Below are 116,534 nucleotides of genomic sequence, written 5' to 3'. Positions count from 1 at the left end.
GCCTCTTCGGGACTGCCTTACGATTGGTTGACTTAAAAAAACTTAAAAAAAAGAAAACTTGGACCTGTTTTACAGATGCATTATATGCCTGTACTGCTGAAAATTGGACATCTGTAGCACTGCAGTACCTTTCTGGGATGTCCCTGAAGGACAGGGTTGAGTGGAAATCTTTTCTGTGATTGGCACATCAAGCAGTGCACCTCATTTTCAATTTTTGTGAAAGAAGAACTTGGAAGATGTGCTTGTGTACTGACCCATGGGCTCTTTCTATTGGTTTGGCTGGATTGCTAGGGACTTGGAAGGAGAATCATTGGGGAATTGATGACAAAGACATGTGGGGAAGTGATATGAGGATAGAACTTTCTGGGTGGAGAAGAAATATGAAGATGTTTGTGTCCCTTGTGAATGTTCACCAGAGGGGCAGAGGAAGGTTTTAGTAATCAAGTGTTTGAAATAACCCATTATGTGGATACAAGTCATCTGTTTTTTCCCATCATGCCTATCATTGCTCAAAGGGCTCATGAAAAAAGTGGTCATGGTGTTGTGATGGACGCTCAGCTACATTGTCTTCCCCTCACCAAGGAAAACCTGGTTACCACCACTGCTGAGTTCCTAATCTGCTTGAAGCATAGACCCACACATAGTCCCTGATATAATACCATTTCCCTGAGGTGATCAGTCTGCTACCTGGCGGTAGGTTGATTATATTGGACCACTTCCATTATGAAAGGGACAGCAATTTGTTCTAACTGGAATAGATGCATACTCTGAATATGGGACCGCCTTCCCTGCAAGCAATATTTTTGTCAAAACCACCATCTGTCAACTTATGGAATGCCTTATTTATTATTTTTTTATGCTTTTTTTTAAACTTTTTTCTTTTTTTTTATTAATTAAAAAGAGAATAAACAAAACCATTAGAAATCATTCCATTCTACATGTGCAATCAGTAATTCTTAATAACATCACATAGTTGCATATTCATCATTTCTTAGTACATTTGCATCGATTTTTAGAAAAAGAAATAAAAAATAAAAAGACAACAGAATAAGAATTAAAACATTAATAGAAAGAAAAAAAAACCTATACCTCACATGCAGCTTCATTCAGTGTTTTAACATAATTGCATTACAATTGGGTAGTATTGTGCTGTCCATTTCTGAGTTTTTATATCCAGTCCCGTTGTACAGTCTGTATCCCTTCAGCTCCAATTACTCCTTCCTTTTTTTTTTTTAATTAATGGAAAAAAAGAAATTAACCCAACATTTAGAATCATACCATTCTACATATGCAATCAGTAATTCTTAACATCATCACATAGATGCATGATCATCATTTCTTAGTACATTTGCATCGGTTTAGAAAAACTAGCAACATAACCGAAAAAGATATAGAATGTTAATATAGAGACAAAAATAAAAGTAATAATAGTAAAAACAAAACAAAACAAAACAAAACCCTATAGCTCAGATGCAGCTTCATTCAGTGTTTTAACAAGATTACTTTACAATTAGGTATTATTGTGCTGTCCATTTTTCAGTTTTTGTATCTAGTCCTGTTGCACAGTCTGTATTCCTTCAACTCCAATTGCCCATTATCTTACCCTGTTTCTACCTCCTGCTGGACTCTGTTACCAACGACATATTCCAAATTTATTCTCGAATGTCTGTTCACATCAGTGGGACCATACAGTATTTGTCCTTTAGTTTTTGGCTAGACTCACTCAGCATAATGTTCTCTAGGTCCATCCATGTTATTACATGCTTCATAAGTTTATCCTGTCTTAAAGCTGCATAGTATTCCATCGTACATATATACCACAGTTTGTTTAGTCACTCTTCTGTTGATGGAGATTTTGGCTGTTTCCATCTCTTTGCAATTGTAAATAATGCTGCTATAAACATTGGTGTGCAAATGTCCGTTTGTGTCTTTGCCCTTAAGTCCTTTGAGTATATTCCCTGCAATGGTATTGCTGGGTCACATGGCAATTCTATATTCAGCTTTTTGAGGAACCGCCAAACTGCCTTCCACAGTGGTTGCACCATTTGACATTCCCACCAACAGTGGATAAGTGTGCCTCTTTCTCCGCATCCTCTCCAGCACTTGTCATTTTCTGTTTTGTTGATAATGGCCATTCTGGTGGGTGTGAGATGATATCTCATTGTGGTTTTGATTTGCATTTCTCTAATGGCCAGGGACATTGAGCATCTCTTCATGTGCCTTTTGGCCATTTGTATTTCCTCTTCTGATAGGTGTCTGCTCAAGTCTTTTTCCCATTTTGTAATTGGGTTGGCTGTCTTTCTGTTGTTGAGATGAACAATCTCTTTATAAATTCTGGATACTAGACCTTTATCTGATATATCATTTCCAAATATTGTCTCCCATTGTGTAGGCTGTCTTTCTACTTTCTTGATGAAGTTCTTTGATGCACAAAAGTGTTTAATTTTGAGGAGCTCCCATTTATTTATTTCCTTCTTCAGTGTTCTTGCTTTATGTTTAAGGTCCATAAAACCACCTCCAATTGTAAGATCCATAAGATATCTCCCAACATTTTCCTCTAACTGTTTTATGGTCTTAGACCCAATGCTTAGATCTTTGATCCACTTTGAGTTAACTTTTGTATAGGGTGTGAGATACGGGTCTTCTTTCATTCTTTTGCATATGGATATCCAGTTCTCTAGGCACCATTTATTGAAGAGACTGTTCTGTCCCAGGTGAGTTGGCTTGACTGCCTTATCAAAGATCAAATGTCCATAGATGAGAGGGTCTATATCTGAGCACTCAATTCAATTCCATTGGTCGATATATCTATCTTCATGCCAATACCATGCTGTTTTGACCACTGTGGCTTCATAATATGCCTTAAAGTCAGGCATCACTAGACCTCCAGTTTCGTTTTTTTTCCTCAAGATGTTTTTAGCAATTCGGGGCACCCTGCCCTTCCAGATAAATTTGCTTATTGGTTTTTCTATTTCTGAAAAATAAGTTGTTGGGATTTTGATTGGTATTGCATTGAATCTGTAAATCAATTTAGCTAGGATTGACATCTTAACTATATTTAGTCTTCCAATCCATGAACACGGTATGCCCTTCCATCTATTTAGGTCTTCTGTGATTTCTTTTTAACAGTTTTTGTAGTTTTCTTTATATAGGTTTTTTGTCTCTTTAGTTAAATTTATTCCTAGGTATTTTATTCTTTTAGTTGCAATTGTAAATGGGATTCGTTTCTTGATTTCCCCCTCAGCTTGTTCATTACTAGTGTATAGAAATGCTACAGATTTTTGAATGTTGATCTTGTAACCTGCTACTTTGCTGTACTCATTTATTAGCACTAGTAGTTTTGTTGTGGATTTTTCCGGGTTTTCAACGTATAGTATCATATCGTCTGCAAACAGTGATAGTTTTACTTCTTCCTTTCCAATTTTGATGCCTTGTATTTCTTTTTCTTGTCTAACTGCTCTGGCTAGAACCTCTAACACAATGTTGAATAATAGTGGTGATAGTGGACATCCTTGTCTTGTTCCTGATCTTAGGGGGAAAGTTTTCAATTTTTCCCCATTGAGGATGATATTAGCTGTGGGTTTTTCATATATTCCCTCTATTATTTTAAGGAAGTTCCATTGTATTCCTATCTTTTGAAGTGTTTTCAACAGGAAAGGATGTTGAATCTTGTCAAATGCCTTCTCTGCATCAATTGAGATGATCATGTGATTTTTCTGCTTTGATTTGTTGATATGGTGTATTACATTAATTGATTTTCTTATGTTGAAACATCCTTACATACCTGGGATGAATCCTACTTGTTCATGATGTATAATTCTTTTAATGTGTTGTTGGATACGATTTGCTAGAATTTTATTGAGGATTTTTGCATCTATATTCATTAGAGAGATTGGTCTGTAGTTTTCTTTTTTTGTAATATCTTTGCCTGGTTTTGGTATGAGGGTGATGTTGGCTTCATAGAATGAATTAGGTAGTTTTCCCTCCACTTCGATTTTTTTGAAGAGTTTGAGGAGAATTGGTACTAATTCTTTCTGGAACGTTTGGTAGAATTCACATGTGAAGCCATCTGGTCCTGTACTTTTCTTTTTAGGAAGCTTTTGAATGACTAATTCAATTTCTTTACTTGTGATTGGTTTGTTGAGGTCATCTATGTCTTCTTGAGTCAAAGTTGGTTGTTCATGTCTTTCCAGGAACCCATCCATTTCCTCTAAATTGATGTATTTATTAGCGTAAAGTTGTTCATAGTATCCTGTTATTACCTCCTTTATTTCTGTGAGGTCAGTAGTTATGTCTCCTCTTCCATTTCTGATCTTATTTATTTGCATCCTCTCTCTTCTTCTTTTTGTCAATCTTGATAAGGGCCCATCAATCTTATTGATTTTCTCATAGAACCAACTTCTGGTCTTATTGATTTTCTCTATTGTTTTCATGTTTTCAATTTCATTTATTTCTGCTCTGATCTTTGTTATTTCTTTCCTTTTGCTTGCTTTGGGATTAGTTTGCTGTTCTTTCTCCAGTTCTTCCAAGTGAACAGTTAATTCCTGCATTTTTGCCTTTTCTTCTTTTCTGATATTGGCATTTAGGGCAATAAATTTCCCTCTTAGCACTGCCTTTGCTGCATCCCATAAGTTTTGATATGTTGTGTTTTCATTTCCATTTGCCTCGAGGTATTTACTAATTTCTCTTGCAATTTCTTCTTTGATCCACTCGTTGTTTAAGAGTGTGTTGTTGAGCCTCCACGTATTTGTGAATTTTCTGGCATTCCGCCTATTATTGATTTTCAACTTCATTCCTTTATGATCTGAGAAAGTGTTGTGTATGATTTCAATCTTTTTAAATTTGTTAAGACTTGCTTTGTGACCCAGCATATGGTCTATCTTTGAGAATGATCCATGAGCACTTGAGAAAAAGGTGTATCCTGCTGTTGTGGGATTTAATGTCCTATAAATGTCTGTTAAGTCTAGCTCCTTTATAGTAATATTCAGATTCTCTATTTCTTTATTGATCCTCTGTCTAGATATTTTGTCCATTGATGAGAGTGGGGAATTGAAGTCTCCAACTATTATGGTATTTGTGTCTATTTCCTTTTTCAGTGTTTGCAGTGTATTCCTCACGTATTTTGGGGCATTCTGGTTCAGTGCATAAATATTTATGATTGTTATGTCTTCTTGTTTAATTGTTCCTTTTATTAGTAGATAGTGTCCTTCTTTGTCTCTTTTAACTGTTTTACATTTGAAGTCTAACTTGTTGGATATTAGTATAGCCACTCCTGCTATTTTCTGGTTGTTATTTGCATGAAATATCTTTTCCCAACCTTTCACTTTCAACCTATGTTTATCTTTGGGTCTAAGATGTGTTTCCTGTAGACAGCATATAGAGGGATCCTGTTTTTTAATCCATTCTGCCAGTCTTTGTCTTTTGATTGGGGAATTCAGTCCATTAACATTTAGTGTTATTACTGTTTGGATAATATTTTCCTCTACCATTTTGCCTTTTGTATTGTATATATCATATCTGACTTTCCTTCTTTCTACACTCTTCTCCATACCTCTCTCTTCTGTCTTTTCGGTTCTGACTCTAGTTCTCCCTTTAGTATTTCTTGCAGAGCTGGTCTCTTGGTCACAAATTCTCTCAGTGACTTTTTGTCTGAGAATGTTTTAATTTCTCCCTCATTTTTGAAGGACAATTTTGCTGGATATAGGATTCTTGGTTGGCAGTTTTTCTCTTTTAGTAATTCAAATATATCATCCCACTGTCTTCTAGCTTCCATGATTTCTGCTGAGAAATCTACACATAGTCTTATTGGGTTTCCCTTGTATGTGATGGATTGTTTTTCTCTTGCTGCTTTCAAGATCCTCTCTTTCTCTTTGACCTCTGACATTCTAACTAGTAAGTGTCTTGGAGAACGCCTATTTGGGTCTAATCTCTTTGGGGTGTACTGCACTTCTTGGATCTGTAATTTTAGGTCTTTCATAAGAGTTGGGAAATTTTCAGTGAAAATTTCTTCCATTAGTTTTTCTCCTCCTTTTCCCTTCTCTTCTCCTTCTGGGACACCCACAACATGTATATTTGTGCGCTTCATATTGTCCTTGAGTTCCCTGATACCCTGTTCAAATTTTTCCATTCTTTTCCCAATAGTTTCTGTTTGTTTTTGGAATTCAGATGTTCCATCCTCCAAATCACTAATTCTGTCTTCTGTCTCTTTGAATCTATCATTGTAGGTATCCATTGTTTTTTCTATCTTTTCTACTTTGTCCTTCACTTCCATAAGTTCTGTGATTTGTTTTTTCAGTTTTTCTATTTCTTCTTTATGTTCAGCCCATGTCTTCTTCCTGTCCTCCCTCAATTTATCGATTTCGTTTTTGAAGAGGTTTTCCATTTCTGTTCGTATATTCAGCATTAGTTGTCTCAGCTCCTGTATCTCATTTGAACTATTGGTTTGTTCCTTTGACTGGTCCATATTTTCAATTATTTGAGCGTGATCCATTATCTTCTGTTGGCGTCTGCGCATTTAGACAGATTTCCCTGGGTATTGGATCCAAAAGTTTGGAATATTTTTCTGTGAAATCTCTGGGATCAGTTTTTCTTATCCTGCCCAGTAGGTGGCGCTCGTGGCACACGTTTGTCTGCGGGTCCCACCAGTAAAAGGTGCTGTGGGACCTTTAACTTTGGAAAACTCTCGCCGTCTGGGAGGTTCGCTAGCCAAAGCGGCTTGGAAGAGTTCGAGCCGGCCCGGGGTCGGAACGCGGGGAGGCTTGCTGGCCGCCGCAGCCCGGGAAAGCGCCTGTTTGAATTTCCTAGTTGCCCGGGCGACAAGCGTGGTGGGAGGGCGCCAGCGGCAGCGGCCCGCCCGGGAGAGTGCACGTTCCCGGGAAGTCACGGGTTTGAAAGGGGCCTCCTCCACCCGTCACCATTCTCCGTGGCCTGGGTATTTCCGATCCAATTCTCTCAGTTGGTCCGGGGGGCCGCGCGTGGTGTGGGCGCCAGCCGCCACGGTTTCAGGGGACTGCCTCTCCAATTCTCCCAGCCGGCCCGGGAAGGGGAAAGGGAGTGACTCTGCCCGCTTGCCGCCCCGCCTGGTGAAGCCCGTGCGCCTCGGCGATCTCACCCGAGTGGCTTCTCTCAGCCAGCCAGCCATTCCAGGATGGGGTACGCTGTCTTTTTTACCTCTGTTGTGGCTTTGGGTGCTGTTCTGTATCGTTTCTACTCCCCTAGTAGCTGTCCTGGAGAAGAAACTAAGATCCGCACGTCTTACTAAGCCGCCATCTTCTCCGGTAGAAAAAATGCTTTTTTTTTGGAATGCCTTATTTATTGTCATGTTATTCCATACAGCATTACTTATGATCAATGTACCCACCTCACAGCAAATGAAGTGCAAGAATGGACATATGCTCATGGAAATCTCTGGTCATACAATGTTTCCCATCATCTAGAGGCAGCTGTGATAGAATGGAGGGATGATCTTGAAAGATTCAATTATAGCACTAACTATGTGCAAAAACCTTGCATATCTGGGGCAATGTTCTCTATAAGTCTGGGTATGCTCTGATTCAGCACTCAATACATTTTGTTCTTCCTCTATAGCAAGGATTCACAGGTCCAGGAATCAGTGGGTGGAAATGAGAGTGGCACCACTCACTATCACCCATAGTGGGCCACTAGAAAGAATTTTATTCCTTTCCCTCCAACATAAATCTTTGCAGCTCTCCAAGTCTTGTTCCAAAAGGAGGAGTGTTACTACCATGAGCCACAATGATTCCATTCCATCCAGACTGCCACCTGGATTCCTTTTGGGTTTCTCATCCCTCTGAATCCACAGACAAGGAAGAGTATTAGTGTATCATCTGGGGTGATTGATCTTATTCTGAGGAAATAGGACTCAACTACACAAGGGAGGTAAATATGCATTTTCCTTGGATCAGGCAATCCATTAGGTTATTTCTTTTGTTATTACCATGCCCTGTGATGAAAGTCAATGGAAAAATACAAGAACCCAATCCAGGAATACTAATGGCCTGGAAACTTCAGGAATGAAAGCTTAGGTCACCACACCAGGTAAAGAACATGATCAGCTGAAGTGATTGCTGAGGGCAAAGGGAGCATGCACTCACCTATGTGACTAGTAACAGAAATGAGGACTGTAATGGTATGAATATTTCTTCCTTGCTTCATTGTATGTTTGTATTTGTACATAAGTCAAATAACTTTGTTTCCTTCTCTATTTTTTCTCCTTATCATATGACATATCATATGACATGCATTGTTCTTGTTGTAGTATTGATGTTCTAGGAGTGAATATTAGCCAAGAATTTGTGCTCTTTTCTGGAATGATGCATTTTATTTCTGTTGTACATGAGAGTTGGAATTGTTAGATGAAGAATATGTCTATTATTGTGTTCTTTTCAGAACTTAAATATGGTTTAAGGTGATGTGTGATGTGTATAGCTGCCAAGTTAATCAATGTTGGATGGTTATGCTTAGTTCATGTGTCAATTTGATTAGGTGTTGGAGCAAAGTTGTCTGGTCAAACAAGTACTGAACTTTCCCTTAATGCAAGCACATTTTATGGCTGGCTAACAAGCCAGAAGGCTGGCTTATTGAATCATCAGTCATTGGTTTACATCTATGGATGATGGCATCTATGACTGATTGGTGTAGTATTTTCCACAAAGAGAGAGTCCAATCAGCTAGAATTAACCCAATCATTTGAGGACACTTTATGGAGAAATGGTGTCTACAGCATAGACAGAGAAGATAATTTTCATCTCCCCTTCACCTGGGCAGCCTCTTCTGGGGAGTTCATGGAGGACTTTCATTGGAGTTGTCAGTTCACTGCCTGCCTAGGGAGTTTGGACTTTGGCATCCCTACCTGAGGCACTTCTATAAAATCACATATTTACAGATATCTCCTGTTGGTTGTTTCCCTAGGGAACCCTGGCTAATATACTTCTGTTACTAAATTTATATGCATGAAATGTCATTTATATATTTAGAGATTGTATAAAATTCCTAAAGACAACAATGTTCTCTCTGTCATTCCATGTTATATCCTGATACTGATCTGCAAGATTTTAAACAACACTACGATGTTGTTAGTCATGGTTTTATTTATTCTTAGAAAAAAGTTTACATATTATTTACAGAAACAAGCAAATTTATTTGTTAGTTACACTACATTTTTTCTGATGCTTCTCTAAAGGTATACATGTATACATAGTCAGCTATAAGTCAAAACTTCATGTTTATCATAAAGGGACTTTAAAAGAGAACCAAAGTAAGTGTATACATCATGTTCCTCATTTTACTTAACAAAACCCTGATAAAGGAGTTAATATGAGACAGAAAAAACTTCTGTGATATTTTGTTGTTGATGACCCCAATATAAGCCAACTCTCAAATTTTTAAATTTCTGAAATAGGTTCACTTAAAAATACTAAGGATAAAATTATGGCCTAGAATGTAATTGCATACTGCAAGCACATTTATTCTTGAGCCTTAATTGTTATTTCTAAATCCTGAGATGGTTTGCTATTTGTGTATAATCTGGTAGTTCCCTGGAATATTGGATAGCTGTGTGGCACCTGAGACACTCTAGCCCTGAAATTCAACACTCCAACATACAGAAACTGTGAAAGAAGGTGAAAAGGAGATGTGATTTATACCAGTATGAAAGGTAAAGGATTATATTGAGAATATATTAAAACTTTAAGTTTTGTCTGAGACCAAAGAAGAGGTATATGTTTTGACCAAAATTTTAACTTACATGAGCACATAATCTAATTTAACCTGTCTTGTCAGTTTATCTAAACAACATAATTCAGCTTTCTTTGACATAGGATCTAGAATAAGGCATGAGCTCTTGATATACTGTATACATTATTGTGATAACTGAGACATTTTGGGCAGAAAATGAAGAAAGCATTGGCAAGTTCTTGAGGGACTGGAGAAAAAGCATGGAATTATTAAACATTCCCACCTGGGGAATTCCACCTGTTCCCTTAAGCAATAGAGGTTCCAATTTAATAAGCCAATTTAATGAGGCTTGCATTTATGAAACTTATTTATGCATTTGTGAAGCTAAGCTTATATTTACTTAGTGCCTGAGTCACCCCCACAGAACCTCTTTTGTGGCTCAGATGTGGTATCCAGCAAGTAAACTCACTACCTTTGTCCCCAATATGGGACATTACTTGCAGTGGTGTAAGTCTCCCAGCAATTTGTACTCCCAGGAATGAGCCCTGGCATAATGGAATTGGTAATACTTTCTTGAACAAAATGGGGGAAGGAAATAAAGTTTCAATGGCTAAGAGGCTTCAAGTAGAGTTGAGAGATAATTCTTAGGGTTACTTTTATGCAAGTAACCAAGTAATTCAGCCAGATATTGCAAACTGTCACAGAATGCCAACCCCCAACCACCAGGGTTACTGAAAACCCTAAAGAATGCAAAAGACTCTATTTAAGACTCTCTAAACGTTGTATTCATTAAGTTTATTTTTTGAGACTTATACCTCTGATTGTCCCTATACCAGATAAGTCCTGAAAATGAGGTACCACTCTCTCTAATGTGAGCATCCAGTTTAATTCCTCTACCTCATAATATCAATGCCTCTTTTCAGCATTAAGAAGGTAGGTTGATCTACAAGATAACCTTCAAGATTGCGATAATGACCAAATGAGAGAGAGAAGCTGTATATCACAAGTTAAAATTTAACAAATTACTATGATTTCTTAATCCATATATAGACATATTTTGCTTTCTAGTATATTGGAATAGCCAGAGGTAAGTACCTGAAATTACTGAATAAAGATGCAGCTAACTTGATCTTGTTTAATTTCTATGTAACTATATTGCCTTTATCTTGTGGTTGTAAACACTTTGTGACAGACACTTACTTGTACCCCTTTATCCTCTTTTACAACATTAGGGCCTTATGGTCACTAAACACTGTCCCTAAAGTTTATTAGTGAGCCAGGCCCAGAACCAATCCATTGCAACTCTAAAACTATTTTGTTAGATAAAGTTGGATCTAAGCATAATTGCCCCAGCTGACACATGTCGTTTAAACTTTAAACCACAAGTGACTGCTTTTCAGTTTGATAAAGCTGCTGGAATTCAACATATCAGAAATGGGTTAGCTTTCAAAATGGGAATGTTAGTTTGCAAATTTACAGTCCTAAGACTATGAACATGTCCAAATTAAGGCATCTACAGTAAAATATGTTCTCTGAAGAAAGGCCACTGGCATCTGTGTTTCCTCTTTCAGGTAGGAAGGCACATGACCAGTGTCTGCTGATCCTTCACTTCTGGGTTTCTTTGCTTTCAGCTCATCATTCAAGTAACCTCCTCTCTCAGCTTCTGCGGGTTATTTCTTAGCATTCCTAGGATTTTTCTCTATAAGTTTCTCCTGGGGATTTTTCTGCCAGCTCCTTATAAAGTTCTCCAGATGTTGCTCTCTCAGCTATCTGAGCTTTTATTCTGTCTTTTATGTACTCACAAAGACACCAATAAAAGGATTAAGTCCCACTGTGGTGGTTTGAAACTGTTATTCACCCGAGAAAAACCACGCTCTTTCAATCCAATATTGTGAATAAGACCTATGGTGAGTAGAACCATTTGCTTAGGTTATTTCTATGGGGATGTGACCCTGCTCATTTACTGCCCATTCAGTTTTACTTTACTTGATCCTTTAAGAGATCTCAAATACTGAGAGAAAGCTAGGACAGAAAATGCCCCAGGCAGAAGCAAGACAGACCTTCAGGAGCTGAAAGAGCTATTTGATACCAGAAGCCAGGAGAGGACTGAAGACATGGCCACACACTTTCTCATGTTGCAGAGGAACCCCAGTGCCAGCTGCCTTTATTCTGAGTAGATACCATCTTTTTGGCTCCTTATTTTGGGTGTTTTCATGGCCTTAGAATTGTAATTTGTGACAATAAATCCCTTTGTAAAAGACAACCCATTTCTGGTATATTGCACTCTAGCAGCTTTAGCAAACTGTAACATCACCTTGTAAGGGTTGGGTCACAACTTATTTGAAATAACCTGGCATAAAGGTCCCATACACAGTATGTCTGTACCTAAAAGAATGGATAAAAAAACATTGCATTTTCTGGGTACAACTTCAAAACAACACACTGAACAATCTGGACCCAAAAAAGACATTTTATTTCCATATACAAAATACATTTATTTTACCACAATATCACAAAAGCTTTAAATAATTTCAGTAATGGTATTAAGCACAAAGACTAATAGAAATCAGTTATAACATGGACTGTGCTGGTAAATAATTCTCCTCTGGCTATGGAAACTTAAAAAAGGTTACCTGCTTCCAATACACATAACATTTTCAAACACCTTTCATAATATTAAGACTGCCATTTTCTTACATATGTTCTGTGACTAAGCATGTAATCAGTCTGTTCTGGCTTAATAATTAGATCATCTCCAACCTTCACATCTCTATCTGTTGTGCTTGTTGTCCTAAAATCTGCCCATCTTCTGACAGAGTTACTGTAGTTTTGGAAAGTGATTTTAGGCCAATAGGCCATCTGATCTCCTCCTTTGTGGTTAGTAATAGATCCTTTATTTTTCTGAAATGGTAGTGTCTCAAGCACTGATCATTTGAATGCACTGAGCAGAGAACCCACCGTTGTTGATAAGTACATTTTAACTCAAACAGAAAATTTTGCAAATACCTCTTTCTTCTACACATGCTTAATTATCAATAAACAGAAATGGGCAATTATCCATGCATATAACCTTGTAAACACCCATAAAGGTAACTTTCATGTAATAGAAAATGTACTTGGTCTCAATTTAAGATACCTGGTTTCAAATTTTGGCCCTGAATCTGCCCAATTTCATGACCTTCAATAAAATACTTACATATGAAGTACCTTTTTCTTTTCATGTAACAGATTGGGTTAATAATGCCAAATAATATGCATAAAGTCCTTAGCATATTCAAGGGCTCAATAAATATCTTTAGATATCACTTTTGTAGGGAAAAATAAGAAGCCTTCTGAAGTTACCCAGATAAATGTGTGCATTGCAGCCTCATTGTGCTTGATAGATATAGATGTTTCCTTCTGACTCATGGGGAAAAATGAAGCTTTCACTGCTGGGAGAGCCAAGGTACATGTAAGATCCAAGTGGACAGAAAGTCTTAAGACGTTAGAAGCTAAAAACTGGATGTTTACATGCTATTGGCTCATGTCCACAGCAACAAAACTAGGCACCTTCCCCTTGTCAAGTGACAACTGAATCTAACTACCACATGTTCACCTCTTGTCAACTTGGCAACTATATGCATCACCATAAATTATATCAGTGACACAAATTCTCTTCTGGCTGTGGACCTATGAATCTCAGAACAGACTATCTGGTGCCAATATGCAAAGGAGGGACAGTCATAGGATACTTAGGGAGAAATTGGAAGGAAAACCTGCAGGGCAAACACCACTGGATTTCAAAGTCTGAAAGTAATTTATCTTTCACCTTTAGAAAGTGGCAGTTCCACCCTTTCCAAAGGCCTATGCAGTGGCCTGCCTCTTTATGAATCGACCTCGGGGAACATTGAGGAGACCACCTTTTTCTTGACTCCATTTTCCGGACATCAGGGCCACTCCTGGGTTCTCTGCCATTTCTGGGGCACATGCTCAACCCCTCCATGTGGTGGCATCCAGGCTCTCCCCAGTCCTTCAAGGAGTATGCTGTACCTTCTCTAAGGCCTGAGGTTGCATGACTCTTCCACTGCAACAATGTGGGAGACTCATCTTTGTCCTTCAGGGTAAACTCACCCTCTCCATGTATATGTGTGGGTCCACTCTCCTGGCCAGTGTTTCTTGGCTTCATACCCGAGCTTACATGGTTCTCACTGTGCAAATTCCAATTTGTCCCTTTTGTGGCCCCCTTTGTCCAGATTGGCAGTGGTTCTGTTTACATCAAGAGTTTCTTCATGCACTCCAGGACTTCTCCATCGTTCTCTTACAGTTCCTCCAAAATCTTCCCCTTAGCCATTCAGAAAACCATTCCAACATATCTGGTACTTGCAAACTGCAGCAACACCCCACTCTCCAGTACCAAATTCTGTTCTAGTTTGCTAGCTGCCAGAATGCAACACACCAGAGATGGATTAGCTTTCAATAAAAGGGAATTTATTTCATTAGTTCCCAGAGGAAAGGCAGCTAACTTTCAACTGAGGTTCTTTCTTATGTGGAAAGACACAGGGTGATCTCTGCTGGCCTTCTCTCCAGGCCACTGTGTTCCAACAACTTTCACTGGGGTGATTTCTTTCTACATCTTAAAGGCCTGGGCTGAGCTATGAGGGCTGAGATGAGGTATACTGAACTGCTTGGGCTGTGCTATGTTGAATCTCTCATTTAAACACCAGCCAATTAAATCAAATACCATTCACTCCAGCAGGCACATCTCCTAGCAGACTGTGGATGTAATCAACAACAGATGAGGTTCACATGCCATTGGCTCATGTCCACAGCAATAGAACTAAGCAACTTCACCTAGCCAAGTTGACAAGGGGTGGACTATCATGGTCAGGTTCATATGTCAACTTAACCAAGTGGTGGTACCTGTCTGGTTGGGCAAGTGCTGGCCTGTCTGTTGAGATGAGGACATTTCATAGAATTAAATAATGATCATGTCATCTTCATCCACAGCTGATTTGTAATCATCCAAGGGAGAGTGTCTTCTGCAGTGAGTGATGCTTAATTTAATCACTGGGAGCCTTTTAAGGAGGATTCAGAAGAGAGAGTCTCTCTTCCTGCTTTAGCTGGTGAGCCTCTCCTGTGGAGTTCATCCAGATCTTCCATTGGAATTGTTGGCTTCACAGCCTGCCCTGTGGATTTTGGACTCTGTTCTCTTGGTCATGTGAGACACTTTTATATATTTTATATTTGGGAGTGTTCCCTGTTGATTCTGTTTCTCTACAGAAACCTAATACAGACAGATAACATTCATGACTGTTTTTTTTTTGGTGAATTGCCCCTTTTGTTAATATATAATGTTCTTTGTCTCATAAACTTTTTGTACTGAAAGTTTGTCTAGTATTGTATAGATACCTTAGCTCTTTCTTGGTTACTGCCTGAATGGAATAACTTTTCCATCCTTTCATCTACTTGTAACCTTTGGTCTAAGGTGAGTCTATTACAGATAGAATATGGACATATCATTCATTTATCCATTTCACCAATCTGTGCATCTTAATTGGAGAGTTTAATACATTAACACACAATGTTCTTACTCTTTAGATAGTACTTCAACTATATTATCCTAGGCTTTTATATGTTTTATTGCCTCTTTTTGGTCCTCTAAGGGACCCTTACTGATAATCTTCATGTCTCAATCTCATCCAATTCTCTCTCCCCTGTCTTTTCTATTCACCTGACATAAATGCCCTTTAATATTTCTTGCAGGTCAGGAATCTTGCTAATGAATTCTCCCAGCTTCTGTTTTTCAATGAATATTTTAAAACTCTCCCTCATTTTTGAAGAGTTTTGCCAGTTGAAGAATTCTTTGGTGGCATATTTTCTCTTTCAGTAGTTTAAATATATCATTCCAGTACCATCTCTTCTCCATGGTTTCTGAAAAGAAATTGGCACTTAATTTTTTTCCTATTTTTTTACTGAGATAGCTGCACAAACCATAAAGGCCATTCAAAGTATAAAATAGATGGTTCACAGTATCATCACACAGATGTGTATTCACCAGCAGGATCATATTTAATACCTTTGCAGTAGTCCAGAAAATGAAATTAAAAGGAAAAAGAAAATCCCAAACATCTCATACATATTATCCCTCCCTCTTACTGACCACTAGTATTGCAATCTATACAATATTAAGACTTACAATTGAGGTAGGCTAACTAAGACAGTGTTGTATTGACAGATTATAGTAAGAGAGTCAGTGGAACAACAGAAAACATCCTGAAGTAGATTCATACACACAGACAACTATTTCTTTGCCATATACTTATCAATCATTATCAGAGATCAGAACTACTGGATTTCAGTTCTAAAACTTCTGGTACTTTCTTCTGGTTATTCTAAAACATTATACTCTATAAAGAAATGTCTATATAATGAGTCAGTAATTACAGTCATTTACAGAATTCTAACTTCTCAGTTATACCTCTTTTTCTCATTTATTTTCATCCTACAGGGCTACCTGAGAAAGGGCAATTTTAATTTTTTCATGCTGGAAAGGGGTACTGGATTTCTGGGATAGATGAATTAATCTGGTTATTTTCCTGGAGTGACTGGTACTTATGGGTTTCAGGACTTATCTTGCCTATGATCAATCTGGAGGATTTAATTTTCTGAGAAAATGAACTTATTAAGCAAACCTTTACATAGACTTAGATAGAGCATAAGGTCATTCCCTAGACTTTTCAGGAATAGTGTTGTTTGTGCTATGGCATATTCTGGTAGCATGAAATATCTGGCTACAACTTGCATAACATAGCCTCCAGAATGACTTCTCAACAAAACATGAAAGATTTAGCCACTGAAACTTTATTTTAATTCATTTATTTCTCCACTTTTAGTAACTCTCAACTCATGTGGACAAGGCAAGAATCATCCCTGGCTATCATGTCCCACAGTGCTACAGAGGCTTGTACCATTGGAAGTCATGTCTCATGGATGGGGGACAGTAGTGGGTTCATTTACAGAGTTGTTGGCATTTAATTTAATTCCAATTCTGTTGTATGTAATGAATTGCTTTTCTCTTAATGGTTTCAAAATCTTCTATCTTTTGAAGTTGACATTCTGATTAGTGTGTGTCTCAGAGTGGGTTTAGTAAGGTTTATTCTGTTTGGATTCCAATGCATTTGTATCTTAATGTCTTTGATAAGACTTGGGAATAATTTTTGCCATTATTTCCTTGAAAATACTTTCTGCCACTTTTACCTTCTCTTTTCCTTCTGGGAAGCCCATTTCATGTATGTTTGTGAGTTACATGCTATCATTCAATTCCCAGAGATGCTGCTCAAATTTTTCCATTTTTGCCTCTATGTACACTTTTCTCATTTTTATTTCAGATGTCCTGCCTTATACAACTAATTCTTACTAGTTCTTTCTTCTTACTAATTCATTCAAAACTGCTGCTGTTTGCTTCTAACATGTTTAATCTCATCTATTTTGCCTTTCTGTTAGTTTTATTCCAGGCTTTCAACTTCTTCTTATATGTTCACCCAGTGTCTTAATATTCTTTAATATACATTTTCCTTCATCTCTGAATTGGTTTAGATTTGCTTGAATATCTGTGAGTGGTTGTTTCAGTTTTTACATCTCTTTAATTTATTCCTTTGCCTGGCCATATTCTTGTTTATTAGTATGGCTTGTACATTTTTTTTTTAATGTTGAAAACACATTTATTTACTAAATCAGTTTGAGGCTGATTTACACAAGATGATTTCAACAAATAAAATGTTTAATGAAAATTGTGGTATACAATGTATTTGTCTCTAGAAAAAAGTTTTATTTACAAGTTGAGGAATGAAGATACTTCTTTTAGTTAGATATAGGTCTTAGAACAATATTCATTATGCAGCACAACCATAATAGAAGTGGATTTCCTATGAATAGCTCAAGTACCCAGTGAAGCATCATAGGTGAGTTATAGTTTTCTCTTGTTCAATCATATTCAGAAAATCTAATGTGTTTGCTTGCTTGTTGAGTCTTTGCCAGTCTAATCTTTTCAGCTTTGGAGATTAACTTCTCAGTGCCTCTTTTCTTTTCTTGAGGTTGATTAAGCTTGGCCTGCCTATCTACCAAAATCTTCTGCCAATACCTCTGTTCATGATCACCAGAAAGGACCTCGAGTTTCCAGCTGTGTTTCTTTTTGATTTCCGTATATGTATTTATTACTGCTTCAGCATCCTCAGGAGTTTTAAATCTAGCATGGCATTCTGTATCTCCTTCTAGCATATCAACATAAACAACTTCTGAGATCGCTGCCAAAGTATCCTTTACAAAATCACCATCACTTAAAATATATGTTCAATTTTTTTATAACAATTCATAAAAAAAGCTCTCAAATCCACAAAATCCTGAACATAGTTTAAGAACTCTTATTTCTCTGGCTTGTACTTTTGTGCTTGTTATTTGGACCATTAAGTTATTGAGATTCTGAAAACTGGTTTCCCTCTCATCTAAGATTTTGTTGTTGATAGGATTCTGTTACAGCTCTTATATGGCACTGTGTTTGTATTTCCCAGTCAAAGCAAGGCCAAGGGCACATGCAGGGGGTGCAGAAGAATTCCAAAGGGACTTGGAGAGAGGACCAGGAAAACAACTTCCCAAGAAGGCACATTCCAAGCCTTCACAGATGGCACAATTTGGAAAAAACAAAGGCAAGATATTTTAGCACTCAGTCTGCTCTATTTCTATGGCAGTTAGAAATAATGGCATTTCAGGAATCTGCTTGGGTAGGGCCAAAGAGAGACCTAGAAATCCAATTTTGCAGATCAACTCCTGGGCCAGGCTCTGCTGCATCCACCTGTATTCTTGGCAGAGGGAGAACTTCCCCAATTCTTTCAGTCTGCTGTAGCCCACTAGACAGGAAGTAGGCCTATCAGAAGCTTTTTGTCTTGGGGCTTGGGGATGACCACCATCAGACATGGCCAATTGAGTCATTCATGGCAGCTTCTCTATTTGAGTAAACAATGGTATTCCAGGTGCCATGGGTTCCTGTGTGGAATGGGGCAAGGCTGTGGGATCAAGATGTCCAATTTTGTTGAGCAGCAAATGTATCAGAACTGTGCCATGTCACCCTATTCCCAATGTTGCAAGGGACTTCACAAATTCCATTCCACAGCATTCTGACATAGAGGAACTGGGCTGACCAGAAACCACTAGACTCAAGGGTGGGGAGTAAGTGCAAATAGGCACAGCCAAGTGAGTTTCTCACTATAGTTTCTCCATCACAATTTCTCTTTCTCTTCCTCCAGCATGGTACTTCACTGATCTTTTGAGCCCAGAATGGCAGCTTAGGACAGTTTTTAGGTGTCTTCTAGGTGTTTTTACTAATGGAAACTCTGCACTTCTTATTCCACCATCTTCCACTTTAGAGATTTTTATTGCAAGCTTATAGGACCACCATTATTCAATCTAATTTCAGCTTATAGGATTCTGTAGACTTGTCTCTGTCTGAAAACTGGTTGATATATCTGTACTTATATGAACTTCCCCATGTCAGCAAGTTTGACCTGGTGAATCCCATGACAACATTCAAGGTGAGACCTGACTCCTGGATACATGACTAAGTAAAGATTTGCCTGAAGGAGCTGTTGATATTTGAACAGTGGAATCTAGGAAATGGTGTAACACAGTTGTACAAAAATTACCCCTGCCAAAGATCTGATTCTTGGCACTCCATTCTGAGCACTGTCTTCCAATCTCTTTATTGCTGTGTTTGCAGCTTTATCTTTTTACATGCCTCAAATTTTCCTTCTTCCTGCAAAAAGACATAATTTTATGACTTTTCATATGATGTAAATTCAATCAAGGAATGCCTTATGATTGGTATGGGAGGAGAATGCAGCAAATGGAAAAATAAGATCAAAAATATCCATTCAAGATCATTTGAAAAATATTTAGGGTTTCTCAGCATCCTTAAAATACACAAAAAAATTCTATGTTAATTACAAAAATTGCATAAACAAAGAAGTTAATACAAAATATGCAATGTGACAGTCAGCATATATGAATATTCTTTCATTATGCTTTATACTGTCTCAATGGAGGGGGGAGATTTGTGAATGATTAAGGAAAAATGGCAAAATTAGGAACTAGTGAGATGTTTTATATTTGATGACTGATCCTAGACTATTTATTTCTTATAACTTCTAATTGGACTTTATGAATCTTCATGTTTCCTAAAGACAATGTAACTTTTGTGAGAAAATAGAGTTATATGGATCATCAGGAATTTTTAGTGTCATAATACTGGGTGTGGATGATGGCATAGATGCTTTCAGGATATAGCCCCATAAATTTCATTTTCATTATATGAGAAAACAATTTTTCCATGTGTATGGAAAAGTTCGTCCAGTTATCAAATTCACATCACTAGGGTTGGAGTAGGTGGATTTCAGGTCCTTTGGATGGGATGAACTGAGGAGAGGACAGCATCAGTCTGGGGTTTGCTGTTGGAATTTAGGCCTGTGTCTGTTCAGGAGGAAGCCATGGGAAGACTCGAGTTAGCATCATATGTGCTTGCCAATGTGTCAAGCACACAAGAGAATGTCTAGGAACAATTCCAATTTGAAAAGCATGAGCTGAAATGGACAAGGAAACATTTTCCCACTCTAGGGACAATTGGTAAAATTAAAAAATGAGCTGTGGATTGGATCTTTTCATTTTCTGATTTGGGTTTGTGTGGCTAATAGGAGAGTGTTCCTATTTTGAGGAAACATGCACTAGTATGTATTTTGTGTTAAGGGGTAAATGTGATGAAGGTATAACCATTGGGATTTTGAACAGACCAGGCATTCTTTACATTGTTATTCCAATTTTATATATAAAATCTACAATTCAATAATTATTTCAAAATCTGTTTAGTTACCTTATCAATACCATGCCATTAAGGGAGAATAAGTTTAAATCCCATTATAGAGACTAAATGTGATAAATCCACATCAGTCAAATTTGTGATACTAAGTCTGAATTTAGTTAAGGGGGGAGTGAGTGAATATTACATGAATGACCACTTTGTATTCAGTGTTATAAATGATATTGTGATACTATGGAAACAGTATTATATATGGATTCAATTTTTTCACATGCGCTCCTTCACCTGGGAACTCTGAAAACTGATTGTCCTTTAGGCAAGGCTGAATGCTAAGGAGAAAGGCACTTATTTGTCTCTAGTTAAAATAGTGAGTAAAGGCTTTCCCACATAGATGACATTCCTAAGATTTCATTACAGTGTGACTTCTCTTATGTCTTCTAAGGTTAGTATAATGGGCAAAGACTTTCTGACATAAATGACATTCATAGGGTTTCTCTCCAGTATGAGTGTTCTCATGTTGTCTAAGGTTAAAATATTGGCTGAAGGCTTTCCCACACAGATGTCATTCTTACGGTTTCTCTCCAGTGTGAGTTCTCTCATGTTGTTTCAGGCTAGAAGAATGAGTGAAGGCTTTATCACATAGATGGCATTCATATGGTTTCTCTCCAGTGTGAATTCTCTCATGCACTCTAAGATCAGACCCAAGAGTAAAGACTTTCCCACATAGATGGCATTCATATGGTTTTTTTCCAGTGTGAGTTCTCTCATGTTTTCTAAAGTAAGAACAATGGGTGCAGACTTTCTGACATAAATGACATTCATAGAGTTTCTCTCCAGTGTGAATTCTCTTGTATTTTCTAAGGACAGAATAATGGGTGAAGACTTTACCACATAAATGACACTGATATGGTTTCTCTCTAGTGTGAATTCTCTCATATACTCTAAGAAGATAAACTGAATGCTTTCCCACATTGATGGCATTCATAGGGTTTCTGTCCAGTGCGAGTTCTATCATATTGTTTAAGGCTGGAAGATTGATTGAAGGCTTTCCCACATAGGTGACATTTATAGGGTTTTTCTCCAGTATGAGTCTTCTCATGTTGTTTAAGGATAGAATAACGGGTGAAGGCTTTCCCACATAGATGACATTCATATGGTTTCTTTCCAGTGTGAGTTCTATCATGGTGGTTAAGGCTAGAAGAATGAGCGAAGGCTTTCCCACATAGGTGGCATTTATAGGGTTTTTCTCCAGTATGAGTGTTCTCATGTTGTTTAAGGATAGAATTACGGGTGAAGGCTTTCCCACATAGATGGCATTCATATGGTTTCTCTCCAGTGTGAGTTCTATCATGTTGTTTAAGGCTGGAAGAATGAGCAAAGGCTTTCCCACATATACAGCATTCATATGGTTTCTCTCCAGTGTGAGTTCTATTATGTTTATTAAGGATAGAAGAATGAGTGAAGGCTTTCCCACATACATGACATTTATAGGGTTTTTCTCCAGTATGAGTGTTCTCATGTTGTTTAAGGATGGAATAATAGGTAAAGGCTTTCCCACATAGATGGCATTCATATGGTTTCTCTCCAGTGTGATTTCTATTGTGTTTTTTAAGGATAGAAGAATGGGTGAAGGCTTTCCCACATAGATGACATTTATAGGTTTTTTCTCCAGTATGAGTCGTCTCATGTTGTTTAAGGATAGAATAACGGGTGAAGGTTTTCCCACATAGATGGCATTCATATGGTTTCTCTCCAGTGTGAGTTCTATCATGTTGTTTAAGGCTAGAAGAATGAGTGAAGGCTTTCCCACATAGATGACATTTATAGGGTTTTTCTCCAGTATGAGTGTTCTCATGTTGTTTAAGGATAGAATAATAGGTGAAGGCTTTCCCACATAGATGACATTTATAGGGTTTTTCTCCAGTATGAGTCTTTTCATGTTGTTTAAGGATGGAATAACGGGTGAAGGTTTTCCCACATAGATGGCATTCATATGGTTTCTCTCCAGTGTGAGTTCTATCATGTTGTTTAAGGCTAGAAGAATTAGTGAAGGCTTTCCCACATAGATGACATTTATAGGGTTTTTCTCCAGTATGAGTGTTCTCATGTTGTTTAAGGATAGAATAATAGGTGAAGGCTTTCCCACATAGATGACATTTATAGGGTTTTTCTCCAGTATGAGTCTTTTCATGTTGTTTAAGGATGGAATAACGGGTGAAGGTTTTCCCACATAGATGACATTCATATGTTTTTTCTCCAGTGTGAGTTCTCTCACATTGTCTCAACTCAGAATATTTAGGAAAGGTTTTTCCACATAGATGATATTCACAGGGTTCAACTCCAATGTGAGTTCCATTGTAATGTGTATGGCCAGAGTTTTGAATGAAGGATTTCTCAATTAGATGACATGCATATGACTTACTTCCAGGGTGAAAATTCTCTTGTTGATTAAAAGATGATAGATCATTGAGGGCTTTTCCAAATAGATTACTGAAGTAGGATTTCATTCCTTTGAGGGTTAATACATGTTGAAACACTCTGGAACTATGAGTACAATCTTCTGGCAATTTACTACATATAAAACCATTCTTTTGAGTATGAGAATTCTGCTTCTAGGAAGTAGAGGAGAAAATGTAAGAGGTTTGTCCATAGATATCAATCCATATACATCTGAATTCTAAAGTAACCAATCAGTGACAATCTCCCATGTTATTTATGAATCATTTTATTCTTCTGCATGTACAGAGATCTACTCTTTTGTAGCTTCTCAACTGCAGAACTTTCTAATCAGTCTTGAAGACTTTATAATGTTTCAGAGATTGAGTAGATGAGCTGTATTTATAGAATTATCTTTTTATATATAAGGAAGATTATATTATTGTGCTCAAATTAATTGTTTTCTATATTCAAATTATCACAGACATTTCCTGGAGTCACATTTAAACCAACTTACAGTTAAGTGACTGTACTGAATTTTTAATTTATTCCACTTCCAGGTATCTATTTGGAAGACCAGGGTTACAGCCATAATACTTACCAATGATATGATGGTAGATATGTCTTTTTTGTAGCTATGATGCACAGATAGCATTTCTTGTTCTTTAACACTATCTTCCCTGCCTGAAAGAACTGAAAAACCAATAATTTCTAGACCAGCATTAGGAAGATGAATATTTTGAAGTAGCACACATAGCAATACAATTGTTTCTAACAGTTAACTGAGAAAGAATTTCAAATTAAGGATTTGATACTACTTGAGGTAGTAGAACCACTTGTATGACACTATCAATTAGAAAATATTTTCAAGATTTAATTATAAGAAAAATTATTTCAAAAATATGTTGGGGAGGTAAACAGAGGGAAAAGCATTGAAGCTAAGGATGAGAAAAGGCCATAAGTGAAAGTTGAAATCCAATTGTCCATAGACATCTATTTTTCCAAAGCCAATGACATTTGAATACAGAGTGTTAAGTATTTGATACTTTGAAATGAGGAAATTTCTCCAATATGTACATGTACATTTCAGAAAATATAACTTGCAGAAATCTACAGGTGATATTTGAGTCACTCTTTGACAAGGTTCCTCCTTGTCCTAAATACATGTTTCAAGGAAGTGCTCACCTGAATTTTGGTTTTGAAAAAATCCAACTCCTTCACACAGTTCTTCTCCTTGAACCAACTTTGAAGCTACATCTGATTTACAGACTTGATATCCTGTTTATGGGGAAAAATACAAGAAATTTTGAGTTCTGTGCAGTTAACAATATATTATCATGAAGTCTATTGAAGGTGATTGTGTAGTTTACAAGCTGTTGGAATGCAATATACTAAAACTGGAATATTTTTATAAAGGCAAATTTAATAATTTACAAGTTTACAGCTCTAAGGACATGAAAGTGTCCAACTTAAGGTATTAACAAAATATTACCTTTGCTCAAGAAATGCCAATGGGTCAGAAACACCTGTCAGCTGGGTAGGCACATGGCTGGCATCTGCTGGTCACTTACTCCTGGGCTCAATTGTTTTCAGCCTCTGTTCTTGTGGATACTATTCACTTTGCTTCTTCAGGGCTGGCTTTCATCTCTTGGCTTCCCTTTGCCCTACCCAGGTTCTGCCTTGCTTACCATCTTATAGCAACATCTACTGGGCTCCAAGCATCTCCAAATGTCTGTGTCCCTATTCTCCATGTGTCTGCCTCTGGGTTAGACCTGATGTGAAATTTCTGTTGGCTTTGATGTTTCTGTCATTTCTGATTCTCTCCATAATATTCCCTCTTTTAAAAGGTTCCAGTAAACTAATTAAGACCTACCTGGAATAGGTTGAGTCACATCTCCATCTAATCAAAAGTCAAACCCACAATTGTGCATGCCCCAGCTCCGTGGAGATGATCTAATCAAAATTTCCAACCTAGACATTTTGAATCAGGATTAAAATAGCTGCTCCCACATGATTAGATCATGGTTAAAACATAGCTTTTCTAGGGAACATAACATTGTCAAACTGGCACATTACAACCTCTGGGCCCCCAAAAAGACATGTGCTTTCAATATATAAAACACCTTCACTCCATCACAACATCACAAAGCCTTAAATCATTTCAGTAACAATTCAAATACATTAAGATGTTAAAGCCAGTAAAAATTCTCAATGAGGTCAATTATAGACATGGTCTGCTCTAAGGTAAAAATTCCACTCTGGCTCTGGACCTGTGAAATTTAGAGCAAGTTATCTGATGCCAATATACAAAAGCAGGACAGTCATAGGATACATGTTTCCAATGCTATATATATAAATATATATATTTATATAGATATATAAAAATAAAATGAGGTCACTGTATTCATACAGTTCTGGAAACCCACATGTATTCTCCATTAGATTTAAAATTTTGAGAGGCATATATCCTTTGGGTTTTAGAAAGCAGCATTCCCACCCTTTCCAAGGGCCTATGATGTGGCCCTGTTCTCTCTCCAAATGCTGGGTTTGTTGCAAAACTGAAGTTCTTTAGGAGCAACATCTTTTTCTTGGCTCCACCTTCTCCATACTTGGAGCCACACCCAGGATCTCTGCCATCTTGGTGGCACATGGCCAACCCCTCCAGAACAATGGTGTGTCAGCTGGGCTCCTGTCAATCCCTAGTTAATGGACTCCACCATTTCTAAGGCCTGAAGTGGCACAACTCTTCCTGAACAATGAAGCAGAAAGTCTGCCCTCTGCTTCCAGGTCAAATGCATGCTCTCCACATGTATAGATGGGCCCATTTTCCTGGCCCAAGTTTTCCTGTCTCCAGACTTTAGCTTCCATGGTTCTGCCTCTGAATACATTTTCCCTCTACATTATTCCTTTTATACCAGACAGGCAATGGTTCCAATTATACAGATTCCACAGTGCTTTTTTCATTTTCTCTGAAATATACTGGGATCAAGTGATCAGACAAAAGGACCTATCACAAATCCTTTTTGGATGTTCTCTCCAATCCTTGCTTCTCCTGTAATGTCTGAGTAACTTCCATGCTTGGATAAATTCTCATTTATGGCCCAATTAACAGTGGTCTCATTTTGTGGAAACCAAAACTTTTCCAGGACACCAATTTAATTTCCTTTGTACCCAAGGGTTCAGTCTCAACTTATCTCTTTTCCCTCACATTTTACTATAACCTTCAAGGAACAGCCATGCATGCTGCATTTTCCATAGTTAACTTGGAAATTTCTTCTGCTATATATCTAATTTCATCACTTTCAAATTCTGCCTCCTATCTACAAAGAATGATTTCCTTCCACTTTGGAATGACATGTACATTATTTCTTCAAATCAGAGGTGTCTGGAACACCTCTGTCAGCTGGGTAATCATGTGGCTAGCATTTGCTGGTCCCTTGCTCCAGGTTCCATTGCTTTCAGCCTCTGATCCAGTGAGTGTTCCTCACTTTACTTCTCCAGGTCTGGGTTTCATCTTTTGGTTTCCCTTGGTTCTCTCCAGGTTCTGCCTTGCTTAACATCTTGTCCCTATTCTCCATATGCCTGCAACTGTCAGCTCTACTGTGAAGTTTCTGTTGGCTCTGATGTTTCTGTCCTTCCTGATTCTCTGATTCTCTCTTTTAAAGGGTTCCAGTAAACTAATCAAGTCCCACCTGGAATGGGTTGAGTCACATCTCCATGGAGATGATCTAATAAAAATTTCCAACTACACTATTGTTGGATTCCACATGATTGGGTCAGGATTAAAATATGGCTTTTCTGGAGTACATAATATTTTCAAATGGGCACAGTGATGTTCTAGCTTCTTATGCTACTTTAGCAAACACCATGAAAGTGGTTGGCTTAAAATTGGAAATTTATTTGCTCATGGTTTTGAAGCCAGGAAAATGTCCAAATCAAAGTACAGTTGAGACAATGCTTTCTCTCCAACCCTGTGGCATTCTGGAGCTGGCATGTGTTGATCCTGTTTCCTTAGCCTGTCATATGTCAAGACACAAACAGGATCACCTGGTCTCCTTCTTCTGTTCTGGGTTTCATAATTTCAGCTTATTTCAGATAGCTTTCTCTTTCTGTATGAATTTTATTCTCTTAATAAAGTTCTCATAAAGTATGTCAGTAATAGGATTAAAACACATCCTCTTTTGGGTGGTACACACTTTAACTGAAGGAATTCACCAAAAGATCATATTTACAATTGGTATAAAAGCACAGCTATTAAAAAAAACATAGGTATGGATTTTAGTTAACAAAATGTTTCCTGGGTACATACAATTTCAAACAACCACACTCCACAATTTGCAACCCAGAAAGGCCTGTTCTTTCTATAGGCAAAATACTTTCATTCCATTAAAATATCCTCCCCAAATTTGAGCCATTTCAGAAGCAATGCTTAGTACAAAGTCTAATCAAAATTGGTTATGGGTGTGGTCTGTCCTGTAGCACAAGTGCCCTTTGCTTGTGTACCTGTGAAATCTAGAGAAGAATGTACAAAGAGTGGCAAGCATAAAATAAACACTTCCATTTGATTGGTAGGTGAAAGGAAAGCACAGTTTGTGGTTCCAAACCCTGCATGGTATACTCTGTTACATTTCAAGTTCTGAGAATCACATACATAATGAAATTTTGTCCTCCAAGACTGATGAAGTGGCAATTTCAGCCCTCCCAAGTGCTTGTGCGACAGCTATGTTCTCTATAAACACAGGAGTGAAATCTCCAACCTCTCAGAACTTTGGGGTTGTGGTCTGACTCTGAAAGCTTTGGGGAATAGTCACAAACCTCTCAGAACAATGTGGTGGCAGAGAGAAATTCTACAATCCTAATGGGTTCTGATTCCACCATTTGAAAGAGTGGGGTGGTACTCAACATGGGGTGAGGCCAACACACTCCAAGCTGTGAAAAAGACACACACTTTCTACATATATTGCCAGGCTGACCTTCTTGCCTGAGATGCCTTTGGTCCAGACCTGAGCTTCAATGGCTCTACCCTTGAAGTGATTTTTCCTACAATCTGTCCCTTTTCATCAAGGCTGCCAGTGATTGCTCAGGCAGATTTTGCAAACAACTTGTCAGTTGTGAATGTTGTACACAGACAGAACAACATTCCACAAATCTTTCCTGGATAACTGCATCTCCAATCTTGAGTAGAACAGAATTGCTGACTTTTCTCATGTTTAATTAAACCCTCACATGAAGGGCTATTCTCTGGGGGCTCACTTTCCAGAAGCTTCAGGTTCTCTAAATCACCAATATCTGGTTTCTTTAAGCCCATGATTTCAGTTCCTAGCTTATCACATTTCTCTCACATTTTAACATAAGTGGTGATTAGAATTCTGAACTTCCCATGCTTATCTTGGAAATTGCCTCAGTTAAATATCCAAGTTCATAAGTGAAGATCTGTCTTCCACACAATATCAGAACTCAATAGTGACAGGAATCATCTTTCCTCTTATCTCCATAATACATCATCATTTCCTTCTAGGGCATTACTGGAAATACCTTTCACATCCATATGTCTTTGAATGCTCTCTTCAAAGATATCTAACCCATTTTTATAAATGACCTCATAATCCTTCCAGCCTCAACCAATTACCCCATTCTGAAGCTGTATTGCCATTTGTGGTATATGAAACAAAAGCACATCAAATGCCTGGGCCAAACTCTATCTTTAGCTTCCTAGGTTACTTAAGCAAAGAGTATATAATGGATTGGTTTAAAAATGGAAATTTATTAGTTTATCGTTTTGAGCCTTGGGAAATGTCCAAATCCATGCATCATCAAGGCAACATTTTCTCCCCAAGACTGTGGCTTTCTGAGACTCACAACTGGAAACCATTGTTCCTTAGCTTGCCATATGGCAAGATACATGATGCTGTTTCCTGATTTCTTTCTTTTCTTCAAGGTTTCATCAACTTCAGAATTTTATACCTATGGCTTTTTTTTCTCTCTCTCTGAATTTTATTCTCTTATAAAATAAGAGATCTATGCAGTAATAGATGAAAACCCATCCTGCTTAAGAAAGGACACAACTTAACTGAAGTAACCTCATCAAATTTAATACAAACAATTGTTCACATGTGAAGGAATGGATTAGATTTAAGAATATTCTTTTTTTGCAGTACATACAGCTTCAAACCACTATCATGACTTAAAAAGAATATAACTGTTGAAGGTCAGCCTGGGGAAAAGTACCTGGAACATAGAATATTGACCATTTTTCACCATCAAAGTGTTAAATCTTGATCTTATGCCCAAATACAGCGAGAACTTCTGGTTGCTGAGCCAAGCTCAAGAACAGATGGCAGAACACTCTATATTTTCAGACAAGAAAAATTCTAGATTTCCATAATAGTTCATTATGATTTTCACAAAGAATTCAAAAAAAATTGTGATGGTTAAGTTCATATGTCAACTTGGCCATGTGAGGGTGCCCAGTTTTCTGGTCAAGTAACCACTGGCATAACCATTACTTCAAAGAAATTTCATGGCTGATTAATAAATTGAAGACTGGTTTACTAAATCATTACTTAGTTTATTGCATCTATGGCTAATTATATCTATTATCAAATAAGGGAATGTCTTCCACAAAGAGAGAACTGAATCAGTTGGATTTAATTCAATTTGTTGGAGACTTTTAAGGGAGAAGAGAGAAATTCCATGTCTTCTTCAGCCATCCAGTCCATCCTGGAGAGTTCATTGATGACCTTCATTGGAGTTGCCAGCTAGTGCCTACCTTATAAAATTTGACACATGCATCCACATAGTTGATGTGAGATACTCTTATAAAATCTCATATTTATAGATATCTTCTGTTGGCTATGTTTCTCTGGAGAACCCTGAGTAATACAATAAGTTCCCTTGGAACATTCTAAGTTAATGTGGAAAATGATATGTCTGTTGTGTTATTACTATCATCTGAATCCACACAAAATCTCTAGAGCACAATAATTATTTAGGGCATATTTAATCTCCTTATTTATCCTTATAGAAAATACTCATTATATTCTCAACATTGTGCTGAGTCTTTAAAATTGAGTAAAAGAAACAGATGGAATTTGTGTTCACAAAGATTATATTTTAGTCAGGGGAAAAACTGGACATAAGTAGTAAGTAAAGAGACAAAAATCTTAGATAGTTTTTCATGTTATGAAATAACAGAATGTGAATATAAAGTAAAATCTAAGACAATATACACAAGCTGTTCTAGATACTTCTTAAGAGGATTAGATAGGTAAGTTTCATACTCACCCACTGAGAGAAGATGGCTGATATTCTCCAGCATCACACTTCTGAACAGCCTTCTCTGGGATGAATCCAGCATGACCCACTCTGCCTGAGTAAATTCTATAACTACATCTTTCAATTTCACTACCTCCTAAAAACATCAGAGATACAAGTGTTCAGAAAGGGCCATCTGCCAATATTCAGAGCACAATGATTAGGAGCATAGCACTGAGGAATTGGTAACTGTTGCAGACAGCTCGAACTGCATTTGTGTTTCAAGTCAGATGATTCTCAATACTGAGCAATCTGTCTTTCACAGATATGGACACATACATATACACACTGTTTATTTGACTCAATAATTTTAAAATATCTCAAAAAACACATGGTTTAATATAATCTTGACATTTCCCAATAAACTGGTCATTAGAACTTGCATATGGTGAGATATAATTTGCACTTCAGCAAAAACATTTTCTGTCTATTTCAAGTAAATATACAGACTCATCACAGGACAATGAATACCTATGTGTTGCCACTTTTATAACTGTAGTTATATTACTGCCCCATATGACCTGTTTTCTCTCATCTATGACATCATTTCACAAATGGTTTGAAATTTTGAAAGATCTAATGAGCTTATGTGTAAAGTACTTTGCATCTGAACATAATATATAGCTATATTTTTCAATAGAATGGCAGCAAATTTTGCAGTTAAGTATAGTATTCTACAGAATTAAATAGGTATCATGGATAAGTTGGAACAGTGTATGCTGCCTCATTAAATTTTCCATAACTTCAGGTATTTATCATAAAATACAAGTATGGATCAGTGTCTCACTTCACAGACTCCTGCGACTCCTATACCGAAGGATGATCCTAGCTGCCCATTCCAGGGATATGACATCACTCAAACTCAATTTTCCTTGGGATCTTCAAAACGCATGTTCATCCTCTGTTTAATATCTTCACCTCCTCTTCATGTTCAAGAATAAAAGAAGGTCCTCAAGCCATTCTGCTCTCTCCAATTCGTCACAAAATTTCTCAGGGTTATGAATTTTACTCTACCTACCATACTCCTGAATGCAAACTAACATTGAAGAAACAACAATTCTTTTCATTACTTCTATTTACAAAATTTGAATAAATTCCTAAAATAACGGGAAAAGAGCAATGAGAACAAAAGAAAGGGAAAATTTTAGGTATCCATTTTGAAAGTTTTAAAATTGTACAAATATACAATATTAAAACTTTAAGAAATTATGATTTGAGGAAAATCAATGATTCCTTTTTTACTTCTATTAACTAGTCCTCACATTTTCTTTTCTCAACAATGCATAATCCTCCATCTTAGTAACTGCAACTCTGTATTGATGAACTCACTTGTTGAACACCAGCCTCCCTACCAACTATAAATATCTGCTATTACTCAATTCTACCAACTAAGCTCACTGTAATCTAAGCCATTTGCAGGCATTAAAAGGATCAATGAGTGCCCTATTTCTCTAAAGAGAACATGGGCTGAATGAGAACAAACCTCTCTCAGTTCTCTAGTGAATGGAGTCTTAATGGAGTCTGCAACAAACTTGTGCTGGAATGATTACTTATTGAGGAATGATCACTGTGCCAGTTTGAGAGGACTGATGTACCCTTGAAAACCCATGTTTTAATCATAATCAATCTTGTGAGAGCAATGGTTTCTTCTAATCCTTATTCATTATCATAGGTTGGAAGCATTAGATTATGATTACAGAGACATGACTCAATCAATAGTGGTTGCTAAACTTGATTAGATGGATCAACCTAGGTCTTGATTAGTTTGCTGGAATCCTATATAAAAGAACCCATTTCAGACAGAGTCCCTTTTGAGAACAAGAAGAGAGGTACAGAACCATGACAGAAGGATGAGAGAACCACAGAGCCTACCAGCCAGCAACCTTTGGAGATAAAGAAGGAAAATGCCTCCCAGGGAGCTTCATGAAGCAAGAGGCCTGGAAAGAGAGCCAGCAGATGACACCATGTTTGCCATGTGCCCTTCCAGCTGAGAGAGAAATGCTGAATGTCATCAGCTTTCCTGAACCAAGGCATCTTTACCTGGATATCTTAAATTGGACATAAAATATGTCCATAGACATATTTTAATGGACAATTTCACAGCCTTAAAACTGTAAACTAGCAACTATTAAATTCCCCTTTTAAATGTCATTCTTTTGATCCTGGTATTTTCCATCATGTCAGCTACCAAAGTAGAACAGATTTTGGCACCAGAGAAGTGGGGTGCTACAATTTACAAATACCAAACATGTTGGAGTGGCTTTTAAAATGGATAAGGGGAAGATTCTGGAAGAGTTGTGAGCAGCTTGATAGAGAAGGCCTAGAATGCTTTGAAGATACTGTTGGTAAAAATGTGGACTCTAAAGATACCTCTGATAAGACCTTAGACAGAAATGAGATATGTGTTATTGCAAACAGCAAAGAAGGTAATCCTTGTTTTAAAATGGCAGATAATATGGCACAATTGACATATGGATTTGGATGGAAGGCAGATTTTAAAACCCATGAACTTGGTAATTTAGTACAAGAGATTTCCAAATTAAATGTGGAAAGTACAACCTAGTTTCTCCTCACAGCTTAGAGCAAAATGCAACAGGAAAGGGATAAGCTGAAAACTGAATGCTTGGGTACACAGAAATCAGATGTTGATTTTCTGGAAAATTCTGAGCTTCTAGAAAGGGAGACCCAAGAGAACAGTGCCCAACATGAAGATTTAACCAAATGTGGAAACCACCAGCTATTTCAGAGAAAGCCAGGATTGGACATGAAGTTATCCAAGACAGATTTGTGGAAACTTCTTATGTCTGATGGATATGATCTGAAACTATTTTATAGAAAGCCAATGAAGGTGTTGCAGGAGCTATGTAAAAAGAACCACTGGCAGTCAGAACAGAGAGGGACAGAGAAGGGACACATTGGAGGAAAAATAACTTCAAAGGTAGAATCATGAAGGCTGAAGTCTGAACTCAGGAAGCCTCAGGCTAGGAGAGTAGACCCATCCAAGCATGTGGAGAGGGTGAGTTTACCCCAAAGGAAGAGGATGGGCCTTCCACCTCATTGCAGTGGAAGAGTGGTGATGCCTCAGGCCTGGGAGAGGGTGCAGCACACTCTTTGGAGATTGGGGAGAGTAGGGCTGCCACCACATGGAGGTGTTGAGTGTGTATGCTAAAGCTTGCAGTGAGGCTGGGTGTGGCCCTGATGCTTAGAGAGGGTAGAGCTGAGTAAAAGGTGGTCTTTCCAGTGTCTCCCAAGGTTGAATTCAGAGAGGCAAGCATAGGCCTGTAGAAAGGGTAGGACTGCTGTTTTCTAAAGCCTCAAAGATAAATGACTCTCAGATTTGAAATTTAGTGGAATTTGCTCTACAGGTTTTTGAGACTACTTGGGTCCTGTGACCCATGTGTTCCTTCCTCCCTATGGAAATGGGTACATATATCCTATGACTGTTTCTCCTATGTTGGCAGCAGATAACTTGTTTGAGTTTCACACTTGTTTGAGTTTCACAGGTCCAGACCCAGAAGAAAATCTTGCCTTACAACTGTCCTAGCCTGTAGCTGACTTTTATGAGACTTTTACTGGTTTTAACCTTGTATTGGTATTGGTAATGTTACTGAAATGGTTTAAGATTCTCTGACATTGTAATGGAATGAATGCATTTTGTATATGGGGAAAACATGTCTTTTTTAGGGTCCAGAGGGTGGAATGTGCCAGTTTGAAAGGATTTATGTGCCCTAGAAAAGCAAAAGCCATGTTTTAATCCTAGTCAGTGTTGTGAGAACAACAGCTTCATCTAATCCTTATTCAGTACTATAGGTTGGAAATCTAAACAGCAAACTCGAACAATCACCATTCCAGAAGCCAGGGTAAATATAAATTTAGCTCAGATCCTTGAATAGCTTATAAATGAGATTAGAATATTGTTCTAGTTTGTTAGCTGCCAGAATACAATATTCCACAGATGAAACAGCTTTTAAAAAGGAGAATTTAATAAATTGTTAGTTTACAGTTCTAAGGCTGTGAAATTGTCTAAATTAAAGCAAGTCTATAGAAATGTCCAATGTAAGGCATCCAGATAAACATACCTTGGTTCAAGAAGGTGATGACATTCAGCCTTTATCTCTCAGTTGGTGGGGCACATGGCAAATGTGGTGTCTGCTAGCTTTCTCTCCAGGCCTCTTGCTTCATGAAGCTCTTTGGGAGGCATTTTTCTTCTTCATCTCCAAAGGTCACTGACTGGTGGACTTTCTGCTTCATGTGGCTATGTCATTCTGAAGCATTCCCAAAAAAGCTTCCTCTTTTAAAGATTCCACTAAACTAATCAAGATCTATACAGAATGGGTGGAAACATGTCCCCATCTAACCAAGTATAATACTTACAAATGATCAACCACATCTCCATGAAGATAACCTAATCAAGTTTTCAACCTATAGTGCTGAATAGTGATTAGAAGAAACCATTGCTCCTACAAGATTGATTAGGATTCAAGCATGGCTTTTCTAGGGCACATAAATCTTTTCAAACTAGCACAAATATCTATGCTCATTTGCTGAAAACACATGGTTAATTTCAGTAAAAAGTACTCCTTACTCACCAGTGGCTGCATAGTTAACAGCTCAGCTGAGAATTGTCTTCCTCTGGGTTTACACTCACAACAAGATAAGCACTAGGTAAGTAAAACTGAGAATGTAGAAAGAAGCTATTAGATTCTGGATTTATCATTGACTTCCAGACACAACTCTCATGACTCCTAATCCTCCACCTGGGAATAACCCCAATCCAATAAACAGGTACATGAAATATGCTCTAAGAGAATAACTTCTTTGTACAGAAAAGATAAAAATCATTGAGTTCTATATCTTCATCTGCCCATGGTTTTCAGAGAGTTTCTATTCTCTTTCTGACTCAAAACATTGGTCTCCACATCCAGAGAAATCACTGTGGATTTTCTCAGCTTTCAATATGTCTGGCTTCTGAAATATCCACCCCCATCCTCTCAACTCTCACCCCTGTCCTACTTTACCTTGTAGCTGTCCTTCTGAGGATATTTGCCTGAAATTTTCCTGGTTCTTCCACATTAAATGTCTAATACTATCACCCTCTCAATACTTACTTATGATCTCATCTTGCTGGATTGAGATAACCAAGAAACTATGCATTTTATTATCAAGGACTTGTTCCACTTTGAGGGATCAATGGATGGCTGTTGCATTACAAATATATTCCTGAAAATCCCTTGCATCAAAAAGTCACATATACACATGTGTCATAACATCTCACAATCCAGATAGGTTCAGGAGGCTCAAATTAAATAGAATTAAGGATTTGGAATGAAACCCATACCTCACTTTGAAATTAGTAAAATTGCAGTTGACATCTTATATTACATTAATGGTTTTCAGTTGTAACATCTTTCATTTCATAATTTATAGATGTGGAAGATCTTCTATGTTTTAAATTTTTATTACCATCATTAATAATTATATAATTATTTCATGGACAGATGATGATATTTTCTGAAAGCAGTCAGATTATCTTATGTATTTGTTCCTGAATTCACATAGACAACATTGTATTAAATGTGTTTGGAGAATTACATTTATTTAATCTTTAAATTAACCATATTGATTAAGGCAGATATGTATATTTAACAAATTAAATGAAAAGAGGTTCAGAAACCTTAGAAAACAGAGACTTTTCTAAGGTTTGTAATCTTAGAAAAGTACGTGGCTAGAAAATGACACAGCCAGAGTTTAAATTTTTTCTGCTTGCTTCCCAGTTCAAATTCCTTAAGGCTTACACCATTACCTGAATGCCACCTCTCATTTCAAAAATCAGATGATGCACCTTATTGTGAAAATATCCTTTTCATATAATTTGTTCTCACAGTTATGCCCCATGCTCAGGTTCACCTCCCATGTGAGAACTTTCATAAAATCGAATCCACAACCCAAACATAAACTTCTGGCTCACCTGATGTTTACTGTTCAACATAGCCTGCACTTACTCACATCAATATATATATTCTGAGAACAATATTTCTCATGTCCTGCCTTGTCCCTGCTCCACACAGAGATGACTAAGATGTTTAGCCAGGTTTAAACACTGAGTTCCTTTCCATCAGGTCACTCATAAAATTTGTCATTATTCATGTATTCGTTCATTCATCAGTATTTCCTACTAGTCTAAATTCATGAATTTATTCCTTGAATGATTTTAGGTAAGTTTCCCTGAGAAAAGTACTAATGAATTTTGAATCTAGAGAAAGTGTTTGTCCACTATAACTTAACCTGACCTCAAATAGCCTGGGCCTAAATGTCTGCAGTCAAATTCAATAATTAGAAAGTAAATAAGGACTGTCCTTTTTGTTTAAAATTCTCTTCCTTATAAAACAGAGCCTAAACAGGCCAAAAATGCAAGTAAATCAATACTTACTGATGATGTGTTCATCAAATTCCACACTCAGAGGTTCTTTATCAGTCTAGAAAAGGTAACATTTTCCTGGAGGACTCTCCTTTAATGCAGTTGAAAGTGCGATCAGTCTATAATCCAAAACATACTCTCATTAATTCAGATGAAAGATATATATAATCAACACATGCCCTCTTTAACATCATCATTATCATCAAATTACATAAATTATGCAGATATCCTTTAATTCCTCCTAAAATCCAAAAATCAATCTATATATCTTTTCTCAGAGAACTCACTCTTTAGTGATTTTTATATGCTGTGTTAGTATTCTGGAGAATCTACAGGTAGGAGGGCTCTACTACTCTTCATCTATAAAAGGGCTTGTAATCAACCACCACTTCTAAGGATGTGAACATTAGTGCAGTGTATATAAGATAAATATTTTTGCTAAAAAATATATGCTCAAATAAAAATATATTCATTTGCTTTTTTTTTGCATGGGCAGGCAAATGTCATATATATGGAATCATACAGAATGAGGCATTTTGAATGTGACTTATCTTTCACTTAGCATTATGTATTTGAGATCTATCCTTGTGGTATGTACAATGTTGCTGAGTGGTGTTTCATTGTATGAATGTACCACAGTTTAGGGTGGGCCATGGTGGCTCAGCAGGTAAGAATGCTTACCTGCCACGCCAGAGGACCTGGGTTCAATTCCCGGTGCCTGCCCATGTAAAAAAAAAAAAACAAAAAGAATGTACCACAGTTTAACCATTCACCAGTTGAAAGATTCTTAGATTATTTCCCAATTTGGGGCAATTATGCATAAGGCTGCTATAAACATTTGTATACAGATTTGTTTGTTAGCCTAGGTTTTCATTTCTTTATGATAAATGGCTAGGTATGGAAATTTGGGTGATATGGTATATGTGATACATGTATGTTTAATTTTTCAACTATCAGACTTATCCCAAGTTTCTGTACAATTTTGCATTTTTACCAGTGATGTATGAAAGTTTCAGTTGCTCTTCATTTTAGCCAAAATTTGGTATTGCAAATTTTTTTATAAGCCAATCTAGAGTAGTGCAATGGTGATTCAGTGGCAGAATTTTTGCCTTGAGGTTTCACTTTCAACTGGGAAGGCACCTGGTTATGTCTGCTAGCTTTCTCTCCTTGATATTCCTTTCAAATGGATTCTGGATTTCAGGCAGCTTCCCAAGGGGTATTTTCTGCACAAGTGTTTCTCTCTGTGTTGGTTCTGAAACATTTTCTAAATTGGTTCTCTCTTAAAAGACTCCAGTAGGTGACCCAGCTTGAATGTATGGAGGCACATCTCTGTGGAAACAACCTAATTAAAGGTCCCACCCACAATTGGGTGACAAATCTCCATGGATACACCTTAATAAAAAATAATCCACCCAACAGATGAGTAAGAATTAAGGACATAAATAATTAGAATAATAAGTGGGATGAGGGGTAACAAATTTGGGTAGATTGCAATAGTAGTGGTAAATGAGGTGGGGGTACCGGTATGGAATTTATGATTTTTCCTTTTCAATTCTTTTTCTGAAGTGATGCAGATATTCTAAAACTAATCATGAATGATGAATACACAACTATGTGATGATTTAAAAAAATTGCATGTAGTGGTGTATTATATGATGATACTGTGAGCCTTCAATTGTATACTCTGGATAGATTGCATGCTGTGTGAATACATCTCAATAAAATTGCATAAAAACTGATTCCACCCAAAAATATTGAATTGGGATTAAAGAATATGGTTTTTTGGGGGATACACAACAATTCAAAGCAGCAAATACTACCCTCTGAACCCCAAGGAAAACAAATATTCTTTCTACATATAAAACACATTCATTCCATTACAATATCACAAAGCCTTAAAGCATTTTCCTAACAATACAAATGGAATATGAAGTCAGAACCAGTAAAAAAATAAACCTCACAAAATTCAGTTATAGGCAGTCTGTCCCAAGGCAAATTTCTCCCCTGGCTCTGGACCTTTAAAACTCAGAGCAAGTTATCTATTGCCAACATTTACAAGGAGCACAGTCATATAGTCAACATTATCATTTCCATTAGGAAGAATTGAAGGAAAACAAAGTTCACTGACCCAAGCAGTTTCAAAAATGTACAGGGCAAACTACATTAGATTTCAAAGTCTGAGAGCCATTTATCCTCAGGGCTTTAGAAAGCAGCAGCCCCACCCTTTCTAAGAGAGTAGAAACACTGCCCTCTTCAAACACTGGGGTGAAGGGTACAAACTTGGGGGACATTTGAGAGATCACCATTTTCTTGTTTCCACCCTCAACAAGCATTGGGAGAGCACCTCGGTTCTCTGCCACCTCTGGGGCACACCCTAAAACCCCTCATAAAAATGGAGGAACAGTAAGGCTCTCCCCAAACCACAAAGAATGAGCTCTACCCTCTCTGAGGTCCAGTCACCAAAACTCTTCCTGAACATTGAGGTAGAAAATCTGCCCTTTGCTTTCAGGGCAAACTCACACTCTCCAAATGCATGGAGGCCTGCTTTCCTGGTCTGAGTTTTCTTGGTTTTAGACCTTAGCTTCCATGGTTCTGCCTTTGAAGTTATTTTTCCTTCAATCTGTCCCTTTTCTGTCCCTTTTAGTGCAGACAGGCTAGGGAAAGACAACTCTTGTTGATTTTCTATGCAGAATACTGGGATCATACCTATCAGTTGATAGGACTTTCCCCAAATCCTTCCTGGATAATTCCATCTCCAATCCTTGCTTTTTCTGTAGTACCTTACAAGTTCCATGTTTGGCTAAATCCTCACATGAGGCACTATTATCCTGGGTCTCCCTTCTGGAATCACACAATTTTCCAGACCATCAATTTCTAGTTTCTTTGTACATAAGAGTTCAGATCTTGGCTTATCTTTTTCTTGTCACATTTCACTATTACCTGCAAGAAGAAACCAGGCTATACTTTCCACATTTGTGTAACTCTTCAGCTAAGTATCTTAGTTTGTGGCTTTTAAATTTTGTCTTCCATTCACAACCAGGACTCAATTTGGTGAAATTCTCTACCACTTTAAAGCAAGGATCACCTTTCTTCCAGTTTGGAATAACTTCTATAACATTTCTGTCTAAGGCCTTAATCTGAAGTATCTTTAGAGTCCACATTTCTGCCAACAGTCTCTTTAAACAATGTAAACCTTCGCTATAAAGGTCCTCACAAGTCTTCCAGAATCCCCTCTCATCCATTTAAAAAGCCATTCAAAAATATTTGGCATTTGCAACCACTGCTGTCTACATCTCTTGTGCCAATACCTGTTTTAGTTTGTTAATTGTGCTAGAAATGCAATATACCAGAAGTGGTTTGGATTTTATAAAGATAATTTATTAATTTACAAAACTACTGTTCAAGGCCATAAAATGACCAAACTAAGGCATCTGGAGAAAGATCTCTTGACTCAAGAAAGGGCTGATGATGTTCAGGGTTTCTCTGTCAGCTGGGACGGCATTTGGTGATGTATGCCAGGTTTCTTTCCTGAGGTGCACAACAGTTTTAAACTGGCAAAGAGGCAATTCATTGTTGTTTGCCAATTTGAAAAAGGAGCAATAAAATGTATATAATTCTACAAACATGAAGAATATGTTTCAATATATTAATGCTATGTGCCAAATTAATATGATTAAATTCTGCCCAAAATTCACACCAAATACACTGACAACATTGATAAACTGATTCTATTGTTTATTTGAAAGACATAAGGTCAAGAATGCTGCCATTGAACTCTTTGCTTTAGTCCCAGCTCGGCACTTCTTTCTGTTTATGATCAGGGCTTGACAGGCAAGAATAGGGATCCCTATCTTGGTAAGAGTGATTAATTTGGTCAGGGAGAAGAAGGTATGCTGTTATATTAAATGAGGAAGGAAGAATGTTTGGCACCTACATGATTTACTTAGGTACCTCTCTATATTCTCCTGTCAAAATTTGTTAATATATGGAAAATTCAGCAAAACCTGCCTGAGCAAGGAATTGTGACAAAGAGATCTGACCCATCAAGGGTAAGACCTAAGACTGAAAGAGGTGCCATGTGGTGGTGAGGGAAATCTAGAATGTACAAGGTAGAAGGATACTGATTGGCCCCAAGAACACCTGAAGCCATGGTAGCATTATGTGTAAATATACTTCCTCTTGCAGATTCCTTCAGGAAGAGAGGCCTGGGGGTATGTAGGTATGGCCATTCTAGTTTATGACTTATATACTGGGCCATATCAGTAATAAGGTTGCTTTGCAGATTCAATTTTCCCTCTGCCCAGGATTTCTTTCTCTCCTCTCCTTTCCACCACATTTATCACAACAGCACTTCCAAACAAATATCCTACATATTAGGTTCTGGGAATCTAACTTGTGAGAATAGTCAAAATTGTCTGGAAAAAAAAAGATTTCATAAGCAGTATATCATGGTTAGGGACAGGTGTCAACTTGGCCAAGTTGTGGTACCTGTTTATCTGATTGGGAAGCCCTGGCCTGTCTGTTGCAATGAGGACATTTCATAGGATTAGGTCATGATCATGTCAGCTACATCCACAGCTGATTCCACTTGTAATCAGCCAAAGGGGAGTGTCTTCTGCAATTAGTGATGCTAAATGTAAACATGGGAAGCCTTTTAAGGAGGACTCAGAGGAGATAGGTTCCATTCCTGCTTTGGCTGGTGAGCCTCTCCTGTGGAGTTCATCCAGGCCATCCATTGGAGTCATTGGCTTCGCAGCCTGCCCTGTGGATTTTGGACTCTGTGTTCCTACAGTCACGTGAGATGTTTTCATAAATTTTATATTTGCAAGTGTTCCCTGTTGATTCTGTTTCTCTAGAGAACCCTAACTAATACATTTTGGTACCAGGTGTGGTTCTTAAGGAACAGAATCTTAAAAATGGGTTTTTATGAATGGTTTTCTACTCTGACTGGACTCAGAGACACTAAGGACTCTGATTCCCATAATCAGAATAAAGGTGATAGTAAAAATATCATCAATCGATTCTCCTAATGCTTCACTTGTACAAAGCCAGACTCTGGGGGATAATGTTTTTGACACCTTTACAGAGTTTTGTAGAAATAAGAGTTATAGAGATGTTGGTTGGTTGTTGTTAGATACACTGTCTACATTAAAGGGTGAAAGGGATGGGCTTAAGGCTTCAAATGAGAAGCTTAAGTGCCGTCTGAAAGATGTAGATATTTCTATGAGTATCCTGAAGGAAAATCTTATTTCCTGTAGCCGTAGACTTGAGATCTCTGAAAATCAACTCAGAATCTTATTGTTAGAGTAGCAGCTTTACAAAGTAAACTGAAATCTCAGTCTTGCATGGTGTCTGCCGTTAAAGTGAGGGCATTGATTGGAAAAGACTGGGACCCTGAAAAATGGGATGGTGACATATGGATTGATAATGATGTTGGGGGTGAGGTAGAAACCTTAGACCATGCTGAACCTTCTCTAGATAACCCTGTAATAGTCTGCCCTGAGGACATAGCCGCCCCACCTCCAGCATGCCTTGAGGAATTGGCCACCCAACCTCCTCCTGAAGGGATTAGCCCTAGAGTTATTAATCTTGTTTCACCAGATGAAACTGCAAATGAAGGACCTGAAGCAAATGGCTTGGAAGATATTTCTAATCTTTTCATGACTCACCCCCACCACTCCTCATTTCTTCTGGATCTATAACTAGACTAAAGTCCCAACAGGCCCCTAAAAGTGAGATACAAAGTATCACACATGAGGAGATACATTATACTCCAAAAGAACTGTCTGAGTTTTCCAATTTATATAGACAGAAATCAGGGGAATATGTGTGGCAATGGATTTTGAGTGTGGGATAATGGTGGGAGGAATATAAGGCTGGATCAGGCTGAATTTATTGATATGGGCCCAGTAAGCAGAGATTCCGCCTTCAGTGTTATAGCTCAAGTGGTTAGAAAAGGTGTTAACAGCTTGTTTGGGTGGTTGGTTGAAACATGGATCAAAAGGTGGCCAACATTACCTGAGGTTGAAATGCCAGAACTGCCCTGGTATAATGTAGATGAGGGGATCCAGAGGCTTAGAGAGATTGGAATGTTAGAGTGGATTTATCATGCAAAGCCTGCTCTTACACCCCAGGAATGTCCAGAGGATGCACCTTTTGCCAGAACACTGAGAAATAAATTTGTGAAATTAGCACCATCAGCCCTAAAGAGCTCTGTGGTTGCACTTCTCTGTAAGTCATATATTACTGTAGGAACTGCTGTCACTGAGCTGGGATCCTTAAACACAATGGGGATGACAGGATCCTGAGTTGGCAAAAGCCAGGTGGCAGCACTTAATCACCAAAGACAAGGTAGACGTGGCTATTATAATAGACAGCAAACTCAAAGGAGGTGTCAAAATTATATGACATGCAGAGATTTGTGGCATTGGCTAGTAAATCATGGGGTGCCTAGAAATACAATAGAAGGGCAGTCTACTAAATTCTTGTTGGAGCTGTATAAACAAAAGAGTTCTAGGTCAAGGGAACAGAAGTCTAACCTGAATTACAAAAACATAGTGTCATGGCCCCTTAATCAATTTCCAGACTTGAAAGAGTTTACAGACCCTGAGCCCCTTGAATGAAGGGGAGGCCAGGTCCCTATGGGGGAGAAACTTGCTACACTGCCACAAATTTATACTGTTAATCTTCCTGTAAGTCTTCCCCAAGGAGACCGATGGACTTTTACCAGGGTAACTGTGCATTGGGGAAAAGGAAATGATCAGATATTTCGTGGATTATTAGACACTGGTTCAGAAGTGACATTAATTCCAGGGGACACAAAATGTCACTCTGGACCACCAGTCAGAGTGGGGGCTTATGGAGGCCAGGTGATCAATGGAGTATTAGCTCAGGTCCATCTCACAGTGGGTCCAGTGGGCCCCCGGACCCATCCTGTAGTTATTTCCCCAGTTCCAAAATGTATAATTTGCATAGACATACTGAGCAACAGGCAGAATCCCCACATTGGTTCTCTAACTCATGCAGTGAGGGCTATTATGATGGGAAAGGCCAAGTGGAAGCCATTAGAACTGCCCCTACCAAGCAAAATAGTAAATCAGGAGCAATACCATATTCCTGGAGAGATTGCAGAGATTACTGCCACTCTTAAGGACTTGAAAGATGCAGGGGTGGTGATTCCGACCACATCCCCATTCAACTCTCCTATTTGGCCTGTGCAGAAAACAGATGGGTCTTGGAGAATGACAGTGGATTATCATAAACTCAACCAGGTGGTAACTCCAATTGCAGCTGCTGTTCCAGATGTAGTATCATTGCTTGAGCAAATCAATACATCCCCTGGTACCTGGTATGCAGCTATTGATCTGGCAAATGCTTTTTTCTCAATAGCTATTAGTAAGGACCACCAGAAACAGTTTGCTTTCAGCTGGCAAGGTCAGAAATATACTTTCACTGTCCTACCTCAGGGGTATATCAACTCTCCATCCCTATGTCATACTCTTGTTCGCAGAGACCTTGATCGTTTCTGCCTCCCATGAGACATCACACTGGTCCATTGTATTGATGATATCATGTTGATTGGACCTAGTGAGCAAGAAGTAGCAACTACTCTAGATTTACTGGTAAGGCATTTGCGTGTCAGAGGATGGGAGACAAATCCAACAAAAATACAGGGGCCTTCCACCTCAGTACAATTTCTAGGTGTCCAGTGGTGTGGGGCATGTCAAGATATCCCTTCTAAGGTGAAGGATAAATTGCTGCATCTGGCCCCTCCCACAACCAAAAAAAGAGGCACAATGCCTAGTTGATCTTTTTGGATTTTGGCAACAACATATTCCTCATTTGGGTGTGCTATTCCAGCCTATTTATTGGGTGGGCTGAAAAGTTGCTAATTTTGAGTGGGGACCTGAACAAGAGGAGGCTCTGCAACAGGTCCAGGCTGCTGTGCAAGCTGCTCTGCCACTTGGGCCGTATGATCCAGCAGATCTAATGGTGCTGGAAGTGTCAGTGGCAAATAGAGATGCTGTCTGGAGCCTTTGGCAGGCCCCTATAGGAGAATCACAATGCAGACCCTTAGGATATTGGAGCAAAGCCTTACCATCTGCTGCAGATAACTACTCTTCTTTACAGAAACAGCTTTTGGCCTGCTACTGGGCCTTAGTAGAGACTGAACGCTTAACCATGGGCCACCAAGTTACAATGAGACCCAAGTTGCCTATCATGACTTGGGTGTTGTATGACCCACCAAGCCATAAAGTTGGGCATGCACAGCAGTACTCTATTGTAAAATGGAAATGGTATATACGAGATAGAGCCAGAGCAGGTGCTGAAGGCACAAATAAGTTACATGAAGAAGAGGCACAAATGCGTATGGTTTCCACTCCTGCTGCCACATTACCTTCTCTTTCCCAGACCAGAGCTATGGCCTCTTGGGGAGTTCCTTATAGTGAATTGACTGAGGAAGAGAAAACTCAGGCCTGGTTTACAGATGGTTCAGCATGATATGCAGGTACCACCCGAAAGTGGACAGCTGCAGCATTACAACCCCTTTCTGGGGTGTCCTTGAAGGACAGTGGTATGGGGAAATCCTCCCAGTGGGTAGAACTTCGAGCAGTGCACCTGGTTGTTCATTTTGCTTGGAAGGAAAACTGGCCAGAGGTGTGTTTGTATACTGACTCATGGGCTGTTGCTAATGGTTTGCCTGGATGGTCAGGGACTTGGAAAGATCATAATTGGAAAATTGGTGACAAAGATGTCTGGGGAAGAAGTATGTGGATAGACCTTTCTGAGTGGGCTAAAAACATGAACATATTTGTGTCCCATGTGAATGCACACCAGAGGGTGACTTCAGAAGAGGAAGATTTTAATAATCAAGTGGATAAGATGATCCGTTCTGTGGATACCAGTCTGCCTCTTACCCAGCAACTCCTGTTATTGCCCAATGGGCTCATGAACAAAGTGGTCGTGGTGGTAGGGATGGAGGTTATGCATGGGCTCAGCAACATGGACTTCCACTCACAAAGGCTGGCCTGCCTACAGCCACTGCTGAGTGTCCAATCTGCCAGTGCCAGAGACCCACACTCAGCCCCCAATATGGCACCATTCCCCGACATGACCAGCCAGCTACATAGTGGCAGGTTGATTTCATTGGACCACTCCCTTCATGGAAGGGGCAGCAATTTGTTCTAACTGGAATAGACACATACTCTGGATATGGGTTTGCTTTCCCTGCATGCAATGCTTCTGCCAAAACTACCATCCATGGGCTTACAGAATGCCTTATCCATCGTCATGGTATTCCACATAGTATTGCTTCAGATCAAGGAACACACTTCACAGCAAATGAAGTGTGGGAATGGGCACATGCTCATGGAATTCTCTGGTCTTCCCATGTTCCCCATCATCCAGAAGCAGCTGGATTGATAGAATGGCAGAATGACCTTTTGAAAACTCAATTATGGTGCCAACTAGGTGGCAAAAACTTGAAAGGCTAGGGTAATGTTCTCCAGGAAGCTGTGTATGCTCTGAATCAGTGTCTGCTGTATGGTGCTGTTTTTCCCATAGCCAGGATCCATGGGTTCAGCAACCAAGGGGTGGAAATGGGTGTGGTGCCTCTCACTATTACCCCTAGTGATCCACTAGGGAAATTTTTGCTTCCTGTCTCTGCTACCCTGAGTTCTGCTGGTCTACAGGTTTTAGTTCCAAAACAGGGTGTGCTTACTCCAGGAGAAACAACAGTGATACCACTGAACTGGAAGTTAAGATTGCTACCTGGTCACTTTGGGCTACTTATGCCTCTGGATCAACACACCAAGAAGGGGATTACATCATTGTCTGGGGTAATTGACCCTGACTATCAGAAGGAAGAAGGACTACAACTACATAATGGAGGTAAAGAAGAGTTTTCTTGGAATATAGGAGATCCTCTGGGGCGTCTATTAGTACTACCATGCCCTGTGATTAAAATCAATGGAAAACTGCAACAACACAATCCAGGCAGGACTACTAATGGCTCTGAAACTTTAGGAATGAAGGTTTGGGTCACCACACCAGGCAAAGAACCACGGCCAGCTGAAGTGCTTGCTGAGGGGAAAGGGAACATGGAATGAATAGTGGAAGAAGGTAGTGATAAATATGAACTTTGACCACGTGATCAGTTATAGAAACAAGGACTGTAGTGCTGTTTTGTTCATGTTATACTATTTAAGTTGTAAGATATCAAGTTTAAAAATGAATGTTGCCCAAGGATTTGCACCCTATTCTGGAGAGATTTAATGTGTTTCCAGTTATATGCAGAACAGTTGAGTATTGTCAGGTAAAAGAAAAAAAAATGTGCTTATTTGTTTTCATTTGGAAATTAAGTATGGTCTAAGGTGATATATATATATATAGGTGCCAAGTTGACAAGGGGTGGACTGTCATGGTTAGGGACAGGTGTCAACTTGGCCAAGTTGTGGTACCTGTTTATCTGATTGGGCAAGTGCTAGCCTGTCTGTTGCAATGAGGACATTTCATAGGATTAGGTCATGATCACGTCAGCTACATCCACAGCTGATTCCATTTGTAATCAGCCAAAGGGGAGTGTCTTCTGCAATTAGTGATGCTAAATGTAATCATGGGAAGCCTTTTTAGGAGGACTCAGAGGAGATAGGTTCCATTCCTGCTTTGGCTGGTGAGCCTCTCCTGTGGAGTTCATCCAGGCCATCCATCGGAGTCATCAGCTTCACAGCCTGCCCTGTGGATTTTGGACTCTGCCTTCCTACAGTCACATGAGACACTTTCATAAATTTTATATTTGCAAGTGTTCCCTGTTGATTCTGTTTCTCTGGAGGACCCTAACTAATACACAGTAATTTCCCAAATTCTGCTGAGGATGAAATAAGATGAGGGCTGAAAAATCTCATGAAACTGCTATATTGATGAAAATATTACTATCATCAAAACTGATGTCCATGAATTAATGGGAATAAAGACTCAGATTGAAGAGGGTAAGAAGGGCGGGATGAGGAGAAAATCTGATGTATGGACTCTGTTATCAACTTGCACTGAAAAGTACATTAGAGGTCAGCAGCTGTAAATAAAAGTTCAAAAATGTTTTAACTGCTCATCAAGTTTCAGAATGGAAGACTTTAGAACATGTTGAAATTCAAAGAGCCTGGATCAAATTTTAAATGGAGTAGATTCTAAGATAAAATATATTATTTATAAATAATGATAAAAAATTCATGATACTTTAGCAAGGGATGAGAATCAAACTCAAAGTTAGAAGTAAAAAAGTCAACTGGGATAAAGGATGATACCTCAGCTTCTATGAAGAGATGCCAGCAGAAGAATATTTTCAAATTTAATACCTCAAAATACCTACCTCCAAAAGTACCTGTTTTGTTTCTCAAATAGATTTCAAATGAGCTGCTGAATTTGAGTTGGATGGCAAGAATGTGGAGATTCATGGACATGGCAAGGGTGTGAAAGAGTATTAAGCCTGGGGAATGGAATTGACCTGAAAGAGCTAATGGGATTGCCTGAAATTTTTGAGAAATGCCCCAGATAACCTGATGTCACAGCCTCATATACAGGGGAATAATTACAATGTAACTTAGTAAAAGAATTTCCTTCTGGGTACCAGAAACTTCAATCTAGAAGGGCGTATCTCTGCAGTAAAAATTGTTTCTGAGGGCCATTGCAGCTTGGAAACCTTCAATATGCCACTTAGGGGGTCTCAACTATTGGCAGTTGTTACGGGGGGTGGTACACACCTAATGTTAAGATACACCAGAAATAAGCATGCTACTAAACAGTAAAGGAAGTTTAAGACTGAGTGTATCTGAAGGCCAGGACTGAATATAATGATCCCTGTGGCCAAATGCAGCTCATGCTTGTACAGCCACAGGATAAATTCAAGCATCACTAAATATGACCTATTTGTGTCAAGGAAAACTAATTTGTTCATCTGAAAAACACAGGTGGTATTTTAACCAACTTCTTATTCTGAATGGTAAAATAAATAGTTGCTGCAGAGTGCTTTTAAGTAAGCTCAATAAAGATATTCAATTAACATGTTTATTTATAATAGCAGCAATGAATTATTATTTAAGTTTTAGACAAATAATTTTTTCTGAGTTCAGGGAATAATCAGTCAGGCCCTCTTTGTGAGAAGTATGAAGTTTAGGTCCAGCATATTGCATCAAATTAGAAAACATTGAATTCAGTTTGAACAGAATTATGTGGAAATGTGTGAATCTTGATTAAAATATACCAACCATAGGCAACAGAAGAATCCTTAAAGAGGAAAAAGAAAATTCATAATTTTTCAAAACTTGAAATATTATCAAAGGTCTTCAACTCAATGATATGCTCCTTGAAAGAATAATTCCAACAAGATTAAAAACTTCATATGATGAATTCAGAAAATGTTAGTATTATCCTGATAAATTCTACAATATTGAAAAATTTGAACAGTTTATTAAAATAGCTAAAAAGGGATAATCACAATAGAAGTCATAGTTTAAACTAAGTAATCAAACAATATTCTTAATTATTTTAGATATGATACCTGGAAATAATTTTAATAAAATGGACAATCTTTGAACTCATTTAATGGGTCCCCAAAGAGCATGGGACAAAAATATGCTTTGTATAATTGTTTATTTATGAAAATTCACTGTCATTGCTATGGCTTAGATTATGTCCTAAAAGATTTTTAACCTGAAAATAGTCTTAAGTCCTAACAAATTCAAACAAGTGGGGTCAAGCACTTCTCTTTTTTTGTCCCATCCTTGGCTATACCATTCAGTTTGTGACAGTGAACACTGATGGCTTTTGTTTAATCACCAATGAAACTACATCTAGAGGCTTCCAGCCATTGCCCAACTAATTGCTGGCATTTCTTGACTGAACACTGGCTTCTTCAGAGTTCCTCAAATGCTTATAAGTAGTTTCCCTCAACATGATTTCCAAAACATGGGCATTAGTAAAGAACAAATGCCTAAATCAAAATATCTGTCATTTTTTCAACAGAGTTTCTGAGACTTTTCACATGTGCCATGTAATATACAATCCTGAGATAAGCAGAATTGATACCTGCCCTTCTGGAGTACATTTGGGTCAAGAGAGTTAAGAAAAATGTATTACTAGTGGTGCATACTTTGGTGAAATCACAGAGGTTTTATCAGGCTCTTTATAGGTAACAAGGTTGAGTTTCAGTATTCAAAGTATTAAAACCTAGGTGAGTATCTAAAAGAAGGCCATACAAGGTATTGTTGTCATAAGGAATCCCAGGAATAGGTGACTGTGTGAACAAGTCACTAATGCAGTAGAGCCTATGGCCACCCCACAGAACAAGTGAGGTTATACATGTGCTGCTGAGATCAGGTACACACAAACTGCTTGGGAATAAATATGGCTCCAATATCATCACATGACCTCTAAGACCACCATTTCAGGTAAAGCAAGGAATCAAAGTCTCTCTATGGGTAAATTGGCAAAGTAGCAAAGCACTTATGGCCTAAATTCAGTAACTATGTGAACTCATGGGTGGTTTTGAGACTGAAAATGTTTCATGACAATTCCAATCTTCCTGCTACTTTCCTGCCACATCAATAACCATCTGTCTCCCTGTTAAATAGTCTCAATGCTGTGGATCCCTGCAGGAGTGAGACTACAAAAGACAGACTCATGATCCTAATTCAAGCAACTGCATCATATGTTTATAAAGATTCTCATCCAATTCTTCAAGAACAACCAGAGACTGAAAACACTCTGCCCTCCTGAAGAGGCACTGCATCTTGGTCTGAACTCTGCTGTGAAGAAAATATACTAGGCAGACCCATGAGAAAAGGTTACAAAATCTTGACTAGTATCATAATGAAGATGTAGGAGAAGATTGTGAAAATGGATACAGTTTCAGTATTGCCCTATTTCAAAAATATTGGCATGTTCAAGGTTTACATGAAAAGAAATGCAGATAACAAGTATAAACAAATAATAAATGTAAACACAGATATTAGCATACACACCTCACGAGAGAAAGCTTATAAAACTCTAAGTGGAAAATGAGTCTGTTAGTTTTCTGTCTTTCTAACATAGTCAAATTACCCAAATTTGATCAAAAGTGAGGATCAAATAAGAAAAGGCAGACATCCAGGGTCATAACCAAGTTTCTATCTATTTACAAATAACTGATGAGAAAGTTATTGCAAAAAAGTTACTATGAAGGAAGAAGTATAAAAATGGTGAGACCATGGACTGCTCAATTTGGGCAAGCAACTCAAAGAAGAACTAAAGGATATGCAAAAGCATGAGAAATTGTGCACTAGAATGTAGGTCCCAGCAGGTCCACAAAACTCAGCAGTGAAGTAACAATAGAGAGGGCTACCAAAAGGAGGATTGTGAGGTGAAAAAATTTAAATATAATAGATTATAGTTTGAAATTAAAGGATTGGGATTAATTTTACAATTATTTTGCATATGGGATGATAATTGATTAGATGTAATGAAAGTGAAGAAAATGACATGTTAAAACAACAGCTGATTTCAGAATAATTTTTTAATGGAAAAAACCCTACAAAACAGCAATAAAGGTTTTATAGTTCTTCAAAAATAATATAAACACTAATTGCGTTTAACAAGATTCATGATATAATTATTTTGGGATATGGTTCAGGCTAGGAGTTGAGCAGGTATAGTGTGTAAATGAAAATACTCATCATTTGATATATGGAGGTATCTAAAGATGAGTATAAATTTGGAAAGATAAAATTAAAAGCAAAAAGATGACTAAAAACTGAAAAATACAAAGAAGTTTTAAAATAATTGAAAATACATGCTTCTCAGAAATAAGGTTGAGGATGTGAAGAAATAAGATATGGGGGAAATTCTTGTTTATTACACTATTGGTGGTTGTATTATTTAGTATCTCAACCTAAGATTATTTCATTTTGGTCCAACATCCAATGGAGGGAAACAGTTTTGGACAGCAAAAGTTCACTACCAAATGTTAACTTTTCTTGGTAACCATCTGCATTTTCTCTTCTAAGCAGAGATACTTTTGGACATGAACAGGAGGAGACAGTGGCAGTATCCTCACTTTTCTGCATAGGTGTGGGAAGCTGAAGACAATTGAGAACCAATGCTGCTCATACTTCAACAATCACATGAATCTCTGCAATCTTGTAAAATTCAGTTCCTGATTTAGTAGGTCCATGGAGGACCCTTTGAAATTGCTTTTCTAGCATGCTCCTAAGATGTGTGAAACAAAGGGCATATGTACCTCACACTGAAAGTTGCAAGGTCCTGTTTTGGTCTCCACTTCTTTATGGAAGTGGTTTTCAAACTCTAATGCATATTCAAATAATCTTGGGATCTTTTAAATTCTAAATGTTAATTTCAAAACCACAGACAATTAAATCAGAATTTCTGGCAATGGATTCTAGATATCATAATAAAAGGAAGACAAATAATGTCAATGTGCAGAGGCCCTAAAATCCATTGTCTTAGAAGCAATAATTTTTTTTTACATGGGTAGGTACTGGGAATTGAACCCAGGTCCTTGGGCATGGCAGGCAAGCATTTTTACCTGTCGAGCCACTGTGGCCCAGAAGCAATAATTTAATATGGGTGATGTTCTCACTTGAAATTGTGCAGCTCACAATATCAACAAAGACATCAGATTAGGAAGCTCCAATGGATCTTCTGTCCTCAGAAACAATGAATAAAAAGCACAAACTGTCAAAGTTGTATTTATCATAACAAATAGTCACAGGTTTACAGCAACCACATTGAAGGCTGAATCAAAAAGTAACAAATGAGGAGAGACTACAGCATTTCTACTTAGCCCTATAATACCACATCTCAAGTGTGGGATGGTTCTGAAGACAGCAACATCTAGTTCCAGTGTTCTCCAGAGGGGGCAGGAAGATTTAGATCTCAGAAAACTGTGCCTTTCTCATTTAACTTCTCAGGACATTTCTTGAAGGTTAGATGCAAGATTGTTGCCTTTCTTTGGTCTTAGAAATATGTCCTGGCAAAAACAGTGGCAAATTGGAGGGTGGTCCTTGAAAACATTAGAATGAGAATGAGAATGAGAAATCTCTGCTGCCTGGGTAAGTAAATAATAAACACATTAAAATCCTGTCTAGGAAAGCTGAAGAGGTCTATTTTAGAGAATAAATATTTAGAAAAACTTGTTTTTAAGGGGAATCAAGAAAGCCAAGCATGTGTTTTGAAAGCATTTGTGCTCATTCAGAAAAGGACCAAGAAGAACCTATGATGCCACATCAGTGTGATGATTAAAGTTTAGCAAATTAGGAATTGAATACAAAGGTAGCTGTTTAAAGGGCCTAGCTAAGCATAAGGGAATACTCCAACAGAACCAATATACTAAGACAGAGAAAGGTGTTTAGTTTTACATGTGTGCTTTTCAGATGGAATGCTCTATGCATAGAGAACATATTCAAGTCTTAGTGAACACTCATGTTGATGAAACCCACTTGAAAATGGTATCTTCAAATATTCTAAGGTAAGTCAGGGTCTGGACTCATTTGTGAATAGGATCTGTGAATATTCTTTGGCAGAATGGAACGAATTTGGGCTTGAACCCAATAGGAGATACTTTATATGCAAAGAAAATTGAACATGGAGATGGGAAGGAAAGAACCAGGCATTGAAACCAGAGAAGGGAGAGAGATCACCATGTGAGAGGGGATTTCCATCATTACAATTCTACCAAGTATGACAGAAAGCATGAACTTGCTGACACTTTGATTTTAGTCTTCCAGCCTTCAAAAGTGTGAGACAGTAAATGCATGTTGCTTAAGCCAGCATTTGTTATGGCAGCTCTGGTAAACTAAGACTGCTAGTATTAATGAATTTTTTTATATGTGAAACCTCTTTTTCTCAATATGACTTGGAGACAATTGCTTATGTTATTGGGAACAAAATATATAAAATTGTAAGTTGTGACAATAACATAAAGAGGGGTTGACTGTGCTATGTAAGACTATTATCAGTAATAGAGGACTTAATGCTATAAACCACCTAGATCTAGGAGAACTCTACAGAGCACGTCACAAAACAGAAGCAAGTATCCATTCTTCTCAAGCTCACATTGGATATTCTCAAGATTAGACCATATATCTAGTTACAAAAGAAGTCTATAAAATTTTTAAAGACTGAAACACACAAAGTATATTCCTAAACAATAATGAAATGAACCATAAGTCAGTAACATAAGGAAAACTAGAAAATTTACAAAAGTGTGGAAATTAAATACATCCATTTAAAAAACTGGGTGAAAAATCAATTACAAGGGATATTACAAAATATATTGAGATGAATGAAAATGATAATACAACATACTAACTTTGTGGGATGAAAAGAAAGCATTGTTCAAGCAAATTGTATCTTGAAATCCTTACTTTAATAAAGAGAAATGATTCCTAATTAAGTATCTAACTTTACATGTTATGCATTGTATAGATCTATAAAAAGGAGAGCAGACTAAGCACAAAGTTATGAGAAAGAAGAAAATAATAAAGATTAAAGTGGACAAACACAGACTGCAGAAGAGAAAACAAAAGACAAAATCAACAAAACTAAAACATGATTCTTTGAAACATCAATAAAATTGTCAAGACTTTACCTCAACTGACAAACACCTGTAACAAAAATGAGAAATTAAAGTGGGGGATTGAATGAGGATCCTATAAATAATTGTAATTCAACAAGCAAAATAGTGTGGGTGGAAAAATTCCTAGAAATAACCAAATTACAAAAATTGACTCAAGAAAATATTAAATATTTTAACAGAACCATAATAAGCAAAGAACTTAAATCAGAAACTAAAAACCTCCCCATGAAGAAAAAATTAAGACATCTTCACTGTTGAAATCAATAAAACATTTAAAGAAAAACTGGCACCAGTACTTTTCAAATTCTTCCATAAAACAGAATAGAAGATGTATTATATCCATACAATGGAATACTATTCAGCCAGAAATAGGAAAGAAATAATCACATCATATAACAATGAACAAATAAACAAACATGCTAAGTTAATGAAGGCAGACCTAAAAGTTCACATATCTTAATGACTATTTATATGCAATAGCCAGTGTAGGTAAATCCATGGAGACAGATTAATATTTAATTGGGTTTGATAGTGGTAGATATAGGGTTTCCTTTGAGGATTACAAATATGTTTTGGTACTAGATAAAGCCAATGTACAACATTGTGAATATAGTAAATGCCACTGACTGTACACTTCAAAATAATTCATTTGATGTTATGTGGATTCAACTCCATCAAAAAAAAGGGATAATCACAAGTCAAGGAAATCCAATTTACTTTTGAAACATAAAACATATTTTACTGTATCCATGTGAATATGAACATTAACAGATTAAAATTTCAATTAACTTTTGTTTGTCATATTCACATCATGCAAAAAACCACACCAGAGTAAAAAAGTGAAAAATACCAAATGAAGAAATAAGCTCTAGAATTCCTTTCAAATGTTAAACATGTAAATGAAATGGCAATAAACTTATGTACTACAACCATGCTATGTGCTAGAATTTTCACTTAATTTCTACTTATCAAATACAATTGTAGACAATAAAAAATGAAACACAAAAAGAAAAGAAAAACAAAGACAAAACCAAAAAATACAAAAAGCAACTATAAAATTATCATCCCATCTTGATAGAACATTCATAACTTAATCAAGGGGAGTGCTATTTGGCTTTTAACCTACCACATCCATCCTCCCTTCTTTATCCCAGGAATCTGTTTTATTTTGTTCAGATCATTTTACATTCTGAAATGTCCTTATTTATTCATCTTTATGCCAGTTTAAAAGTATTATACATCCCAGAAAAGCCATGTTTTATTCCTGATCTAATCTTGTGGGAGCAACCATTTCTTCTAATATAATTCAATACTGCAGGGCACAAGCTTTGATTAAATTATCTTCACAGAGATGAAGCATGCCTAATTGCGGGTGTCACCTTTTTATTAGATGGGAATGTAGCTGCCCATTTGGGGTGGGTTTTGATTAGTTTACTGATGTCCTTTAAAAGAGGAAACATAGTGCAGGGAGAAAGAAATGACAGAAACCTCAGAGCTGACAGAGAAAGCAGATGTAGATGCTTGGAGAACAGTTGCTTCAGAGAATATAGACAAATGTTTGGAGATGCTTGGAGCCCAGCAGATGTTGCCATGAGATGTTAAGCAAGACAGAATCTGGAGAAAGCCAAGAGAAGCCAAGAGATTAAAACCAGCCCCAGAGCAGCAGTGAGGAACCCATGCATGTAGAGACTGAAAACAACAGAGCCCAGGAGCAAGGGACCAGCAGTTGCCAGTCACATGATGTCCCAGCCAGCAGGTGTTCCAGACAATTTGGTCTTTCTTGAGTAAAGCTACCCTCTTGTTAGCACCTTAATTTGGGCATTTTCATAGAATTATAACTGTAAACTTGTAACTTATTAAATTCCCCTTTTGAAAAGCTGTTCCACTTTTGGTATATTGCATTCCAGCAGCTTGCAAACTAACACAATCTTCCAATTATTGATATTTCCAAATTTATTTGAGGGAATTCTGGCATGTTGTCTACAGGGTATCTAGTCAGTGTCATTGTCTCCTTTCTCTATCTCCAGCACTAAAATGATTTCTTACATGATAAGTCAGAAGCATTTATGAAAGAATTAAGGAATGTATGAATCTCTTTCCTGTCCTCCAAAATGACCTTATATCCATATTCCCCAACATCATATAGGGGTTCTAATTTGGTAATTTTCTGGCAAAGCCTATCAAGATGAAGAATGTGTATCTACAGAATGAAGCCCTAACTGTGTTTATTATATTTGTAATCAGGGTGTGACCCCTGGAATATAGCCCTTAGATTCATTAACTGTTTTTAAATAGAATGCAAAATACAGGTTTATGTATGAGGAAAATAAGCTGGAAAGTGTGGAAACTAGAGAGAAGAGCAAAGTGCTTTCCTCTGAAATCTTTTTGAGAAATTGGTTGACCTGTGTCTTAAAATCTGGAGGATCATCTGAGTTCTCCAAGCAGTAAGTTGCAAGTATACCAAATTCACCTATACTTTCATAAGCCCTGCTTATATTCAGACATTTGTTGTATCAAAGCAACTTTTATCTCATTATCTACATTTCCTATTTTTAATGAGTCCTTTTACCATTTGAGCTTTGAATCTGTTTCAGTAATTTTAACTGTCCCCTCCAAGTTTCTATGCCTGTACTGTGCAATACTGTAAGCCCTAGATTTGAATTAGTGTTACATTTACATTGACTTCAAAAAAATAAAACAAACCTAAAAGTTCAGCTCCTCAGAAACACTAGTTTTATCAGTCCCCTCCAGGATTCTAGATCTGTGCTGTGCAATACCATAAGTACTAGCCTCAATTTGCTATTAAATTTAAATTGATGCTAACACAATCAATTACAACTAAAATTTAAGCTCCTCAATAGTGCCAATCAAATTTTAAAATCTCATTATATACATGTGGGCAGTGGTTTCTGTAATGGACTGTGCAGAGATATATGCAGGGATGGAATACTATCTTTACTGCAGACAGCACTATTTTGGCAAGTTGTCTGCATATTAGTATTTCTTCTATTTTTTATAAATATAAAATAATTTACTTTCTCCTTCTCTCTTAATTGACCTCTATGTCTTTCTTCAAATGATATTTCATTGTATTTGTTTTAACTTCATAAGGTAAGTATGCATATTGTTTAACTTGTATTTTCCACAAAATGATGCAAAAATTATCCTATAGTATAGGTTTAATTTTATTCACCATTCAGATGTACTGTTTTCATGTGTAAATTTCTTCTATACTTGCGGATTCCATTCTATCTTTAATATTACTGTATTTTTGGATATATCAGATGTTGAAAATCAATAAATGTTTTGCTTTGATATATGATTGTTCTAATTTTCTAGCTACCAGAAAGCAATATACCAGAAAATCAATGGCTTTTAAAAAGGAGAATTTAAAAAGTTGCATGTTCACAGTTTTTAGGCCGAGAAAATGTCCCAATTAAAACAAGTCTATAGAAATGTCCAATCTAAAGCATCCTGGGAAAGATACTTTGATTCAAGAAGGCCAATGAACTTCAGAGTTCTTTTCTCAAGTAGAAAGGCAGAATGGTGAACACAGTCAGGGTTTCTTTCTTGTCTGGAAGGGCACATGGTGAACATGGCATGATCTGCTAGCTTCCTCTCCAGCTCCATGGGAGGCATTTTCTTCTTCATTTCCAAAAGTCACTGGCAAGTGAACTCTGCTTCATGGTTCTGTGGCATTCTGTCATCCTTCCTTCTCTCTCTGAATCTCCAGGTTTCTCCCAAATACTTCCTCTTTTATAGGGTTCCAGTAATCAAGACCCACCTGGAATGGGTAGAGACATGTCTCCACCTAATCCAGTTTAACACCCACTCTTGAGTGAGTCAGATCTCTATGATGATAATCTAATTAAAATTTCTGACACAAAGTACTACATAAGGATTAGAAGAAATGGCTGCCTTTACAAAATGAGATTAGTAATAAAACATAACCTTTCTAGGGTACATACATCTTTTCAAACTCACAGAATGATCCAATATGAGAGGGTAGATTTATAATTTGTAATTTGAGATATTACTTCATTCATATTAAAGAGATTTTGTTTTCTACAGGATTTGTCTTTGTTTTTCTATCTATGCTTTACTAGAAAGTAAGCAGAAAGGAAGAAAGAATTTTTTTTGTTCAATTGTCCATTCTTTTCCCTTTAATACCTGGGCCAACACCAAACCCATTTCTGCTACTGGGATTTAAGAGGAGTCACTTAATAACATCTCTTTAAAACCTGCATTATTGAGTAAAAGGAAGACAAATGACTGGTGAGTGGATAGTTGATTTTTTTACTAACAGAGCTATTGGTAATATGTTTTAGTGTGGAAACAAAGAGATGCCTAACACTGAACTGCAGCACTAAACAGATCTGTCCACAGAGAGGAAGAGCTGGGAAATGACAAGCCTGCTTTCACATGACAATGAATGCTTTTATGTATTAAAGTGGCACTGAGGATGTATAACATCTACTTTTGTTGGCTCTTTAAGAGATTCAGATGGAAAGCCTGAGCAGAGCATTCACACATCCTAAATGCACTAAGTACTTAAATCATTACATTTGCTCTGTTGATAATTTGTATAATATTTTTTGTAGAAAATATTTTTGAATGAATGGACACTTGAATGATTTGGAAGCATTAAAAAGTTTGTAGCATCTCCTCAACGTCAAGACGGTAGGTATGTTCTTTGTAATATATTTCATCTCCACCTCATCACATAGTTTCTATTGACTCCATACTGCAGCCCACTATGAAATGTATTTACTTTGACTTCTTTCACTTAATATGTCTTCATCACAGTCTAAATTTTTATTAATCTATGGCTAGCTCCTACATGCAAGAGTTCCTGTTCATCTTTTACTGTTATATTTTGAAAGAATGTATGTGTTTATATTATGAGCCATGATTGTGTTACCTGTCAGTTTTGTAGACATTCTCCAGTATTTCATCAATTTGGAGAAACTTTTTCCACTATTTGACTTGTTTCTTTTTTTGTACTAACCCTAAATATTTGTATTTGAATTATAAATAGTTAGAAGGAAATTTATTTAAAAATTATTATATTTAAATTTGTTTATCCACACTTAGAGTGAGCATTCCAAAACTCTAAAATGAAATTTCTTAATTTCTATTGAATTAAATCATAAAATTATTTTCCATACTGTACACTTTTTCTTTACTAGTGACATTAATTTCTTCTGTTTTAGAAACAATAAAAACTAAGTGGGTCAAAGATGAAATTGCAAGAGAAATAAGTAAATATTTCAAGACAAATGAAAATGATAATAAAACACATCAAAACTTATGGAATGTAGTGAAGGCAGTGCTAGGAGGGAAAACTGTGGCCCTAAACACCCACAATAAAAAGTAGGAAAGTACTAAAATAAACACCTAATGAAACACCTTGAAGAAACTAGAGAAATGATAACAAATTAATCTCAAAGCAAGCAGAAGGAAAGAAACAAAGATTAGGACAGAAGTAAATGAAACAGAGAACCAAAAACAATAGAGAATCAATAAAAGCAAAAGCTAGTTCTTTGAGAGGATCATTAAAATTAACAAACTTCTTTAGACTGAAAAATCAATAACAGGGTGGATGCAAATAAATAAACTCAGAAAAGGGAGGGGTGACATTATTACTGACTCTACAGAAATTAAAAGGAACATAAGAGCATATTAGAACAACTGCATGCCAAAGAATTAGTCACCTTAGATAAAATCGACAAATTCCTAAAATTATATGAATCCTACCTTGACTCTAGAAGAAGCAGAATACCTCAACAGACAAGTTACAAGAAAAGAGATTGAGTCTATCATCAAAATCCTTCCCACTAGGTAAAGCCCAGGACCAGGTGGCTTCATAGGTGGATGCAACCAATCATTCCATGAAGTATTTAGTATGAATTGAGCTCAAACTCTTTAAAAAATTGAAGAACACTGCCTAATTCATTCTACTATTCAAGCATCATCCTAAAACCAAAGCCAAGTAAAGGTGCCACAAGAAAAAAAGAATTATAAACCAATTTATCTAATGAATATAGATTCAGATATCCTCAACAAAATACTTTCTAGTCAAATCCAACAGTATATTAAAAGAATTAGATACCACAACCAAGTGGGTTTTATCTGAAAAATACAAGGTTTGGTTCAATACAAGAAAAAAATACAAGGTTTGGCTCAATACAAGAAAAACAATATAATGCATGTAAAATTTGGAGGCAAAAATTCATATGGTCATATCAGTTGATGCACAGAAAGCATTTGACAAAACTGAATATGCTTCAGTAAAATACTTCTAAAAATAAGAATAAAAAAGCTCCTCAACATGATAAAGGGCCTATATGATAAACCCACATAAACATCATACATAATGGTGAAAAACTGAAAGCTTTCCCTTTAATATTTTAACAGTGCAATGATGCCCACATCCACTACTGTTATTCAATATCATGCTTAAAGTTCTACTAGAGATATTGGGAAATAAAAGAGATCCATATTGTAAAGGGAGAATTAAAACATTCACTCTTTGCAGATAATATGCTCCCATTTATATCAATTTTCAAAAAATCAACAAAACTACCAGAGCTAATAAATGAGTTCATCAAAGTGATGAGATATAAGAGCATCATGAAAATATCAGTAGTGTATTTATACACTAGTACTGAGCATTCTGAAGGGGAAATCAAGACTAAAAATATTCCATTTACAATGGCAACTAAAAGAATCAATATCATGGAATAAATTAACTAAGTATATAAAGGACCTGTATTTGGAAAACAACAAAATATTGCTAAAAGGAATCAAAGAAGAACCAAATAAATTGAGGGACATTCCATGTTCATGTATTAGAAGAATAAATATTGTTAAGAAGTCACTTCTACCAAAATTGATTTGCAAATTCAAGGCAATCTTGATCAAAATATTAACAGCTGATGTTGAAGAAGAAGAAAATGAAATTATCCAATTCATTTGGAAGATTAAGAGGCACAGAATAGCCAAAAACATCTTGAAAAAGAAGAAAGAAGCTGGGGGACCCACACTTCCTAATTATAAAGCTCATTACAAAATTCAGTGATGAAAACAGCTTGGACCTGACATAAAGATAAACATATTGATCAATGGAAACAATCGAGAGTTCAGAATTAGACCTGCACATTTTTAAACAATTGATTTCTGACAAGTCTGACAAGTCCACTGTACTAGGACAGAACAGTCTCTTCATCAATTGTTGGAAAAACTGGGAGACATCTATATTCAAACAAAGAAAGAGGACTACTATCTCACAACTGATACAAAAATTACTTCAAAATGGATAAAAGACCAAAATGAAAGTGATAGGACCATAAAGTTCCTGGAAGAAAATGTAAGCAGAACTTGTGGAAGATAAAGGTTTATTAGACCTTACACCCAAAACCATAAGCAATGAAAGAAAGAATACATAAATGGAACCTCCTTAAAATTGAATACTTTTGTGCTTCCAAGGACTTTGCCAAGAATGTGAAAAGTGAGCCTACTCAATGGAAAAAAATATTTGGAAATCACAAATCCAATAAGAATTTATGATCCAGATTATACAACGAAATCATACAACTCAATGATAAAATGTCAAGTCCAATAAAAAATGAGTAAAAGTGTTCAGTGAACATTTTTCAAAAGAGGAAATATTAATGACTAAAATGCACACAAAGGCATGTTCAGCATTACTACCTATTAGGGAAATGTAAATCAAAATTATGAGCTATCATTTCACATCTACTAGAATGGCCAATATTTAAATAAAACCAGAAAAATACAAATGTTGGAGAGGATATGAAGAAACAGGAACACTCATTTACTGCTGGTGGGGATGTAAAATGGTGCAGCTGCTGTGGAAGACAGTTTTGCCATTTCTAAGGAAGCTAAATATAGAACTGCCATATGATGCAGTGATACCATTACTGTGTATATACCCAGAAGAACTGAAAACAGGGACATGAACAGACATTTACACATTGATACTAATAGCAGGACTATTCACAATTGCCAAAAGATGGAAACAACTCATGCTTATCAACTGATGAGGGATAAACAATAAACAGGATTGAATACCATTCAGCTGTAAGAAGGAATGAATCCCTGATGCCTGTAACAACACACATGAAACTTGAGTACATTATGCTGAGTGAAGTAAGCCATACAAAAAAAGACAAATATTTTATGATCTCACTAATATGAACTAACAATAAACAAAATCAGAGTCATAATCTAGAATATAAGGTACCAGGACACAGGAGGGTAGAAAATGGGGAGCTGATGCATATTTTTGGTAGAACTTTTTATTACATTGATTCATAATAATTTGAAATGGATAAAAGGTAATGATGGTACTATATTACTGTGGTTCTAATTAGCACTGCTGAATTATGTGATTGTGGTTAAAAGGGGAAATTTAGTGTCATGTGTGTCACTAGGAGGAAAACTAGATAAAACATGATGACGGTGGTTAGTAGTAAAAAGATAAGAATATTCTTTTATGAACTAGTACAAATGTATGTCATTATCACAAGATGCTAATAGGGTGATAGTTGGGAAGAACTATACCTAAAACAAACTATGGATTGCAGTTAATATTTTAATATTCTTTTATCAACTGTAAAATAGACACCACACCAATGCTGTTTCAATAATAAAGGGCTTTTGGGAGGAATGAGAGTATTTTAAAATTGCCTGTGATGATGAATGCACAATTCTTGTTGATTATACTGTGAGAGCCATTGATTATATACTTTGGATGGATTGTATGTTTTGTGAATATACATCAATATGGTGTGTGAATATATCTCCATAAAAATTGTTTAAAAGCAAAAGAAATAAAACTTGGACACCATAAGGCACTGGAAAAAATTTATAAAGTACATAAAAAAATTATAAAACAACACTGTTTATATCTAGAGAAGCTATTTTTCAAAACTGAGGGAAAGACTGAGAGATTCTCAGATAAACAAAAGCTGAGTATGCATCATTTGATCTGCCCTATCAGCAAAACCAAAGTGAGTTCTTAAGACTGAAAGGAAAGGACACAAGAGAGATGATCAAAGAAGCATGAGAAGATCTCCAGTAAAGGAATTATGTTGGTAATTTTAAATTTCAGTACTATTTTATTGTATTTTTGGTATGCAACTCCACATGCAGAATATAGCAGCCAAATGCATTAAAGTAATGAAAAATGCATGGTTTCAGATTCAAAATGAATAAACACATAATTTGGGACAAGAACTTTATAAAGAAGGGTGAATAGAGAAATACAGGAACAAAGTTTGTGGATGATCTTGAAGTTAAGTTGGTATCAAAATCTACAAATATTATTAGATTCAGGATGTTAAATTAGACTCCATGGTAATCACAAAGAAAATACCAGAAAAATATGCAAAAAAAGGAAATGAGAAGCATTTCTGTAGTGGTTCATTAAAAAAGATCAACTGAATTAAAAAGGAGGAGGTAATGAAATAATTGATGTACAAAAAATTATGACTTACAAAAACCAAATACCAAAATTTTCAGAAGTCCTGAATTACCAGGAGTTATTTAAAAAGTAACTATCTTAGGGCAGGCTGCAATGGCTCAGTGGCAGCATTCTTGCCTGCCATGCAAGGGTCCTGGGTTAATTTCCCAGTGCCTGGCCATGTATTAAAAAAATGTAAATGTCTTAAATATTCAAGTTATCCCACCTACATCATGACTTTCTCCATCATGTATTCAATATATCACAGGTTAGCATAAGAAATTAAATGGGACCTTAGTGGAGTTATGCAGAATCTGCAGCTGACACATGAAGGCTACTAGACAACATAGAAACTATCTAGGAACTCAGAAATGTATAAAATTTATGTATAGTATTATATAATATCAATATGTCTTATCTTTCAATGCCAGTAAGTTATTGTAAACGGAAAAAAAATTCAGACTTCTCTGGTATGAGTAGAGGACCAAAAAATTGTATGCAGATTTTATACATTGTGGGAGGCAGATTTTATTCATTGCGGGGGCACTACTTGCTCCCTAACCCCTGTGATGTGGAAGGGAGTACTCTATTCTACTTACAAGTGACACACATTAAATTCAAATACACAAATTAGTCAAAAGTGAAAGGATGAAAAAGTATCCCATGAATATTGTAACCAAAACAGAGTAGTGATGGTTAAATAATCAGCAGACAAAACAGACTAAAAGTAAAATAATCTAAGGAGGAACAAAGAAAATCCCTATATATAGATAAAAGTATCAATTACAAACATAAATAGAATATATAAACTCAGTCTTAAAACATAGAATATAGGGTACATAGAAATAGCCAGAAGTTAGAGAAGAGGGGGACAATTACTTATTACACAGAGAATTTTTAACAAGGTTGAACTTAAATGTTTGGAAATGTAGAGGTGAGGGGTAGCTTGTTATTGGGATTATAAGTAACAGTTTTCTACTGTAGGTGAATTTGGTTGAAAGGGGCTGATAGAGAAATAGTAAGTCACCAATTAACCCTACAAATATAATCAATTTCTTGTATGAACTACTACAAATATATAATGCTTCTATAAAGAGTTAATATAAGTGATATATGGGGAAAATACCTTTGTCAGCTATGGACTAGAGTTAACCATAATACCTTATTATTTCATCAACAGTAACAGGCATACCACACCAATACTAGAGGTCAGCAATAGAGGAAATAAGGGATATGGGATAATTTGGTTTTTGTTTTATACATATATGTGTCATTTTTCTTTCTGGAGCAATGAAAATGGTCTATAACTGATTGTGATGATAACTGCACAATGAGGGGATGCTATCGTGAGACATTGTATACATATATGATATGTCAATATATCACAATAAAATTTGAGGATGAAAACACATGTAAATAAAAATTATGAGGCCTGAAATATGTGAAGCAAACATTCAGATTGATGGGAGAAATAGGTGATTCCATATTAATAGTAGAAGACTTCAAAAAATCACTTTAAATAATGGCTAGCACATCCACACTGAAGGCCAAAAGAGAAAGGGGACTTGAATAATAATATGCATCAAGTAGATGCAACAGACATATATAGTTGTATATAACATACATAGAGAGGGAGAGTGTGAGAAATAGGCAACACAAATAGTTTAAAAACAATAGAGTAAATATTTTTCTGAAGTGAAGAAGGATAATTCCCTAGGACAGACTGTATATTATATCACAAACATATTGGAATACAAGTGTCAACAAATTTTAGAAGATTGAAATCATATAAAGGAGCTTACATGAACAAAATGAAATGAATCTAATTACCAGTAACAAGAGAACATGAGAATTTACAAATATGTGGAAATTAAACAATCACTCATAAGAAACCAAAGTAGCAAAGAAAAAATCACCAGGAAATTTGGAAATAGCTTAAGATGAATGAAAAGGAAAATAGAAAATACCCAGACTTGTGACAAAGATTAGATGATTGATAAAGAAACAAAAAGAAAGGACACAAATAATAAAAATCATTTGAACTGAAAGGGGAAATAGTGAAATAAAAGGGATTGTAAGATATTAACAATGACTTATGCTAATAAATTAGATATATGAAATGGACAAATTCCCAGAGACACACAAATTGACTAAACTGACTCAATGAGAAATATAATCTCAAAAAGACCAAGGACAATGAAGTATTACATCAGTTATCAAAAACCTCCCAATGCAACAACATCTAGGACAATATAGCTTCATTACTGATTTAAGTAGAATTTCTCCAAAGAAAATACAAATAGCCAATAGTACATGAAAAAATATTCAACATCATAGGTTATCAGAGAAATGCAAATCAAAAGAAAAATGATATACTACTTTCCACTCTCAACATGGCTATTGCTAACCAAGTCAAGAATGATAAATTTTGATGAAGATACAGAGAAAGAGAGATCCTGATATTATTAACAGTGGCATTGTAAAATGGTACAGTCATTATGGAGAGCAGTTTAGCAGTTCTACAGAAAATTGAAAATGGAATTCCCATATAACATAACAATCCAATTTCTTGGTATAAACGCAAAAGGTAGGGACACAGATAATATGGTATACCAATGTTTACAGCAGCATTGTTCAAAGGAGATAAAAAGTGGAAGTAACCCATGTCCATTAATAGATGAATGAGTAAACAAAAAGTGGTATACAAATGTTTTGGAGCAGCTAGAAGACAAAATCTGAAATGGTCATATGGTAGCCAAAGACAAACTCTGGGATCTGTCCTGTAACAGATCCTGTTGACAAGTGTTTTGAAAACTATTGCTTTTGTCTTTCTTTGCTTTGTATATATGTTATAAAATAAAAACATAAAATTAATTCAAAATAAAATTAATATTCTCTTACAAACTAAGGTCTATAGTTAACAGCAACACTGTAATATTCCTTCATTAATTATAACAAAGTCATCAAACCAAACCTAACTGTCAATAATAAGAGGATATAAAGGGTATGGTATTTCTTTTGGAAGAAGTGAGAATGTTCTCATATTAAAAGTGATGATGAATGCATAACTATGTGATTATACAAAAAGCCTTTGATTGTACACTCAGAATCAATTGTACACTGTGTGAATAAAAACTGTTTTAAAAAAGTGGTATACATACAGTGGAATATTATTCAGCTGTAAAAGTGAATGAAGATCTGATACATACTATAACATGCATGAATCATGACGACATTGTATAAAATAAGCAAGACACGAAATTACAAATATTGTATGAACTTGTTTATACAAAATAACTGAAAGAAGGAAATTTCATAGTGACCAATGGCTGCTGTGTTACAAAATTATGTTGTTATCAAAGTCTGGAGGTGTAAGAAGGAAAAGGAGTTATTGTTTGATGAGTAGAAAGTTTCTGTTTGAGGTGATGAAGAAGTGGGATAATGGATAGTAGCACAATGTCATGAATGTAATTGATCCAACTGAAATGTCCACTTGAAAGTGGTTAAATGGGAAACTGTGAGTAGTAATTGGTACCACAAGAACAAGTTTTAAAAGATCACAATGATATATAAACTTCACACTCATGAGAATGGTTACTATTAAAAAAATAAATACAAGGTGTAGTGAATTAGAAAACCTTGTACATTTCTGGTGGTAATATAAAATGATGCAACCACTGCGTGAAAGAGTGTGGAGATTTCTCAAATAGTTAAACATACAACTATCATCTGACCTGGCATTCTACTTATAGATATATTCCCCAAAGAACAGGAAACTCAAACATAAAATTATGCAGCAATACTTACAGAAATGTTTTATTATATCTAAAAGATGGAAGTAACCCAAGTATGCATCAGAGGAGATAAAGTGTGTTATATAAACATACAATGGAATATTATTCAGCTGTTTAATGAAGTTCTGACACATGCTACCGTGGATGAACTAGAAGACATCACATTGAATGAAATGTCAGGCACATACAGACATATTGTATGATTTCACTCATTTGAATAACTGAAATGAGCAAGTTCAAAGACAGAAAATAGATTAAAGCTTATCTGGTGCAGGATAGATAGACAATCGTGAATTGATGCACAATGGTACAGAATTTCTGTTTAAGGTAAAGGAAATGTTCTGGAAATGAATGGTGGTGAGCAGAGTCCAACATTGTCCATGTAACTAATCTCAGTGAATGTTATTCTTAGGAGTGTTTGAGATGGTAACATGTATGCTGTATATATGTTTCCAGAATTTAAAAATTGTCTTTGTCTCTTTTGTGCTCTTTTTTTAAATCGTGGAACCATATATACAACATACATGTTATACTGTCTCTTTTATTACCCCAGGATGGGATCTAATATTGGAGAAAAGACTTGAAAAGACCTTGTTGGACATATGCCTTGTAATGATATTAATGTATATAACGTGTTAACTCTACATAAGGCAGTTCCATTAGTGATTATCCTAGTTCTAAGAATATTTACATAGAAGTATTGTGTGCAAGGAAAATGGTGTGTCCAGGATACTCTCAAATGTTTAGGAAGGAGAAAGACATAAAGGAAGAAAGAAGGAATGGCAAATGTGGCAAAATATTTAAAAATACTAAATCAGGACATAGGGGCAGGGTTGTCCTTTGATATTCTTTATTTTTTGCATTTGCCCTGTGTGCCAGTTTTAAAGGATTTATGTACCATAGAAAAGCCATGCTTCAATCCTAACCCAATCTTGTGGAGGAAGCTATTTCTTTAAGCCCTATTCAGCACTGTATGGTGGGAACTTGATTAGATTCTCTCCATACAGACGTGGCTCTACCCATTCCAGGTGGGCCTTGATTATTTTACTAGAATTCTTTAAAAGAGGAAGCATTTTGAGGAAAGTGGAGAACAAGGGGAGAGCCACAGAACCACAGAAGAACCACAAGCCAGAGACATTTGGAAATGAAAAAGGAAAGTGCCCCCAAGAGAGCTTCATGAAATAAGAAGCCTGGAGAGAAAGCAAGCAGCATTGCCATGTTCACCATGTGATTTTCCAGTTGAGAGAGAAACCTGGAACTTCATAAGCCTTTCTTAAGTGAAAGTAACCTCTTGTGCCTTCATTTGGACATTTTTATAGACTGGCTTTAATTGGAACATTTTCATGGCCTTAGAATGGTAAAATTGCAACTTATTAATTTCCCCTTTCTAAATGCCATTCTGTTTCTGGTATATTGCATTCTGGCAGCTAACAAACCAGAACACCCTGCAATTTAGAAATTATTTCAGTAACATTAAAGGAAAAAGTGAAATGAGAAGGGAATTGAAATGGCACACTACAAAATAACAGAGGATTTAATAATAAAAAATACACACAGAAAACAATTTAAATGGAAATTTTATGTCTTTCATTGTAAGTAATTTTATTCATTATACCAAGCTCTGTTCTCATTTATCTTAATAAATTTTCATTTAAAGTAATTACTTAGTTAGAACAGAACTTGGTGCAACCATTTATTGCCTGTAAGAGAACCACTTTAGATACAAAGACCAGAGAGGTTGAAAATGAAGGAATGGAAAACAGTACTGAGATACTACATGCAAATAGTACCTAGAAATTAAATAGGCACACTAGAATAATAGATAAAAATTAAAACAGCCATAGTTATAAAAAACAAAGAACACTTTATATATATATATGAAAGTGTCAACCTCTCAAGAACATGCAAAAATTATAAACTTATATACAGGGAACAGCAGAGCACCAAAATATATGGAGGAAAAAATAAATATGTGTCTATTTGGATAGACATATAACTCTCTATTATGGTAGATAGTTCTACTATAATAGTTGGACAGTTCAATTTTCCATTTCACAAATGAATAGAAAAACTAAACAGATGATTGATAAGGAAATAAAGGACTTAAACAACACTATAATCCAACTAGTTCCAGCAGAATATATGTTCTTCTGGGGTCCATGTGGAACATTCACAAGAATAGATCATATGTTACACTACAACCTACATGAAAAAAACACTGAAAACATAAGTAACTTCTTTGACTGAGTGAAATGAAATTAGAAATTGATAACAAAAAGGAAAGTGGGAAGTTCCACACATATGTGGAAATTGAACAATATGCTCAATCAACCAAAGGGTTACAGATAAAATCATGAGGAATATTAGAAAACCCTTAGAAGATATACAAAATTGAATATAAAACATAACTTATAGGATGCACTGAAAATCTTGCTAATAGAGAAATTTAGCCATAAACACCTGTATTTAGGGTGGGCAATGGTGGCATAGTGGCAGAGTTCTCACCTGCCATGCTGGAGACCTGGGTCCGATTCCTGGTGCCTGCCTATGCAAAAAAAAAAACTGTACTTAAAAAGAATAACAATTTTAAATTAATACCAGAATTTACAACTTAAGGAAATAGCAAAAGAAGAGCAAACTAAACCCAAATCCGGTAGAAGGAAGGAAATAAAGATTAGATCACAGATAAATCAGAGAACTGAAAAACAATAGAATCAATACAACTAAAAGTTGGTCTTTGAAAAGATAAGCAAATTTGAAAATCTGATAGCTAGGTAAGGAATAAAAGAGAGAAGAAAAATTCATTAAAGTTAAGAGCAAAAGTGGTGACATTTCTAACAACCTCAGAAATAAAATCGGTTTTAAAAAAATACTACAAACATTTCTGCCCCAACAGATTAGGTATCTTTGACAAGATGGCCAATTCCTAGAAACCCACCTTGTCCTCTTTATAATATTTACTCTTAAAAATTCACTTTTTTTAAAAAAGTACATATTTTTGAAAAGCAGGTATTTTATGTAATCATGTATTCTACTTTTTATATTATTCATAATTTTATGTTATCTTTTGTCTTTCTAGCTTAGTTATTATGCAACATTTTTAAAGCAATTAATAATCTCTTTGAGTCAAGCCTGTGTTAGTCAATGCAAATATACAGGCAAACAAAACAGTCAATTGTCTCCCCTGTAGTGTTTAAGTTTAGTTTACAAAGGATAATTTAAAGTTAAAAAATGACAATATTAACTATGTATATAGCATCGAAGGATGTCATTTTTAAGATGGGACAATCTTGTTGGAAATAACAGATGTGCTTGGTGAAATTTAAAGTATTGAGCTGGGCAAAGTCCTAGAATATTTGCCTGATATACAAACAAGTTTAATGAGAAAATGCACAAAATCCCAGCAACAGTAGACTGTTCTTTGCAGAAATTGAGAGTGGAATGAACTGCAGGCAACTGGGATAGACTGGATGGCAAAGAGTGACAGAGAGAAGAATTCAGGGTCTGAGGACAACTGTAAGCCCTATAGTCCTTGTTCTAAGAACTGTGCATGCATTGACAAATTTAAAGAAAAATGGCATGATGAGATATCTGTGTCCAAGTGAGCCCTTTAGGTTTAGGATACATTGACATTAGGACTAAAGGGGTACATTAAGAGAAAATTTAGAATGGCACTGGTGAATTTTAAATATCCAAACATGGATGCCTTCAAACTTTAATGAAAGAAATGAGATCTGTATCATAGGGTTGAATATGGAAATTGGAATCAAGTATAATTTGATCCTCTCTTCTTGAATCCCACCTAGACTAAGGAGAGCTGACTTATTTGAGGCCTCACTTGAATCATCTTACAGGAGATCCCACTAGTGCAATCTGGTACAATTTGAGCATTAAAAAAAACAGATGAGGGCGGGCCGCGGTGGCTCAGCGGGCAAAGTGCTTGCCTGCTATGCCGGAGGACCTCGGTTCGATTCCCGGCCCCAGCCCATGTAACGAAAACGGAGAAACAAAATACAATAAAACAAGAAAATGCTTAAAAGATGTTTCCCTTTCTTCCTCTCTTCCTTCCTTCTATCCTTCCTTCCTTCTCTCTGTCTTTCCTTTAAAAAAAAAAAAAAAAAAAACAGATGAGAATACACTGAATAAAATAGAATACATGATGTTTGAGTGCTGTAACATAGCCAGTGAGCAAGCAAACCCTTTGTAAGGCAGAAAGCCAAATAAAAAATAGATCTCTGTTGGAAACGGAAAATATGACAGGATGGCAACCATTAGAGGGTGGTTGACTGGGTTGAAAAGATTGTGGGTGGAGGACGAATGAAGACTACAGTATAGTAGTAGATGTATTATGAAGTACATCTTCATAAAATGACATAATACAAAGTGAAAGCATGTTTTTGCATATGGAAGAACTTTAAGAACTTTCAAAAGGTTATAAAATTCACATCACTGATGTGTAAGGAAGTGGATCTCAGATCATGCTTGATTGCATACAGTAAGTAAAGCATAGCTTCAAGTTGGGTTTCTACTGGGAATGTTGGGCCTAAATCTTAAAAGGGAACACTGAGCAGATGAAGGCTGGGTCATATGTGCTCCTTAAATTTGTTGAAGATGTAAAAATAAAAGAACCTCATAAGGAGTTTCATATTGAGCTTAACTGGAAAAATAGAGATTTTTAGACAGTTTGTGAAGGGTAGAACAATGGATAAAAGTTGAAGGGGTCTGTAAGTGAGTTTATAGCACTGAATCAAAGTTGATTTCTGATTTGAAGTGTTTTAGGAATATGCCTTTGTTTCGTGAATAAATACAATGGAGTATTTTTATGAAATGTTTGTTCATGATCAAATATAGCTAAATTGTAACAGCTGGAGAAACTTAGTAATGGTATCAGGAAATCTTTGTACCTACTCGAGTAATTTTTTATATTATTTTAAAACAAATTACTTCAAAAACACCCATGACCCGTGTCCATCTCCCAACATCCCCCAAAACCTTATTAGGGCCTTAATTGGAAATCATTCCCTTTATAAACTCCTTTTGGGGGGGAATGAGCATCAATGTTACATGAATGTTGAGAACATGGTATGTATTTTCATTCATTCAGAATGCTATTTATGTCTTTCAATAGTATTTTATGGTTTTCTTCACATGGGACTTTTCTTGTTAAATTTATTTTATTGTTTATGTTGCTGTTGTGAATAGACCATTTCCTTCAACTTCCATTTCTAGATGTTGCTAGTTGTTCTCCAGTCTATTGCTAATTTGGAAAAAACTATTATTATTTTTGTATGTAGCCATTTTATCCAATTGTCTGATTAATTTTCATTTTCCTTTTAAGCTCTAGAAGTTTGTGCTTTCTATGTCTACAAACATATTATTGGCAAAATACAACCAACACATATTAACTGTATAAAGTTTTTAGTCTTAATACATTTCTTTACCAGAAGCAATACAATACTGAATAGTGATGACATTAGTAGCAAAAAGAAATTGTTTACAAAATCAAATGTTCCAAATGGAAGATTTCAAGATTATTTTTTTAAAAAGTCATCAGTTGCCTACATTTATTTTTTCTCCAGAGCAGATGCCTGGGCTATTATTCCTTTTTTTGTATTGAGTAGTGGACTTTCTATTATAAAATATGTAATTGTATTTCTTTCCATAATGCCTGAGTTGCAAAACATTTAAAAAAAACAGTGTAATTTATCTTTCTAAGTAATGCAGATATGAAAATTAAAAATTCTGCAATTTTGTGAAATAAAAATAAAACATTCATTTCACTGTCATGACACTAAAGTACCCAAATCTACCTAAATGCAATTCAACCAAAATTTTGAAGCAATCAGCCTTTTAAGAGTTTAGATGTTATTACATAGTAAATGTGTCATTATTATAATAATCAAGTATGTCATTCTTGTCCTGAATGATTTGGGTTCTTTGTGGAAACAGTGAAGTGTTTGCATTTCTCCTGCTGCATATTTTGGAGACTGCATTTTAACCCAGGTTGAAAGCCATGGAGAAAACCATATATTATATAAATCCATTCTCTAAACCAAGAATGTGCTACTTCAAAATTTTTTGTGCTCACTATGCTTTCAGGAGGTGGATCAGATTTTAACCATATTGCTGCACTTGGCTTTTTTTTGCCTGTCTGTGTTTGTGTGTTTCTCAGGATTATCTATCTCTTCCCACTTCAGCACTCTTTTTTTAATTCTTTGTATGCAATATAGCAGGGGTCACATTTTATTCTTTTCCCATGTGAGTATCCCTTTATAGCAGCAGCATTTGATTAACTTTTTTGTTTGTTTTTTTTCCCCATTTGTTTGCTTGCATGTCTGTTTATTTGGGAAGTGCAAGGGCCAGGAATCAAACCCAGGATTCCTGCACAACAGGCAAGAATTCTACCACCGAACTACCCTCACACACACACCCACCTCAGTAGTCTTTTAGGATAGATATTAGTAACTTTTGGTAGATATTAGGGGAATGAGGTCATGACTTAATCGCATCAGGAATTTGCAAGGTGGAGAAGTGCCACAAGCTATCAAATGTGAAGGTTTACTTTTATGTGCCAAGCTGTGAGGGTAACACATGTAATTAGGGCAATGATTCTTGTTGAAAAGTGATTACAAACATTTATGAGACTTATTAGTCTGAGATGATATATTACACCAAGAAAAATTAGTTAATGAATCTGAACAAAAATCCAAACAATATATATAGATGGATGGTTCTTAGACCTATTCCACCTTCAGTGGATATCATTAGAATAAAACTTAACTAGACATAAATATATTTTCAAATTTCAAATTATAGAAAGAGAAAAGAAATTGCAAATGATTCATAATCTTTTGAAATAGTGATACTTACAAGAAATAGGCATACACAAAATGATGAGATTGTAGATTTACTGATTTCACCTTTCCAAGGAAATATACAAAACCAAACTAAAGGCAGATTCAGAGTTTAAATTTTCTACAGGAGAAATTTAGTTTCAGTGAACACATCTGAATGGCAAAAAACAAAAACAAACAAACAAAAAACAGCCTCTGACATGACTCTTCAATAAACTGATAATTTAAGTGCTGCACAAATTTCATCTTAAGTAGATTTAAACAGTATGCAATACTAGGTATTGAAAATCACAATAGTGTCTTGAGTATCAAAAACTAATTTCTGTTCATGCATGAATTTTACTCAAGGCAAGCATATCCACACTTGAAATTTGCATATTTGTTAAATTCACATGGCAAATAAGCAATTTAAAGTGTACAATTCAGGGGCATTTAGGGCATTCTCATTCTTTGCAATTATCACCTCTATCCATCTACCTTTATAAATAGTATAGTATCAGCCACACTAAAACTAAAGTATTTTAGCAACCTAAACTTAAAAGTAACTTAAGATCATTACTTAGTTATAAGAAATTGTAAAATGTCGCATTTGAAAACAGAAAAAAATTTAAAGTATATTTTAAAGAAAACAGAAAAAATTTTAAAGTATATTTTAAAATCTTTACTCAAAAGTTTGCTTTTATTAAAGCCATGAAAGTAAAATTATTATGAATGATGGAATTTGGGGTAAATAACATGTAACATTAATATTGGGAGTTGTATTACCCGTACTTGTAAACTCTTCAACATTTTTTCAACTACATAATTTTTGCAGGAAAAATTAAACAAAAAAGTAAATAACAAAGGCGTATGCCATTTCCCCTTTCACTTCGGACTCTGAGATGTAGCTCAGCCAGGCTGGCTGGTCCCTCAACTGATCCACTGGATGGTTGAAATATTTTACATATCAATTTCAGTATTTTAGAATGATTTCCCCCTCTCTGTGTATCTCTATTAGGATTGTCACTAGAAAGAGCAGATTCCATAAAATAATCCCAGTTTCTGACCTGGCAAAAAAACCCCGATGAGAAGACACTTTGTTCGTACACCTCTTGCTAAGAAAGTAGAGAATTAACTACACGAAAAGAGTGCATAAAATGATTTTGTGCTTGTTATTTAAAAATAAACCTCAGAGAACAGCAACAAAGTCCCTACCTCAGGCTCAGGTATGAACAAGAAGCAATTTACTCACATGCACGTGGTCCAAGTACTCCACGAGTTATGGGCGCCTCCTCCGTGGGTCCCACAGGAAGAAGTTGTTTGTCCTTCCTGTGTAGTGACGCCTAGTGCGGGAAATGAGTCATGAGGTGTTTCCGGCATGGTTTGGTCAGAAAAAGTGTTTTTGCCCTCCCTCTGCTGGCCGGTGGTCCACAGTGCAGGAAGTTTTGGGCTTTTCATTGTGAAAATGTGCCTACTCCCTGAATGATTAAATAACTGAGACTGTATTCAGACTGTTCAATGCCCAGAGACTGAGACTGAGTGAAGTGAACTCCTCAGCACAGTCAATATTGAAGGTTCAGAAAAAAGGAAGGACCTCTAGAAAGAGCAAGAGCTCTGGAGTCCCCTCTATGACCTGAACACTGTTCACATCACACCTTTGCCCCCACCCCCACTTGTCTGCACAAGTCCAGGAGAAAATTCCTGGTACATCACAAAGGGTATCTGTGACCTCCCATGGGCTCTCTGTACTGGCCCCACTTAGCCAGAGTCCTTCCTACCTCCATTGCACCAACTTTCTGCCCTGTCCAGTTAAGAGATAACCACAGTTTTGTTGATGAAGTTATTGGACATCGAGTTAGGTGACATGTCCATTATCTCATTGACATCTGGAAGCATGGCAGGCCCAATCCTATGTTCCCAGCTCAGGGTACACAGTGTTACATGGGTCAAAAAAGTTTAGCAGGTGGCTGCTTAAGTCATAAGGAAGGGTGACTGAAGTCCCTCTTCCACAGCTTACTCCTCAGAACCTGACTCATGTGTTAGGAAGTACACGATACTTGAAAGAGAATAAGCACTCACCTGATCGTGAAGAAAAACAATTTATTCACAATCTTGCAAGAATGGATGCTCATCCAAAAATGGTGGTAGGTACTCCAAACAACAGAATGCCACAGGTATTTATATCCTAAGCTTAGCACACAGGCCCCTCTCCTATTTCTCCACTGAGTAGATAATCCAGAAGTTACAGTCTATGCAGATAGTCTAACCAAATTTCCTGCAGAAGGTTCTTGCTTTTTATTACTCTTTACATTTCAATGACCCTGGCTATTATTTATTTAAACTTCTATCTGCTTTTTTTTGGTGCCAATTCTAGGCTTACATCAGAGGTGCTCTCCTTCCCTGCTCCCTAAGTTGTTCTGCAGCCCCTTCTTGCACCACCTTGTGTGAAAGCTAAACTTAATTTTCTTACAAATCTCCCCGCTTTCTTTTAGAACTTTTTTAGTTTGTACATTTTATTCTTTCTTCAAATTTGAAAAGAACATTTTTATGCTTTTCATTATAGGGATTTTCTTTCTTAAGGAAATTGTACTGAACAGGTATTTGCTTGGTTAAGGCAGCCTCAATGAGTCTCTGAACTAATCCTCAGGTACATGGGATAACGCAGCACTCAAGTGCTATGTGTACTCCAGCTAGGATGAAAAGAAGTTAACATGGATAGTGACACCCCTTTCCATTTCCTAGACTTGTTTTTTTTTTTTAAACATCCTATGAGAGGGTCTTCTATGCCTGAATTTTTTTGCCAATTCTTTGGATAAGGCCCTCAGACTTGTAGAGCTTTGCTAAGAGTTCTATTTGGGGCTGGATTATTGGGGATAAATGTATAATACCTCTGGCCATAAAGCCAATGCCTTCCTTCTCAGCTCATATCATGTCTAGGGCCACCTTATTTTTCCATGTCATTTGGCTAGTAACATATAACACTTCTGCTCTTTTTTCAATTGCATAATTGGTGTAATTAATTTGATTAATACAATCTACATTTTTGTTGATGGTGAGCACCAGAATAAGGATGATTTAAATTCTGCAGCTACTTAATTTCAAATCTTAAACTCATTTAAGATTTCCCTTGGAACTCCTATACTTTGTAAATTAACTCAATCCTTCTCCATTTTAAATGCCAAGGTGAATGGGATGACCAGTTGGACCAGAGCACAGGTCCTTCTCACCTTCTTTGGAAACACAAGTTCGGTGATGCCCTTTTCACAATGCCACCAAAGGCCTGCTTGTGGTGTGGTTAACCTGGAGAAATTGTTAATATTGTCATCAGTCACATCCCATTATTGGATACATGAGGCCATGGTCCCAAGGACCTGGAGCCCCTCTTCCCGTCTAGACAGACAGGCAGAGTGATTTCCTTAACTGAGGCAAGAAGCCAGTATGACCTTGATTTTCCTTCCCTGATTAGAGGGACAGGGGAAGACAATATACTTCAATTTTTGACAGTAGTAGTATTCTGAAAAAGTATCATGCACTTGGACCCCTTTTGTGTTCCTCCATACCCTTTGGAAAGGGCACAACAAGAACAGTGGGATGGCCTGTTGCACACACATAACAGTTGCTTTTGTTTAGACTCTGGGCTGGATATATGATCTATTCCACCCAGGCATTTGCATTTTTGCACCCTATCCCTAAACTTTTGGTTTGCTCCAAGTTTTCTGTTCTTTCTGCCCTGACAACTTTGGGATTATTCTGTATTTGGGAAACTAATTTTTAGCTGAGTCCTTAGGCACTATTGAAGAGTTAATTGGAGAGGGAGTTATTGAACAGGGAAAGAACTTGTTTCCTGAACCTTTCTAGAGGGTGTTTTTCAGTGAGGTTTACCCCAACCCTTATATTCTGTGAACTATTATTGCATTTCTGCTGCACCCCCTGCTAGATGTTTGTTTGCTTTCTTGATGGTTATCATGAGGTTACACTGCCTTTAGTTCTGTGAAATTAATTCCATGTTCACATTTCATCCTTGAAATTGGGTAGTGCATTGTCATGGTTAGGGACATGTGTCAACTTGGCCAAGTTGTGGTACCTGTTTATCTGACGGGGCAAGAGCAGACCTGTCTGTTGCAATGAGGACATTTCATAGGATTAGGTCATGATCACATCAGCTGCATCCACAGCTGATTCCATTTGTTATCAGCCAAAGGGGAGTGTCTTCTGCAATTAGTGATGCTAAATCTAATCACGGGAAGCCTTTTAAGGTGGACTCGGAGGAGACAGGTCTCATTCCTGCTTCGTCTGGTAAGCCTTACCTGTGCAGCTCATCCAAACCATCCATCGGAGTGGTCAGCTTCACAGACTGCTCTGTGGAGTTTGGACTCTGCGTTCCTGTGGTCATGTGAGACATTTTCATAAATTTTATATTTGCGTGTTCCTGTTGCTTCCTGTTGAAACGGAGCTCGAAGGATATTAAGGAATGATGAGAAAAAAAGAAAGGAAGAAAGAAAGAAAGACACAGACGGGCTCAGGGGGTCTGAAGCTTGAGTTTACTTCAGACAGACTTCAGACAACTTTATTCTCAACCAGATCCTAGTTATATACCACAGGATGTCAATAGATATGCAGGCATTTCCTGAGGGAGCAAGATTCTTATCTCACAGTGTTCTTCATACTTAACATAACTGTTTGGGGTAAACATTCTCTTCCTCCCAGACTGCTCTACATAACAATCTCCACAGTTTACCGCTGCCATCCCGAGGCCAGCAGCTTGCAACAAATTCTGTAGGTCTTGCTTTAAACTCTTGGCTTCTACATTTCCCCCTTTTTATTTTATAAGCCGAGGAAAACAAGAATCACCTTTTTTAGGGTGACTATAAACAGAGGTGACCGCGCCTTTTTTAGGTTGCCCTTAGGCTCTGAAGGGTCTTACCCGTCATTGGCTGCCAGTCAAGCTCTCTGACTTTGATTATCTGTTGTTAAACACAGCTGAGGAGGAAGCAAAGTATAAACAGCCCCAACCCTAAGATTATTTAGCTCTTGGGTAAGTGATTGTGTAATATCACCTCCCTAGGTTACATGTAAATTATTCTGAGATAATTCTAATACCCCTTTTTTGTAATTCTAAGATATCAGGACTTAGATCTGAAAGCCTTAAAAGATGCCTTTTCCCTTTTCCCATTCAATTTCAGACAGGCATATGTTAAAAGAGGGTAATACAAAAATTGCTTAACAAATCCATTTTAAAACACCGTCTTGTTAAAATAGGCCTGTGGGAGATTGCAAGGTAAAGAAAAGAATAAAATCAACAGGCTTTTTTAGATCTATTTGAACAAGCTGTCCTTTCTGAATGCATTGTTCAATTAATTGTAATCTCATTCAGCTGCAGCTGTTAACTGCCTTTTGCTTAATAAATTAAAATCTCCTTGTAAAATATCAAACAAGTTTTGTAACATATAATTAGGAATCCCTAAAGTGGCAGGTAGCAAAAATGAAAGCAGAGTGTCAATAGTGACATGTACCCATAGTAAATGACCAGATTTTTAAAATTGAATTCATTGGACTGATTAAAAAGGAATGCAAGAATGTGAATTCTTTATAATTGGTTGTACATTTTTGCTAATTTTAAATTTATTTCATGCAGTTTTTATGATATTTTCTCACAATAGTGGCCAAATTTCGATTTGCTTACATGACCGGGCCCAGTTGGGTCCTCTGGGAACTGGCTAGGGACCAAGAGGAGCTTCCTGGGACCTAGATATCTTTATTACAGTACACCTCCTTCTGGGGGGATAGCCAGTCCTCCCAGCTAGAGTGTACATTTTAACTATTTCTTACCAAGGTCATGTGATAGCAATATCAGTTGCATGTAATGGCAACATCAGGTGAACAAAAAAGACTCCACAAGTATATTTTTTCCTTGCATTCAATCCTCAAATCTGATCTGCTTCCAATATAAGCCATGGTTATCTTGGGATAAATTTAGTTTATACATATATAGTTTATATAAACACTGGACAAAGCATTAAAGTATTTTGGCTTAAAGGAATTTAGGTATTTAAATGATTTGAATATTATTTAGTCAGTAATAGATTAATTTATAGTAATAGTACTTAGATTAATAGATTAAGCCACCTGGTTTAGGGCAAGAAAAGAAGCAATTTTTGCCAGTATAATGATACCCAGGAGAAAATCAGTATTTTCTATACAGATAACAACATGATAAAAGTTAACATAAGTTATTTTGATAAAACACAGACTCTTTGCTTTCTAACTAATTATTTAGAATTTTTTTTAATATCCTTTCATTATAACAGGCTAAAAGTCCAAGAAAACATTGTCATTTTAGACTCATTAAATCTCTCTTGATTTTAACCATAATTTCTATTTTTATAAACCCTCAGCACTTATTATATTAGTTTAGGCTTTGTCCTATATTTTTCTCGCTTAGCAGCAGTTATTCATTTTAGGATAAAACTATTCTGTTTTCCTATTAATAAAAATATATCTTTCATATTTTTCATACTTAAATCATTACTTTGAACAAATATTTTACCATATATGTAATTACCATCAAAATTAAATTTGTTAGAATGTTAAATACTTAAAATACTTTAGTTAATGTTTCAAATATGCATTAACTATCAATATATAGTTTTTAACAAGAATTTCTGGTTTTAAAGTTCTTAAAATATATTTCTTTTTAAAATATGAATAGAAGCTAAACTCATGGCCAGTTTCCAAACCACTGCCTGTCGAGAATTTAAGCCAACAAAAGAAGATGATGGGGCTACCATTCCCACTCTCTGTCACAAGACTTTACCTGTAGTATTGGTATAAATCTCATAGAATAATCATTCAGACTAAACAAAGGTAACCTAACAGAATACCTTGATTCAGAACTACAATCCCAAGCTGCACACCCCGTTGGGGACCAACCTGCCACAGGAACCATCAATGAGCACTGACCCCCGTTTGGTATGGCACCTTTCTCACTGAATACTCTCTGACTCAGGTGTACATGAATCCCTAATATAAAGGCAACCCATCAAGAACAAGCCCAGAAACCAATCTTTCTTTATCCTGCTCTGCCAAAGGCACAGCAAAGAAGCAATTTTTAAAATCTATCATAATAAATCAGTTCTTAGAAATTACAACTGATGTGGGCAAGCCAGGCTGCAATGACTCCATAGGCTGAACCACAGTATCAACTTTTATCAAATCAGTCAACATTCTCCATTTTCCTCACCTCCCTCCTGCAATAAGTATTGGAGAATTCCAAGAACCACGAGACTCCTCTAAACATTCTGTTCCAAACTGTTCCCAAATCAACTGAGTCAGAGCCTCAAACCTCTCTACAGATAAGGGCCACTGCTCAACCCAAAAAGGCCCGCCTGTAGTATTTGTAGTGGATGTCCCTGGAGCATCTCCTCACTTTATGCTTTAAGAGTTCCCTTATTAGATCCCTGTTTGGGCACCAATTGCCGAGTCCAACTCAAGCAACTGTCAAAACAGGGTAAGAAGTGGTAGGGGGAGATTGAGAAGAAACACAATTTAGAGTTTAAGACAAAGCATGAGCCAGGTAGTTCATTGCCTGACTGAACACAATAACCAAATAGAAACAGGAATATTTTCCCCGTCTTATATTCACTGCAAAGCCTTCATAACGAATTTCCATTACTTAAGATTTAAAACATTATGGCCTTAAGGCTGAAACCAACAACAATGTTTTTGAATGAGCTCAAATAAGCTTACTAATTCAGATGTTTTAACAGGCACCCCAGTAGCTTTAACACACACACATACTCCTCCAGCTGCCTATTATGATTACCCGTTACCCTGATGATCCAAGGAAAATGCTTAATTTACCAATATGACTCAAGTCCTCTTCTATCAGCTGGACACACGTGCCTCCAATGAGACTTCTCCTTGGTTCCTTAATATTGATTTGGAGTCTTCTTCGAGCTCCACGTTGGGTGCCAAATGTTGCTTCCTGTTGAAACAGAGCTCGAAGGATATTAAGGAATGATGAGAAAAAAAAAGAAAGAAAGAAAGAAAGACACAGATGGGCTCAGGGGGTCTGAAGCTTGAGTTTACTTCAGACAGACTTCAGACAACTTTATTCTCAACCAGATCCTAGTTATATACCACAGGATGTCAATAGATATGCAGGCATTTCCTGAGGGAGCAAGATTCTTATCTCACAGTGTTCTTCATACTTAACATAACTGTTTGGGGTAAACATTCTCTTCCTCCCAGACTGCTCTACATAACAATCTCCACAGTTTACCGCTGCCATCCCGAGGCCAGCAGCTTGCAACAAATTCTATAGGTCTTGCTTTAAACTCTTGGCTTCTACATATTCCCTGTTGATTCTGTTTCTCTAGAGAACCCTAACTAATACATCTTGGTACCAGGAGTGGTTCTTAAGAAACAGAATCTCAAAAAGGGTTTTTATGAATGGTCTTCTACTCTGACTGGACTCAGAGACACTAAGGACTCTGATTCCCATAATCAGAATTGCACTCCCAATCCATGGATTGAGTTGGCAAAGAAGATAGTCAAAATATCTTCATTCGATACTCCTAATGCTTCACTTGTACAAAGCCAGACTCTGGGGGATAATGTTTTTGACACCTTTACAGAGTTTTGTAGAAATAAGAGTTATAGAGATGTTGATTGGTTGTTGCTAGATACACTGGCTACATTAAGGGGTGAAAGGGGTGGGCTTAAGGCTTCAAACAAGAAGCTTAAGCACCATCTGAAAGATGTCGATGTTTCTGTGAGTATCCTTTAGGAAAATCTTATTTCCTGTACCTGTAAACTTGAGATCTCTGAAAATCAGACTCAGAATCTTATTGTTAGAGTAGCAACTTTACAATGTAAACTGAAATCTCAGTCTTGCATGGTGTCTGCTGTTAAAGAGGGGTCATTGATTGGAAAGGAGTGGGACCCTGAAAAATGGGATGGTGACATATGGATTGATAATTATGTTGGGGGCAAGGTTGAAACCCTAGGCCATGCTGAGCCTTCTCTAGATAACCCTGTAATAGTCTGCCCTGAGAACATAGCTGCACCATCTCCAGCCTGACTTGAGGAATTGGCCACCCAACCTCCTCCTGAAGGGATTAGCCCTAGAGTTATTAATACTGTTTCACCAGATAAAACTGCAAATGAGGCCCTGAAGCAAATGACTTGGAAGATATTTCTAATTCTTTTCAAGACCCACCCCCACCACCCCTCATTTCTTCCAGACCTATAACTAGACTAAAGTCCCAACAGGCCCCTAAAGGTGAGGTACAAAGTATCACACATGAGGAGGTACATTATACTCCAAAAGAACTGTGTGAATTTTCCAATTTATACAGACAGAAATCAGGGGAATATGAGTGGCAATGGATTTTGAGTGTGGGATAATGGTAGGAGGAATATAAGGCTGGATCAGGCTGAATTTATTGATATGGGCCCAGTAAGCAGAGATTCCGCCTTCAGTGTTATAGCTCAAGTGGTTAGAAAAGGTGTTAACAGCTTGTTTGGGTGGTTGGTTGAAACATGGATCAAAAGGTGGCCAACATTACCTGAGGTTGAAATGCCAGAACTGCCCTGGTATAATGTAGATGAGGGGATCCAGAGGCTTAGAGAGATTGGAATGTTAGAGTGGATTTATCATGCAAAGCCTGCTCTTACACCCCAGGAATGTCCAGAGGATGCACCTTTTGCCAGAACAGTGGGAAATAAATTTGTGAAATTAGCACCATCAGCCCTAAAGAGCTCTGTGGTTGCACTTCTCTGTAAGTCAGATATTACTGTAGGAACTGCTGTCACTGAGCTGGAATCCTTAAACACAATGGGGATGACAGGATCCTGAGTTGGCAAAAGCCAGGTGGCAGCACTTAATCACCAAAGACAAGGTAGACGTGGCTATTATAATAGACAGCAAACTCAAAGGAGGCGTCAAAATTATATGACACGCAGAGATTTGTGACATTGGCTAGTAAATCATGGGGTGCCTAAAAATACAACAGAAGGGCAGTCTACTAAATTCTTGTTGGAGCTGTATAAACAAAAGAGTTCTAGGTCAAGGGAACAGAAGTCTAACCTGAATTACAAAAACACAGAGTCATGGTCCCTTAATCAATTTCCAGACTTGAAAGAGTTTACATACCCAGAGGCCCTGGAATGAAGGGGAGGACAAGTCACTTTGGGGGAGAATCCTGTTACACTACCACAAATTTATGCTGTTAATCTTCCTCCAAGTCTTCCCCAAGGAGACCAATGGCCTTTTACCAGGGTAACTGTGCATTGGGGAAAAGGAAATGATCAGATATTTTGGGGATTATTAGACACTGGTTCAGAAGTGACATTAATTCCAGGGGACCCAACACATCCCTCTGGACCACCAGTCAGAATGGGGGCTTATGGAGGCCAGGTGATCAACAGAGTTTTAGCTAAGGTCCATTTCACAGTGGGCCCAGTGGGCCCCTGAACCAATCCTTTAGTTATTTCTCCAGTTCTGGAATGTATAATTGGCATAGACATGCTGAGCAACTGGCAGAATCCTCATGCTGGCTCTCTAACTCGTGCAGTGAGGGCTATTATGGTGGGAAAGGCCAAGTGGAAGCCACTAGAACTGCCCCTACAAAGCAAAACAGTAAATCAGATGCAATGCCATATTCCTGGAGGGATTGCAGAGATTACTGCTGCTCTTAAGGATTTGAAGGATGCAATCGTGGTGATTCCCACCACATCCCCATTCAACTCACTTATTTGGCCTGTGCAGAAAACAGATGAGTCTTGGAGGATAACAGTAGATTATTGTAAGCTCAACCAGGTGGTAACTCCAATTGCAGCTGTTGTTCCAGATGTACTGTCATTGCTTGAGCAAATCAATACATCCCCTGGTACCTGGTATGCAGCTATTGATCTGGCAAATGCTTTTTTCTCAATAGCTATTATTAAGGACCACCAGAAACAATTTGCTTTCAGCTGGCATGGTCAGCAATATACTTTCACTGTCCTACCTCAGGTGTATATCAACTCTCCAGCCCTATGTCATACTCTTGTTTGCAGAGACCTTGATCATTTCTGCCTCCCATAAGACATCACACTGGTCCATTATATTGCTAATATCATGTTGATTGGACCTAGTGAGCAAGAAGTAGCAACTGCTGTAGTTTTATTGGTAATGCATTTGCATGTCAGAGGATGGGAGATAAATCAAACAGATATAGGGGCCTTCCACTTCAGTAAAATTTCTAGGTGTCCAGTGGTGTGGGGCATGTCGAGATATCCCTTCTAAGGTGAAGGATAAGTTGCTGTATCTGGCCCCTCCCACAACCATAAAAGAGGCACAATACCTAGTTGGTCTTTTTGGATTTTGGCAACAACATATTCCTCATTTGGGTGTGCTACTCTGGCCCATTTATTGAGTGACCAAAAAAGCTGTGAATTTTGAGTGGGGACCTGAACAAGAGGAGGCTCTGCAACAGGTCCAGTCTGCTGTACAAGCTGCTCTACCACTTGGGCCATATGATCCAGCAGTTCCAATGGTGCTGGAAGTGTCAGTGGCAAATAGAGATGCTGTCTGGATCCTTTGGCAGGCCCGTATAGGAGAATCACAACACAGACCCTTAGGATTTTGGAGCAAAGCCTTACCATCTGCCGCAGATAACTACTCTCCTTTACAGAGTAGTTACAGATAACTACTATTGGTAATGCAAATGCATTACCAATAAAACTACAGCAGTTGCTACTTCTTGCTCACTAGGTCCAATCAACATGATATTAGCAATATAATGGACCAGTGTGATGTCTTATGGGAGGCAGAAACTACTCTCCTTTACTCTCCTTTATGCCTGCTACTGGGCCTTAGCAGAGACTGAATGCTTAACCATGGGCCACCAAGTTACCATGAGACCTGAGTTGCCTATCATGAGTTGGGTGTTGTCTGACCCACCAAGCCATAAAGTTGGGCATGCACAGCAGCACTCTATTGTAAAATGGAAATGGTATATACGAGATAGAGCCAGAGCAGGTCCTGAAGGCACAAGTAAGTTACATGAAGAAGTGGCACAAATGCCCATGGTTTCCACTCCTGCTGCCACATTACCTTCTCTTTCCCAGACCAGAGCTATGGCCTCTTGGGGAGTTCCTTACAGTGAATTGACTGAGGAAGAGAAAACTTGGGCCTGATTTACAGATGGTTTAGCATGATATGCAGGTACTACCCAAAAGTGGACAGCTGCAGCATTACAACCCCTTTCTGGGGTGTCCCTGAAGGACAGTGGTATGGGGAAATCCTCCCAGTGGGCAGAACTTCGAGCAGTGCACCTGGTTTTTCATTTTGCTTGGAAGGAAAACTGGCCAGAGGTGCATTTGTATACTGACTCATGGGCTGTTGCTAATGGTTTGCCTGGATGGTCAGGGACTTGGAAAGACCATAATTGGAAAATTGGTGACAAAGATGTCTGGGGAAGAAGTATGTGGATAGACCTCTCTGAGTGGGCTAAAAACATGAACATATTTGTGTCCCATTTGAATGCACACCAGAGGGTGACTTCAGAAGAGGAAGATTTTAAGAATCGAGTTGATAAGAAGACCCGTTCTGTAGATACCAGTCAGCCTCTTTCCCCAGCAACTCCTGTCATTGCCCAATGGTCTCATGAACAAAGTAGTCATGTTGGTAGGGATGGAGGTTATGCATGGGCTCAGCAACATGGACTTCCACTCACAAAGGCTGGCCTGCCTACAGCCACTGCTGAGTGTCCAATCTGCCAGCGCCAGAGACCCACACTCAGCCCCCGATATGACACTATTCCCCAATGTGACCAGCCAGCTACATAGTGGCAGGTTGATTACATTGGACCACTCCCTTCATGGAAGGGGCAGCGATTTGTTCTAACTGGAATAGACACATACTCTGGATATGGGTTTGCTTTCCCTGCACGCAATGCTTCTGCCAAAATTACCATCCATGGGCTCACAGAATACCTTATCCATCATCATGGTATTCCATATAGTATTGCTTCAGATCAAGGAACACACTTCACAGCAAATGAAGTGTGGGAATTGGCACATGCTCATGGAATTCTCTGGTCTTCCCATGTTCCCCATCATCCAGAAGCAGCTGGATGATAGAATGGCAGAATGGCCTTTTGAAAACTCAATTATGGTGCCAACTAGGTGGCAAAAACTTGAAAGGCTAGGGTAATGTTCTCCAGGAAGTTGTGTATGCTCTGAATCAGCGTCTGCTGTATGGTGCTGTTTCTCCCATAGCCAGGATCCATGGGCCCAGGAACCATGGAGTGGAAATGGGTGTGGTACCACTCACTATTACCCCTAGTGATTCACTAGGAAAATTTTTGCTTCCTGTCCCTACTACCCTGAGTTCTGCTGGTCTACAGGTTTTAGTTCCAAAACGGGGTGTGCTTCCTCCAGGAGAAACAACAATGATACCACTTAACTGGAAGTTAAGATTGCCACCTGGTCACTTTGGGCTACTTATGGCTCTGGATCAACACACCAAGAAGGGGATTACATTATTGTCTGGGCTAATTGACCCTGACTATCAGAAGGAAGTAGGACTGCAACTACATAATGGAGGTAAAGAAGAGTTTTCTTGGAATGTAGGAGATCCTCTGGGGTGTCTTTTAGTACTACCATGCCCTGTCATTAAAATCAATGGAAAACTGCAACAACACAATTCAGGCAGGACTACTAATGGCTCTAAAACTCCAGGAATAAAGGTTTGGGTCACCCCATCAGACAAAGAACCATGGCCAGCTGAAGTGCTTGCTGAGGGGAAAGGGAACATGGAATGGGTAGTGGAAGAAGGTAGTGATAAATATGAACTTTGACCACGTGATCAATTACAGAAACGAGGACTGTAATTCTGCTTTGTTCATGTTATACTATTTAAGTTGTAAGATATCAAGTTTAAGAATGAATGTTGCCCAAGGATTTGCACCCTATTCTGGAGAGATTTAATATGTTTCCAGTTATATGCAGGAAAGTTGAGTATTGTCAGTAAAAGAAAAAAAATGTGTGCTTATTTGTTTTCATTTGGAAATTAAGTATGGTTTAAGTTGATATATATATAGGTGCCAAGTTGACAAGGGGTGTACTGTCATGGTTACGGACATGTGTCAACTTGGCCAAGTTGTGGTGCCTGTTTATTTGATTGGGCAAGTGCTAGCCTGTCTGTTGCAATGAGGACATTTCATAGGATTAGGTCACGATCATGCCAGCTGCATCCACAGCTGATTCCATTTGTAATCAGTCAAAGGGGATTGTATTCTACAATTAGTGATGCTTAGTCTAATCACGGGATGCCTTTTAAGGAGGACTCAGAATAGACAGGTTCCATTCCTGCTTTGGCTGGTGAGCCTCTCCTGTGGAGTATATCCAGACCATCCATCGGATTCCTCAGCTTCACAAAATCCTTCACAGGATTTTGGACTCTGCATACCTGCAGTCACATGAGACACTTTCATAAATTTTATATTTGCAAGTGTTCCCTGTTGATTCTGTTTCTCTAGAGAACCCTAACTAATACATCCATCATACATCATTCCAGGTTGGGCAATGAGAGGCTTAACTGTAACAACCCCCTTCTGGATCTGGACACTGGTATTTGGTTTTCCCACCCAATTAACATTGATTTGTTAAGTCTCTGCAATATATTATTTGCTAAGCATGAAATGTAAGGCCTGGAAGATAGGATCCCTTTCACCAGGATGTAAGCTTCCCCTGGTAAATATTTTTAAAAGCCTCTCTTACTCAAAATGGCCTCAGCCCAGCATCTTTTTCAACCTCAATCAGCTGCTTTCTTTCAGTTTTTTCTCATTATTCAGCCTCCACTCTCCAGCAAATGAATTCTTATGCAAACTCCCCTCATTTATTATTTGTCTTCCAGCATTTATAACCCTGAATGCCTAAGGCAGTGTTGGAATTTTAAACTTTGCCAATGGAAATCTCCCACCTCCAAACTTAGCCCCCTATGTCTGAAACCTAGCTGAAAGGGACTTGCCTAACCATTGTCCCCAACTTTTAAACCTTAAACCTTAAAAACCTATCCCTATCCACCATAATGGTGCAACTATATTTCTCTTTCTCTTGAAATGCTGTCTGGGTGGCTCTGTTTTCCCCTGAAATAAAGCCTTTGCTTAAACCCTTTTGTTCCGCCTCCTTCCTGGTGACTTTGCAGAGTTTATGTTTCATGAAACTGTATAGTATGGGGTCTAAAACTTCAGTTACATACGTTACTAATTTGACAGGGTTTATTACATTCCCAATTTGGAACATACCTCTTCCCTCTCATTCATATATTGTAGTAAATCTTGTTAATATTGACGATTTCACGGTTCTAAAATTATATTTCATATTAGCACTCTTTCCTTCTATAACCTATTTGTAAAAAAGCATTCTTTTATTATGTTAAAACATGTATGATGTGGATTCATTTGTGAATAGGATCTTTGAAGATCTTATTCAGGTGTGGCCAAATAAATACAGGAGGGTCTTAATTAATACTTCTGGAGACCTAGAAGGAGAATGCAGTAGAAACAAAAAAAGCAGACACAGTTAGAATGATCACCATGCAACCAAATGCACAGAGGCAAACTAAGGACTCCCAAGGATGGTGGCAGGCCAGCATCAGAATTTTAGACTGCAAAAGAAATTGTAAATTTGCCAAATCTTGGTTAAGAATTTCTGGCCTTTCAATCCATGTGTGAATAAAAACTTGATGATATTAACCAATTGTGTGCTGTTTGTCATGGAATCTTTGGAAATCTAAGACAGCTTTTGGTACCAGAAGTGGAGTGCGGCTATTAAAGACCTAATACATGGAAGTAGCTATAAAATTGGTAATGGGTAGAAGCCGGACGCATTTTGAGGTCCTTGATAGGAAAAGCCTAGACTTCAGTGAAGGAGATGTCCATGGAGATATGGATCTTAAGGTCATTTTCTGTGATGGCAGAGAAATAATTTTGAGATGTACAGAAAACTTTGTCTTCTTAGGGAATACATATTTATGGTGAGAAATTTTGTAGAAATATAGACATCTAGGTTTTTCTCGTGAAGGTAATAAAAGGAAATGATGAATGTTCTATTTCAAAGCTAGATGGGGTGGTGAGACAGTGGCTTAGTTTCAGAATTCTCACCTGCCATGCTGGAGACCTGGGTTTGATTCCCAGTGCCTGCCCATGAAAAAAAAATAGATGAAAGGTGATCCTAGTTATAAAATGGTAGGAAACTTGACAGAATTTTATGATGTCAGGTAGAGAGCAAAATATCAAACAATGTTCTTAGATATTTAGCAGAGGAGAATTCTAAATTATAAGTGGAAGGCACAACCTGGTTATTTCTTTCTACTTATAGTAAAATGAGAGATGAGAGGGATAAATAGAACTGAGCTAATAAGGCAAAATGAACTAGCAACTGATGACCTTGAAAATTTTCATTTTATCCAGGTATCATGCTGTGAAATATGGGCCAGAAATGACTCAGGCTTTCCTTGAGCTCCTGTGCAAGAGAGCTAACAAAGAATGGGACATGAAATGAGGTTTAATCATAGCCATTTTCTAGGAATATTATGTGTTTGATGAAATACATTTATCCAGGATCTATGGAAGTCACACTTTTGTGTGATGACTTAGGCCCATTTATATTGCCCCCAAACCATGAGGATTTTGAGAACTTTAATGAGATTAAGTATTGCCAACCTGAACTGAATGGGACAAGTGAAGGAAAAATGACTGCCAGTGCAGAACAAAGGAAGCAGAGGTCAGATCAGAAGGGGATTCCTTTGTGCAAAATGAGGGCCTTTCCTATGAACTGGCAATTCCACTACTCAGTATAATTTGAAAGCAAGGATATGAGCAGATGTTTGCAAATTGATGTTCATAGCAGCTTTACTCACAATTGCTAAAAGATGGAAACAATCCAAGTGCCCATTAACAGATGAGTAGATTTTAAAAATTGTTAATGAGGTTGATCGTACATATTTTGGAATGGGTAGAGTGATGGTGGCTCATTATTATGATTATAAATAATTGTAATGTACAGTGGGTGAATTTTATTGAAAGTGGTTGCTTAAAGTATCTAAATGAGCTTCTGCATGAACCATTATGAATGTAAAATAAAATGTAGGGGTAAAATAAACATAGCTAGTGCAAACTGGTTTATAGTTAAAAGTAATAGTTGAGTATTTTTAATCAACAGTAATAAATTTATTACACCAATACTCTGAGTCAACAATGGAAGGAAAAGGGCTCTGGGAGGATTTGGACTTTATTTTTTATTCTTATTTTGATTCTAAAGTAATAAAAATGTTTGAAAATCCATCATGGGGATGTATGTGATAATACTGTGAGCCACTGATTTTATATTTTTTAATTGTTCTTGTGGTTTGTGAATATATCTCTATAAAATTGAAAAAAATTTTTTCAATTTATTTGGGAACCAGAAAAAGTGGGGCTCATGATCCCAGTTTTTAAGAGGTTGTCACTGCCAACCTGGTTCTGAGAGAAAGCATAGCCTGTGCTCTGAGTTTCAGGAAGAGTTTGTCCATATGCCATTCTTGGTAAGGCTGAGCCTTCCAGGCCAAGGGAAAAAACCCACTAATTGACAGATAACTTTCAGACATTAGAATATTATAGAATTTTGCTTCTGGATTTCAGAGTTGTGTGGGACCAATGACCCCTAATTTCCTTCCACTATCATCTATCTGTGAAGAAAAAAAACAATTCTATGCCTGCCCCACTATTACATTTTTGAGCAAAAGTAATTTTTTTTACTAAGTTTTATGGTTTCAGAGCCTCACACAGGGAAAGATATTTTGCCCCAGGACATATCACATCCATATTTGATTTTGTTAAGTCTTTGACTCAGAGTTGTTACTCAAGTGTTTTAAGGATTTGCTATTGCAGAGGTGGTGAAAGTATTTTGTATGTTGGAAAAACATGCATTTTGGAGGGAGTTCAGGGGTCAAACTGTGGTAGATTGATTCATACATGCCAGCAAAATAGGTATCTTAATCTCTGTTTCTGTCCTTATAAATCCATTTGTAAATAGTAATTTTAATAGGTTAAATTGATGAATGGTCTGGAGTCTTTTTGAATAATATCTTTCAGCATCCTATTTGGGTATGCCTGAATGAATGAGTGTAGGTCTTTATCCATACTACTAGATTCCTTTTAAAAATGTGGTATTCAGCAGAAAACAGAAGAACAGATACAAAGATATAATATATAGAGAGCCATGGGTCAGGATGGGGAGAGGTAAGCCAAAAGTAACAGGAATTGCAGTGAGCTAGCACCAGAATACTGTGGTCTCTGAGAAGAAGCATAGCCATGATGAACCCCTTGGTTTTATACTTCTGGCACCTAAAATTGTGAACCAATAAATTCTTGTTTTCAAACCAACTCATTTTGTAGTATTGTCTTAGCAGCTCTGGAAAGTTAAAAAAAAGATCTAATCATGATGTACTGGGTAATAACTACTATAGTAGACCTCTACTGTGAAATTTTATGGTGATCTCCTTAGGAAATTGGCTGCATTTATTCAACAGGATGCAAATTACTATAATTCTCTTGTTATCATCTCCAGGTGGCTGTTGGGGTTCCTAAGAACATGTGAGAAAGAATCTGTGCCTTGTAGATATTACCATAATAATCTACCATACTGTACTGAAGTGCTGTTGATTAGTTTGTTAGGAATAGAAGAGGGAGGGAAGCATCCCACAATTTCATCTTTAAATCTCAATTTTCACTGGTGTTTAGAGTTTATCATGACTTAAGTAAGACAAGAAGGTTATTGGAATTGAACAAAGCCTACTTCACTATGTGGAATATTTTCTAGTGAACTTAATAACTTGTTTTGCTTTATTTTGTTTTTCTCAACAGTAGAACTTCATTATAGTGAAAGAGATGGGCATATTTCACAGTGGTTCTCAAATATTCACTGCAGTATCATGTTCAGGTTCTTGGATCTAATATCCAGAGTAGTGATGAAAACCCTAAAGATGTCATCCCCTATCTGTAACTAGCTATCCCACATTCAGCTTCAGCAGTTTTATAAAATTACCATGTAAGTATTCCAAGAAGCTTTTGGCTTCTTAGCTCCTGTTCTAGATAACAAATATTAGGTATGATCCTCTTTATTTTTATGTTCCTCTTTAAATTTGGGTGGCACTTTGTCCCAAAGCCAAAATTCTCTTGTGAATCCAAGTAAAGTCATTGATTTTCAGTTGGATTCTTATTGGTCCTGCCCTGGAATTGAGATTCTGCATGTATGACTACATCATTGCTAATGATAAATCTTCATAAATATCAAATTTAAGAGGATGACAATCCAACCCAGAGAGGGAGAAATATTTTTGTCACATTTGCAACTGTAATAGGATGGGTATACAGACTCCATAAAGAACTTCTAAAAATCAATGAGTAAACACTGAATTCATTCAAAATAAAAGATACAAATGAAATAATTTAATGAAAATACTGAAATCATTTAAAAAATAGTTAAAGCTTGAATATTGGCAAAACCTCATTATTAACCCAGGATAAACAAGAAAAAACCACAACTCATTTACAAGATATTTAATACAACTAATTTAATACACAGTTGGACTTTGCTTTTCTAAGTTAAACCATGCACCATAGTTAATAGTACAATTTATAAAAAACATGCTATCATCTATTGTAACAAATGTGCCCTATCTGTCACTAGCTAAAACAAGGGTTTAATAACACTTGGTATATAGGAATCTTGTATTGCATGATTGTTCTGTGAACCCACAACTTCTCTTATAAAGAAACCAAGGTCTACATTCTTATACAATAAGGTAAATGATCCATCCAAGGCAGAAGAAATCACGATTCTGGGTCTTTTTAAAATATGATTGCTTCTAGGTTGTTTGCTCTGTGCTGGAAAAGGTAAAATGAGAATACAAGAACCTATCTATGAGTTTGCTTTTTGTAGTTATTTCAAATCAGTGGGATCATACAATATTTCTTTTGTGTTTGATTTATTTCACTCAACATGTTGTCTTCAAGGTTCATCCATGTGTCACATGTATCAGGGCTCAATTCCCTTTTATGGATTAATGATAGTCCATTATGCATGTGTACCACATTTTATTTATCTGTTCATCAAACAGTTTTTTTTTTCTTTTACATGGGCAGGCACCAGGAATCGAACCTGGGTCCTCTGGTAAGGCAGGCAAGCGTTCTTGCCACTGAGCCACCGTGGCCTGCCCAATCAAACTGTTTTTGACATGTGGGTTACTTCTACCTTTTGGAAATTGTGAACAAGCCTGCTTAAAAGTGATTGGTGTTAATTCACCAGTGAAATAATCTGGCCATGGACTTTTCCTTGTGCAAGTTCTTTTTTATACAGTTTCAATCTTTGCACTTATTAAAGGGTTTTTCAGGTTTTCTATTTCTACTTGAGTCAATTAAGTGGTTTATTTGTTTTAAAGGTTTTCAATTTTATCTAGTTATTTTAATTTGCTGGCATACACTTGTTCTTAATATTCTATTGTATACCTTTTTATTCATCTAAGGTGGTAGTAATATCACCATACACATTTTTAATAGTTTTATTTTTATATTTATTCTTATTTTCTTTATTAGTCTACCTAAGGATTTGTCAATTTTATTGACATTTTTCAAGGAAGTGTGTTATTATTTCATCAATTCCCTGAATTGTTTTCCCTTCTCTATTTCATTTATCTCCACTCTAATCATATTTCCTTCCTTCTGCTATCTTTGAGTTTACTCTGCTCTTCTTTTTTCTGTTTGCCAATATATGATTTAGGAAATTAATTGGAGACATTTCTCCTTTTTAGTATAGGCATTCATAGCTATGAATTTCCCTTTGACACTGCCTTTGCTACATCCCTTAAATTTGGTACTTTTGTTTCTTTTATTTCATTAGTCCCTGCCTATGGACTTTCTAATTTCTCTTGTGATTTCTTTGTTAAAAAATTGATATTTCACAATGTGCCACTTAATTTCCAAATATTTATAATTTTCCATATTACTTTCTGTTATTTATAACTAACTTTCTTCCATTGTGGTTGGAAGGGTTATTTTAAATAATTTTAATATTCTTTAATTAATCAAGACTTCCTCTGTGCCCTAACAAATGCTCTCTCCTAAAGAATAATCCATGTACATTAGGAGTATGAGGGAAATTATCCAACATGATATAAAACTTTTAGGAAACACAGTCAGATAACATCATGCTCAATGGTAAAAAGCTAAAAGTCTTTCCCTTTCATCACAAACAAGTGAATTTTATCCACTGTCAGCACTGCTATTCAATAATGCCCTAGAAGTTCTAGAAAAATAAACTAGGAAGAATATTTAAGGAAAACATGTACAAATCAGAAAGGAAATTGAAGCTATCTGTATTCATAGATGACTTGATGCTATATATAGAAAATCCAAAGATGAACAAGAAAGCCACTAGAGCTTATGCAGATATTAGCAAAGTGGCTGGGTACAAGATTAGCACTCAAAGGACAACTGCAATTCTAAATACTAACAATGGGCAAACTTATCACGGGCATATTAAGAAATCAGTCTTTATCACAACATTTTAACTGAGTATGAAAAAATGTGCACTGGAAACTGCAAAATACTTTCATAAGTAATTAAAGACCCAAATAAGTATCATGACCTATCATATCATGGGTTGGAAAACCTAATGATATTAAGATGTCAGTATTACCAATGTGGTCTAAAATCCTAAACAAACCCTATGGAATTACAGGAACTTATTGTGCAATAAAGAAATACACATTCCCAGAATAGTATAGAATGCATAAGGGCACAGAAAAGTAAAAAACAATTATTAAAAAATAGAGGATTCACATTTCCCAATTACACCTGCACTACATATCTAAAATAAATATACTATGGTACTGGCACAAAGATCCACATAGACCAATATAATAAAATTAAAAATCCATAAATAGACCCAGTTGATTTTGACTACAGAGCATTGTGCATTCAATAGAAGTAGAATACTCTCCTCAAGAAATGGTGTTAGACAGCTGGACATTCACCTGCAAATGAATGAAGTGAAATCCTTACCTCACATCTCATATAAAAATTGAAACAAAATAGCCCCATAATCCAAGTAAGAGCTAAATATATAGAAGACAACAAAGGGCAAAATATTCTTGAACAGAAATTAGGTAAATGGATTGTTACATATGACACGAAAAACACAATAAAAAAAAGAAACAACAGAATAATTCACCTTCATCAAATTTAAACATTTTTGTACATCAAAGTCATTATCAAGAAAGTAAAGGAACTATAGAATGGTAGAAAGTAGTAGCACATTTTATAACAGAAAGGCTTAAAATCCAAAATACACAAAAATGATTACAATGTGACAATAGAAAGAAAAACAATGCAAGTGCAGAATGGACAAAAACAATGAGTAAACACAGTGAGAAAAAAATGAAAAAGACCCATGTTCACCATTAAACGAATATAAAACAAATTGTAATACATATACAAAATGTAATATTATTTAGCATTAAGTATGAATGATTGAGACATGATCCATCTTGAGAGAAATTTGAAAAATGTTATGGTCAGATAAATGAATGAGATAAATAAGGACAAAATTTGCATGATATCAATATATGAAAAACCCAGAAATAACAAATTCACATATACAGGAAGCAGTTTAGAGGTTGCCATGGTTTGCGGGCTGAGGGGAAGATAGTATATTCATTTTTTGTATATGAGTGTAAATAAATATAATTAATAAAAGTAAAAGAAAATAGCATGCTTGAGAAAAGAAATAAAATTAAAATGACATAAATTCAGATGACATCACATCTATGGGGAAGAGGAGGACTTTGATAAAGAAAGAATGATGAAAAATTTGAGACTTGTTAAAAAGCATATCATTTTTATGAGGATTGATGGATATTGGGTGTTCTACTTTTATCCACTTAGAACATTATATGAATAGAAATTTTTACTTAATAGTAAATAATGAAATATCTAAAACACTTAAACAAAAACTCTTTTTTAAAACTAGTACAGAGACTTTCGGAGAATATGGCGGCTTAGTAAGACGCGCGGATCTTAGTTTCTTCTCCAGGACAGCTACTAGGGGAGTAGAAATAATACAGAACAGCTCCCAAAGCCACAACAGAGATAAAAAAGACAGCGTACCCCATCCTGGAACGGCTGGCTGGCTGAGAGAAGCCGCTCGGGTGAGATCGCCGAGGCACGCGGGCTTCACCGGGCAGGGCGGCAAGCAGCCGGAGTCACTCCTTTCCCCCTTCCCAGGCCAGCTGGGAGAATTGGAGAGGTGGTCCCCTGAAACCGCGGTGGCTGGTGCCCACACCACGCGCGGCCCCCTGGACCAACTGACAGAATTGGATCAGAAATCCCCAGGCTGCAGAGAACGGTGACGGGTGGGGGAGGCCCCTTCCAAACCCATGACTCCCCGGGAACGTGCACTCTCCTGGGCGGGCCGCGCCGCTGGCACCCTCCCACCACGCTTGTCACCCCGGGCCAACTAGGAAATTCGGACGGGCGCTTTCCCGGGTGTGGCGGCCAGGAACCCTCCCCGCGTTCGGACCCCGGGCTGGCTCGCAGTCTTCCAAGCCGCTTCGGCTAGTGAACCTCCCGGACGGCGAGAGTTTTCCAAAGTTAAAGGTCCCACAGTACCTTTTACTGGTGGGACCCGCAGACAAATGTGTGCCACGAGCACCACCTACTGGGCAGGATAAGAAAAACAGAACCCAGAGATTTCACAGAAAATTCTTCCAAACTTTTGGATCCAATACCCAGGGAAATCTGTCTAAATGCACAGACACCAATAGAAGATAATGGATCACGCTCAAATAATTGAAAATATGGCCCAGTCAAAGGAACAAACCAATAGTTCAAATGAGATACAGGGGCTGAGACTACTAATGCTGAATATACGAACAGAAATGGAAAAGCCCTTCAAAAACGAAATCGATAAATTGAGGGAGGACATGAAGAAGACATGGGCTGAACAAAAAGAAGAAATAGAAAAACTGAAAAAACAAATCACAGAACTTATGGAAGTGAAGGACAAAGTAGAAAAGATAGAAAAAACAATGGGTACCTACAATGATAGATTCAAAGAGACAGAAGATAGAATTAATGATTTGGAGGATGGAATATCTGAATTCCAAAAACAAACAGAAACTATCAGGAAAAGAATGGAAAAATTTGAACAGGGTATCAGGGAACTCAAGGACAATATGAAGCGCACAAATATACGTGTTGTGGGTGTCCCAGAAGGAGAAGAGAAGGGAAAAGGAGGAGAAAAACTAATGGAAGAAATTTTCACTGAAAATTTCCCAACTCTTATGAAAGACCTAAAATTACAGATCCAAGAAGTGCAGTACACCCAAAGAGATTAGACCCAAATAGGCGTTCTCCAAGACACTTACTAGTTAGAATGTCAGAGGTCAAAGAGAAAGAGGGATCTTGAAAGCAGCAAGAGAAAAACAATCCATCACATACAAGGGAAACCCAATAAGACTATGTGTAGATTTCTCAGCAGAAACCATGGAAGCTAGAAGAGGGATGATATATTTAAATTACTAAAAGAGAAAAACTGCCAACCAAGACTCCTATATCCAGCAAAATTGTCCTTCAAAAATGAGGGAGAAATTAAAACATTCTCAGACAAAAAGTCACTGAGAGAATTTGTGACCAAGAGACCAGCTCTGCAAGAAATACTAAAGGGAGCACTAGAGTCAGAACTGAAAAGACAAAAGAGAGAGGTATGGAGAAGAGTGTAGAAAGAAGGAAAGTCAGATATGATACATATAATACAAAAGGCAAAATGGTAGAGGAAAATATTATCCAAACAGTAATAACACTAAATGTTAATGGACTGAATTCCCCAATCAAAAGACAAAGACTGGCAGAATGGATTAAAAAACAGGATCCTTCGATATGCTGTCTACAGGAAACACATCTTAGACCCAAAGATAAACATAGGTTGAAAGTGAAAAGTTGGGAAAAGATATTTCATGCAAATAACAACCAGAAAATAGCAGGAGTGGCTATACTAATATCCAACAAGTTAGACTTCAAATGTAAAACAGTTAAAAGAGACAAAGAAGGACACTATCTACTAATAAAAGGAACAATTAAACAAGAAGACATAACAATCATAAATATTTACGCACCAAACCAGAATGCCCCAAAATACGTGAGGAATACACTGCAAACACTGAAAAGGGAAATAGACTCATATACCATAATAGTTGGAGACTTCAACTCACCACTCTCATCAAAGGACAGAACATCTAGACAGAGGATCAATAAAGAAATAGAGAATCTGAATATTACTGTAAAGGAGCTAGACTTAACAGACATTTATAGGACATTAAATCCCACAACAGCAGGATACACCTTTTTCTCAAGTGCTCATGGATCATTCTCAAAGATAGACCATATGCTGGGTCACAAAGCAAGTCTTAACAAATTTAAAAAGATTGAAATCATACACAACACTTTCTCAGATCATAGAGGAATGAAGTTGGAAATCAATAATAGGCCGAGTGCCAGAAAATTCACAAATACATGGAGGCTCAACAAAACACTCTTTAACAATGAGTGGGTCAAAGAAGAAATTGCAAGAGAAATTAGTAAATACCTCGAGGCAAATGAAAATGATAACACAACATATCAAACCTTATGGGACGCAGCAAAGGCAGTGCTAAGAGGGAAATTTATTGCCCTAGATGCCTATATCAGAAAAGAAGAAAAGGCAAAAATGCAGGAATTAACTGTTCACTTGGAAGAACTGGAGAAAGAACAGCAAACTAATCCCAAAGCAAGCAAAAGGAAAGAAATAACAAAGATCAGAGCAGAAATAAATGAAATTGAAAACATGAAAACAATAGAGAAAATCAATAAGCCAGAAGTTGGTTCTATGAGAAAATCAATAAGATTGATGGGCCCTTAGCAAGATTGACAAAAAGAAGAAGAGAGAGGATGCAAATAAATAAGATCAGAAATGGAAGAGGAGACATAACTACTGACCTCACAGAAATAAAGGAGGTAATAACAGGATACTATGAACAACTTTACGCTAATAAATACAACAATTTAGATGAAATGGACGGGTTCCTAGAAAGACATGAACAACCAACTTTGACTCAAGAAGACATAGATGACCTCAACAAACCATCACAATAAAGAAATTGAATTAGTCATTCAAAATCTTCCTAAAAAGAAAAGTCCAGGACCAGATGGCTTCACATGTGAATTCTACCAAATTCCAGAAAGAATTAGTACCAATTCTCCTCAAACTCTTCAAAAAAATCGAAGTGGAGGAAAACTACCTAATTCATTCTATGAAGCCAACATCACCCTCATACCAAAACCAGGCAAAGATATTACAAAAAAAGAAAACTACAGACCAATCTCTCTAATGAATAGATGCAAAAATCCTCAATAAAATTCTAGCAAATCGTATCAACAACACATTAAAAGAATTATACATCATGACCAAGTAGGATTCATCCAGGTATGCAAGGATGGTTCAACATAAGAAAATCAATTAATGTAATACCATATCAACAAATCAAAGCAGAAAAATCACATGATCATCTCAATTGATGCAGAGAAGGCATTCGACAAGATTCAACATCCTTTCCTGTTGAAAACACTTCAAAAGATGAATACAAGGGAACTTCCTGAAAATGATAGAGGGAATATATGAAAAACCCACAGCTAATATCATCTCAATGGGGAAAAATTGAAAACTTTTCCCCTAAGATCAGGAACAAGACAAGGATGTCCACTATCACCACTATTATTCAACATTGTGTTGGAGGTTCTAGCCAGAGCAGTTAGACAAGAAAAAGAAATACAAGGCATCAAAATTGGAAAGGAAGAAGTAAAACTATCACTGTTTGCAGACTATATAATACTATACATCGAAAACCCGGAAAAATCCACAACAAAACTACTAGAGCTAATAAATGAGTACAGCAAAGTAGCAGGTTACAAGATCAACATTCAAAAATCTGTAGCATTTCTATACACTAGTAATGAACAAGCTGAGGGGGAAATCAAGAAACGAATCCCATTTACAATTGCAACTAAAAGAATAAAATACCTAGGAATAAATTTAACTAAAGAGTCAAAAAACCTATACAAAGAAAACTACAAAAAACTGTTAAAAGAAATCACAGAAGACCTAAATAGATGGAAGGGCATACCGTGTTCATGGATTGGAAGACTAAATATAGTTAAGATGTCAATCCTAGCTAAATTGATTTACAGATTCAATGCAATACCAATCAAAATCCCAACAACTTATTTTTCAGAAATAGAAAAACCAATAAGCAAATTTATCTGGAAGGGCAGGGTGCCCCGAATTGCTAAAAACATCTTGAGGAAAAAAAACGAAGCTGGAGGTCTCGCGCTGCCTGACTTTAAGGCATATTATGAAGCCACAGTGGTCAAAATAGCATGGTATTGGCATAAAGATAGATATATCGACCAATGGAATCGAATAGAGTGCTCAGATATAGACCCTCTCATCTATGGACATTTGATCTTTGATAAGGCAGTCAAGCCAACTCACCTGGGACAAACAGTCTCTTCAATAAATGGTGCCTAGAGAACTGGATATCCATATGCAAAAGAATGAAAGAAGACCCGTATCTCACACCCTATACAAAAGTTAACTCAAAATGGATCAAAGATCTAAACATTAGGTCTAAGACCATAAAACATTTAGAGGAAAATTAGGGAGATATCTTATGAAACTTACAATTGGAGGTGGTTTTATGGACCTTAAACCTAAAGCAAGAGCTCTGAAGAAGGAAATAAATAAATGGGAGCTCCTCAAAATTAAACACTTTTGTGCATCAAAGAACTTCATCAAGAAAGTAGAAAGACAGCCTACACAATGGGAGACAATATTTGGAAATGACATATCAGATAAAGGTCTAGTATCCAGAATTTATAAAGAGATTGTTCAACTCAACAACAAAAAGACAGCCAACCCAATTACAAAATGGGAAAAAGACTTGAACAGACACCTCTCAGAAGAGGAAAAAAATGGCCAAAAGGCACATGAAGAGATGCTCAATGTCCCTGGCCATTAGAGAAATGCAAATCAAAACCACAATGAGATATCATCTCACACCCACCAGAATGGCCATTATCAACAAAAAAGAAAATGACAAGTGCTGGAGAGGATGCAGAGAAAGAGGCACACTTATCCACTGTTGGTGGGAATGTCAAATGGTGCAACCACTGTGAAAGGCAGTTTGGCAGTTCCTCAAAAAGCTGAATATAGAATTGCCATATGACCCAGCAATACCATTGCTGGGAATCTACTCAAAGGACTTAAGGGCAAAGACACAAATGGACATTTGCACACCAATGTTTATAGCAGCGTTATTTACAATTGCAAAGAGATGGAAGCAGCCGAAGTCTCCATCAACAGAAGAGTGGCTATACAAACTGTGGTATATACATACGATGGAATACTATGCAGCTTTAAGACAGGATAAACTTATGAAGCATCTAATAACATGGATGGACCTAGAGAACATTATGCTGAGTGAGTCTAGCCAAAAACTAAAGGACAAATACTGTATGGTCCCACTGATGTGAACAGACATTCGAGAATAAATTTGGAATATGTCATTGGTAACAGAGTCCAGCAGGAGGTAGAAATAGGGTAAGACAATGGGCAATTGGAGTTGAAGGGATACAGACAGTGTAACAGGACTAGATACAAAAACTGAAAAATGGACAGCACAATAATACCTAATTGTAAAGTAATCATGTTAAAACACTGAATGAAGCTGCATCTGAGCTATAGGTTTTTGTTTTGTTTTGTTTTGTTTTGTTTTGATTTTACTATTATTACTTTTATTTTTTTCTCTATATTAACATTCTATATCTTTTTCGGTTATGTTGCTAGTTCTTCTAAACCAATGCAAATGTACTAAGAAATGATGATCATGCATCTATGTGATGATGTTAAGAATTAATGATTGCATGTGTAGAATGGTATGATCTCTAAATGTTGGGTTAATTTCTTTTTTTTCCGTTAATTAAAAAAAAAAAAGAAAAAAGAGAAGGGATAATTGGAGATGAAGGGATACAGACTGTACAACGGGACTGGATATAAAAACTCAGAAATGGACAGCACAATACTACCCAATTGTAATGCAATTATGTTAAAACACTGAATGAAGCTGCATGTGAGGTATAGGTTTTTTGTTTTTGTTTTTTTTTCTTTCTATTATTGTTTTAATTCTTATTCTGTTGTCTTTTTATTTCTTTTTCTAAATCGATGCAAATGTACTAAGAAATGATGAATATGCAACTATGTGATGTTATTAAGAATTACTGATTGTACATGTAGATTGGAATGATTTCTAATTGTTTTGTTAATTCTTTTTTAATTAATAAAAAAAAAAGGAAAAAAAAATACATACTACAAATCAAAAGCATTAAAAGAAATGGAGAATTCCCTTGATGGGCAGAGAAGTAGATCAGATATAGCAAAGGAAAGAATCAGTTAGCTTAAAGATGAGTCAGAAGAAACTCCCAAAACTGAATTGCAAAAAGAAGAAAGAATGAAAAAAAGTGGAACATGATGTCCAAGAAATGTGGAACAATTATAAATAGGAAATCACAGAGTTAATGGGAATACCAGAAAGGAAAGAGTTGAAAGAAAGGAAAAGAAGAAATGTATAAAGTCATAATGGCTGAGAATTTTTCAAAATTAATGAAAGACATCAAGCACAGATGCTAGGAATGCACAGAGCACGAAACAGGATAAATATTAAAAATCTGCATTTAGAATCATCTTACACAAACTGCAGAAAATAAAAGACAAAGAGAATATCTTGAAACAGGCCAGAGGTTAACAAAAAAAAAAAAAAAAACTTACATACAGAAGACTAAGGATAAGAATTCCATAAGACTTCTCTTCAGAGGTGGCTGTGGGGACTTTGGCCTACTTTATGGTGTGATTTTTCTGAAGCCAGATTTGGCAATAAGGATGCTATTTTCCAAAAAAAAAAACCCCCCCAAAAAACAGGATTGTATGGCTTGATTACTGCTTAATGCTTACTGCTTTGGATCACCAGAGTGCTGGCATAAAGAGCCACTGTTTCAACCCCAAAGGCAAAGAAATAGAGGATTTTAAAGTAAGCACAGCTTTTTACTCATCTAAGTCTTCATGAAGGAGCAAAAATCATTTTGAAAAGTCACAAACTTAAAGGTCTAGCCCTCACCAAGAGAACATATCAACAATCACAGAAAAATGAGTGAATTATATTTCAAGATATACAACTTAATATTAAAAATGTTCAATGCTCAACAAAAAAATTACAAAACACGTGAAGAATCAGGAAAGTGTTGCCCCTTATGAGGAAAAATAATTTGACAAAAAAACATCCCTATGGGGGCCCATCCATTGGATTTATCAGAAAAAGACTTTAAATAGATTGCCTAAAATATGTTCAGTGTGCAAAAAAGAACCCATGATCAATGAACTAAAGGAAATTAGGAAAACATTTTTGGAACAATATATAGAGGTAGAACATATGAAAACACACCAAAAAGAAATTTTGGAACTGAAAAGCACAATAATTGAAAGGAAAAAACTCACTAGAGCAATTAAAAAGCAGATTTGAATAGGCAGAAAAAAAAGATCAAAAAGGCTAAGTAGAAGAAAACTGAAATTATTCAGAGTAAGGAGCAGAAAGAAGAAAGAATAAAGGAAAATGAACAAAGGCAAAGTGTATCAAAACACACATCATTCGAATTTCAGAAGAACAAGAGCGACAGAAAATTCGAAAAATATTTTAAGAAATATGGCCAAAAAACTTCCCACAACCAATGAAAGACACAGATATACAAATCTGAGTAGCTCAACAAACTCCAAGCAGAATAAACTAAAAAAAAAGTTCATATTAAGACACATATACAGAAATGGTAAAACTCCAAAGACAAAGAAAATTGTGAAAGCAAAAAGAGACATGCAATTCGTCATGTACAATGTGTCTTCAATATGATTAACATACTTAACTCATCAGGAACCATGAAATTCAGAAAGCAATAAGATGACATATTTAAAATCCTTAAAGAAAAAAGTTGCCAACCAATAACTATATCTGGCAAAAGTATCCTTCATGAATGAAGGAAAAATGAACACATTTCCCGATAAACAAAAACATTATCATAGAACTTGCTCTAAAAGAAATGCTAAAGAGATCCTTTTAGGCTGAAATAAAAGAAAACTAGGCAGTAACTCAAATTCATAAGAAGAAATAAAGTGCATTGGTAAACGTAACTACATAGGTAAACACAAAATCATTTACTTATGTACTTATTTGTAACTGATTTTTCCCCAATATAACTTAAAAGGCAAGTGTGTAAAGAAAAAGTAAATTCTATGTTTATTAGACGCAATATATATAGATAATATTTGAGACTATAGCATTATATAGTGTGAGGGTCAGATATGCGTAGGAGTACAGCATTTGTATACTTCTAAAACAAGGATGGTGTAATTCAAAGTAGGCTGCTATTTGTTTAAGATGTTCATTGAAATTACAAAGATAACCACTAAGAAAATTACATAAAAGTTCAGAAAGTAAGGAAAGGGAACCAAAATGGTGTGCTGCAAAGATTCATCTAAATAAAACAAAATGCAGTAAAGATTAATTGAGGGATGAAAACATACAGGACATACAGGAAACAAGTAGCTTAATGGTAAAAGTAAATTCTTCCTTCAGTTGCTATATTGTTTTTCAATGGACTATACACCCAATTAAAAAACAGACATTGGCCAATAGGATGAAAAAGTGTACTTCATCTATATGCTGCCTACCAGAGATTCATTTTAGATATAAGGGTATAAAGAGCTTGAAAGTAAAAGGAAGGAAAAAGAAGGAAAAAGAAGTTCTATGCAAATGGTAATCAAAGGGGAGCTAGAGTGCTTATATCATTTCCAGACAGCATAGACTTAATGTGTACAATATACAAGTGACAAAGGAGTACATTATATATTGATAAAAGTTTCAATCCAGCAAGAAGCTATAACAATGATAAACATCTACAACTAAAAGAGAGCCCCAAAACATATGAAGGAAAAAATGGCAGAATAAAAAGTAAAACAGTTACTTCAATAATAATAATTGAAGATATCAATATACTACTTTAATAATTGATAGAACATATGGGACAGAAAATGATTAAGGAGATAAGGCTTGACGAGCACAATAAACAATTACAATTAATGGACATGAATAAAACACTCCACTGAACAACACAGAATGCACATTGTTCTCATTGCACAAGTAATATTTTAGAGGATAGACAATTTGTTAGGCTGAAAATCAAATCATAATAAATTTTAAAAGATCAAACATCTTTCACCAAAGATGGATGAATTTGCAAATAACTACCAAAGGAAACCTGGAAAATTTACAAATGTGGAAATTAAACAACACTTCAACAATGCATGGGTCAAAGAAGAAATCACAAGGGAGTTCTAAAATACTCAGAGATGAATGAAATGAAAACAAAATATTCTAAAGTTAAGGGATGCACAAAGATAGTATAGGGAGGAAAATGTGATAATTATAAATGCCTACATTTAAAAAGAAGAAAGATCACAAATCAATAACCTAACTGCACACCTAGAGAAACTAGAAAAAGAAAAAATTAAGACCAAATTTAGCAGAAGGAAGGAAAAAGTAAAGATTAAAACAGAGAAAAATGAAATAGAGAATTCAAAACAATAAAGAGCATCAATGAAATGAATTGTTAGTCTTTTGAAAAGATCAACAAAACTGACAAATTTTATACAAACTAGTGAAGACAAAAAAGAAAATCAGAAGTGAAAGTAGGGACATTATTACCAACTTCAAGAAATAAAGATGATTTTAACACAATGCTATCAACAATTGTATGCAAACAAATTAGATAAATTGAATGAAAAGACAAATTCCTCAAAATATTTATTATCAAACTGTCTCAAGAATAAGTAGAAAACTCAACAGACCCATAACTAGTATAACAATTGAATCACTAGTCAAAAACATCCCCAATGAGTAAAGTCCAGTACTGAAGGCTTACACTAAGAATTCTACCGAGCATTTAAAGAGGGATCAACCATAATCTTCCTCGAACTGTTCTAAAAATTAAAGAGAAGACCCTTCCTAACTTATTCTATGGTGTGTCCATTACAATGATCCGGAAAAAACTGCACAAGGAAAAGACTGCACAAGGAAGAAAAGTAAGATCCTTATGAATGCAGATGCAAAAATCTTCAACAAAATACCAGCAGATGAAATATACCTATATATTAAAAGCATTATACACATTGATGAAGTGGAATTCATTCCAGAAATGAAAGGATGATTCAACATAAGAAAATCAAATAAGGTAATATGACACACTGTTAGCATGAAGGAAAATGTCACATGACCATCTCAATTGTGGCAGAAAAGGAATTTGAAAAAACACAACACCGTTTCATGATAAGAGCACTCAGAAAACTAAGAATAGAAGGAAACTTTCTCAATAAAGAACATTCCTGGGAAACAGCAAGCATCAACTGGTGAAATACTGAAAATTTTCTCCACCAGATGAGGAAGAAGACAAGGATACCCACTGTCATCACTGCTTTAAACATTGTACTGGCCAGAACAACACAACAAGAAAGTGGTAAAACCTACCCAACTTGGAAAGGAGGAAGTAAAACTATCCCAATTCACAGATGACATGATTATCTCTATATAAACCCACCCCCCAATCCACAAGAATGCTACAAAGACTTACCAACCAATTCAGAAAATTGCAGAGTATAAGATTAATATGTAAAAAACTGTTAAGATTCTAATGAGTAGCAATAAATTATCTGTCAATGAAATTAATTTTAAAATTGTATTTACAGTAGAATATAAAAGAATAAAATACCTAGGAATAAATTTAACCAAGGTGTGTGGGACTTTTATGTGAGAAATTAAAAATCATTGCTAAAGGACATTAAAGATGGTTTCAAAAATAGGAACACATCTTATGTATGCATATTGGGAGAGTTAATACAGCTAATAACTCTTGACAACTGAAGTGATCTACAAATTCATTGTACTCTCAATAAAAATTTTGGTAGCCTTTTCTGGAGAAATGGAGAAGCTGATCCTCAAATTTCTACTGGAAATTCAAAAGGCCCCAAATATCCAAAATACTCATGAAAATGAGTAACAAAGTTGGAAGCTTCACACTTCTTGATTTCAAAATTTACTAGAATGTACAGTAATTAAACAGTGTGACACTAAGAAAGGGTTAGACACATGACCCAATGGAATACAATTAAGAGTTCTAAAGTAAACCCTCATGTCTATGGCCACTTGATTTTCCACCACGTGACATGTGCTTTCAATGGGTGGAAGAATTGTGTCTTTAACAAATGATACTGGGATAACTGAAATTCACATGAAAAGAATGAATTTGGACACTTACATATCACCATATACAAACATTAATAAAAAACTTATCAGCAACCTCTCTCTCTATATATATACACACACACATACATACAAGCTATCCTGGAAAGACTCTGACAAGAACATATAGGGGTATTTATCAGGCAATGTATTCATAAATTTTCCACCAAAAGCATGAGCAACATAGAAAAGAGAGTTAAAGTGAATTTCATCGAAATAAAAAACTTTTTTCCATCAAAGGACATTATGAAGAAAGTGAAAAGGTAATGTCAAGGTTAGGAGACAATATTTGGAAACTATATGTCCTGACTTGATACTGTTATGTACCCCAGAAAAGGCAATGTTCTTTTAATCTGTTCTTTCAGGTGCAGACTTATTGTGGGTGGGACCTTTTGAGTAGGTTGTTTCCTTGGAACTGTGACCCATCCCATGCATGGTGGATCTTTATCCTTTCACTGGAGTGCTGTATGAATAGAATAAAGACAGAAAACACAGGAAGACAGATGCAGAGACATGAAGCCAAATAAAAGCTAAGAGAGAGAGAGAAGTGTCCCAGAAACTCTAAGAGAGGACCTACAAGACAGAGAGTTCAGAGAGGTATTCCCAGAAAAGCAAACAAGGACATACCTCTCCCCCAGACCTCTTTGTCATCAATTTTCCAATCATGCTCTTTCCAAATCCAGGACCATCCTGCCAGACCATTAGCAACAGCCCATGAGTTAGTATAAAAATACATGTCTGGTCAGTTCTCCTTCCAAGCAAAATGAACTACTGGTGCACTGCCTGAGTTCTCCCCACTGGGAGGATTTCCCCTCAACAATATCCTTCAAGGGCATCTCTGAATGGGGTTGTAGTGCTGCAGCTGTCCACTTTTGGGAGGTACCTACGTATCATGCAGAACCATCTGTAAACCAGGCCCGAGTTTTCTCTTCCTCAGTCAATTCACTGTAAAGAACTCCCCAAGAGGTCATAACTCTGGTCTGGGAAAGAGAAGGTAATGTGGCAGGAGTGCACACCATGAGCATTTTGGCCACTCCCTCATGTTGCTTACTTGTGCCTTCAGGACCTGCTCTGGTTCTATTGCTAATATACCATTTCCATTTTATGATGGAGTGCTGCTGTGCACACCCAACTTTATGACTTGGTGGGTCAGACAACACCCAGCTCATAATAGGCAACTCAGGACTCATGGTAACTTGCTGCCCTGGTTAAGCATTCAGTCTCTCCTAGGGCCCAGTGGCTAGCCAAAAGCTGTTTCTCAGAAGGAGAGTAGTTATCTTCAGTGGATGACAAGGCTTTGCTCTAAAATCCTAAGGGTCTGCATTAGTAGACGCTGTAGTAGAATCACAGGGCTCTTCCAGAGGCTCCAGACAGCATTTCTATTTGCCACTGACACTTCCAGCACAATTGGATCTGCTGGATCATAAGGCCCAAGTGGCAGAACAGCTTGTACAGCAGCCTGGACATGTCACAGAGCTCCTCTTGCTCAGATCCCCACTCAAAGTTAGCTGTTTTTCTGGTCACTTGATAAATGGGTCAGAGTAGCACATCCAAATGAGGAATATATTGTTGCCAAAATCCAAAGAGACAAACTAGGCATTGTGCTTCTTATTTGGTCATAGGAGGGGCCAGATGCAGCAACTAATCCTTCACCTTAGAAGGGATATCTCGACATGCCCCACACCACTGTTCACCTAGCAATTTTACTGAGGTGGAAGGCCCCTGTATTTTTGTTGGATTTATCTCTCATCCTCTGACATGCAAATGCTTTATCAATAAGTCTAGAGCAGTTGTTACTTCTTGCTCATTAGCTCCAATCAACATGCTCTCATCAATATAATGGGCCGGTGTGATGTATTGTGGAAGGAAGGAATGATCACGTTCCTGCAGACAAGATTCTGACATAAGGCTGGAGAGTTTATATACCCTGATGTAGGACAGCGATGGCATTTTGTTGGTCTTTCCAGAGACAGCAGACTGTTTCTGGTGGTTCTTACTCACGGCTATTGAGAAAAAAATATTTGCAGATCAATAGCTGCATGCCTGGTACCAGGGCATGTATTGATTTTCTCAAGTAATAATACCACTCAGGAATAGCAGCTGCAACTGGAGTTACCACCTTTTTGAGCTTGCAATAATCCACTGTCATCCTCCAAGATTCATCTGTTTTCTGCACAGGTCAAATAGGAGAGTTGAATGGGGATGTGATGGGAATCACCACCCCGGCATCCTTCAAGTTGTAAAGAGTGGCAGTAATCTCTGAAATTCCCCAAGAATCTGGTATTGCTTATGATTTACTATTTTTGCTAGATAGGGGCAGTTCTAGTGACTTCCACATGGCCTTTCCTACCATAATAATACTTACTCCATGAGTTAGAGAGCCAATATAGGGCATTCTGCCCATATAATTGCTCAGTACATGTCTATTCCAATTATGTATTCTGGAACTGGGGAAATAACTACAGAATGGGTCCAGGGGCCTATTGAATCCACTGTAAGACTGACCTGAGCTAAAACTCCATCAATCACCTGACCTCCATAAACCCCCATTCTGACTGGTGGACCAGAGTGACATTTTGGATCCCCCAGAACTAATGTAACTTCTGAATCAATGTCTAATAATGCCAAAAATATCTGATTATTTCCTTTTCCCCAGTGCACAGTTACCCTGGTGAAAGACCACTGGTCTCTTTGGGGAAGGCTTGGAGGAAGATTAACAGCTTAAATTTGTGGCAGTTTAACAGGGTCCTCCCCTGAAAGGACCTGGATTCCCCTTCATTCAAGGGTCTTTGGGTCTGTAAACTGTCTCAAGTCCAGAAATTGATTAAGGGACCATGACTCTTTGTTTTTGTAATTCAAGTTAGACTTCTCTTCACTTGACCTAGAACACTTTTGCTTATAAAGCTCAAATAAGAATTTAGTAGATTGCCTATCTATTATACTTCTAGGTACCCCATGATCTACTAGCCAATTCCACTAGTCTCTGTGAGTCAGATTATTTTGACTCCTGCTTTGTGTCTGCTGCCCATTATTATAGCCATGTCATAATGGATATTGAGTGCTGCCACCTAGCTTCTGCCAACTTGGGATCTGATCATCCTTATTGCATTTAAGGATTCCAGCTCAGTAACAGCAGTTCCCACAGTAATATCTGACCTACAGACAAATGCAACTACAGAGCTCTTCAGGGATGATGGAGCTAGTCTCACAAATTTATTTCTCACAGTTCTGGTAAAAGGTACATACTTCAGACATTCCTTGGGTGTATGAGGAGGGTTTTCATGATAAATCTATTCTAACATTCCAATCTCTCTAAACCATTGGATTTCTTCATTTACATCATACCAGGGTAGTTCTGGAATTTCAACTTCAGGTAAGGTGAGCCACTTTTGGACCCACGTTTCAGCCAATCCAAACTGTTAATGCCTTTTCTAACCCCTTAAGCTGCAATATTGAATGCAGAGTCTCTACTTAGTGGGCAAATATCAGTAAATTCAGCCTGATCCAGCTTTATATTTCTCCCACCATTATCCCACACCTTTAAAATCCATTGCCACACATATTCCCCTGATTTCTGTCTATAAAAATTGGGAAAGTCATGCAGTTCTTTTGGAGTATAACAGACTTCCTCAGGGAAGGAAGGTACCTCATGGTACCTCACCTTTTGGGGCCTGCTGGGACATTAGTCTAGTTATACATCTGGAAGAAATGAGGGGTGGGGGGTGGATCATGAAAAGCGTTAGAGGTATCTTCCAAGACAATTTGTACCAGGCATTCATTTACAGTTTCATCTGGTGAAACAGGATTAATCACTCTAGGGTTAATTCCTTCAGGTGGAGGGTGAGTGGCCTGCTCCTAAGGGAAGACAATTACAGAGTTATCTAGAAAAGACTCAGCATGATCTAGGGTTTCAACCTCTCCACCATCATCATTATCAATCCATATGTTTCCATCTAATTTTTTAGTGTACCACTTCTTTCCAATAAATGCTCTTCCTTTAACAGCAGGCATCATGCAAGATTGAGATTTCAGTTTATGTTGTAAAGTTGCTACTATAACAGTGAGATTCTGAGTCTGATTTTCAGAGATCTCAAGTCTTTGGCTACAGGAAATAATGTTTTCATTCAGGGTACTCATAGAAATGTTTACATCTATCATACAGCATATAAGCTTCTCATTTGAAGCCTTCAGCTCATCCCTTTCTCTCATCAATGTATATAGCATATCTAACAACAACCAGCCAACATCTCTATATATCCTATTTCCATAAAACTCTGTAAAGGTGTCAAAAACATTATCTCCTAGTGTCTGGCTTCATATAAGTGAAGCATTAGAAGAAACCAATGGTGATATTTTGACTCTCTCTTTTGCCAACTCATCTGATGGATTGGCATTGTCATTCTAACTATGGGAAACAGAGTCCTTGGTGCCTCTGAGTCCAGTCAGAGTAGAAAACCCCTCCAAAAACATATTTTTATGGTTCTGTTTCTTAAGAACCACTCCTGGTACAAAACTGCATTAGCTAAGGTTCTCTAGAAAAATAGAATCAGCAGGAGATATCCATAGATATAAAATTTATAAAAGGTTTCACATAGCCATGGGAATTTAGAGTCCAAGGTCTGAAGGGCATGCCACAAATTGACAACTCTGATGAAAGTCCTCAATGAACTCTCAGAAGAGGCTGGCTGAACAACCATGGGAATGGAATAGTCCAAAATCTGCAGGGCAGGCTGTGGAGATGGCACCTCTGATGAAGCATCTCAATGAACTCCACAGGAGATGCTCATTGGCTGAAGCAGGAATATTGGCTGTTTTTTTCTGAATTCTCCTTAAAAGCCTTCTGGTGATTAGATTAAGCATTGCTCATTGCAGAAGACACTCCCCTTAGCTGATTACAAACACTATCAACTTTGTATACAGCCAATGTGATCATGATTTAAGTCCATGGAATGTTCTCATAGCAACAGACAGGCCAGTACTTGCCCAACTAGACAACCAGACATCCACCTGGCCAAATTGACACAGGAACCTGACCATGACAAGAATCTTATTAGATGTTTTGAGGAATGAAAAATGATGCAGCCACTGTGCAAATGTGTTTAGCAATTTCTAGAAAGCTAAACATTGTATTACCATATGACCCATCATTTCCATTTTGTATATATGCAAAAGAATTTGGAAAGATACTTGAACAGATATTTGTACAACAATTTTCATGACAGCATTATTCACAAGATAAAAAAGCAGAAGCACTTAAGTGTCTATTAGCAGATGCACGGATAAACTAAATGTGGCATATCTCTACAATGGAATATTTTTCAAGCATAGGAATAAATGAAATGCAGATAATACTGCAACACTTGTGAACTTTTAAAACATCACATTGAGTAAAATGATTCAGACAGAAATGCATATATTGAATGATATCTCTTATACGGAAAACTTAAAATAAGCAAGTTGAGAGAGACAGAAAGCAGTGGCTATTGGGGGAGGATGGTGTTTATTGCTAAGTGGATAGAGTTTCTGTTTGGTATGTTGAAAATGTTCTAGAAATAGATGCTGGTGAAGGTTACACAACATTTCAATGTGCTTATTTCACAGAATCTTACCCTTAAATGTGTTAAATTATTTTTATGTTATCTATATTCTACCACAATACAAAAGAGAAATCAATGATATTTTGAAAAAGGAGAATAAAAGGGAAAATCAATGAAACCAAAGCTAATTCTTTGAGAGGATCAATAAATTGATAGAACTTTCACCAGACCAATCAAGAAAAAATACAGATGATACAAATTTTCAATATTAGTAATCAAAGAGGGGTCAGACTGATCCTCTAGACAATAGAAAAATAATACTTGAATGTTATGATCTACTCCATGCCCTAAAATTTGATAAATTAGACGAATTATACAAATTTCTCAAAAGACACAATCTACTGAAACTTACACAAGGAGAAATAAGTAATCCAAATTGGCCTGTAGCTATTAAAGAAATTAAGTCAACAACTAAAACCTTCCATAAACAGAAAGCACCAGGCACAGATTATTTCACTGGTGAATTATGCCAAATATTTAAATAACAAAATGATAACATTTCTCTACAATCTCTTCAACAAAACATAAGTGAGAGAACACTTCTCAACACATTTTACAGGCCGACATTACCCTAATACCTAAACCAGATTATTCTAGTTGCTCGCTGCTGGAATGTGATATACCAGAAATGGAACAGCTTTTAAAAGAGGGATTTATTAAGTTGTAAGTTTACAGTTCTAAGGCCGTGAAAATGTCCCAGTTAAGGCAAGTCTATAAAAACATCCAAATTAAGGCATGAACAAGAAGTTGCCTTTACTCAAGAAAGTCTGATGAAGTTCAGGGTTTCTCTCTCAGCTGGAAAGGCATATGGTGAACATGGCAATGTCTAGTAGCTTTCTCTCCAGGCTTTTTATTTCATGAAACTCCCCCCAGGAGTGTTTTCATTCTTCCTTTCCAAAGGTCTGTGGCTGCCTGGGCTCTCATAGTACTCATGGCTCTCTCTGTTGCTCTCCCGTTTTTCCAAAATACTTCTTCTTTTAAAGGACTCCAGTAAGTTAATCGAGACTCATCTGGAATGGGTGGAGTCACATCTCTCTCTAATCAAAAGTTAATGCCCACATTTGGATGAGTCACAGCTCTGTGGAGATAATTTAATCAAGTTTGCAACCTACAGTACTAAATAGGGATTAAAAGAAATGGCTGCCTCAAGGAGATGGACCAGAATTAAAACATGGTTTTTCTAGAGCACATAATCTTTTAAAACCAGCACATGGACATTGTAAAAAAGGAAAAGGAGAAACCTATATATCTTATGAAAACTTATGGAATAGTGGTCAATAAAATATTAGTTAATCAAATGCAATAATGTAGAAAAAGAAATAGATATCACTACTGTCATCATTAAATTCATGTACTAACTTGGCTAGGTTATGGTGTCCACTTGTTGGTAAAACACTGGCCTATATGTTTTTGAGGAGATATTTTGTATACATGCTTAGCATCTAAAATCAGCTGACTTCTAGTGATGACAATTAACATTGATAATATGGGTGGCCCTCATTCAATCAATTGAAGCCCTAAAGGGCAAGAAATGTGTTTTCAAATAAAAATAAATTCAAATAAAAAATAAACTCCACTCTGAATTTCCAACTTGTTTGCCTCCCCTAAAAATTGCATACTTACCAGTCTTCACATTTCATGAGCCAGTTCTTTAAAATAAATCTCCTTACACTCACACACATCCTGTTGGTTCTGTATCTATAGAGAATCCTGAAAAATACGTAAGTTATTACCAGAAGTATTCTTAAGGATGAGGTTTTAAAACTGGATCTATGGGAACCAGCTTTTTATTAGATTTTATGGCACTAATGAGTCAATTTCTGATGGTAGAGAGGACAGTGAGAGTCAATTCCATGATGTGGTAGTAGAGTTAGGCAAAATATCACCACTGAATGCCTCTAATCAAATAATTGTTAGAGACAAGGCTCTGGATGACCATGTATTTGATACTTTAGATTTTTTTTTGTCAAACTACTG

The 116,534-nt window shown here is 36.8% G+C and overlaps 1 protein-coding gene and 1 long non-coding RNA gene across 2 annotated transcripts; both read right to left on the bottom strand.

Annotated features, from left to right (window-relative positions):
- Window positions 1-15,621: 15,621 nt before the first annotated feature.
- LOC143669973 (uncharacterized) lies at window positions 15,622-32,326 on the bottom strand. The gene is given in 7 exon segments (XM_077144641.1): window positions 15,622-19,480; window positions 21,109-21,695; window positions 21,697-23,148; window positions 23,574-23,665; window positions 24,158-24,250; window positions 30,257-30,383; window positions 31,074-32,326. Coding segments are annotated over 7 exon segments (2,451 nt in total). The 5' UTR covers window positions 31,140-32,326; the 3' UTR covers window positions 15,622-19,446.
- Window positions 32,327-32,331: 5 nt separating this feature from the next.
- Window positions 32,332-82,781, bottom strand: LOC143669974 (uncharacterized). Its single transcript, XR_013169171.1, has 3 exons — window positions 75,697-82,781; window positions 36,717-36,823; window positions 32,332-34,961 (listed from the first exon to the last, which is right to left on the bottom strand). It is a non-coding gene; the product is annotated as an uncharacterized LOC143669974 (long non-coding RNA).
- Window positions 82,782-116,534: the final 33,753 nt, after the last annotated feature.

The sequence above is a fragment of the Tamandua tetradactyla genome, chromosome 26 (genome assembly GCF_023851605.1).
Source record: "Tamandua tetradactyla isolate mTamTet1 chromosome 26, mTamTet1.pri, whole genome shotgun sequence".
Classification (NCBI taxonomy): Eukaryota; Metazoa; Chordata; class Mammalia; order Pilosa; family Myrmecophagidae; genus Tamandua; species Tamandua tetradactyla.
Note: the sequence above shows the minus strand (reverse complement) of the source record. Positions and strands in the feature narration are given on the sequence as shown.